The 141,992-nt window shown below is 41.6% G+C and overlaps 4 protein-coding genes across 7 annotated transcripts in view; 3 read left to right on the forward strand and 1 right to left on the reverse strand.

Annotated features, from left to right (window-relative positions):
* The first annotated feature begins 14,923 nt into the window (after positions 1-14,923).
* On the forward strand, positions 14,924-33,476 carry zdhhc15 (zinc finger DHHC-type palmitoyltransferase 15). 2 transcript variants are annotated; one of them, XM_003229153.4, is made up of 12 exons: positions 14,924-15,065; positions 17,612-17,638; positions 17,879-17,973; positions 19,172-19,292; positions 19,578-19,647; positions 19,886-19,918; positions 20,920-21,040; positions 21,956-22,088; positions 22,433-22,559; positions 23,836-23,948; positions 24,561-24,649; positions 26,564-33,476. In XM_003229153.4, the coding sequence occupies exons 1-11, from the start codon at positions 14,957-14,959 to the stop codon at positions 24,602-24,604; spliced, it is 993 nt and encodes a 330-aa protein (XP_003229201.2). In that variant the 5' UTR covers positions 14,924-14,956; the 3' UTR covers positions 24,605-24,649; positions 26,564-33,476. The 2 variants fall into 2 exon arrangements, with proteins under 2 accessions (XP_003229201.2, XP_008121318.1); XM_008123111.3 differs by lacking the exon at positions 17,612-17,638 and having other exon boundaries at positions 14,928-15,065.
* Positions 33,477-35,246: 1,770 nt separating this feature from the next.
* On the reverse strand, positions 35,247-51,490 carry uprt (uracil phosphoribosyltransferase homolog). The gene is made up of 7 exons (XM_062964024.1): positions 51,183-51,490; positions 45,143-45,185; positions 44,526-44,595; positions 43,169-43,231; positions 41,420-41,581; positions 39,779-39,877; positions 35,247-35,713 (listed from the first exon to the last, which is right to left on the reverse strand). Exons 1-7 carry the CDS (start codon positions 51,473-51,475, stop codon positions 35,607-35,609), a joined length of 837 nt encoding a protein of 278 aa, XP_062820094.1. The 5' UTR covers positions 51,476-51,490; the 3' UTR covers positions 35,247-35,606.
* An 838-nt stretch (positions 51,491-52,328) lies between these two features.
* abcb7 (ATP binding cassette subfamily B member 7) lies at positions 52,329-115,364 on the forward strand. Its single transcript, XM_008123109.3, has 16 exons — positions 52,329-52,502; positions 62,609-62,686; positions 67,990-68,076; positions 74,075-74,194; positions 84,077-84,209; positions 85,345-85,613; positions 87,389-87,477; positions 87,559-87,646; positions 89,411-89,585; positions 90,338-90,495; positions 92,321-92,484; positions 94,037-94,166; positions 95,356-95,527; positions 100,683-100,786; positions 102,773-102,880; positions 111,562-115,364. The coding sequence occupies exons 1-16, from the start codon at positions 52,410-52,412 to the stop codon at positions 111,778-111,780; spliced, it is 2,187 nt and encodes a 728-aa protein (XP_008121316.2). The 5' UTR covers positions 52,329-52,409; the 3' UTR covers positions 111,781-115,364.
* A 10,836-nt stretch (positions 115,365-126,200) lies between these two features.
* nexmif (neurite extension and migration factor) overlaps positions 126,201-141,992 on the forward strand; it is a 183,680-nt gene continuing 167,888 nt past the window's right edge. Inside the window, exon 1 of one of the 3 annotated variants that reach the window (XM_062964068.1) lies at positions 126,201-126,306. The gene's annotated coding sequence lies outside the window, so the exon portion shown is untranslated. Of the gene's footprint in view, positions 126,391-137,539; positions 137,802-141,992 lie in introns of those variants that run through there. The other 2 variants (XM_062964069.1, XM_062964067.1) reach the window with 2 other exon arrangements.

Below are 141,992 nucleotides of genomic sequence, written 5' to 3' on the forward strand. Positions count from 1 at the left end.
ACTTATCTTTTTTATTTATTATATTTTATTATTTTGTTGTATTATTTTTAGTTATTTTGTTAAAGTATTTTATTGTATTAATTTTTTAGTGTTTTTAATTATTTTAGTGTTTTTATTATTTTTATTGTATTATTGGTATTTATTTTTTATTCTTTTATTAACACTGGGCTGAGTGGGTTGCTAGGAGACCAAGTGGGCGGAGCTTAGCCTTCTAAACTGGCAGCAATTGGATAAAAACAATTATTGCTCTCCCTCTAAGTAGGACTTTATTTTTCTTTTCTTTTTGTTGTATCAACCTAGAGGCGTGGATGATGGGTTGTGTTGTCAAATTTCGAGGTTGGGGGGCCTGTAGTTTTGTTGTTTTGTCCACTGCCCTGATGCCACCACTCTTTTATATATATATATATTATATTATATTATATTATATTATATTATATTATATTATATTATATATTTATTGGCGAAGGCTTACATCAGGAGTCCCCAAACTTTTTAAACAGGGGCCAGTTCACAGTCTCTCACACTGTTGGGGCCAGACTATAGGTTTTTTTTAAACAATTATGAACAAATTCCTATGCACACTGGGCATATCTTATTTTGAAGTAAAAAAAAAACAAAACAAAATGGGAACAAATATAGCCTCAATGTTAATAATCATAATAATAAAAATAATCATAACCATAATAAAAATAATAAAGAGGGTTGGAAGAGACCCCTTGGGCCATTTAGCCCAACCCTCTTCTTTCTTTTTGCACCAAAAGCACAAGCAAAGCACCCCTGACAGATGCCTCAATGTTAATAATAATAATAATAATAACAACAACAACAATAACTGCCAAAAGATCTCAGCCGGCATTTGGAAACAATAGACATTGACAAAATCACGATCTGCCAACTGCAAAAGGCCACCCTGCTGGGATCTGTGCGCATCATCCGAAAATACATCACACAGTCCTAGACACTTGGGAAGTGTCCATAGACATCTCCAGGTCATGTGACTATAGGCATGACTGCATGGCGCTCCGTTACCTTCCCGCTGGAGCGGTACCTATTCATCTACTCACATTGGCATGTTTTCGAACTGCTAAGTTGGCAGGAGCTGGGGCTAACAGCGGGTGCTCATTCCGCTCCCGGGATTTGAAGCTGGGACCTTTTGATCTGCGAGTTCAGCAGCTCAGTGCTTTAACACACTGCACCACCAGGGGCCCCAGACTAGACTGTATGTCTAGCATAGACTCACATGATGCAGACTAATAATAATAATAATAATAATAATAATAATAATAATGATGATGATGATGATGATGATGACAACAACAGAATTAATGTAGATGCATGGAACTGGATAATTATATGAGACTATATAACCATAAAAGGAGCCCCCAGATGACGCAGCAGGTTAAACCGCTGAGGTGCTGAACTTGCGGACCAAAAGGTAGGCGGTTTGAATCCGGGGAGCAGGGTGAGCTCCTGTTGATAGCCCCAGCTTCTGCCAACCTCGCAGTTCGAAAACATGCAAATGTGAGTAGATGAATAGGTACTGCTCCGGCGGGAAGGTAACAGTGCTCCGTGCAGTCATGATCTTGGAGGTGTCTACGGACAACGCCGGCTCTTCGGCTTAGAAATTGAGATGAGCACCAACTCCCAGATTCGGAAAAAACTAGAATTCATGTCAGGGGGAAATCTTTAACTTTACCTATACAACCATATAAACTAGATCCATGCAGTTAACCTGCATACTGAAAGTGCATCATACGCCAGTGTAGACGGGGCTTGTTTTGATGGCTGCAAACCTTAAGGTGCAAAAGCAGTGGAGAGCGAGGAGAGGGAAGAATAGTGTCCTTTTCCGTACATTTCCAGCTTCCACTTCCCCCTCCGGACTCAACGCCGATGCTTTTCCCTTTCAGGAGAATTTCCCACCGATTCCCCCCACTTTCCCGTCTGCCTGAAACCCAAAGCATGTCCGTACATCATGTGTTTGTCCCTCGATGCCTCAAGTATTTTCCACAAGTACGGCGAGTTTTCCAGCCGACGGGCCAACATTGTGAGAGAGGGAGCGAGGATCAGGCCTTTGTTTTTCCATTTAAAAATAAAATACAGCAAAAACTTTGGCGCTTGGATCGGAGGGATTCTTCCATCCAAAGATGTATCGCTGCCGCTTAAACTGTCTGGGTTTGTCGGGTTGCAAGAGGTCATGGCGCAGTTTGCTTTCTGGATGGGATCTGTGGAAAGGTATATGGGTTTCCCATAGATATTTGCTGCCCGAGGCTCTTGTGCATTGAATGGCTGATATTTATGACAACGAGTTATTGTGTAACATTCTCCATGGCCCCATCCACACTGTTATACATCACAGTTTGAAACTGCATTATATGCTCAGTGCGTTATATGAGTCCAAAGTCAAGATTTTCCCTTAACATTAAGTCCAGTCGTGTCCAACTCTAGGCGTTGGTGCTCATCTCCATTTCTAAGCCAAAGAGCCAGCGTTGTCCGTAGACACCTCCAAGGTCATGTGGCTGACATGATTGCATGGAGCACCGTTACCTTTCCGTTGGAGCGGTACCTATTGATCTACTCACATTGGCATGTTTTAAAACTGCTAGGTTGGCAGAAGCTGGGGCTAACAGCGGGAGCTCACCCCATTCTCCGCATTTGAACCGCCGACCTTTCAGTCTATGAAACCACATTCATTCTTGTAAAGATCTTCAAGAAGGGAAAAAAGAACGACCCAAACAATTACCGTCCGGTTAGCCTCACGTCGATACCAGGCAAGATTCTGGAAAATATCATTAAGGAAAGTGGTCTGCAAACACTTAGAAACAGATGCAGTCATTGCTAATAGTCAACACGGATTTACCAAGAACAAGTCATGCCAGACTAATCTGATCCCTTTTTTCGATAGAGTTACGAGTTGGGTCGATACAGGGAATGCTGTGGATGTAGCGTACCTGGATTTCAGTAAGGCCTTCGACAAAGTCCCCCACGACCTTCTGGCAAACAAACCAGTAAAATGTGGGCTAGACAAAACTACGGTTAGGTGGATCTATAATTGGCTAAGCGAATGAACCCAAAGGGTGATTCTCACCAATGTGTCGTCTTCATCTTGGAAAGAAGTCACGAGTGGAGTGCCGCAGGGTTCTGTCCTGGGCCCGGTTCTGTTCAACATCTTTATTAACGACTTAGACGAAGGGTTAGAAGGCACGATCATCAAGTTTGCAGACGACACCAAACTGGGAGGGATAGCTAACACTCCAGAAGACAGGAGCAGAATTCAAAACGATCTTGACAGACTAGAGAGATGGGCCGAAACTCACAAAATGAAGTTCAACAGGGACAAATGCAAGATACTTCACTTCGGCAGAAAAAATGGAAATCAAAGAGACAGAATGGGGGACGATGCCTGGCTTGACAGCAGTGTGTGCGAAAAAGACCTTGGAGTCCTCGTGGGGAGGAAGATGAACATGAGCCAGGAATGTGATGCGGCTGCTAAGAAAGCCAACGGGATTCTGTCCTGCATCAATAGGGGAATAGCGTCTAGATCCAGGGAAGTCCTGCTCCCCCTTATTCTATTCTGCCTTGGTCAGACCACTTTACCTGGAATCACACTGTGTCCAATTTTGGGCACCACAGTTGAAGGGAGATGTTGACAAGCTGGAAAGCGTCCAGAGGAGGGAAACTAAAATGATTAAGGGTCTGGAGAACAAGCCCTATGAGGAGCGGCTTAAAGAGCTGGGCATGTTTAGCCTGCAGAAGAGAAGGCTGAGAGGAGACATGATAGCCATGTACAAATATGTGAGGGGAAGTCATAGGGAGGAGGGAGCAAGATTGTTTTCTGCTGCCCTGCAGACTAGGACGCAAGGGAACAATGGCTTCAAACTACAGGAAACGAGATTCCACCTGAACATCAGGAAGAACTTCCTCACTGTGAGAAGGGCTGTTCAGCAGTGGAACTCTCTGCCTCAGAGTATGTTGGAGGCTCCTTCTTTGGAGGCTTTTAAGCAGAGGCTGGATGGCCATCTGTCGGGGTGCTATGAATGCAATTTCCTGCTTCTTAGCAGGGGGTTGGACTGGATGGCCCATGAGGTCTCTTCCAACTCTACTATTCTATGATTCTATGATTCTATGATTCTTTGATTCTAAGATCCATTAATAACTTCTAAGGTTCTTTCAGGCAGGGGGGAATATTTTGATCCCACCTTTGCCACCAAATTGTAAAGATGCTAATCAATAACTACTGCCACCAATTTGTAAAGATGCAGCCACCAAAGACTCAGAGAGGAGACCTTTTACTTTTTTTTCTTTCTTCTCTTCACTTAAGATGGTAGTGTATCTTAGTTTATAATATATGCGATAGAGTCTTAGATGTTGGAGGAACAATAACAAGTTTATTCAGGCACAGAGCTTAGTGGTAACAATTCTCACTTAGAGGCACTTTCATTAACAGTTACAATATTAGAATAAGATGAGTCAAACTCCCTAAAGTGTCTTTCTTTAACTTAAAGTAGTCAGAACTTCACCTTCTGCCACTTTTAAACCGTAGTCACCCCTGTGATACACAATCACAGATTCTCTGTTATTTGCTAGGACACCGAAAACTAAAAATAAGTCACCAAACTTATTTTAATCCGACTCAAAATGAACAATTGAGTCTCCCTTGATCCCCTCAACTTAAGATCAATCTTCCCTGTGCCTCATCAGAGCACAGACTGAAACCCTTTTTTTAAAACTCTGTACTTCTTCAACAGAACAGCAGTTGGCTCCGCCCACTTCTCCATGGCAACCAGCCTCTGAGTGCAGAGAAGCAATAACTGCAATACTTACCATTTTAAAACACAAACACACAATTTAACATAACATCTGTAAATCAAAAATTCATACTTTGTTACAATTCTACAGTGTAGATGCACCCTAGTCTTAGTGAATCTGTCCTTATTTTTGGGTTGTTGTGCATTTTCCGGGCTGTCTGGCCATGTTCCAGAAGCATTCTCTCTTGACGTTTCTCCCACATCTATGGCTGGCATCCTCTGAGGTTGTGAGGCCACGAAAGCCTTTGACAACACATTTTGCTTGAAAGGGCTTGAATTGATCAGAATTAAACCAAAGTGGCCTCGGATGGAGACTATGGGGATTCAAAAAGGAGCAATTCGGGCAAGCCATTTCGCTTCTGTTGAATTTAATGCCAGTTTATGCTTGGCCAAAGCGTTGTGAGCCGAGGATGAAGTCATGCCGTTACCTGTCTGCCGATTGCTTTACAGTATTTGGAATGGGGCCTGGATTCGGTATAATTCCTGGTGACGTTGTTTAGACAGAGGCCATTTGCACATGTCAGAAATGCAATGCAAATCGGGGCCCGCTCCCCCAATCCGAGTAGGTGTGATGGTTTGATTGATATCTTGCAGGGCAGAAGTGTTATGACCACAGCTGTTTGGCTTCTGCATGGAAAATATAGCTGGAGCAATTACGCCTCAGCTCTCTTGTTTAGTGGTTTGCATTTGGGAAAGAAATGCAGTGCTCACTGTCATTGAGAGGACTGAGCAAACGCCATTCAGCTGCAGTGAAAGGTTCATTCTCTTTGGAGACATCCATACTGTGGGCTGAATGCAGTTTGACACCACTTTGACTGGGAGCTGTAGTTTGGGGAAGCACCGGCACGATTTGGCAAAGAAGGATGAAAACCTTGGAGAATTGCAATGCCCAGGATTCCATAGCATTGAGCCATTGCGCCAAACCTCTTTACAGTAGAGTCTCACTTATCCAAGCTAAACGGGCTGGCAGAAGCTTGGATAAGCCAATATCTTGGATAATAAGGAGGGATTAAGGAAAAGCCTATTAAACATTAAATTAGGTTATGATTTTACAAATTAAGCACCAAAACATCATGTTATACAATACATTTGACAGAAAAAGTAGTTCAATGTGCAGTAATGTTATGTTGTAATTACTGTATAGCACCCAAATATCACGATATATTGAAAACATTGACTACAAAAATGGCTTGGATTATCCAGAAGCTTGGATAAGCGAGTGTTGGATAAGTGAGACTCTACTGTACTTCCAACAGTGTAGATCCTTCCTTCCTTCCTTCCTTCTTTGCTTGCAACTGCCCAGACTATGGCCCCATCTACACGCCCATATAACCCAGTTTCTGAATCCAGATTATGTATTTTGAACTGGATTAGAATGGCAATGTAGGCTCATATAACCCAGGGATTTGTAGTTTGGGGAAATCCTGAGATTTCTAGTTTGGGGAAACCCTGGGATTTGTAGTTTGGGGGAAATCTCAAAGTTTCTAGTTTGGTGAAACCTTGGGAATTTTAGTTTGGGGAAATCCTGGGATTTCTTGTTTTTGGAAGTCCTGAAATTTGTTGTTTGGGGAAAACCTGGGCTTTGTACTTTGGGGAAACCCTGGGATTTGTAGTTTAGGGAATTTCTGGGATTTGTAGTTTGGGAAAAATCCTGGGATGTGTAGCTTTGGGATTTGTAGTTTGGGTTAGTACCAGCCCTCTCTAGCAGTGAACACTGAAAACCTTGGAACGCCACAGCTCCCAGGATTCCACAGCATTGAGTCACGGCAGCTGACGTGGTGTCAAACTGCATTAATTCTGCAATGTAGATGCATTCATAGAGAGACACAAAGTTGCAAAACTAATAAGAGAACAAGCTCTGGAATACGAGAAGCTGTGAAGTAAGAGACTCTCAGCCTTCCTCGCAATGGTGTGTAACAGACACCATTATTTATTATTTACGGCTCTTTCAAGTTTAGCATTCTGCACTTTGTCTTGTTTTTAACATAGGGACATACTTGCCACTTCACATTTTCTTCGATTTTTCCGGCTACCATTTTTTCTCTCCCCAAACGCTGGGATTTTTGGTTCTGCATTAAGGCTTTGCCACACTTTGCCTTGATTCAAGGCAAAGTGATTTTGGATCATCAAACCACCAAGGACGAATACACATTACCAAATGCATGAATTTTATGCAGCCTGGAAGGAAAATGTTGCAACGGAGAAGCATAAACTTCAGGAACAGATGCTGGCTTTGTATCACTCGGGTGAGTATGCCTTTACTTTTTATAAATTTGGTTTGGAAGGAGGTGACAAGGCGGATTTATGGGAACTAATGCAGTTTGGCACCCCTTGAATTGCCCTGGCTCAATGCTATGGGATCCTGGGAGTTGTAGTTTCACAAGGCCTTTTGCATTTTCTGTTGTTGGGACCACAGAGGATTCACTGGGACTTTTCCTGCCGGAGGAGAGTTGGAGGCTATAGTATCTGTTCCATCTCCCAGGAGTTTGATTTGCATTTTTTTATAGTTGTAGGAAATAGCACCTGTTTGCGTTTCTTCCAGGGCCGTTACAGATTCTGCAGCACCCTGATAGTTAACCATTAGCAGAGTTTGTAGCCAGCTCAGCAAAATCTTTGCTGCTGAAAGCTTGCAAAGTATCTTTTTGTTTTGGAGACTGCCCCTTTTCCTGGGGATGAAATCTCCATTTTGAGAAGCTTTTGCCTTCTAGACAAAAGAGAAAAGAACTCAGATGTGCTTGTGTGGTCAAGCCAGGCCAGCTCAGACAAGCCATCATAAGTACTGACCTCTTGCCTATAAAACTGGTGCTGAGCTCAGATAGGGGAAGACCTGCTCTTTCCAAGGTAGCAACTCAGCACTGGGTCAAAGAATATCCCAGGATTTCTTTGCCATTGGGAAAAGCTCTAATTACTTCGTCTCCAAGTTAGCTTTGAGCTTAGATAGTGATAGACCTGCTCTTTTTGATATAGTAGCTCAGGGCTAGGGTAGAGAGGATCTCAGGATCTCTTCACCTTTGGAAGAAGTTAACCCAGCAACTAAGGGGAAAAGCAAGTTCAGCAGCTCAGCGCTTTAACACACTAAGCCACTGGAGGCTCCGGCAACTCGGTGACCTAATACAAAAAGACACACAGCTGAGCCAGAACTCTTCTCCTGGGTTTCCAAAATGAAAGAGGACCCGGCTTGGCTCTGCCGTTCTCCTCTGGGCAGGTTGTGTCCTTTGGGGAGCAACAGCTGGGAGCAATTTCCATGCCTTCTGCACTCCGGCCGGGGAAGTATGTGCCGTTGTCCGTTTGATCCGGAGCCCGGAGTGCGGAGCGGCCTGTTCCTCCCAGCAGATGCTCTCAGGGCCCAGGAATGAGCAGCGCCAGGCATTCCTGCCCTGGTTCCAGCTGCAGGTGCAGCAAGGCCAACCTGGCAGCCCCCACCGTCCTACTTTCCTCCATTGGGAGCCATATAGGACACTGGTCTAGAGGCAAGCAAAGAACAAATGCAATTTGACCTCATGGTCTGATGCTACAGAGTCCCAGGAGCCATTGTTTTATATGGCTCTTAGACTCCTCTGCCACCAAACTACGACTCTCGGGATGCCATAGCTCAAATTACAAAGAACATGTCTGAAAGCACTACACTAACCACCTTAATATGTGGAGAAAATTTGCAGTCGTAGGAGCCTCCGGTGGCTCAGTGTGTTTAAGCGCTGAGCTGCTGAACTTGCAGACCGAAAGGTCCCAGGTTCAAATCCGGGGAGTGGAGTGAGTGCCCACTGTTAGCTCCAGTGCCTGCCAACCTAGCAGTTCGAAAACATGCAAATGTGAGCAGATTAATAGGTACCGCTCCGGCAGGAAGGTAATGGTGTTACGCTATGGTAAAATTAGGTGCCTCGGCTTATATTCGGGTTGGCTTATACACGAATATATACGGAATATAAGGACCAGATAAAGAACTGACCCGCTATGGTAAAATTAGGTGCCTCGGCTTATATTCGGATCGGCTTATACTTGAGTATATACGGTATATAAGGACCAGATAAAGAACTGACCTGCTATGGTAAAATTAGGTGTCTTGGCTTATATTCGGGTCATCTTATACTTAAGCATGTACGGTATATAAGGACCAGATAAAGAACTGACACACTAAGAATTAGAAGGAAGTCTTTTTGTTATATATATATATATATATATATATATATATACACAGTAGAGTCTCACTTATCCAACTCTTGCTTATCCAACATTCTGGATTATCCAACGCATTTTTGGAGTCAATGTTTTCCATATATTGTGATATTTTGGTGCTAAATTCATAAATACAGTAATTACCACATAGCATTACTGCGTATAGAACTACTTTTTTGCCAAATTTGTTGTCTAACATGATGTTTTGGTGCTTAATTTGTAAAATCATAACCTAATTTGATGTTTAATAGGCTTTTCCTTAATGTCTCCTTATTATCCAACATATTCGCTTATCCAACATTCTGCCAGCCCGTTTATGTTGGATAAGTGAGACTCTACTGTAAAAATGATTTTACAAATGAAGCACCAAAACATCATGTTAGACAACAAATTTGGCAAAAAAAGTAGTTCTATACGCAGTAATGCTATGTGGTAATTACTGTATTTATGAATTTAGCACCAAAATATCACAATATATGGAAAACATTGACTCCAAAAATGCGTTGGATAATCCAGAATGTTGAATAAGCAAGAGTTGGATAAGTGAGACTCTAATATAACAAAAAGACTTCCTTCTAATTCTTAGCGTGTCAGTTCTTTATCTGGTCCTTATATACCGTACATGCTTAAGTATAAGACGACCCGAATATAAGCCAAGACACATAATTTTACCATAGCAGGTCAGTTCTTTATCTGGTCCTTATATACCGTATATACTCGAGTATAAGCTGATCCGAATATATATATATATATATATATATATATATATATATATATATATATATAAATTATATATAATTTTATTTTTTCTCTCTCTTTTTCACCCACCTTTCCTATCAACACATTGTTCCCACACTTTCTATATAAATCTGAAACTTTAATAAAAAAAAACCTTTCACTTAAAAAAGAGTATATATGTCTAAGGATCAGGTTTAAAAATCCCATATCCCAAACTCTGAAAATGTTCCGAAATCTCTTTGCAATGTAGCTGCAATGAATGTCCCATTTTCCCTATGGGAAGCCCTTGCCCTTCTTGCTCTGGCAGCACAGAGGATGGTATTTAGGACCACCACCCTCCCTTTTTGTTTTCTTTCTTTCTTTCTTTCTTTCTTTCTTTCTTTCTTTCTTTCTTTCTTTCTTTCTTTCTTCCACCTGCAAGGTCTTTCCTAATCCCTCAGGCCTGAGATGCCAGCCAGGTGCTTTGCAGAATGTTAATAACGGCACATCCATGCACAGATCTATAAAAAGGGAGCGCGGTCCTGACGCAGAACAAATAAGACAAATAAGCCCAAGAGTGAGGAATGCTGCCACCAGGAAATTAAAAAAGGGGGAGCGAAGAAAGCCCTGCAAATGGCAAAAGGGCACCCGCTTGTGCCCACGAAGAGAAGAAGCGCCCGCCCGTCATCCCTGAAATAACACTCAGCAAAGCCAGAGGAATGCACGGCAGGTGTGGTGAGCCTCACCAAAAGGGAGGAAGGAAGAAAAGAAAGAAAGAAAGAAAGAAAGAAAAGAGGAAGGAAAGAGAGAAGGAAAGGAAGGAAGGAAGGAAGGAAGGAAGGAAGGAAGGAAGGAAGGAAGGAAGGAAGGAAGGGAGGAAGGAAGGGAGGGAGAAAGAGAGAAAGAAAGAGTGAGAGAGGAAGAGAGGAAAGAAAGAAAGGAGGAAGAAAGGAGGAAGGAAAGAGAGAAAGACCGAGAGAGGAAGAGAGGAAAGAAGGAAAAGAGGAAGAAAGGAAAGAAAGGAAGGAAGGAAAGAAGGGAGAAAGAGAGAAAGAAGAAGAGAGGAAAGAAGGAAAGGAGGAAGAAAGGAAATAGAAAGAAAGAAAAAGAAAAAAAGAAAGAAAGAGCAAGAGAGAAAAGGAGGGAAAGAGAGATGAAGGAAGGAAGAAAAGAAAGAAAGGAGAGAGAAAGGAAGAAAAGAAAAATGAAAAAGAAGAGGGAAGGAGGGAAAGAAAGGAAGAAGGAAGAAAAGAAAGAAAAGAAACAGAGAGAGAAAGAGGGAAGGAAAGAAAGAAAGAAAGAAAGAGAGAAGGGGGAAAGATGGAAGAAGAACAGGAAAGAGACAAATTAAGGAAGGAAAGCAAGAAAGAGAGAGTGAAAGAGAAGGAAGGAAGGAAGGAAGAAAGAAAAAAAATAAAGGAAGAAAAAAACAGGAAAGATAGAGCAAGAGAGGAAAGGAAGGGAAGATGGAGAGAGGAAAGAAGAAAAGAAAGAGAAGAAAGAGAGGGGAAGGAAGGAAGGAAGAATGGAAAAGAGGTGGGAAGGAGGAAAGAAAAGAATAAAAAGGAAGAAAAAAGGAAGAAAAAAGAGGAAGAGAGAGATGGGAAAAGGTGAAAGAAGAAAAAACAAGGAAATCAAGCCAGCAAGCCAGTGATTCCAGCCATGAAAGCCTTCAGAAACACAACTTTCCCAGGCTTTGCTATAAACATATAAAATGAATGCAACAGTGGGACATAAATAAATGCGATCAAATAAGCAATGAAAGCTCTGCCATGACAGAAAGACATAAGTTGCTGAATTGTTTTACCAACAGCCTTCTTTACAAGACATGTAACACTGAGTGTCTTTGGCCCCACATCATGTAGTTTGAAACTGCATCAAATGGTCAGTGTAGACCCATATAAGGCAGTTTCAAATGGCAATATAGATGCTGTAAATAATAATAATAATAATAATAATAATAATAATAATAATAATAATAATAATAATAATAATAGCAAAAGGCCACCCTACTGGGATCTGCATGCATCATCCGAAAATACATCACACAGTCCTAAACACTTGGGAAGTGTTCGGCTTGTGATTTTGTGATACAAAATCCAGCATATAGATCTCGTTTGCTGTGTCATACAATGTCGTTGTGTCAATAATAATCATAATACAGTAATAATAATAATAATAATAATAATAATAATAATAATAATAATAATAATGGGAAATGAAGGATTTACCCATACATACGTTGCCTCTGTAAAGAGAGAATGAGAGCTACCTCTCTTTTTATTTGCAGGAAAGGAAGATTCGGTGGATTTCCAGTACCATCTAGTGGCCTCCTGTTCAATATGTTTTATTTTAGGAGCTGAAATCTGAAACCTGAAATATTTATAATCAAATCACAGAATAGTAGAGTTGGAACAGACCATATGGGCTATGTAGTCCAGCCCCATTCTGCCATGCAGCAAAAGCACAATCAAAGCAGTCCTGACAGATGGCCATCAAGCCTCAATAATAGTAATAATAATAACCATAGGTAAAGGTAACATTATCTGAGTGTGAACTCAGATAACCAAGTTTAAAGCAGATGTGGTGGGCTTTTCTGCCTTGATGTTCTGGGATATAGGGCTGTGTGGAAGGGCGTCCAGCCTGTGTTTAAAAGCCTCCAAGGAAAGAGCTTCCACCGGACTCCGAGGCAGAGAGTTCCACTGCTGAACAGCTCTTCTTACAGTCAGGAAGTTCTTCATGTTCAGGTGAAATCTCTTTCCCTGCCATTTAAACCTATGATTCCATTGAGTCCAAGGGCCCATCCATGCAGCCATATAACCCAGAATATCAAGGCAGAAAATCCCACAATATCTGCTTTGAAGTGGGTTTATTATACAGTAGAGTCTCACTTATCCAACGTAAACGGGCCGGCATAATGTTGGATAAGCGAAAATGTTTGATAATAAGGAGGGATTAAGGAAAAGCCTATTAAATGTCAAATTACATTATGATTTTACAAATTAAGCACCAAAACATCATGTTTTACAACAAATCGACAGAAAAAGCAGTTCAATACACAGTAACATTATGTAGCAATTACTGTATTTACGAATTTAGCAACAAAACATCGCAATGTATTGAACACATTGACTACAAAAATACTGGCTACTAACAAACTGACTACAAATAAAGAAAGAATTGCGTAAAATGAACTCACAGAAACAACACTGTCAAAAATTAAATTCATTAAAAGTTCAGTTCTTGCTGCCCAGAGAAATAGCTGTGGATCAGGGCGGGAGGCAGTCTGCGTTGGATAATCCAGAACATTGGATAAGCGAATGTTGGATAAGTGAAAGTTATAAAGAAAGTTAAGTTTTAGAAAGAAAGTGAAGACCTGGCTATGCGAGCAAGCATTCAAAGAATGAGTTTTGTTGTCTTCGACTCGGTCTGGATTAAGGTTTATGTACAAGGTTTTGTGGATGAATGGCTCAAGTATTTTGTATTGTTTTAAATCTGCATTTAACTGCTTATGTTTATTCTTTTGCATTATTGTGTACTGGCATCGAATTCTGCCAGTTTTGTAAGCCGCCCTGAGTCCCTTCGGGTGAGAAGGGCGGGATAGATAGAAATGATGGAAATAAATAAATAAATGAGACTCTACTGTATTTATATTTATTTATTACAGCATTTCTATCTCGCCCTTCTCACCCCGGAAGGGGGATTCAGGGCGGCTTACAACCAATTATAAGACACCAATATAAAACAGTTACAATATAACAATAATACATTAAATTAATTAGATTAAAACAGCCATTAAAACATTTAAAGGTGCATTCCGAGTCTCCAGCCAAGCCTGTCAGTTCTTTGTTGTAAATTTATAATTATTAGTGCCGCATCTACAGTAGAGTCTCACTTATTCAACATAAATGGGCCGGCAGAATAATGGATAAGCAAAAATGTTGGATAATAAGGAAGGATTAAGGAAAAGCCTATTACACATCAAATTAGGTTATGGTTTTACAAATTAAGCACCAAAACATCATGTTATACAACAAAGTTGACAGAAAAAGTAGTTCAATACGCAGTAATGCTATGTAGTACAGTAGAGTCTCACTTATCCAACATAAATGGGCCAGCAGAACGTTGGTTAAGCGAATATGTTGGATAATAAGGAGAGATTAAGGAGAAGCCTATTAAACACCAAATTAGGTTATGATTTTACAAATTAAACACCAAAACATCATGTTATACAACAAACCTGACAGAAAAAGTAGTTCAATGTGCAGTAATGTTATGTAGTAATTACTGTATTTACGAATTTAGCACCAAAATATCACGATGTATTGAAAACATTGACTACAAAAATGCGTTGGATAATCCAGAACGTTGGATAAGCGAATGTTGGATAAGTGAGACTCTACTGTAATTACTGTATTTACGAATTTAGCACCAAAATATCACGATGTATTGAAAACATTGACTACAAAAATGCGTTGGATAATCCAGAACGTTGGATAAGCGAATGTTGGATAAGTGAAACTCTACTGTAATTACTGTATTTACGAATTTAGCACCAAAATATCACGATGTATTGAAAACATTGACTACAAAAATGCGTTGGATAATCCAGAACGTTGGATAAGCGAATGTTGGATAAGTGAGACTCTACTGTAATTACTGTATTTACGAATTTAGCACCAAAATATCACGATGTATTGAAAACATTGACTACAAAAATGCGTTGGATAATCCAGAAAGTTGGAGAAGTGAGACTCCATTGTACTTGTAAACTGCCCTGAGTCCCCTTCGGGGTGAGAAGGGCGGGATATAAATGTTGCTAATAAATAAATAATAAATATGGTAATATGTACCCTCCTGGGCTATACATTTCCAGCATTTATTGCTAGAATAAGCCTGCTCTGTCTTCCTGGATGGGAGCCTTTCCCATATTTAAACATGGCTCCTCTCCACCTTCTCTTCTGCAGCTCTTTAAGCCGCTCCTCATAGGGATTATTCAGTCTCCAGGCCTTGGATCCTTTGAGTCTCCACTCTTCCTCAGGACTCCTTCCAGCTCAGAGTCAAGCTCTCTTTTGAGCTGTGAGGCCCAGAATTGAACACAGTGTCTGATTCCAGGTGAAGAGGAATAAAAACCTTCTTTCAGGCAAGGAAGCAGGCGTCGAAGGGGGATCGGAAGTGTGGGGCGGGAGGGGAGGAGCCCTTTGGCGTGCGTTCCTTGTGCGTGGCCCCGCCCCCTGGTCCGGAGCCACACTTCCGGGAAGATGTCGCTGGCCGGGCTGTGCCGGCGCGGCTGGGCCTGGGCGCCCGCCCTGCTGCTCGCCCTCCTCGCCCTCTGGTCCTACTACGCCTACGTCGTCGAGCTCTGCCTCGGTGAGCGTCCGGCCAGGGGGGCAGGAAAGCACGGGGCCTGGGCCTCCACTCTCCACACACACATACACGCCTTCTCCCTCAAGGCGACACCAAGGCCTAGGCCAGGCCTGGACCAGCTTGGGCCTTCCCTCAGGTAGGCTGTGAGGAATTGTGGGAGTTGAAGTCCAAAGCACCTGGAGGGAAGGCCCAAGTTGGCCCAGGCCTGGCCTAGACTGCATAAGGAGCATCATTGAATGTATAATCCATAATACTATACTAATAATATAATATATTGTATAGGCATATAATATTAATATCTTATATGCTTATAATAAATATTAATATTAAATATTAATATATTTTAATAATTGTAATATTTATATTAATATTATAATAATTAAAATATTAATGAGGCCCGGTAGTGAAGTGCGTTAAAGCGCTGAGCTGCTGAACTTGCAGACCGAAAGGTCCCAGGTTCAAATCCCGGGAGCGGCTTGAGCGCCCGCTGTTAGCTCCAGCTCCTGCCAACCTAGCAGTTCGAAAACATGCTAATGTGAGTAGATCAATAGGTACTGCTCCGGCGGGAACTTAACGTCAAGGGAAACCTTTACCTTTACTTTATATAATAACTAGCTGTGCCCGGCCACGCGTTGCTGTGGCAAAGTGGTGGTGTTATTGGTTAAAAATTGTTGTGTAATTTTTATTTGACATTTGTATTTTTTTATTAATTTTATTGTAAGTTATCTATTATATTTTATTATTTTCTTGTATTATTTTTAGTTATTTTCTGTTATTATAGTATTTTATTGTATTAATTTTTTAGTGTTTTTTATTATTTTTTATTGGGTTGCTAGGAGACCAAGTGGGCGGAGCTTAGCCTTCTAACTGGCAGCAATTGGATAAAAGCAATTATTCCTCTCCCTCTAATTAGGACTTTATTTTTCTTTTCTTTTTGTTGTATCAACCTAGAGGCGTGGATGAGGGGTTGTGTTGTCAAATTTTGAGGTTGGGGGGCCTGTACTTTTGTTGTTTTGTGAATTGCCGTGATGCCATCACTCTTTTATATATATAGATAATAATTTTATTTGTACCCTAGCCTGCATAAGGAGCATCATTGAATGCCCAATCATAGTGTATATGCCATAATACTATACTAATAATATAATATCTTGTATAGGCATATAATATTAATGCCGGCCACATGACCTTGGAGATGTCTATGGACAATGCCAGCTCTTCGGCTTAGAAATGGAGATGAGCACCAACCCTCAGAGTTGGTCACGACTGGACTTAACGTCAGGGGAAAACCTTTACCTTTACCTAATAATAATAATTATCAAAAATTATTATTAATAATAATAATTAATAATAATAATAATAATACACTATTCTTCTATTTTAATGGTATATTTTTATTACATGTAATATTACTAATAATATTACAATATAATGTTGTAATACAATATAGCAATATATAATGATTATATTGTGCTATACACACAGTGTGTAAAAGCGCTGAGCTGCTGAACTTGCAGACCAAAAGGTCCCAGGTTCAAATCCTGGGAGCAGAATGAGCGCCCGCTGTTAGCCTCAGCTTCTGCCAAACTAGCAGTTCAAAAACATGCACATGTGAATAGATCAATAGGTACCACTCTGGTGGGAAGGTAACAGTGCTCCATGCAGTCATGCCTATGGCCACATGACCTTGGAGGTGTCTATGGACAATGCCGGCTCTTCGGCTTAGAAATGGAGATGAGCACCAACCCTCAGAGTCGAACACGACTGGACTTGACGACAGGGGAAACCTTTACCTTACCTATAATATTAATAATATTATAATGTAATACAATATACTAATAATAGTACACTATTATAATGGTATATTTTATTACATGTAATATTACTAATAATATTACAATATAGTGTTATAGTACTATATAGTAATATATAATGCTTATATTGTGCTATACGAATAATATAATATATTTTATATACATATGACTTGTAATGGAGCCCCTGCTGGCACAGTGTGTTAAAGCGCTGAGCTGCTGAACTTGCTGACCGAAAGGCCGCAGGTTTGAATCCGGGGAGTTGAATGAGCGCCCACTGTTAGCCTCAGCTTATGCCAACCTAGCAGTTCAAAAACATGCAAATGTGAGTAGATCAATAGGTACCGCTCTGGCGGGAAGGTAACGGCGCTCCATGCAGTCATGCCTATGGCCACATGACCTTGGAGGTGTCTACGGACAATGCCGGCTCTTTGGCTTAGAAATGGAGATGAGCACCAACCCCCAGTCGGACACGACTGGACTTAACGCCAGGGGAAACCTTTACCTTTTACCATTTAATAATCTCCCGAAAAATTCCAAAATCGATTTGAGAATATCGTATATATTTACAGATCATGTAACTCCAGGTTGAGCATTCTTTAATTTGAAATGCAAAATTGTATGGCTGAAATAAAGCCTCATTTAAGAGAAGAAAGCTGACAGCAACAACATAGAGGAAGCAACCCTCTCTTGCCTTGGCTTGCCTTGCTAAAATGGGTGTTTTATTTTCTCTTGCAGTGACTTTGACTAACTCCTTGGAAAAAGGTGCGTTTGTGGCCTTGGGTTGTAAACTTTAAAAAATGGCTTAATGCATGCAATGTTAAATAGCGTGTTCAAAAGCCTTGTGCGTCCAGTGCATGGGCTAAACAGGTTGATTGAGGAGCAGCGTTTCCCTTTCTGTTGTATAAGCCTCCCTCCAAATCTTCCTTCAAAGATTAAGGAAGGGCGTGGGAAGGAGCAGGGCTATTGCCTAACTCACAAGAACCCTCTTTTCCCCTCCTGCAGTGGCCTACCTTACTGTGTTCCACGTCATCTTTGTGCTCTTCGTTTGGGCCTATTGGAAGTCTACCTTTACTCCTCCGCAGCAGCCAGACAAAAAGGTAACTGCCAGCAGACCTCCGGATTTAGGGTCCCTGAACATGGGTTTAGGGTGATGCTCCCGTTTTAGTCCCTTCCAGAAGCAGCAGGGTCACAGAGGTGGAAGGGACCCCCAAGGCCACCCAGTCCAACCCTATAGTAAAGGTAAAGATTTTCCCTGGACATTAAGACTAGTGGTTTCTGACCAAGATATATTGCACAAGATTTCCCTAGCCTAAAATGATACATTTTAATATATTGGTTTTATGGTTCCCGTCCCCTTGATCTGGTCATGTAAGTGTGATTTACTGTTATAATTGTATTGTTTTACTTGGTTTAATAATGTGTATTATGTTATGTAATGTTTGTGTTTGCTTTTATGACTGTAAACCGCCCTGAGTCCCATTCGGCAGATAGGGCGGTATATAAATAAAGTTTATTATTATTATTATTATTATTATTATTATTACTACTACTACTGGGGGTTAGTGCTCATCTCCATTTCTAAACCGAAGAGCCGGCATTGTCCGTAGACACCTCCAAGGTGATGTGGCCACTGGCATGACTGCATGGAGCACTGTCACCTTCCTGCTGGAATGGTGCCTATTAATCTACTCACATTTGCATGTTTTCAAACTGCTAGGTTGGCAGAAACTGGGGCTAACAGCGGGAGCTCACCCCACTCCCCAAATTCGAACTGCCAACCTTTTGGTCAGCAAGTTCAGCAGCTCAGCGGTTTAATCCGCTGCGCTACCATGGCTCCTTCCCTATAGGAACACTAAATCTAAGCCCTCCTGACAGATGACCATCCAGCCTCTGGTTAAAAACCTCAAGAGAAGGAAGGAGACTCCACTGGATTCTGAAGCAGCAGTATACCGTCTTCTTTCTAAGCTATTTTCCCAATTGAGGGGTTATCATTGTGACTGTCATTTCCACAGGGGCTTTGTTTTGGGCCTTCTCAAGTCTCATGTTGGCAGCACGCATGTCTTCGTTGGTGGTGTCCATCCATCTTTCCTTTGGCCTTTGTCCACGTGGTCACTGTCCTGCAAATGCAGTGCTATTTGTGCTCCTGATGTTGGTTCTCCTCTCATGACGTGGCCGTACCACTGTAGTCTTGCTTCCTGCATTTTCTTGCTGATCACTTTTATTCCTAGTCTTTGATGGATATCATCATTTGTCCTTCTCACGCTCACCGTCCCTCCGCTTCTCTTCCGCTCCCAGTTCCACATGTCTTACGCCGACAAGGAGCGTTACGAGAATGAAGAGAGGCCCGAGGGGCAGAGGCAGATCCTGGCCGAAATGGCGCGGAAATTGCCGGTGTCCACACGCACCGGGAGCGGAGGTCAGTCCCGCCGGTGGCTTTGAAACTGAACCTATAATTGAAACTGAACCACAGTTAGCATTTAGCTGTAGTTAATAGCTCGGGGAGGGCGGGTTCTATAGCATTTCAGATGTGCAGAGTGCTCTTTGTAGTGCCTCCCAGTAATCCTTGCAACAATCTCATATGGTGGCAATTCTTGGAAGGGCAATGCTGGCAAACTAGGGACTTCTGCCTGTTTAGAGAGCCCAGTTTTATTCCTTGTGCAGCGGGCATCACTCACAAAGGCCGTCGTCTGTTTCTTTCCAGCCATCCGCTTCTGCGACAGATGCCAGCTTATCAAACCAGACCGATGCCACCACTGTTCCATTTGTGCCATGTAAGTTTATGAGAATGATGGGCACTTGTGATCCTCCCAGACCCATTTTGTCCCCCTTGTATATATACGCGCCAGGGTCCCCTCACTCTAAGACAACCCAAAGGCACTCAATACTGTCCTGTCTTGTTACACACAGGATGGTTGTGTGACCAAGAAAGGTTGTGGGCATTTGTTTTGTTATTTATTTTATTTACTGTTTGGGTGGCATCCTTTTTAAAACCACTTTTCCTTCTTACAGGTGTGTATTAAAAATGGACCACCACTGTCCTTGGTGAGTTTGGGTCTCCCTCTTGACTGTGATGATGGCTTGTTGTTGTTGTTCAGCTAAAAAGATCCACACTTGGCAACATTTCTTTCCTAGTGGAATTATTCCAGTCACCATTTACCGTTTTTGAGCAATTCTGCCATTTGTCCGTTGGAAACTAGGCACGTGCGGTTTATGTATATGTAGAATAATGTCCATGGTAGGAGAAAGAACTCTTCTCTGTTTGAGGCAAGTGTGAATGTTGCCATTGGCCAGCTTGATTAGCATTTAATAGCCTTGCAGCTTCAAAGCCCAGCTTCTTCCTGCCTTTGTTGAGAGGTGTTAACTGGCCCTGATTGTTTCATGTCTGGAATTCCTCTGTTGTCTGACAACCACCATGTCAGACTACACAGAGAAGCCATTGAAATCCACAAGAAGCATGTGGACAATTTCAGCAGAAAGGAAACCATGAAAATAAACAAAATCTGGCTCCCAGTATTTAAAAAATGCTGAAATCAGGACAGTAAATAAAAAAGCAACATAAGGAAACGGGAATTCCAGACAGGAAATAATCAGGGCCAACTAACACTTCCAAACAAAGGATCCCCCCAGGCAGGGAAGCAGCCAGGCTTTGAAGCTGCAAGGCCACCCAATGCTAATCAAGGTAGCTAGTTGCAACATTCACATTTGCCTCAGGCAGACACGAGTACTTTCTCCCACCCTGGACTTTCCACAGATATCTTAAACCCCACTTGCCTAGTTTCCAACAGACCTCACAACCTCTGATGATGCCTGCCATAGACGTGGACGGAACATCAGGAGAGAATGCTTCTGGATCATGTCCATACAGCCCAGAAAACACAGCAACCCACTGTTGGATGTGTGTCTTGCATGTGTTAATACATCCACTGGAGGCTATTTTTGAGTTGCTTTAATGGGGGAGATTGCAATGCTTTTCAGTTGCTTCTAGCTCTTTTGGGGGCATTGTTGTACTGAACCCACTTTTTCTTCTATCCTTTGCTCTTCAGGGTGAACAACTGCATTGGATTTTCTAACTACAAATTCTTCCTGCTGTTTCTAGCTTATACGCTGTTGTACTGCATGTTCATTGCCGCCACGGTCTTCAAGTATTTCCTCAAATACTGGACAGTAAGTTCGGGGAGAGTGAGATATCGAAAATGGTGCATATCCAGCATCCTTCCACTTGCTGCATTGGGCTTCGCTTTGCATGTTTGAGCTCTCTTTCTGTATGCTGAACTGGTATTTTGCATTACTACACAGCTGGACATTTGGGAGTGGAAGGAAAATGAGGCTTCTTTAAGGCTCCTTGTTGAGAGAAAAAGTGGGATATAAATAATAATAACGTCAACGATCATAACACTATTAAATTGTCCAGAGGGCAGGACTTTGGTTTGGGGGAGGCAGTTTTGCCCCTTGGAGCTACACTTCTCCTTGCACCTCTTGAGAAAGTGTTTTGCTTACTTAAGATCAACACAAACCCTTATAAATAGGACAGTATGCCAGTTTTGTAGCAGCATATCATTGTGCACTGTGGTAGTAGTAGTAGTAGTAGTAGTAGTAGTAGTTTATTTAATGCTTAGACCGTAGGTCTTTCACATACAGGACAAATATTTATTTATTTATTTACTACATTTATATCCCCAAGGGGACTCAGAGCGGCTTACAAATCAAATGAACATACAATATATTATTAGCATAGCACAATATAAGCATTAAATTACTATATTGTACTATATCATTATATGGTAATATTATTAGTAATATTACATTTAATATATAATATATAATTAATATTATTGTATTGTATTATTAGCAGTATAATATTGCATTCCATTAATTAATAAATACACAAATACATACAAACCAAATACCATATATACTCGAGTATAAGCCAATCTGAATATAAGCTGAGACACCTAATTTTACCACAAAAACTGGGAAAACCTATCGACTCAATATAAGCCAAGGCTGGGAAATGCAGTAGCTACTAGTAAATTTCAAAATAAAAATAGAGAGCAATAAAATTCTGCCCTTTCCTTTCAGGGGGAACTGAGTGGGGGCCGCTCCAAGTTCCACGTCCTTTTCCTTCTCATCGTATCGGTCATGTTCTTCGTCACCCTCACCTTCCTCTTCGGCTACCATTGCTGGCTCGTCAGTCAAAACCGGTCCACGTTGGGTAAGAGCCTTCAGCAAAGGGTTTCCCTCAAGGGAATTAATTCACAGTTCTGATTAATTCACACCCAGCACGCATTATGGGGTTGGCAAGCAGATCATAGAATCCTAGCATAGGAAGGGAGCCCCAAGGGCCATCCAGTCCAACCCTCAGACTCTCCTCTACAGTTATATTTGGCGGGAAGCCTTAGCATTGAACGGTTGTGTTGTTAGAGTGTGAAGTATGGAAGCCTGCAATGTGCAGTCATAGTTTGAAGGCATTCCTTTTTGCTCCATGTAGGCAAGCTCTTATTTTCAATAGTCTGAATGCTGCATCCGCTATCCCCCTCTCCTTGTCTTTGCTTGCAGAGGCTTTCTCGGCACCAGTGTTTCCCAATGGCCCCGATAAGAATGGATTCAACCTCGGCGTGGGGAAAAACATCAGGCAGGTGTTTGGGGAGAAGAAGAGACTCTGGTTCTTCCCCGTCGTGTCCAGGTCAGTTGCGGTGGATGAGAAGAAAGGGGCCTGGATTGAGGAAGCGGCCTTGTAGGAAGGCAAGGAGATGCCATAGCTGCCATTGAGGCAGCACCAGGATAGGTCCAGTGGCTACTGGGGGTGGGGGGGGGGGACCCACTCTGGTGCCTTGGTCCAGAATTAGTATTTATAGGTATGCATATTTTATGTGTACATGTTAATGTAGATATGCATTTGGTTAGTGCCTTTGCTTTTGGTTTAGTTCTGTAGCGTGTTGCACTGGCTAGCTTAATAGCATAGTTTTATGTAGATAGATAGATAGATAGATATAGATATAGATATAGATGTAATGTGCGTTTTTCCCATGAAGTAAACAACAAAACCACTGAACCAAATCACACCAAATTTGGCCACAAAAGACATAGTCATCCAATCTATGTCTTTCAATAAAAAAACCTAGAAAAATAGTCAAAATTACAGAGGATGAGGAAGAGCCTTTCTTCCCCTGGCTGCCAGTCAGAAAGATAGGCCCTGCTGCCTTTAGGCCCCGCCCCCTTCGTGTCCTAGAAACACCCTCAGCCAAAATGGTGCCCAGGGCAGAGGCAGAATGCACTTGGGCCTCTTCCACACTGCCTATAAAGTACAGATTATCGGATTTGAACTAGAGTATCTGGCAGTGTAGACTCAAGGCCCTTCCACACAGCTATATAACCCAGAATGCAAAGGCACATAATCCACAGTATCTGCTTTGAACTGGATTATCTTGAGCCCACGCTGCCATATAATCCAGTTCAGTGTGGATTTTATACAGCTGTGTAGAAGGGGCCTCATATAATCCACTTCTAAGCAGATAATATAAGATTATAAATATATATAATAATTACTGTGGTATAATAATACAGATCAATATAATATCTAAAACCAGGACAGTAAATAAAGGGCAACATTCTGAAAGCAAGGAAATTGGAAATTCCAGAAAGGAAACAATCAGGGCCAGCTAACACCTCCCAACAAAGGATTCCCCCAGGCAGGAAGCAGCCAGGCTTTGAAGCTGCAAGGCCATAAAATGCTAATCAGGGTGCCGAATTGCAGCATTCATACTTGCTATTCAAACTGGCCAACCAAGGATTCCATAAGGTAGAAAGCAGCCAGGCTTGCAAGTAACAAGGCTATTCAGTGCTATTCAACCTGACCACTAACTGATTAAAAAAATACTAAACCAAGGGAGTGGGGGAAAGGGTTAATTGATCCAAGTCACATTTGAAGCCTCTCCTGTCTTTCGCATCTGTCTCTGCAGTCAAGGCGACGGGCACTTCTTCCCGATGCGAACCTTGAGCGAAGCGAGGAACCCACTACTAGCAAACGAAGAACAGTGGGAGGAAGATGACGGAGTGGATGACAACCATCACGGTAGCGCCCTTTAATTTGATTTTCATAGACTGATAGAATAATAAAGTTGAAGGAAACCACATGGACCATCTAGTCCAAACCCCTTCTGCCATGCAGGGAAAGGACAATCAAAGCATCCCTGACAGATAGCCATCCGGCCTCTGTTTAAAAGCTTCCAGGAAAGGAGCCTCCACTGGATGCCGAGGCGGAGAGTTCCACTGTTAAACAGCTCTCTTTACAATCAGGAAGTTTTTCCTAATGTTCCATGGAATCTCCTTCCTTGCCATTTGAACCCATGGCTCCATTGAGTCCTAGTCTCCAGGGCATAGAAAACAAGCCCTGCTCTCTTCCTTCTGACATCTTTCCACATATTTATACATTACTCTCATGTCTCCTCTCAAGCTTCTCTTCTGAGGCTAAACAGATCCAGTTTTTTGAGACGCTCCTCATAGGGATTCATTGTCTCCAGACCTTCCATCCTTTGAGTCTCCCTCTTCCTCTGGACTCCTTCCAGCTTAGACTCAATCTCTCTCTTGAACTGTTTTGTACCAAAACGCTAAGCATGCTTTGGGTAGCTCATAATTTGGCGCAAACTGTCTTAATTCTGTATCTTTGCTTTGCTTAATGATGTAGATTATCACCACAGTCCCTCCCTTTCTGTGGAAATTGATACGTAGCAGCCCTGCAAGGCCCAAGGCAAGGCGCTCAATCTGCTTTCTCAGGTGAGTATTTTATCCTGACATTTGGAAAAGAAAAGGTGTAGTGTTGGTTGCTTTATTTATTATTTCCCAAACTTAATTGGAAAGAAGCGCTGCATAGATAAAGAGGGCATGCAGTTATTATTATTATTATTATTATTATTATTATTATTATTATTATTGTTATTTACATGTACCTAACTACACAGCACACATGCACATTAGGCCCAAGTGGTGGTGGTGGTGTTAAACTAGGCACTGTGGAATGCAAACTTCAAATACTTGGATAAAACAACCCATGAGGAAGAGATTTAAGGAGTTGGTGGATTTATTTATTTATTTACATATTTATATTTCGCCTTTCTCACCCCGAAGGGGATTTGGTGCAGAATCACAGAACATACATATGCGGCAAACATTCAATGCCGTTTATACACTGACAAGACAGGCAATTGTACATAAAAAGAGGTATATATAGGCTTTTTCCACCTTCGGCATCTTGGAGGCTTGTGCTCGGTTCCGGCCCTGGTGGGATGCTGTCACTCCAGCTCCCTGCTGAAGAGCTTTGTAAATGTCCTCCCTGATCGAATTGCCGGCATTTTTTGGCATTTCCTTATGGATGCCTAAAATACCTCCCCGCTTTTAAGCGGTACCTATTTATTTACTCACATTTTGCTTTTGAACTGCTAGGTAGGCAGAAGCTGGTCTAAAGGCCAGGAGCCTCACTCTGACTCAGGCTTCGAACTGTCAACCTTTCAATTGATAAGATTTATTGCAGCTGGTGGTTTAACCTGCTGTGCTAGAGCCTGGTCCTTTGTTGCTTCTACCAGCATTTGTTTTGTACCTATCAGATTAATAATAATGGGAAAAAAACCAAGAAAGCCGTTAGGAGCATTAAGCATTTTATTTGTGGATTGGCATCTTATATGTCTCATAGTAACTTTCTTCCCAGTGCAGAGAGGCTTTCCATCTTTGGGGAAAGGGGAAAAACGATAGAAAAAAGTCCCATTTTGCGGCAGTCGTTTTGCTGCCATCCTGATAATTGCCGTTACCACCTTCAGCTTCTATTTGCACTTGGATCATTCCATGCCAAGTGGTCTAAACTTCCCATCGTCATGTCTTCATTTTGTTCAAATTCTAGCTGTAGCGCCAGTCAGGTGTTAAACTAAGTTTTCCAAAATTTGAGGTTAGAGAACTGCAATAGTTGCTGAATAATGGTCAAAATTTGTCGCAACACATTTGGATGCACACTTTAAGTCAATTTGTTGGACTGGATTTTGCATCTATAATGTTAGAATTAATTTCAGCAGAATCAGCAGAAAAAAATTGTACAGGATTTCAATTTACTCGCCATTCTTATACATTATTTTTAATTTCATTAGACTCCAAAATGGCATTTTGTTAAATGGCATCCACACACTGACTGACAACCTTTCAGATAAGGGGGTTTATTTGCATTCAGCAAATTTTGGGAAACTTAATTTCACACCAGACTGGTGCTACAGCTAAAACTTGAATCAAATTGTGGAGGCATGATGGTAGGAACTTTAAACATTTTTAGACCACTTGGCATGGAATGACCCACTTTTAAAAAATGCCCCCATTAAATGCAAAGATGGATATTTATTTGTTTATTTATTACAATATTAATATCCCGCCCTTCTCACCCAACAGGGGACTCAGGGCTTACAATAAAACGCATACATAAAAATTATACAGTGCAATATAAATCAGTTAAAATTATTATTAACTTACATCAGTATTCATAAAACACGTTATAAAATACAGGTAGGCGTGTTCAGTTCAAAAAACTGGGTCTGTCGATTGAGTTCAGCGTACATGATAATAATTAACGCTGCCAATTTGATAGCACCAAGTCTAACTTGATCTGAAGAGTTTGCTTCTGACCAGACTTATCCCTTTTGCCTTGAATTTCAGCTTCCTTCTCTCATCCGCTTCCTCCATCGATGGACACTTTGAAAGAAAGGAAGCACATGGATTTTCAAGGAGAGGAAGGAAGCCTTCTCCACTCTCTGAAATGGTTCTTCTGGATACTTGCGTCGATCATTCCAAGGATCCTTCTAAGATTTTTAACTTTGACGTGGCAAATGAGGTCCTTTGTGGGCTTTTCTCTTTTCCACATTGTGCCCCGAAGGAGCGAAAACTGCCGGCGCAAACCGTTCCCAAATAAATGCCTTAAGGGCGGTTGCCTTGAACGGCCTGGTTCCTCAATAAGGCTCTCCTCCTTGAAGAGGATTCGCAGCTGGCAAAGTCCATCTTCGCTGGGAGACTTGGGCGGTGAGTGTGCGCAAGCAAGACGTAACTCCTCCGTCCATCGGCGCTCGCTTTCGTAATGATTAACTCAGACCCTGCAAAGAGCGCACCCTCTTTGGCACAAAGTTGAGGATTTTATGAGCCTTGAAGCACATTCTTTGTGGCAGGTGCCTTCGTTTTAAAGAAACAGCCACCGCCTACCATTCCTACCATTTCCAGCACAGTTTGGACACAAGGGACACAGCTGCTATCTATAGTGAAGTTTCCCTCCGCATCAAAAGGAGAAGGCCACCTTCCCTGGCATGTATGAATAAACATTTGCGGTACGGTTCTGATACAGTCCAGACTTTTTAAAGGTTCTGTAGAAAGAAAACTGGATGCTGCTATAAATAATGGTTCTGGGGATTGGCAAGCCATGGCTGCCCTGAACTAGATCCTCAAGTGTGTTGTAGAAGGCTTTCATGGCTGGAATCACTGGGTTGCAGTGAGTTTTCTGGGCTGTCTGGTCGTGTTCCAGAAGCATTCTCTCCTGACGTTTCACCCACCTCTGTGGCAAGCATCCTCAGAGATTGCGAGGTCTGTTGGAAACTAGGCAAGTGGGGTTTATATAGCTGTGGGATAATGTCCAGGGTGGGAGAAAGAACTCTTGCCTGTTGGAGACAAGTGTGAATGTTGCAGTTGGATACTTTGATTAGCATTGAATGGTTTTGCAGCTTCAAAGCCTGGCTTCTTCCTGCCTGGGATAATCCTTTCTTGAGAGGTATTAGCTAGCCCTGATTGTTCCCTGTCTGGAATTCTCGTCTTCTGAATGTTGTTCTTTATTTACTGTCCTGATTTTTTAGTTTTTTAATATGGATGGCCAGATTTTCTTTATTTTTATGGTTTGCTCCTTCCAGTTGAAATTGTCCACACGCTTGTGGATTTCCATGGCTCCTCTGTGTTGTCTGACATGGTGATGTTCGAGTGGTCCATTATCTCTGTGTTCTTGAATAATATGCTGTGGCCAGGTTGATATTCAAAAACTCTAAAATCAGGACAGTAAATAAAGAGCAGCACTCAGAAGACAGGGGAATTCCAGACAGGAAAGAATCAGGGCCAGCTAACATTTCCCAACAAAGGATTCCTCGAGGCAGGGAGCAGGGAGGCAGGGAGCTTGCTAATCAAGCTGGCGAATGGCAACATTCACATTTGCCTGGTGCATGTTATTTATTTATGGGGCTGGTGCATGTTATTTATTTTTTCCTGGCGTGGAAGCTGCTCTTCTTGTTGATCTCTGCCTTTTCAAACAGCAGGAAAACCCAGACCAGTTGGTTTTTCTCCCACCCTGGACATTATTCCACAGATATATAAACTCCACTTGCCTAGTTTCCAACAGACTTTACAACCTCTGCGAATTCCTGCTATAAATGTGGGCGAAACTTCAAGAGAGAATGCTTCTAGAACATGGCTAGACAGCCCGGAAAACTTACAGCAACCCAAATCATTGAATGTCTTTGAACATTTAATACGCCTTCTGTTGCATCACACTGGGACCCCCTTTCCCCTTTTGCAAGAAACTCTTTCGTCGACCCCAGACTCTGGTCTAGTGAGAATTTCCTTTCAGAGATTTCCTTCTTGCTTTTGATCAGTCGCAACGCACAAGTTGGGAAGGAAGAGACTCGTTTCTGGAATTAGATTAAAACTTAAGAGACATTTAACTCTATAGACTGTTTTCAAACCTTTGATGGACAAGGTTTCTTTCTTCGCCTCCTTTTGCAGAGCCATCTTGAAAACTTGAGAGAGGTGTCGTTTTCAAAGTTCGGGCTAGATTCCTCTTGTTATTTCTTCCACGGTTCCCGTTATTGAACTTGAAACCTACTGGGTTTAAACTCCATGCAGATTTTACCCGAAGTGGGGAAAGCTCAAACCAGAGTGGATGAAGCAAGATTAAATCTCATTGAGTGCATTTAAACGCACGGCAGCGTGACTTTTAAGCCTTAGCGATTTCAGTGGGAATTCTTGATGCTTCACTTCGGATGAAATGCTGTGTTGTTGCAAGCCGGACTGTGCATTGTTGCTGCTGCAATGTATCTTGATGCAGGACAGGCGCCGGCATCGCTTTCCCACTTACTTACGTGTCTTGTTTTTTTCCTCCAAACATTGGGACAAATTGCAGCATCGAAAGTTACTCTTGATCCTAAATGGAATTTCTTTACTTTTCTGCTCTCCGCTCCCTTCGCTGGGGCTGGTGCATGTTATTTATTTTTTTCCTGGCGTGGAAGCTACTCTTCTTGTTGATCTCAGCCTTGTCAAACAGCAGGAAAACCCAGACCAGTTGGTTTTCTGCCTCTAAACCATCCAAATAGTGCGTGTTTTCTTCCTCTGAATCCCAAACATATCAGAAAATTGCTTTTCTGGGCAACCAATGTCCAGTGTGGTAACCAATGCATCCTTCATTCCTTGAAAGAGAGATTTAGCATGAAGGAGGGACAGAAACAGCCCTGCGACTCTGGCATCAAACCGGGAAGGCAGAGCCAGTTTCAGCCCCATTAATGTCCCATGAAACGGGATATTTCTGATAGTCGCGAAGCACATTTATCGTAGCCTTGCGGTACTTGACAGTTGTTGCTACAACAGGCGGATTGATTGTAAATTAGCTACAAAAGGAATATAGAATAATTGTCGGGTTGTGTTGAAGGTTTTCATGGCCGGAATCACTGGGTTGTTGTTGTTTTTGGGCTGTTTGGCCACGTTCCAGAAGCATTCTCTTCTGACGATTCGCCTGCATCTAGGCAGGCATCCTCAGAGGTTGTGAGGTCTGTTGGAAACTAGGCAAGTAGGGTTTATATATCTGTGGAATAATGTCCAGGGTGTTTGAGGCAAGTGTTAATGTTCCAACTGGCCACCTTGATTAGCATTGAATGTCCTTTCAGCTTCAAAGCATGGCTGCTTCCTGCCTGGTTTTGTTGGGAGGTGTTAGCTGGCCCTGATTATTTCCTGTCTGGAATTCCTCTGTTTTTCTGAGTGTTGCTCTTTATTTACTGTCCTGATTCTATTAAAAAAAACTAATGTGATCTGCCCTGAGTCCCCTTCGGGGTGAGAAGGGCGGAATATAAATGCTGTAAATAAATAAATAAATATATTAAATATTATAGAATCATTTATTTATTTATTTATTTGCAGCATTTATATTCCGCCCTTCTCACCCCGAAGGGGACTCAAGGCGGATCACATTACACATATAGGCAAACATTCAATGCCTTTTAACATAGAACAAAGAGAAACAGGCTCCGAGCGGGGCTCGAACTCATGACCTCCTGGTCAGAGTGATTCATTGCAGTTAATTGCAGCTGGCTTGCTCTCCCGCCTGCGCCACAGCCCAGGCTTGTGGCGGCATGACAGCAAATAAAAGAGCAACACTCTGAAAACAGGAATTCCAGATATGAAACAATCAGGGATAGCTAACACCTCCCAACAAAGGATTCCCCCAGGCAGGAAGCAGCCAGGCTTTGAAGCTGCAAGGCCAAGTGACCAATGGCAACATTCAAACTTGCCTCAAGCGGACAAGAGTTCTTTCTTTTTCCCACCCTGGACATCATTCCATAGGGATATATATATATAAACCCCACTTGCGTAGTTTCCAACAGACCTCACAACCTCTGAGGATGCCTGCCGTAGTTGTGGGTGAATCTTCAGGAGAGAATGCTTCTGGAACATGGCCAGAAAGCCTGGAAAACTCACAGCAACCAAGATTGTAGGGTTGCCTGTTCAGTGCTGGCTGTGTACTGCAAGATTCAATGAGCATCGAGATGTCATAAATGCCTGTGATCTATGAAGTAGATAATAGGTACAGACTGAAGAGCACAATTTAGTCCTTGGTTTGCAGACACAGAGCATCTGAAATCCAGCCTTAAATATCTCATCCAGAGATGTTCAAAGGAAGAGGCATTGCTGGAAATAAGTCACTTACCCAGTCTTTTTTACCAAACTTCTTGAGGGCCTTGCAAGCAGATCTTGCAATCTATTTTCCCAATAATAACAGCTGGGAAGGACTGGGGATATCAGGATAACAAGCACTGCAATTTCGGCAATCCCTGAAACCAACCAAATTTGGGGGTTGGATTTTTTTTTTTGGCAATGTGCATCCTCTCCCTTTGCTCTGCGCCAATTTACTTCCTTATCTAGGGAACAGACTACTGAAACCAATCTACTTGAAAACTGTTGATTTTATGAAGGTGTTTGGACATATTGACGGGGAGGGAGGGAGAGTTTTGTAATGATGGGGAAATGCTACATTTCTTTGGGGTGGGCTTCGCAGTGGGTTCATGCTTGTTATTAATATCTGTGTTTTGTTGAAGGGTTTCATGGCCAGAATCACTGAGTTGCTGTGAGTTTTCCAGGCTGTCAAGCCATGTTCCAGAAGCATTTTTTCCTGACGTTTCACCCACATCTATGCCAGCATGCTCAAAGGTTGTGAGGTCTGTTGGAAACTAGGTAAGTGGGGTTTATATACAGTAGAGTCTCACTTATCCAAGCCTCGCTTATCCAAGCTTCTGGATTATCCAAGCCATTTTTGTAGTCAATGTTTTCAATATATCGTGATATTTTGGTGCTAAATTCGTAAATACCGTAATTACAACATAACATTACTGTTTATTGAACTACTTTTTCTATCCAATTTGTTGTATAACATGATGTTTTGGTGCTTAATTTGTAAAATCATAACCTAATTTGATGTTTAATAGGCTTTTCCATAATCCCTCCTAATTATCCAAGATATTCGCTTATCCAAGCTTTTGCCGGCCCGTTTAGCTTGGATAAGTGAGACTCTACTGTATCTGGAATTATGTCCAGGGTGAGAAAAAGAACTCTTTGTTTGTTTGAAGCAAGTGTGAATGTTCCAGCTGGCCACCTTGATTAGCATTGAATGGCCTTTCAGCTTCAAAGCCTGGCTGCTTCATAGAATCGTAGAGTTGGAAGAGACCTCGCGGGCCATCCAGTCCAACCTCCTGCAAGAAGCAGGAAAATCTTCGTACCTGCGGGGATCCTTTTTTGGGTTAACTGGCCCCGATTGTTTCCTGTCTGGAATTCCCGTTTTCTGAGTATTGCTCTTTATTTACTGTCCCAATTCTAGATTTTTTTTAAAAAAAAATAATAAGCCAGATGCTTTTTTATGATTTCCTTCTTTTGTGGACAATTTCAACAGAAAGGAAGAAACCATGAAAACGAACAAAATCTGGCTACCAGTGTTTAAAAAACCCTCTAAAATCAGGATAGTAAATAAAGAACAACACTCATGAAACACAGGAATCCAAAGAGGAAACAATCAGGGTCAGCTAACACCTCCCAACAAAGGATTCCCCCAGGCTTTGAAGCTGCAAGGCTATTCAGTGCTAATCAAGCTGGCCAATTGCAACATTCACACTTGCCTTAAACAGTCGAGAGTTCTTTCTCCCACCCTGGCCACTCAACAGATATATAACCCCCACTTGCGTAGTTTCCAACAGACCTCACCACCTCTGAGGATGCCTGCCATAGACGTGGGCGAAACGTCAGGAGAGAATGCTTCTGGAACATGGCCAGACAGCTTGGAAAACTCACAGCGACCCAATATAAAAAAAAAACACAGTGGCTCCCTTTCCCTCAAGTCTCTTTGTAATTAAGAGATTGTGATGGATGGCTAAATGCAACATAGAGCTTAAAATATTATAGACTTGAAAAAAAATAGATTTCAATTTAAGTCGGTTAATTTAAGGTTTATATTTTCCTTTACTGTTAAGAGCCAAGCGTTCTACTTTTGCCTTTTTAAATAAAGGTAAAGGTAATGCTTCAAATGGGTCCTAACACATTCAAAAGCATTTCCTGAGAAGTTTATACGTACTGTTGAATTGTGTAAGGCCATGGTTGATTTTAAAAAAATATTTTCTTGAATCAGCTTTATGAGACATGGTTGAAAGTGGTTGTTTACTGCGTGGTCCTTTCTCTGTTTTGAACTGGTGCAAAGTTGGGTCCATGGACGTTGTATTTCTAAAGCTTCCATGCTCTTGAGTTTGTGTTTCTTTTTATCCGATCATTGCCTAATTATTTAACTGATGGTATGTATCTGAAATGTTAAGTTTAGATGACGGAACACTTAACATTCCTCATGATCCTTCCTTTGGCCTGTTAATAACATTTTAATCAATGTAGAACGTTTCTATTAGACCAGGCATGGGCCAACTTGGGCCTTCCGGGTGTTTTGGACTGCAACTCCCATCATTCCTAACAGCCTCAGGCCCCTTCCTTTTCCCCCTCAGCCGCTTAAGTCTATTCTTCACTCCCTCTGTTCTCAAACCTAATCTGGCTTCTCAGGAAAACTCCCGTTTTCACAAGGGAACTGAGAAGGCTGAGGGGGAAAAGGAAAGGGCCTGAGGCTGTTAGGAATGATGGGAGTTGCAGTCCAAAACACCCAGAAGGCCCAAATTGGCCCATGCTTGCATTAGACCCTCTTGAATGTCAGAACCATGTCATCCTCAGGTTTCTCACTTCAAAATGTTCCTGCTTTTGTAACATGGAAAACGCATGGGATGTTTTTGCAATAAAATGTTTTATAACATCAGACGTTAAATATGTCTTGATATATATATGACTTGGAACACTCGCTTTTTGCCAAGATAGAAATAATGTTCAGAGGTCTACAAAAGGCAGCTGGATGAATAATAATAATCGCAATGTCCCTGGTGCTTTTTCTTAAGATTTCAGCCTCGAGTATCCAGATTATTTCAGGTTTTTGCTCAAGAGCAATTACCTTTCTGACTTTTTGACAACTTTACGTGAACGGCCGGATAGTTTGCCTTCAATCTGCTGAAGCGAGAAATGCTTCTTAGCTTGTTCAAGGCAAATTTATTTATTTATTTATTTACAGCATTTATATTCCACCCTTCTTACCCGAAGGGGACTCAGGGCGGATCACATTACACATATAGGCAAACATTCAATGCCTTTTTAACATAGAACAAAGACAAACAAACATAGGCTCCGAGCGGCCTCGAACTCATGACCTCCTGGTCAGAGTGATTCATTGCAGTTAATTGCAGCTGGCTTGCTCTCCTGCCTGCGCCACAGCCCGGGCCCTGGAATTTCCCCAAAGCAATGCGGGCGAAGAAGCCCAACAAGGCCTTCAATGAATGGAGTGTCCAGCCTGTTGTCAAAGGCTTTTGCGGCCAGAATCACGGGGTTTTTCCTCCACCACAGACATCCCAGTGTTTCTTACTCTCTCCATTGGTGTGAAATTTGCATGACCTCGTCCACTGCCTCTCCCATAACCCTTTCCTTTTCTCTGGCAGACAGCAAACAGAGGAATTGATCAGCAACTGAACATACTAGAGAAGTTTGGGGAGAATTCACCATGATTTATAGGCGTTGTAGGGACTGGGATGTATAGTTCACCTGCAATCTTAAGAGCACTCTGAACTCCACAAGTGATTGACCTGGAACTAACCTGGCACACAGAACCCCCATGGCCAAGAAAAAATACTGGAAGACTTTGGGTAGATTTATAGGAGTTGTAGTTCACCTACATCCAGAGCGCACTATGAACCCAAACAATCATGGATCTGGACCAAACTTGGCATTCAAACCCGATAAGCCCAGATATTTTGGAGTTGTAGGCACTGGGATTTATAGTTCACCTGCAATCAGTGAGTACTCCGAACTCCACAAAGATGGAATCGGACCACATTTGGCACACACAGCCCCCATGACCAGCAAAAATATATTGGAGTTTTTTGGAGCAAATTCACCTTGATTTGGGGGAGTTGTAGTTCACCTACATCCAGAGAGCACTGTGAACCCAAACACTGATAGATCTGGACCAAATTTGGCACACAGACCTGATATACCGAAATCTGATTACTGGAGGGGTCTGGGGGGAACTGACCTTCCTTTCTGGGAGTTGTAGTTCACCCACAACCAGGGAAACTGTGACCTCCACCAGTGATGGACCTGGACCAAACTTGGCACACAGAACCTCCATGACTAACTCAACCTCCTGGCAGGGTTTGAGGGGCCTGACTCACCTGAGTGGGATTTGTAGTTCACCCTACAGTCAGCGAGCACACTGAACCCCACCGAGGATGCATCCAGAGCAAACTTGCCCGACACGATAAACTTTAAGTACTGATGAAGTTTCTTGGGGTTAACCTGGCTTGATGTGAGTTGTAGTTCACCCACAATTTTATGCATTTTGTACAACTTAAACAACTTTTTTCAAATAACCCGGGCAACACTGGGTACCCAAGCTAGTATGTGTATATGTGTGTGTGTGTGTGTGTGTGTGTATATATATATCTGAGATAGTCCAGCTTTTGCAAAAAGGGAGCAGAGAATGTACCGTCACAGTTGCTTTATTTTACAGTTGCAAGCAGCCGCTCAAGCAGGCTACTAAGGAATAAATAAAAGGGACTGAATGCAGCAATTTTGATTTTACATCATTAGGAGTCTGTCGTCGCCGGTGTGCTTCACTGCCCTCCATTCATCTTTAAAATAAAAACCAGACATGAGACCAAATATCCCATCTTTTAAATAAAAAAAAAAACCATTGGCCTAGGTCAACTATTTTCACCTTTGGCAAGGAGAGGGAACAAAAAGTTAAATACACCCATTGATGCCTCCACTTCAAATTATAAAACGTAGAAAAAGGGGTATAGTCATATCGTACAGTAACAAAACACAAACTGGGCTGCGTACTTCAGTCTGTCCCAAAATACTTCTGTCCAAAATGTGTGGGGGCGACAGGATGGACCTCTGTGGTGAGAATCGTGATGTCGGGGAATTCCTCGATGATTGATTTGGCACCTTGAAAAAGAAAGGAGGGGGAAAGTCCAGGTAAGCTTCATGGGGGACCAAAGCCATCCTCTCCCTTAATTCATTCAACACCAACTTAACTTTCACAGAGGCCCTTTTGTTTAATGACATGCCCTGAGTAGCGATTCCTGCAAATACAAACTCTTTTCAAAGAATCTTCTTCCTCCGTTATACTCTCTACGATCGCACGATCACGGAGCCCAAGAAGCCCTATTTATTATCAATGGCTAATGAAGTCTATTTGCCTTTGGACCAGGCATGGGCAAACTTCGGCCCTCCAGGTGTTTTGGACATTTATTTATTTATTTGCAACATTTCTACCCCGCCCTTCTCACCCGAGGGGACTCACGGCGGCTTACAACAACCGGCAAAATTCAATGCCAAACAGATCAATCAAACAGCAACACATTTAAAACCATTAACAACTATTCATAAAATACAACACATAAAATACATTAATCAGCTAAAACATATACAGTAGAGTCTCACTTATCCAACACTCGCTTATCCAACGTTCTGGATTATCCAAGCCATTTTTGTAGTCAATGTTTTCAATACATCGTGATATTTTGGTGCTAAATTCGTAAATACAGTAATTACTACATAGCATTACTGCGTATTGAACTACTTTTTCTGTCAAATTTGTTGTATAACATGATGTTTTGGTGCTTCATTTGTAAAATCATAACCTAATTTGATATTTAATAGGCTTTTCCTTAATCCCTCCTTTTTATCCAAGATATTCGCTTATCCAAGGTTCTGCCGGACCATTTAGCTTGGATAAGTGAGACTCTACTGTACCTGTATTAGATGTATTTGTCTCTTAATAGATGTTTTTCCTTTTAATATTTTGTATCCCATTAACTTCATAGAATCATAGAATAGTAGAGTTGGAAGAGACCTCATGGGCCATCCAGTCCAACCCCCTCACAAGAAGCAGGAAATCGCATTCAACCAATAAATTTATTTTTAAAAGTCAGGAAAAAAGACACCATCCAAGTACTCACGACAGATGGCCATCCAGCCGGCCCATTTACGTTGGATAAGCGAGACCCTACTGTAGTTACTTAAAACCACTTTTCCACGGAACCATTGCACATAAACCTAAGTTCAGACCATGTCAATATATTGCTTATTCATTAAATGCTTGCGCACAAAGCCATGTTTTAACCCCATAGAGATGTTCAATGTGTTGTCGAAGGCTTTCATGGCCGGGATCACAGGGTTGTATGTCTTTCGGGCTGTGTGGCCATGTTCCAGAAGTATTCTCTCCTGACGTTTCGCCCACATCTATGGCAGGCATCCTCAGAGGTTGTGAGGTATGGAATATACCTCACAACCTCTGAGGATGCCTGCCATAGATGTGGGCGAAACGTCAGGAGAGAATACTTCTGGAACATGGCCACACAGCCCGAAAGACATACAACAACCCCATGTTCTTCCTGAAGCCCAGGAGAGTTGGGGCCTGCCGGATGTTACTGGGGAGGGAGTTCCACAGCCGGGGAGCCATCAACTCTGACAATTCCTAACAGAATAGAATAGCTTTATTGTCATTGTGCGATTGCACAACGAAATTAAATGCCTTCCCCAACACACATTGCAAAGACAACACCCCCATCCCCTCACACTAGCTCCAACACCGCACAGCTCCTAATGTCACATCAATGTGAAAACAATGATTTCAACATAGCCACAGCATATACATTGCCATGTATATGTGCATTGTAATCCGCCCTGAGTCCCCCTCGGAGTGAGAAAGGCGGATTATAAATACTGTAAATAAAAAAAGAAAAAAAGGCCTTCCTACAAAGGGAGTGAAAGATAGATTAATTAGGCCTTCAAAAATCCTTGAGATCCAGGTGTCAAAGGCATGACCTCATGTCTTCTTGGTCGGGCCTGAGCTAAAATTAAGTGATGTTTACTTGAGGTCTCCCAAGCAGACAAATTTGACATAGAATCAAGTTGTCGTTTGAGTGCAACAGTGCAACAGATGGGGGTGCGATCGTATATATACGAAGTGAAAAGCAGAGGACTCAATTGTGGAAGTTGAAGTCCAAAACACCTGGAGGGTCAAAGATTTCCCTTGGCTGATTTGGACAGTCAAACCATCCTCCTGCAACAGTAAAATGGGCACTTTCTGGGACCACCAGCATCACTAGCAATAATGTATTCCGGATTAATTTGCACCTCCAAAAAGGATGCTCATTAGAGGAAGCAACACTGGAAAGGTTCAGTCTGGATTCCTTTGAAAACGTTCCAGAATTTCACCACCAAGGACAGTTATTTTTCTCCTCCATTTTAGTCATTCTTATAAACTCCCAGGGAAATCAGTGCAGAAAATGAGACAGCCCAATTAAATCTCCTTGACTTTTAAGGCATGGTGAGATCTGGACCCATCCATGCTGTGCTTTGTACAAATCCACTGCGACCCTAAATGACTTTTCAAGTGACAAACCCATTCATTCTACTGACTCATGGTTCTCAACGCGTGTATAATTATAACGCTTGTCTACTCCTAACAGAGGATCCATCCAGCCGTCAAGGCAAAACATCCCTGGGTTGCATCCAGGCTTAGTCATGCACCGGCTGCACCCACACAGAGACGCACTCACACAATGCGCACATCCAGATATGACTAAGACATGAACGTATGACATTCTCTACAGTACAAAGTTCATGAAAAATTCCAAAGCCAGTAAAGCAGCCTTTTCCAGACGTATGAACAGAAAGCAACAACTCTGTTCCTTCACTTTCCTCCCAAAATGAGTAAGTTGTCCATTTAACTAACTGACAGAATTCAAGCCAGCCACAGAATTAGGAGAACACATTGCAAGACTATTTACTTCCTGTGACAGCAAAATGACAGTCAACATCATGCCAAGCCAACAACCACCTAAAACCATCATGGCATATTATTATTAGTACAGTAGAATCTCACTTACCCAACATTCACTTATCCAACATTCTGGATTATCCAACGCAGTTTGCCTCCTGCCTGGATCCACAGCTGCCCAGATCCAGGCAGCAAGGATTGAATTTTTTATGGATTTAATTTCCGACAATATTGTTACTGTAAGTTCATTTGATGCAATTCTATCTTTATTTGTAGTCAATTTGTTAGTAGCCATTTTTTAGTCAATGTTTTCAATATATTGCGATGTTTTGGTGCTAAATTTGTAAATACAGTCATTGCTACATAATGTTGCCGTGTATTGAACGGCTTTTTCTGTTGATTTGTTGTAAAACATGATGTTTTGGTGCTTAATTTGTAAAATCATAACGTAATTTGACGTTTAATAGGGATATCCTTAATCCCTCCTTATTATCCAACATTTTCGCTTATTTATTTATTTATTTACAGCATTTATATTCCACCCTTCTCACCCCGAAGGGGACTCAGGGCGGATCACATTACACATATAGGCAAACATTCAATGCCTTTTAACATAGAACAAAGACAAGACAAACATAGGCTCCGAGCGGGCCTCGAACTCATGACCTCCTGGTCAGAGTGATTCATTGCAGCTGGCTTGCTCTCCAGCCTGCGCCACAGCCCGGGCCCACCATTCTGCCGGCTTGTTTGTGTTGGATAAGCGAGACTCTACTGTAATAATAATAATAATAATAATACTTTATTCTTCTATCCCGCCATCATCTCCCCGAAGGGACTCGGGGCGGCTAACATGGGGCGATGCCCAAAACAAAACAGAATAAAGCAATTACAATGAATATCAAAACAAAACAGTAATAACATAAATAAAATAAAATAATTTAAATGTTATAAAAATACAATAAAACACATACAATCAGAACAAATGAGTAATAATACAGCATCAACCACTGGAGATAAAAGGGGTCGGGCATATAAAACACAATATTTATTTATATCCCACTGTATATTTATTTATATCCCACTTTACTTCTCCTGAAGGAGACTCAAAACAGATACCTTCCTCTATTCCACATTAAAGTAACCAGCAGTCAGATGGGCTCCACACAACCTGCTACTTCAATGCTTCTCCTCTGGGTCTTAGTGCATCGTGTTGTTTAACTCACCGTGGGGTGTAGAGAACAGGCTCAGCAGGATTATGACATTTGGCTGGACTCCGTGTTCTAGAAGAACTTTTACAGCCTCAATCACAGTGTTGCCAGTACCTGGAAGGGCCCCAAGGCAGCAAGGAGAGAAAAGAGAATTATATATATATATATCTACACACATAATAAAAGTGAAAATATATATATGGATGTGTGTGGCTGGGGTGTCTATGTCCACAGACAGGCTCCCACTTCCACAAATAACCTCCAATGTCCTTCCAGTGTCCTCCACAAACACCATTCCACCCAACACCCAAGTGAAGGCTCTCAAACGAGCACAATTTCATCCTAGATTTTCTATTTTTCCTCTACCACAGGCATCCCAGTGCTCCTTACTCTTTCCATTGGTGTGGAATTTGCATGATCCCACCCACTGCCTCTCCCAAAACCCTTTCCTATTATATGGTAGACAACAAACAGAGCAGAACTGATCAACACCTGAATATACTGGAAGGGTTTGGGGGACTGACTCGACATGATGGACGTTGTAGTTACTCTGCAGAGAACTGTGACCCCCACCAGCAATGGACCTGGACCACATTTGGCATACAGAACCCCCACGAACAATGAAAAATACTCAGAGGTTTGGGGGCAATTGGCCTTGATTAATAGGAGTTTTAGCTCATATCCAGAGAGCACTGTGAACCCAAAGAGCAATGAGTTTGGATCAAACTTGACACATATACCCAATATGCCCAAATGTGAATACTGAGGGAAGCTTATGTGGGGAGCTTAATTTAACTTAATTTACGATATCATAAAATGTGCCAGCAGCGTGCAGAAAGGAATCCCTCCTTATTATCCAAGATATTCGCTTACCCAAGGTTCTGCCGGCCTGTTTAGCTTGGGTAAGTGAGACTTTACTGTAATAATATTACAATATAGTGTTATAGTACAATATAGTAATATATAATGCTTATATTGTGCTATATGAATCTATATATATAAAAGAGTGATGGCATCACGGCGACCCACAAAACAACAAAACTACAGGCCCCCCAACCTTGAAATTTGACAACACAACCCATCATCCACGCCTCTAGGTTGATACAACAAAAAGAAAAGAAAAATAAAGTCCTAATTAGAGTGAGAGGAATAATTGCTTTTATCCAATTGCTGCCAGTTAGAAGGCTAAGCTCCTCCAACTTGGTCTCCTAGCTACCCAATAAAAAGTAATAAAAAACACTAAAAATTAATACAATAAAATACTATAATAACAGAAAATAACTAAAAAAATACAAGAAAATAATAAAATATAATACATAACTTACAACAAAATAAAAAATTGCAAATAACGTCAAATAAAAATTACACAACAATTTTTAACCAATACCACCACCACTTTGCCACAGCAACGCATGGCTGGGCACAGCTAGTATAATATATTGTATGAACATATAACCTGTAAGCCGCCCTGAGTCCCCTTTGGGGTGAGAAGAGCGGGATATAAATGTCGCGAATAAATAAATAACTAAATTTATTTTACACTAGGCATATCTCCCCCACCCCGCACCTGAAATATGCAATGCCCAGCCTCAATGCTTTGCCAGCAAATGCACATAAAACCCTTGCAGGTAAGAAAGAAGTCCTCTGGGCACTCACTTAGTATTGGGTACATGAGAAGAACTTTCCTCCTGTAGATGTCTGGTGGAAACTTTGCATAGTACACTTTGGCTCTCTGAGTCTCTTCATCGCTCTGAATGAGGATTTTCCCTATTCGGATGGATCTACAGCAGTCTCGCAAGCCTTGTTCCATTGCCTCGCCTTTATTTCAGGTGGGGCATTCGGGGGAAGGGAGGAGAAAAGTTACACATCAAAGAATGGCACGTTTTCAAAGACTTCCAAATCAAAAGGTTCTGACCTTCATGGACAAACCCTTCATGCTTCAAAATGAGAGAACCAAGAACAGTGATGGCAAATATAAAGGCAGCATCCCCATACTGTTAGTTCCCCCTTAATAGATTTTCCAAAATACAATTACTGTATATACTCGAGTATAAGCCAAGTTTTTCAGCCCTTTTTTAGTACAATAGAGTCTCACTTATCCAACATAAATGGGCCAGCAGAATGTTGGATAAGCAAATATGTTGGATAATAAGGAAAGATTAAGGAGAAGCCTATTAAACATCAAATTAGGTTATGATTTTACAAAATAAGCACCAAAACATCATGTTTAACAACAAATTTAACAGAAAAAGTAGTTCAGTATGCAGTAATGCTACGTAGTAATTACTGTATTTATGAATTTAGCACCAAAATATCATGATGTATTGAAAACATTGACTACAAAAATGCGTTGGATAATCCAGAACGTTGGATAAGTGAATGTTGGATAAGTGAGACTCTACTGTATTGAAAAAGCCCCCCCTCGGTTTATACTCGGGTGAGGGTCCTGGTTGGCTTATATTCGGGTCAGCTAATACTCAAGTATCTATGGTACATTTATTATTTTTCTCTATTATTATTGGCATTATTACATTTATCATTTTACTCTATTATAATTGTTACTATTCAATTTATTTTACTCTACTTTTATTATTAATAATACATTTATTATTTCACTGATATTATTATTGTTATTACATCTATTATTTTACTCAACAACAATTTATTGATTAGCCAGTTGGCCTTATCAAGAACAGACAGGACAAACACAACATACAACATACATCTAGTTCACTTAAAATAAAATACAGATATACAGGTCTTTACCATATACAGCTTGGTGCCAATGTAGCTTAGCCATAGATCTATGCATCAACTATCCTTGTCTCCCATACACTGCACCCCAATCTGATCTATGTACTCCGATCTCCTTTTAGCAGCTATAAACAAATACAGGGTACATTTATTATTTTTCTCTATTATTATTGGTATTATTACATTTATCATTTTACTCTATTATCATTGTTACTATTCAATTTATTGATACATTTATTATTTCACTGATATTATTATTGTCATTACATTTATTATTTTACTCTATTTTTACATTTATTATTTTACTCCATTATTATTAAAAGGATACATAATCACATTTACATTGAAGAAGATGAGAATAATGATTTAATCAGACTTAGACAGTCTTATCTTAAATTAAAGTTTTATGTAAATATTCAAAAACATTTAACCTACTGATGCCTCAATTAATGTAATTTTATTGGTATCTATTTTTATTTTTGAAACTTACCGCTCCCGGCTTATACTTGAGTCAATGTTTTCCCAGTTTTTTTGTGATAAAATTAGGTGCATCGGCTTATATTTGAGTATATACGGTAAGCTATTCAACAGTGAGCATATGAACATATTCTGATTCTACCTGACGGGGAAAAATAATTTTAAGCCACCTACCACTTCTCATGATGCTGACGCCACAGTTTCCCTTTTCAAATTTCACCCCTTCATACTTGTACCCTGTCGGTAGACAACACAGAAACATGTTTCTGTTTCCTTGCATTAATATAATACTCACATTATGATATACTAATAATATAATATATTGTATATACATATAATATTGATAATAATATAATGTAATACAATATAATAATAATACACTAGTATAATTGTATATTTATATTACATGTAATATTACTAATAGTATTATAATATAGTGTTATAGTACAATAAAGTAATTTATAATGCTTATATTGTGCTACTAGCTGTGCCCAGCCACGCGTTGCTGTGGCGAAGTATGGTGGTATGGGAAATAAAGTATTGAGGAATTTGTGGTGTTGGATAAGTGAGACTCTACTGTATATAGATAATCTTATATTATCTGCTTAGAACTGGATTATATGAGGCCCCTTCTACACAGGTGTATAAAATGCACACTGAAGTGGATTATATGGCAGTGTGGACTCAAGATAATCCAGTGCAAAGCAGATAATATAAGATTATAAATGGGTTGAATAGCTGTGTGGAAGGGCTTTGAGTCTACACTGCCATATGATCCAGTGCAAATTAGATAATCTGTGAAAGAAGCCTGAGGCCTAAATCTGCCTGTCCCCTGTGCTGAGTTGGTTGCTAGGAGACCAAGTGGGCAGAGATTAGCCCTCTAAACTGGCAGCAATTGGATAAAAAATTTATTCCTTTCCCTCTAATTAGGACTTTATTTTTCTTTTCTTTTTGTTGTATCAACCTAGAGGCGTGGATGATGGGTTGTGTTGTCAAATTTCGAGGTTGGGGGGCTTGTAGTTTTGTTGTTTTGTTGGTCGCCGTGATGCCATCACTCATTTATATATATAGATGCTAATAATAATAACTCCTCATTCTCTGACCCACCCGTCAGAAAAATCCTCTGGCACTTGCTGAACTACAACACCAAGACCAACTTAAACAAAAATGAAAGAAGGGGGAAAGAGTTAAAAATCAAGGCAGTGAGTGACTCCTGGGCCAAATGATTCACCCCTAACTCATACTATCTCTAGGAAGTAGTTTGTTCTGACAAAACAATACATATATGCTTCTAGTAACAGAATGTATTTATTTATTTATTATTTAATACATTTATATCCCGCCCTTCTCACCCCGAAGGGGACTCAGAGCAGCTTACAAATTAAATTTACGCACAATAATATATTATTAGCATAGCACAATACTGGCAATAAATTACCGTATTGTACTATATCTATATATTGTAATATTATTAATAATATTACATGTAATATATAATATATAATTTACAGTGTTTACTGCTTTCTATTACCTGTTGGAGTGGTTACTGTGCATTCTGTATATGGCAGCTGATTTAATCCCTCTTCGACTACAAGTCTGATCTGTAAGGAAGTAGAAATCCAGATCAGGGCAGGAGAAAGAGCAGAAAAGCCGAAAAGTCAATAAATAAATCTGCAGTTCTAAAAAAACACAGAAATGTACCACTGAGATTTCTCTTCAGACCTTCAGTATAAACACAACTTGGCTGTTCCTTCCATCCAATGTAAGATTATATAAAATAAGCCCAGTGGGTTTGGGTCTACCATCTGAAATACTTACAGATCATTCAATATGAGATTAAAATTATACAAGGGAAAGAACAGGTCACTCCAAATAGATAATCTGTACAGCACACTGTTTCTGGAAGTTGGCCAGACAGCCTGGAAAACTCACAGCAACCCTCCGCTATAATTGTAAAACAAAATTGGGCTTTTCTCAAAAACTTTACGTGGTGTGGCAATGTTGAAGTTATTTATGTGATCAGCATCAAAAATTCTATTTGGTACACCAAAAATTGTAAAGGAAACAAAATATCAGTTTTCAGTGTAATCTGCGAATATGATTTTCAGCTTTTTCACTGATGGGATAAATACGAAAATATTCACTTACCAAGCGATCAGCAGAAAACACAAAGTCGCCTCTACTGGCTGTTCTGGAGAAAAAGAGCAGAAGACATTTACTAATGTGTTCCAACCTGAGGTTAAATAAATGCATGCCTTTTATCGCTTCCTGGGGATAGTGAAATCTACTTCCATAGATTTGCTGTTTTTAATCTTAGAAACCATGGTCTTTGATCATTATTATTATTTTGACCAGGAATCAGTATATTTCCTGTAAAAAGCTGCATCAGCAGGAACATATGCAGTGACAATACTGCCAAGTATTTAATTGCTGAGATTTGTATCTTTCCATGACACATTTTTTTATTTTCCCATTATATCTAGGTAAGACACTTTAAAATGTTCCAAATTGCAATTTCAGCAATTTCATGCACTAAACAAAGAGATCCGTTTTTGGATTGCAGTGAGTTTTCCGGGCTGTATGGCCATGTTCCAGTAGCATTCTCGCCTGAAGTTTCACCCACATCTATGGCAGGCCAGCCATAGATATGGGTTAAACATCAGGAGAGCATGCTTCTGAAACATGGCCATGCAGCCCGGAAAACTCACAGCAACCCAGTCATCCTGGCCATGAAAGCCTTTAATAACACAGATCCATTTTTGCCACAATGTATATGTCAAAGACGGAATTGCATTCGATCCAATTGCACCAGGTCTCTAGTAAGGATGTGTTTTTAAACTGTTACATTCATTTCAAGAAGTTCAAAAGGCGTGTTTCTAAAATAGTGTTTCAAAGGCTAGTTTCCAAGCTAATTTGTTACAATATGACTTTGATATTTAAACTTTGTTGAACATTCTTTTTAAGTTCCAAGTTCCAGAGGAGTAACTTTGTTAGTTGAATTCAGCAAACAGCAATTATTAGAACCTTATTGTTTCCTGTCTGGAAGTCCTTTTTTCCTGAATGTTATTCTTTATTTACCATCCTGATTTTACAGTTTTTTAAATACTGGTAGCCAGATTTTGTCCATTCTCATTTTGTTCAATTCCAGACAGGAAACAATCCGGGCCAGCTAACACCTCCCAACAAAGGATTCCTCCAGGCAGGAAGCAGCTAGGTTTTGAAGCTGCAAGGCCATTCAATGCTAATCATGCTGGCCAATTACAACATTCCCACTTGCCTCCAACAAACAAGAGTTCTTTCTTTCTCCCACCCTGGACATTATTCCACAGTTATATAAACCCCACATGCCTAGTTTTCAACAGCTCTCACAACCTCTGAGGATGCCTGCGATAGATGTGGGTGAAACATCAGGAGAAACAGAGCCTTACAGCCCAGAAAACCCACAGCAACCCAGTGATTCCGGCCATGAAAGCCTTTGACAACACAACTTTTGTTTTCTTTTTCTGTTGAAGAATCTGCACAAGCGTTTTGATTAAGATTCAGTGGTATTATATGTCTACACACAGATAACTAGTTGGCCACGGTTTTAAAAAAACTACTCTACTAGCAGACTGCTAATGCAGAGATGTTATGCCTCTATTTCAGAAATGAGTCACCGTGGTAAGTCTTTACAGTCAAGGTATACGTATTTAAACCCCATCTGCAGCTACAGACAAGACACCACCAGCTAAATCTTTCTTCTATTAACTGTGGATTCTCTTGTAATAGAGACACGCTGCTCCGAGATGCTTCTATGGAAACCAGTTCTCAGTGCCAACTGCCTTGTAAACCTCTGTTATTGTACACAGCAAAACTGGGGGTATTAAGTCGCGGAATCAGACAATATAAAACCTCCTTGCTGGGAATGGATGCTTCATGCGGTGACTGTCAATTCAACTCCAAAAATCACAGAACGCAGTAGTAAACAAGGCATACTTCCAAACATCTGCTAGCTAGATGGCCTCTGAATTATCATTATTTGATTGCTACTGAGGGTAAACATTTCACCAGGAGGGGAAAGTGCCAGTTGTGCAACGTAACACCAATAATCATGCTTTTTTCTTGTGTGCTGAACTCAAAGGGAATTCAATCAATGACTACAAACTATCTACAGACCCACAAAGAAAATCCAACAAATGCTACGGTCAGCGAAGGACAAGAGGGATCTTCTCTCTTCTGCAGGAGTCTACCGGATACCATGCAGCTGTGGACAAGTTTACATAGGGACCACCAAACACAGCATTGCCCAAACAAGAGTCAAAGAACATGAAAGGCACTGCAGATTAATTCAACCAGAGAAATCAGCCATAGCAGAGCATTTGATGAACCAGCCTGGACACAGGATATTATTTGAGAACACAAAAATGCTGGACCATTCCAACAACTATCATGTCACACTACACAGAGAAGCCATTGAAATCCACAAGCATGTGGACAACTTCAACAGAAAGGAAGAAACCATGAAAATGAACAAAATCTGGCTACCAGTATTACAAAACTCCAAAATCAAAACAGTAGATGGGAACCAACTCTTTGAGCGCTTGACTGAACAAAGGATGCCCCCAGGCAAGAGACAAAAACCTTTCCAATGCTAATTAGGGTGATTAACTGAAACATTAATGCTGGCTCCCAGTGACAAAGGACTCTTGCCACACCCTGGACTCTACAAAGATATATATTCTTTCCTTTCCTTACTTAGTTTATCCATACCTCACAACCTCTGAGGATGCCTGCCATAGATGTGGGCGAAACATCAGGAGAGAATACTTCTGGAACATGGCCACACAGCCCGAAAGACATACAACAACCCTGTGATCCCGGCCATGAAAGCCTTCGACAACACAATCAATGACTGCTTGGGTTTGCATTAATGGATTTGTAGAACCAATCATCACATTTTGAATAAGCAGATCATTAAGTTCCAGATGACATATTGTGCACATCTCCCCGTTTTTATTTAACTTTTTAAAACCAGCACTCACACTATATTTTCTTCATTGACACTGTACAGGTCTAACAGCGGTTTCAGAGAAGGGACTTATACTGGAAAGCATGGAAACAATTTATTATTTATTTACAGCATTTATATTCCGCCCTTCTCACCCCGAAGGGGACTCCGGGCGGATCACATTGCACACATAAAGGCAAACATTCAATGCCATGACATAGAATAGAGACAGAGACAAGACGCAGGCTGGCCTCGAACTCATGACCTCTTGGTCAGAGTGATTTGTTGATTTGTTGCAGCTGGCTTGCTTTCCAGCCTGCGCCACAGCCCGGTCCCAATATGAGCTATCCATTCTTGGCAGGGAGGGTGATCTTACTCCACTGTTTGATTTGCCTTTGGCAGCTACAAGGAATGGAGTTGGCTTCATGTTGTCCATCTCTGACTAAATGACAAGACTGCATCAAAGCTAATGTTAGTCAGACCTCTGAGGAATACACTTCATTCCAAGAACAGGTTTCCATATCAAGTACTTCATGTTTCCAGCATCCATTTAATATTTTTCATCGCATATTCCTTTGACAATGATCTGGTCATTAAATTGAATTTCACTCCATGCATATCCAAAAGTATGAGTGTTTCAGTATGAAGGGAATTTGATCAAGACCAAGAGAGCGGGATTTTGTAATGGAAATGCCAAGACTGCCAAAGACATGGCGGCAACTCGACTGGGTGTGATCATAAATATATGATGCCAGAAGTAGCAAGCAGCCATGTGTCTTGCCCTGGAGCATACAACTCATCACATTGCTGTCTATAGCTAGCTGCATGCAAATGCAGCTTTTTATCCAGCCCTGTGTGTTTCACAGCAGAAAGCTAAACTATTGCAGTACAGTTACAACTCAGTAAGCCTCTATTTCGGTTTGGCTCGAGCTGTGGCGTAGGCTGGAGAGCAGCTGCAATTAATCACTGCAATGAATCACTCTGACCGGGAGGTCATGAGTTCGAGGCCCGCTTGGAGCCATGTTTGTCTTGTCTTTGTCCTGTGTTAAAAGGAATTGAATGTTTGCCTATATGTGTAATGTGATCCACCCTGAGTCCCCTTCGGGGTGAGAAGGGCGGAATATAAATGCTGTAAATAAATAAATAAATAAATAGTAGTACAGTAAAGTCTCACTTATCTAAGACTGACTTATCCAAGATTCTGGATTATCCAATGCATTTTTGTAGTCAATATTTTCAATGTATCGTGATATTTTGGTGCTAAATTCATAAATACAGTAATTACAACATAATATTACTGCGTACTGAACTACATTTTCTGTCAAATTTGTTGTATAACATGATGTTTTGGTGCATAAATTGTAAAATCATAATGTAATTTGATGTTTAATAGGCTTTTCCTTAATCCTTCTTTATAATCCAAGATATTCGCTTATCCAAGGTTCTGCTGGCCCGTTTAGCTTGGATAAGCGAGACTCTACTGTATTTGTAGGTTGAAACATTTTTTTAGTTTCAAAGCAATCTCCCTTGCAGACATGACTAATAATAGTACAGTAGAGTCTCACTTATCCAACATAAACAGGCCGACAGAATGTTGGATAAGTGAATATGTTGGATAATAAGGAGAGATTAAGAAAAAGCCTATTAAACATCAAATTGGGTTATGATTTTACAAATTAAGCCCCAAAACATCATGTTATACAACAAATTTGACAGAAAAAGTAGTTCAATATACAATAATGCTATGTAGTAATTATTATATTTACAAATTTAGCACCAAAGTATCACGATGTACTGAAAACATTGACTACAAAAATGCGTTGGATAATCCAGAACGTTGGATAACCGAGTGTTGGATAAGTGAGACTCTACTGTACTACGTTTTACTGATTAGTCTCTTGGCTATATCAAAGCACTCGACAAACACATTTAACACATACACACATAGCACACAATCCACAGTACAACAAAAGTTAACTTAAACACGCTGTTAACAAGAGATCAAGATCCCAATGGAGATCAAATCCTCCCTTGCAGACAAACGCCACACTTTCCCATTCTCACCCACACACAACTGCTCCTTGATTTAAGTGGCAACATATAAGCTGAAGCTAAAGAAAGAAGTTGTGATGGAGGGTGGAGGAGCAGGGAAGCGGAAAAGCAAGACAAGCCTTCAGGTAAGTTCACTGAGTACACCTATAATAAGAGGTTGAAGAGTAAGGAGAGGCAAACAACAGTTGTATTCCATTCACTCTTCAGAGATATTGTTTTTGGTGCCCCTTCAGTTGTTCCTTTGTGGAAAGCAAGCTCTTTAAACAGAGGCTGGATGTCCATCTGTTGGGAGGGCTTGGAGCATATTATTGGCAAACACAGAAATGCTGGACCACTCTCACAACCACCATGTGAGACAACACAGAGAAGCCATTGAAACCCACAGGAAGCACGTGGACAATGTCAACAGAAAGGAGGAAACCATGAAAATGAACACAATCTGGCTACCAGTATTTAAAAAAACTCTAAAATCAGGACAGTAAACAAAGAAAATAGGGGGATTCCAGGCATGAAACTATCAGGGCCAGCTAACACCTCCCAACAAAGGATTCCCCCAGGCAGGAAGCAGCCAGGCTTTGAAACTACAAGCCTGTTCAATGCTAATCATGCTGGCAAATGGCAATATTCACACTGGACTCCAACTGACAATAGAGTCTCACTTATCGATGCTAAATGGACCGGCAGAAGCTTGGATAAGCGAATATCTTGGATAATAAGGAGGAGATAAGGAAAAGCCTATTAAACATCAAATTAGGTAATGATTTTACAAATTAAGCACCAAAACATCATGTTTTACAACAAACTTGACAGAAAAAGCAGTTCAATATGCAGTAATGGTATGTTGTAATTACTGTATTTAAGAATTTAGCACCAAAATATCACGATATATTGAGAACACTGACTACAAAAATGGCTTGGATAATCCAGAAACCTGGATAAGTGAGACTCTACTGTATTACAAAACTCTAAAATCAGGACAGTAAATAAGGAAGAACACTCATAAAACAGGGGAATTCCAGACAAGAATCAATCAGGGCCAGCTAACACCCCAACAAAGGATTCCTCCTGGCAGGAAGCAGCCAGGCATTGAAGCTGCAAGGATATTCAATGCTAATGAAGCAGAAGGGGGTTAAATTGGCGCATGCTCACTTGTCCCGGATGATGGTCTGCAGCTCCCGGATCTGGTCGTTCATGGGCAGGAGCTTGAGCTGCGCGGGGCCGGGCCGGGCCTGAGGCGGCGCCGCTCCGTTGCTGAGGCTGCTGCTGCTGCTACTGGTGCTGCCCGGACTGCTGCTGCTCCCGGCGTCGGCGAAGCGGATCTGTCGTGAGGCGCTGCCGCCCGAGGCCGGCGGGTCGTGGCAGGGCATGGCCTCCATGCGCCGGCGCCGGCCACGCGCCCCTCGCCTCAGCCTCGCCTCAGCCCCGCCGCCGCCCGCCCCCATTGGTTGACACGCCCCGCCACTCATCAACTGGCCAATCGCGGATCCGCAAACACCCGCCAGGGCCCGCCCTCTTACTCTGACACATACACTGCCCGGCGCCTCCTCTCTGCGCCTGCGCGGCCGCCGGCGAAAAAGGCGCCGCTTTTAAACCTCGCTTTCCTTTCGCACTCACCGCAGCGCCTCCCATTGGTTCGCCGAGCCTGACAATCATAAAGCGACCAATCACACTCCTTAATAGACACCGTCGGCCCGCCCCTTTATTCTCTATAGCCGCAGCTCCGCCTCAGATTGTTATTGACGGGCCGACCCCCTTTTTTTTTCCACAGCCGCAGCGCCTCCAATTGGTTTCCCGAGCCTGTCAATCTCAGAGGAACCAATCAAACAATTTAAGAGCGGCCTGTTTTTTTCTTTTTTGCACAGCCGCTGCGCTTCCATTGGTTCGCCAGAGTAGCCAGTGAAAGTTCTTAGGGGGCACTGTCTGCCGTCTCTTTTATCTCCACAGCCTCAGTGCTTTCCATTGGAGGAAGGCGCCTGCCAATCTCGGAACGACCAATCAAAGTCCTCAAGAGGTATAGTCGATCCGCCCCTTTTTCCCTTAGATCCGCAACGCTGGGGCTGCCAATCTCAAAGCGGCCAATCAAACGCCTCAAGAGGCACCGTCGGCCCGCCCCCCCCTTTTTTTTGCATTGCTTTGCAAGAGTGAAAGTCCTCAGGAGTTATTGTCGGCCCGCCCCTTTTTTTCCCCTCCATCCCATTGGATGGCCGAGACTGCCGATCTAAAATCAACCAATCACTTTCCTTGAGAGTTGCCCTGTGTACCGATGACGTCACGCTTGCGTTCATTCCCCTCTCTGACGTCTCTTTCGTCCGTCCCTAGTCAGTCCTCCGTGCGCCCACAATCCTTTGCGTTTCCCGTTCCGCCTCGCCGGCCAAGATGGCGCCGGTGTTGCTGCTGAGGGCGACTTCTGTCCCGCCCGGGAGAAGCCCGCTGCTCCTGCTCCTCCTCCGCGCGCGGCCCAGGACGCAGGTAAGGACCCGCCTCAATTTGGGCTGAGTCTCACATTGCTGCATTTAACCCCAGTAACCTAAACCCAGGTCAACCCGGAGGTGAGTGTTTTATCCTGCAAGAGGAACCTTAGGCATGGGCCTGGGCCTTTGAGTCCCCTGTTGACTTATGGGGACCCTATGAATTGCATAGGGTTTCCTTAGGCCCTCTTTTGCCAGGCCCTTCCTCTGTAATAGTGCTCATGGCTCTTGGAATTCATTGGCAGGCTCCATCCAAGGACAAACCAAGGCTGGCCCTGCTCAAGTTGAATTTCAAGCCTTCAGAGTATTTTTTTCCAGCTTTTAAAAATTTAAATTATTGAGAAATTGTGAATTTTACATATTCGGTACTTAAAACTTCTTATACATTCTTTAACAAATTTGCAGTACAGAGTTATGTATGCCCAGGTGAGTAGATCAATAGGTACTGCTCCAGCAGGAAGGTAACGGCGCTCCATGCAGTCATGCCAGTGGCCACATGACCTTGGAGGTGTCTACGGACAACGCCGGCTCTTTGGGTTAGAAATGGAGATGAGCACCAACCCCCAGAATCAGACATGACTGGACTTAACATCAGGGGAAACCTTTACCTTTTTTTTTTTAACTTTAGTATTTTCACTCTCTAACTATATTACATACTCATATTATTTACCTTTTGTTACCCTTCACCTAGTGCTATCCCTTCACCCCAGACCCGCCAATTACAATATTTATTTCCAAAATTCCATTGTTTCTTTTACAGGTTTGTTCCCTTTACCTTCTACATATACAAACTATAAGCCTTCAGGGTATTTTGGTAGGCAAGTACAGTAGAGTCTCACTTATCCAACACTTGCTTATCCAACGTTCTGGATGATCCAACACATTTTTGTAGTCAATGTTTTCAATACATCGTGATATTTTGGTGCTAAATTCGTAAATACAGTAATTACTACATAGCACTACTGCATATTGAACTACTTTTTCTGTCAAATTTGTTGTATAACATGATATTTGGTTGCTTAATTTGTAAAATCATAACCTATTTTGATGTTTAAAAGGCTTTTTCTTAATCTCTTCTTATTATCCAACATATTCGCTTATCCAACATTCTGCCGGCCCATTTGCATTGGATAAGTGAGACTCTACTGTATATTACATACTCATATTATTTACCTTTTGTTACTCTTCACCTAGTGCTATCCCTTCACCCCAGGCCAGCCAATTACAATATTTATTTCCAAAATTCCATTGTTTCTTTTACAGTTTTGTTCCCCTTACCTTCTACATATACAAACTCTATAAGCCTTCAGGGTATGTAGGTAGGCAAGTATTGCCAAAAAAAAATGTCTCTGGTTTTTTTCCATGTCAGGAGCGACTTAAAAAACTACAATTCACTTCTGAAGTGAGAAAATTAGCAAGGATGTTGCCTAAGGGACGCCCGTATGCTTTACCATCCTGTGGGAGGCTTATAGAATCATAGGACCTTAGACTTGGAAGAAACCTCATGGGCCATCAAAGCAGCCCAGACAGATGGCCATCAAGACTTGATTATGTTTGTATTCTTTTGTATTGTTGTGTATTGGCATCGAATTCTGCCAGTTTTGTAAGCCGCCCTGAGTCCCTTCACGTGAGAAGGGTGGGATAGAAATGATGGAAATAAATAAATAAATAAATAAGACTCAATAATAGTAAATCTGTAATGGTGCATTCAAACAGCCAATGACATGATAGACCCCTCTCATTGACATACTGCTTCCTCACATCTTATTCTCCTTCCTGCCCATCCTACCCCAAACTATTTCAGGCAATGCTTTGACACTTGTCCATGCACTTTATTAATGGTCTTGAAACTATGGAGTTTCCTGACTTGACCGCCCCATTTTATCCATTGATGGTGATGTCCGTTTTTATTACCTTATTTTTATCTGGACATTATGGTCTGTACTGTATTTTTGTGTCTTAAATTTGTTTATTTTATTGTTATGTTGATATTGTTTTTAGTTTTTAATATTGTTTTTAATTTCTTACATTTTGTTCTGTTCTGGGCTTGGCCCCATGTTAGCCATCCTGAGTCTCTTTGGGGAGATGGAGGCGGGATAGAAAAATAAAGTATTATTATTAAAGTATTATTATAGTAATAATAATAATCATAGAATCAGAATCCTAGAGCTGGAAGAGACCTTGTGGGCCATCCAGTCCACCTTCTTTCTACCAAGAAGCAGGAAAATTCCATCCAAAGCACCCCTGACAGATGGCTATTCAGCCTCTGCTTAAAAGCCTCTAAAGAAGATGCCTCCACCACACTCCATAGCAGGAATTTCACTGCTGAACAGCTCTCTCTCTCAGTGAAATCCTTCCTCATGTTCAGGTGCAATTTCCTTTCTTTCCTTTAGTTTGAAGCCATTGTTTCACGTCCTAGTCTCCAGTGCAGCAGAAAATAAGCCTTTCCTTCTCCTCCCTATGACTTCCCTTCACATCTTGATCCATGCCTTCATCATGTCTCCTCTTGGCCTTCTTTTCTGCAGCCTAAACATGCCCAACTCTTTCAGCCACTCTTCATAGGGCTTGGCCACATCTCCCTTCGATTGCGGTGCCCAGAATTGGACACAGTGTGATTCCAGGTGTGGTCTGACCAAGGCAGAATAGAGACGTAGCATGACTTCCCTGGTCCTAGACACTAAACTCCTATTTATGCAGGCCAAAATTCCATTGGGTTTTTATTAGCCGCCACATGACATTGTTGGCTCACATTTATCTTGTTCCCCATGAGGACTCCAAAATCTTTTTCACACATACTGCTAGGTGTCCCCCATTCTGCATCTGTGCATTTCTGCCTAAGTGGAGTGTCTTGCATTTGTCCATGTTGAACTTCATTTTGTTAGTTTTGGCCAATCATCTCTCTAGTCTGCGAAGAGCTAATGGTGGCAACATGTTACATCTTGCAGTCACCAAAGCTCTCCTCTGGGTGGGATTGATCCAAATGCGAAGGTATGCTCCCATAATAACTCCATGCTTACATGGAATCAATGATGTGGTAGGGGACCAAGCTGTCTTTGCTGCAAAGTCAGATTATGGAAGTCAAGATTCCAAAGTCTGCGCTTGACTGACTTGCAGGCCTTCACATCTGTGAGCATTGGAAGCAAGAGTGCTTTTAAAGGCAGGCCATTGGCATCAATCTTTCTGTGAATTAAAAAATATCATTCGGAAATAAAGTGATAACAGTTAACAGGGAGGGAATATAGCTATCGGGGTCTGCTTGAAAATGTTTACGCAGCCAGAATTGTATAGCTGTCATCCATGCCAAGGTTTCAACAGTGGTTTCACCCATCTCAATGTACACCTTTAGGGAGCCACATTAGTTTCTGGAGAAACTTGGGATGTGTTGTATGAAATTATTTTTGATTGCAGAAATCCAAATGGGGAAGCACCATACAGTAACAGAGAACCAATCCTAACCTCGGAAACCTTGAGGGCAGCAGGGAGATATTGTTTACTATAAGACAGAGACTCTTAAACAAACAAATCTTTAGTGATAGGAATGAAAGAGGGCCTTCCTTCTCAATGGAATGTGTCCAGGATTACATGGACCGGGTTCCATGTGGAATGTTTGCATTTGTGATACTCTGCTTATATAACTAGGAATTGAATACTGCTGTTGCACAGTTGAAGTGATGCCTGAAAAGATAGCTAAATGCAAACCATGAAATGGAACACTGTTGAGCATGGCACAGCTGGAACTTATAACAGGAGCTGCTTAAGATTCATTGTTTGATTGTTCATTTCTAGCATTGTATGTAAAGTTCTTTGAGTCACCCTTCTTTTCAGCGTACAAAAAGCTAACCATAGAGGCTCAGCAGAAGGAAATTTCCAGTTGAGCGTGGTTTCAGGTTCACTGAGTTAAGACATTAACTGCAGCTCTAGCGAGCTACTTTGCATGTTTTTGCCTTCTTGCGCATGAGATATTGCAACTTGTGCTGATTAGGTTTCAGGCCTTATTTTGTCCTGTTCTTACTCTGCTTGGATTTCAATGACAAATAGTCCTGCGGGACTCCATTATTTGAGAAAGGAAATCTTGGAAAACTCAAGTGGTGCCAAGAGTGACTTCATTCTGGCGCCAAGTTAAATCTTGGCTTTGTATTAAATCCTTTGGGGCCTAATTGATTTATTTCAAATCACACATGTAAGGCTTTAACTATGTAAATTGTTTCAGCTTGTTAAAATTCTTCTTATTCCTTGATAGGTTAAATTGTGTTGAATGTCTTAATTTGATTTGACTTGTCTGCCACCCTGAGGTCCCATGTTATAGGTTGGGATATAAATTGTTTAATAAATATAAATAAATAAATCTTTGCATAGCATTTTCCTCTAACACCACAGTTCAACAACATCTCTCTTCCTTTGCTCAGCCTTCCATATGGTCCAGCTCTCTTATCCATAGGTTACTACAGGGAATACCTGGTAGATGATGTGTGGTAGAACTGTGATGGAACATTGTGGTGTGAAAGAATTGGCCGTCTGCAAGGACGTTGGCCAGGGGACGGCCAGATGTTTTACCTGTTGAAGTCTTCTTTCATGTCCCCGCATGGGAAACTTAGCTGACAGACTCCCCACTCCCCGATTCGAACTGCCGAACTTTTGGTCAGCAGTCCTGTTGGCACAAGAGTTTAACCCATTTTGCCACCGAGGGCTCTGGTAGAACTGATGGTTGCCTAGGAATTTAAAGCTGGACATTCTCGCCAGAAGGAGCACTGGAGGCCTCATGTGGTTTGCTTATTCTAGTGATAGGGGTGTATAGTGGTAGCTGGAAGCTTAACAAAATGCTAACAATGAAAATTGTGTCATTGTTATTGTTGCTATTATTGTTTGAACAACCCCCAGCATCATGTCTGGAGTTTATCCAAACAACAACAACACAATTACTTTGACTGACTGTGAATGTGAAGGTGTGCACCTTCCTTCTTTCCCTGGTTTTATAAACCAGTTTCCTGTGATGCTTGTACGAAACAACTGTCATTAAAAGTACTGCTTACCAATACATTTTATAAACCAAGGATTGCCTCTTGTTAAAGAGATTCAAAACTGTTATGAATTCCACTGGGGACATTCTTTGTAGCCTAGGTAATGCCCCAAACCAGATATAAAACCTGCTAAGGTGTGTGTGTAACAGTGCCCTTCTTGTGAAACATGCATTGCTCAAGCATCTCTGGTTTCTAAATGCTCTCCATGCTATTCTGGCCTTGCTTACCTTGAAGGTGACATTACATTTTCCCTCTCATAATTCTAAAGATAATAAGCTTGGGTGTTTATCTTTTTACTTTTGAAAAAGACCTTGGGAATGTAGTCATTACCAGACTCAGTTGTTAAAGGTGGTTGCTTGAACCGTGATCTCCAGAATAGACTGCAAAGTGGCTTAGACACTCCAGCACTGCCAGCTTCCTCTCTTGACTACAACACACAGTAGAATATATTGGTGTTTTTAAACTAGGAAAGTTCTTTCTGAAGTCTGTTGCGGGTTCTGTTAAAACCAGAACTAGATAGCAAAGCTCTATATATCATTTTGGTAACAGGGCTTTGCTGTGTAGGTGAAATCCAGAAAAAAAGTGGACCCTTCCCCAGTGGCAGTTATTGTTTGATCTATGCCAGTGGCCCAATAAGCTTGCAAAAATGGCCAACTTGCAAGTATTTTCCTTTGCCAGCATCTCACCGATGCCAGCACTGAGAAAAAAACTTTCCTTTTCCCAAAGCTCCCCTGCTTGGCTTCTGAAAAGAGCCCTTCCTTATCCTAGGTTGCTGCCAAATTGCAAATCTGGAACGTCAAATTGCACTTCTAAGAAATGTGCTCTTGTATGAATATGCTTCCTAGAAATCAGTACCGTTTCACTGGGTGATTACAGTCTGGTCAGCTTGCAGCATTCTGTTTGTTTTTTCTAGTGCTGGTTGATCTTTCCCCCCCTCATCTGTCTGTTCTTTCCATTTGTTCAATCCTTCTGTCTCTCTCTACCCTCCGCCCACCCTAGCAGTCATTTATTGAGAATTAGATAGATATAGAAAGAGTACAATTTATGTCAACATTCACAGTTGTGGCTGAGACAGTGTCTTGCCTCCTCCTAGGAATATGTTTGACATCTAATTATATTTAAGTTTAATTATATGAATGACATTTAATGCATGCCTTTCATTTTAAAAGGAAAGGTTAATCATTTATATTTATAGCAGGATATGAGGGACTAGTAATAGCACACAATAGACACCCCCTCTGTGTGTGCGTGTTTTGAGAATACATCTCATTTGTATTGCTGCCATAAGTTGAAACTGATTTGATGCATTAACAACCAACCAAGAAGTAATTATTACTCATTGTTAGCTGTCAGTGTGTATGCCATCTGTGTTAGAATTTCTTTTGGTTTTGGTACATGTCCTAGGCCTTTTGCTTTGGGAATAGAAGCCCAGTCTGTGCACAGAACAGAACATAGTGTAAGGGTTTTTTATCAAGTCAGAAGTAAATTGAGAATCTACGCAATCTGCTTCTGGTGTGAAATAATCAGCTGTCTATAGGGATGTTGCCCAGGGGATGTTCAGATGTGTTACCATCCTGTGGGAGGCTTCTTTTGTATCCCCACGTGGAAGCTGGGGCTGACAGATGGGAGCTCACCTTGTCTCGCTGACCTTCAGGTCAACAGTTCACCTTGCTCAAGGGGTTAACCCATTGTGCACCACGGTGAGATGACAGTTTTTCTCCCATAAAAAACAACAAAAAGCACCATGTCTCTTTTCAAAGAGACAGCCAGAAAGAAAGATGCTAAGTTGTACCTGCTCCCTCCATTTCCAGCCTTCCTACCTTCATCCTGCCAAATTGTGTTTGGATAGGTCAAAAGAAATGTATATCGCTCACAGCAAGATCATGGGGATTTTAAAGTTACTTCCTGTAATGTCCATTTTTCCATGCCTAAAATCAGATTTGGGCAAGCTCCCCGCATTAAGTATGCAGTAGCAAGTGAGTAAATAAGCTGAATAAAAACCAACCCAGGCCTTGAAAGGGGACAGTGATCTAGGGAGATGAATAAACACATGAAATGTTATAATTGTACGTGTGTTTATGAACAGATTATACATAGATTCCAGGCATAAAACCAAGCTCCCCCTCCCAATTACTCATATTATGAATAGTGCCAAAGACTCAGTGTTTCATACTGGGAACCCACAAATGGGTACAGCTTGCTGGACATTGAATCTTAAGAGAAGAAGGGGACCTTAACATCATCTAATCCAACCCCTTTACCCTGTGGAAATACACAGCTAAAGCACTCCAAAGAGGTGTTTATCTAACGTCGGCTTAAAGATTTCTAAATGTGGAGAGTCCACCATCCTTTGGAGCAATTGGTTTCACCGTCAAACAGCTCTTACAGTAAAGAGGTTCTTCCTAATGTTCAGATAGAATCTCTTGTCTTGTAATATGTAATTACTTTTAATTTTACTGTCATTTGAAGCATTATGACTGTTGCCTATGATCAGTAAGATGGTTTCTGGGTAAATTATTAGACATAATGCACAACTACATTCTTATTATTTATTTTTAGGTTTAGTGGAAGTTGCTGCAAAGCCCCTCTTCCATTACAGGTTAAAAGAGTTGGAGTTGCATAGCTTCTCAAGACAATGAATATTTTCAAAGTCGAATGGGGAGAGGCTCAAAGGAGCTGGGCTGCATTCAGCTGATAACACCAAGTGCAAAGCAATTGCAAATCCATGAGCGTCAACATTGCTCAAGCCTTGCATCAAGCGTTTGGTGTTTTTCCAGTTCTGATCAGGAGGGGAATCTTTTATTATTAATTTAACTCATATCATGGCTTTATCATATCCATTAAAACGTACAGTACAACTAAACAACTATGGAAACAAAAGCTGAACACAATTAAAATCAGGTATAAACAAGTTAGAAGTCATCTTTAAAACATATAAAACAGATGTACAATTCTTCTCTGTAGCTACCCCAACCAGCCACACGTCTTTACTTAGGCTCTGAGCTTTCTAAAGTTGGGAACTTTGTACCTTTTGACCTGTTTGACCTTCTCCATGACTTGATTTGCCCTTCTGATTCAAAAGCCCAAGCAGAAAGTCTATAAAGACTATAGTCAGTACATGTGTGCAACAGGAAAAAAGGAGATTTACCTGAGATGAATATGCATGTCAAGTGAGAAGAAAACAGTAGGTTGGGATCAGACTCAGGCTTTTAGAAACAGGTCTTCTTCCTTGACACATTTCAAGCTGGCTTCAGAGCAGGATATGGAGTTAAGACTATTATGGTCATCTTTGTGGATGATCTCCATCTCAGCACTGACAGGGAAGTGTGTCCTTGTTTATACTTCTAGATCTCTCAGTGGCTTTCGATATCGACCATCGTATCCTTCTGAAAGCCCAAAGGAGCTGGGAATCAGAGACACTGTGTTGCAATGTTTCCAGTCATATCTCTCAGGCAGGTTCCAGGTGGTGGTGCTTGGGATACCTACGTCTCCAAAATGTAGCATCCTACAAGGAGCCAATCTATCTCCAGTGCTTTTTAACATGTACAGTAGAGTCTCACTTATCCAACACTTGCTTATCCAATGTTCTGGATTATCCAACACATTTTTGTAGTCAATGTTTTCAATACATCGTGATATTTTGGTGCTAAATTTGTAAATACAGTAATTACTACATAGCATTACTGCATATTGAACTACTTTTTCTGTCAAATTTGTTGTATAACATGATGTTTTGGTGCTTAATTTGTAAAATCATAACCTAATTTGATGTTTAATAGGCTTTTCCTTAATGCCTCCTTATTATCCAACATATACGCTTATCCAACATTCTGTCGGCCCGTTTATGTTGGATAAGTGAGACTCTACTGTATATGAAACCACTGGGAGAACTCACCCATAGGCATGGGGCAGGGTGTTATCACTACGCTGATGATACACAAAATTATTTCTTCGTGTTTTCAAAAACAGCCTCAGCTAAGGATAGTGTGTCTCCTCAGAATGAATTCCTTGAAGAGGCAATGGGCTGGATGAGGAAAAACAAATTGAAACTGAGTCCAGACAAGTCAGAAGGGTCTTAATCTGGGGATGGAGGTGTGTCAACCAGTTCTGGGTAGGGTCACACTCCTCTTGAAAGACTGTGTCCGCAGTTTGGGAGTGCTCTTGGTTCTGTCTCCGAATGTCATCCCAGGTGGATGTGACGGTCAGGAGTGCTTGCTACCAGCTTTGGCTGATACGTCATCCTCAGCCTTTCCTAGATTTGGAGCACCTAAAGATAGTAACATCATGGTAGAACTTCTGCAATGCACTGTACATTGGGTTACCTCTGTACCAAGTTTGGAAACTCCAACTAATTCAAAAGATGGCAGCCAGATTGGAGATCTACCCTGTTTCCCCAAAAATTAGACATCCCTGAAAAATAAGACCTAGTAGAAGTTTTGCTGAATTGCTAAATATAAGGCCTCCCCCGAAAGTAAGACCTAGCAAAGTTTTTGTTTGGAAGCAAACAGAACACCAGAGCATGCAGGATTGGTAAATGTACATACCAGTTGTACATGGAATTAATGGTAGTAACAAGAAATTCTTGATAGGATTCACAGTTTGTCTGGTTATGCTGGTTTGTGATGACAACTACTTTACAGTATATAATAAATGTTCATTTTTTTGTTCAACAATAAATGTGAATTCTTCTTCATGGAAAAATAAGACATCCCCTGAAAATAAGACCTAGCACATCTTTGGGAGCAAAAATTAATATAAGACACTGTCTTATTTTCGGGGAAACACGGTAGGCGTAAGCATATGACACCCATATTAAAATCACCTGTATTAAAGTCACTGGCACCTTTTGCGCATGCGTACCTCTCAGAAAAAAACCGTGAGGGAGCGAAAAGTGAACCGCGAAGTAGCAAGGGAACATTGTAGTCAGATGTGTTTATTTATACCCCTTTCCCCACTGGTCTTCATCTCTCTCTTTTGTTCCTTTCCTGAAGCCAATGTGTATGCCAGGTATGTAGATGTGAAGTAGTTGAAATGTTCTTGTTTGCTGACTTTGTGCCCTGAATTACTGCCGCTTCCCTGTTCTTTTCAGGTGCCACCAGCATTAAGCCGACTTCTGTGGCAGAGTTCAGGGAGATGCTATTCAAGGCCGCTCTTGGATGCTGCAAAGGTAGGGCTGAAGAATCTTCTCTTCCTCTTTGTCTTTCTGCCTGGAAATAAAAACACCAGCTCCTTCCTGCCCCAACCACCTTTTAAGTGAATGCCATATGTTTTGCTTAAACACTAATTTTCTAGCCAGTACGCAAAACTGCATGTGACAGAAAGGGTCTCTAAGGAAGAACCTATGCTTTATTTGACATGCAAATTGAGTACTATGTGTTGTCGGAAGGCTTTCATGGCCAGAATCACTGGGTTGCTGTGAGTTTTCCCGGCGGTATGGCCATGTTTCGCCCACATCTGTGGCAGGCGTCCTCAGTGGTAGTGAGGTTGTTGGAAACTAGGCAAGTGGGGTTTATATATCTCTGGAGTGCCCAGGGTGGGAGAAAGAACTCCTGTCTGTTTGAGGAAAGTGTTAATATTGCAATTGACCACTTGATTAGCATTGAATGGCCTTTCAGCTTTAAGGCCTGGCCGCTTCCTGCCTGGAGGAATCTTTTGTTGGGAGGTGTTAGCTGGCTTTGATTGCTTCCTGTCTTAAATTCCCATGTTGTTGAGTGTTGATTTTTATATACTGTTCTGATTTTAGAGTTTTTTCTACTTGTCTAGTTTCCAACAACCTCTGAGGATGCTTGCCATAGATGTGGGCAAAACGTCAGGAGAGAATGCTTCTGGAACACGGCCATACAGCCCGGAAAACTCACAGCAACCCAATAATAGTACTATGTTTAAAATATGTGGTTCTACTTCTGACATGAGGCTATAAAGCTAATCCTGTATCGTGCTGCTTTAGAGGAATTGATTCTGTTTTCTAAAATGTTTCTTTTCAAATGTAATGTAGCTTTAGCAGTTGATGTTGTGACTCAGTTTGGCTACAATGTACTGCAAACAGGAAATGTATGCTCTAGATCAGTGTTTCTCAAGCTGTGCTCCTCCAGGTGTTTTGGACTTCAGCTCCCAGAAATCCCAGCCAGCTTGCCAGCACTATTTCAACAAGACAATTTCAACAGAAAGGAGGAAACCATGAAAATGAACAAAATCTGGCTACCAGTATTTAAAAACCTCTAAAGTCAGGACAGTAAATAAAGAACAACACTCAGAAAACAGAGGATTTCCAGACAGGAAACTATCAGAACCAGCTAATCACCTCCCAACAAAGAATTCCCCAGGCAGGAATCAGCCATGCTTTGAAGCTGCAAGGCTATTCAGTGCTAATCAAGGTGGCCAATTGCAACATTCACACTTGCCACCAACAGACAAGTGATCTTTCTTCCACCATGGACATTATTCCACAGAGATATAAACCCCACTTGCCTAGTTTCCAGCAGACCTCACAAACTCTGAGGGTGCCTGGCAAAGATGTGGGCGAAACATCAGGAGAGAATGCTTCTGGAACATGGCCATACAGCCCGGAAAACTCAGCAACTCAGCTTACCAGCTGTTAGGAATTGTGGGGACTGAAGTCTAAAGCATCTGGCGGAGCACAGTTTGGGAAACTCTGGTCTAGATCATTACAAAGGAGCACATGAGTGTTTCTCCATGCTTAAGTGAAGTTCTCATATCATGCTGCATATTACCTCCTTAGGAAGTGTTCCATATATCCAGGGCAGAGCAACCTTGGGTCAATATGATTAACTTGGTTGGTCCATCTTGTTCCAGACAAGAAGAACCTAAGAGTGGAAATAAAATCCTCAGTATTCTGAAAACAGGCAATAAAAGGGATAATAGGATCTTTTATAAAATAAGTTAATGGCATGCTTGAACCTCACCCTATCCAAAAAGATAGACAAGATGGCACAGGAAGGAAGATGTGACAACAGTATATAAAGTTGTAGCAACTTTATTCATCTGTACTAAGAGTGAACCATCTGAAGGGTTGCCCCCCCCCCCCCCGGACACCCCATTGAACTCTCCTTGAGTTACAGCCAAGACTTAGCAGCTCAGAAGGAAAGCAATGCGGAGAAGACAAAATGTGTGGACAAGTCTACATAGGGACCCCTAAATGCAGCAGCAATGGCCAAACATAAATCAAGGAATATGAAAGGCACTGCAGACTTACTCAACCAGAGAAGTCAGCCATAGCAGAGCACCTGATGAACCAACCTGGACACAGCATATTATTTGAGGGCCGGGCTGTGGCGCAGGCTGTTGAGCAACCAGCTGCAACAAATCACTCTGACCAAGAGGTCATGAGTTCGAGGCCAGCTCGGAGCCCCGTGTTTGTCTTGTCTTTGTTCTATGTTAAGGCATTGAATATTTGCGTTATATGTGTAATGTGATCCACCCTGAGTCCCTTTCAGGGTGAGAAGGGCGGAATATAAATACTGTAAATAAATAAATAAATAAATAAATAAACACAGAAATGCTGGACCACTCTCACAACCACCATGTCAGACTACACAGAGAAGCCATTGAAATCCACAAGAAGCATGTGGACAATGTCAACAGAAAGGAGGAAACCATGAAAATGAACAAAATCTGGCTACCAGTATTAAAAAAAACTCTAAAATCAGGACAGTAAATAAAGAAAACAGGGGAATTCCAGACAGGAAACAATCAGGGCCAGCTAACTTCTCCCAACAAAGAATTCCCCCCAGGCAAGAAACAGCCAGGTTTTTAAACTACAAGGCTTTTCAGTGCTAATCAAGGTGATTAATTGCAACATTCACACTTGCCTCCAACAGACAAGAGATCCCTCTCATACCCTAGACCTTCCACAGATAAATAAACCTCCCTTCGGTAGTTTCCAACAGACCTCAGCAGGGTGAAATGTCAGGAGAGAATGCTTCTGGAATATGGCCATACAGCTTGGAAAACTCACAGCAACCCAAGGCAAAAACCTCTTCTCCTCCAAGCCAATTGGGTTCAGTAGGGGGAAATGCCTTCTCATCTCCAGAACTGGGGTAGGGTGGGGTGGGATTGTGGATTGTTCAAGACAAAAGCCACAAACAATGCCAAATCTACACTGTCTTTGTATGACCTGCAAACATGGCTATTATGTGGTTTGTGATCTCTGATTGAATATTCTCGGCGTTTTTTATTATTTTCCTTTGTAAGTGCTTTTTGTGCTACAACCTCCTAGCTCCCATTCTTCAAAGCAGAAGCAATGATGTTTTCTGCAAAGAATTGCTTGTGAATTAATGTTCTCCCAGGTACTTGTAAGCATTTCTTCGGGTCTGTGTAAGTGCTTTTACATTGTTGTTATGATGCTTGCCAAATTGCTCTCGGTGTTCTGGCATAATAGGGATATTAAGCATTTTGTTTAGAGTCTAGCTGAAAAGTGACATTCTAAATGCAAGCCCTCCCTTCTGATGTGGAAGCAGAAGACCTTGGGGTTGGAAAAGAAAGAAAGTGATGTGATTATCAGTTCATCAGGCTGCATGTCGGGTTGGGGTGCCGTTTTCACAACCCGCTTGGGTTATCAACCTATTCAAATGGCTGGCACCTACTTTGGGGAGAGCCTATCGTTCCAGGGATGCTCTTCACCACATATGAATCCTGTCATTTTGCAGTCTGTGAATTGAACTCTGTGCTTCTTTGCCTGTGAGGCAAGGAAACCTGCAAGGAGAAGTAAGACATCTGTATCAGTTGTCCCCAGGCTTTGAGACAGCATTCCTTATGTAAAGTTGAGATTTTCTTCCTATTTATTTATTACCTTTCACTCTGCAGTGAGTCTTAAGGTGACTTGAAATATATTTATGAATGAGCACTATTTATTTATTTATTTATTTATTATTTAAACTTATATGCCGCCACTCCCCTAGGGCTCGGGGCGGCTTACAAGAAAGGCTAAAATCTAACAATTTAAAAACATCTTTAAAATATCTTTAAAAAAAATCTCAAAAACACTCCCCCAGGGCTTGGAGTGACTTACAAAAACAGCTAAAATCTAAGCAATTTAAAAACAGCAATAGCGGAGATCAAAAGCCTGCCGAAACAGGTGTGTCTTACATGCCCTGCGGAAGACTGATAAGTCCCGCAGGGCACGAACTTCAGGCGGCAGAGTGGAAAACTTTTCAAAAACTTCAATAAAAGGATGGCTATAAAAGTTACTTAAAAGACAAGTTAAGATGCAAAAAACGTTAGTACCAAAAGTGTTACGAATCTGTTTTTGGTCAACTTTAGATTCGGTTTGGTTATTTGTGGTGCTGATTCAGAAAATTGCATTGGGTAGACAGCATCAGCACTAGTTTCTGATGCAGAACATATACCACACAGTAGTCGGTATCTGCTCGCCCACAGAAAACCATGTTTAATAATCTAGAGCTGATGTGATCTATCCAATGCAATTTTCTGAATCAGCCCCCCAATAACCCCAAGAATTGGCCTAAAAATGAAGACACCAAGGTGCCCCTGCTTCCATGCACCACATGGAACGGTTCCGCTCGGGGCAGGGGGGAGGGAGGAGGAGAAGCAGCAGTCAGGAGTCTTGATGTTGCACCTTTCGTGGGTAGTCAGCCTCTCCCTTCCCGCCATCCCTGTCTCTTCGGCACTATAAGAGGATATCTCTTGCCTTCTGGCCTTTGAAAGGAAAGCAGGTTTGTCTCTTAGTGGACACGTGTTCTTCAACTGATGAGAAAAACGTGTTTGCATTGTAAATCTTTTCTTTTTAAGTGTTTTCAATCCCTTGCTTTTAATTGTGCTGCTTTGATTTTGTTGTACTCAGACTTGGTGCTTGCTTATAGTTCTCATGGGTGCTTCAAACAAAGCACACTTAACAGGTGTGTGATTATCACCTGCGGGTGACTCCACAGATTTCCTCCTAAAAGGAAGCGTTTTGTATGTGGGAAATACTATTTAATGGGCACATTCAGGTGGAACAATTAGCAGGAGAGTTCTTGAGACTCCTGACTTAAGGGAAACAAGAGGCAAGCCTGCCAAGCCCCACATTGTCTGATCGCTCTCCTGCCAGAAGAAAAGCTAAGTAATATTCAAACCACCTTTGGTGTTTCAGGTGTCACAACAAACAAAGCCACACATTTGTGGTTTGTTCAATCACTCCCATCTGCTGCAGTAGTGACACTGGGCCTCATCCCGTTAAGCTGCTGCGTTGAAGAAGTCTGCCTGGACTGCATTGTCCAAACATGGTTTACAGCTGCTTAAACCACTTCTTTGTTCTCTTGAGGTTCTCTATAGGACTGAAACTCATTTTCAAACCTATAGAGAACTGTTTTGTACTTCCTCAACCCAGGCCTCTTCTTTGAGAGTAGCATTAAACAAAGCTAAATGGAGTCCTTGTAGGACTCACCGAAGAATGGTAATCTGTTTCCTTATAACACTCAAAAGTCATGGCTTGCTGTGTTCTTCCCTGTGCAGAACCTCCAAGGATGGTCTCAGATAGACAAAAGGACGTGTTGGCATGGACATGCTGGTGGAGGACTCCATTCGGATCCAAAGCAAGGGGTAAGCACTCTTGGCATTCCTTTACATTTTTGCAAGAGAAGCTAGAGAGGAATATGGAAGCATTTAGGCTTGCTGTGTTGGAATCTGGAAGGAGGAATTGCCCCTTAGCCCCTACAAGTTTGCCACTCCTGGTCCTACCCAGTTGTGTCCACTCTGATTGACAGTACCTGTCCAGGGTTTCACTTTAGCCACTTATTCATTGCCTCCCATCCAATCCTCTTTGCCTGTCGAAATCATAGAAGATTAGATGTATTTGGGATGCGATGGTGGTTATGGTGAATGTTTGGATAGGGACAGGTTGCTCTTCTCTTGCCAGTGGAATTGCTTTGGTGTACTGATCCAACAAGCAGGAAGTCCACATTGCTCTTAACTGCTTAGTCTGTTGGCTAGGATCTGGTTATCCTCCTCTTTGACATATTTTTACTCTTCTAGGGGAAAGAGTGTCACTCTTTCTGTACCCCTTAGTTTTCTGTCTGGTGGCCGATCGTTACACATTGGCAAAATAATCATCCATACTCCATGATCCACCATAAGTATCTCAGTCTTGTTTATCTGGAGGCATAAAGTGTAGCTTGTCAGAAATATTAAAACATTAACGAGGTGTTTTTAATTACAAAAATGTGAGTTAAGCACTAAAAGGGTTAAATAGATGCAATGACTCCAGGAAAAGCTGCAGTTCTATATAAGCAAGTGTGCCTGTAACTTGGCAGGCTTCAGTGTGAGGTAGGCCTCATGAGAGAAGGCCTCAGTGTGAGGTATGCCTCAGTGGTAGCCTCAGTGAGAGAAGGCTTCTGAGGGAGAAAGGCCTCAGTGGATGAGTAGCCCTCAGTATGAGAGAAGGCCCAGTGTGAGAAGCCTCAGTGTTAGTAAGCCCCAGTGTGAGAAAGCCTGGTGTGAGAAGCCCAGGTTGAAGGCCTCGTGTGTGAAGGCTGCTGTGTGTAAAGCTACTGTGTGAAGCTCCTGTGTAAGTTGGTTGTGTGAGGAGGCTCTGTGAGAGCAAAGCTGTTTATCTGCATGAGAAAGAAGCCCAGCATAGAAGCAAAGAAGGAAGTATAAATAACTTTATTTGTGTTATGGAAACTTTGTTTTTGTAAATAGTACAACCATATTATTTTGCTATAAAGAAAAGCCTCCAAAGGAAGAAATAATATTGGTCTGTGTGTTTTTATTCTTTTAATCATTTTTGGCTACTGTTGCTGGGTCACGCTGCTGCTAATAAGTTACTCTGCTATACATTTATGGGGAGGGTCTTTTGTTAATTAAGCTCACTCGTGCAACATAGATTTAGGCCAACGAAATGCAAAACCTGCCTTCAGCTCTCTTGTATTCAGTCTTGTCCACAAACTCCACCTGCTTCTGGTTTATTCCTTTCTAGAAAGCTTTCTTAGTATATTTTGTTAAAAATACTCCTGGTTTGCTAGAATACCAAGGGATCGCCACCGGTCCAAATCTGATTTTTCTGGTCACAGAACAGCTGCTAAGCAGCACTGAATATTTCCTTTAATTTCATTCCTGTCTTTAATTTCATTGCATCTCATTTCATTAATGTCTTCCTGTGTCTATTAGATTAGTTACAGTATATTGTTACTCTAGTTGTCCCTTAGAAATAGCTGAGAAGACATAGCTTGCTGTTGGAAAGAAGACTGTTACTGTTTATTTTTGTATGGAACAGGCTTTGTGTAATGTTTTTCCATCTGCTTCCATGCAATTGTCTTCTGACTTCATGTCTATTTTTGTATCTGCATGTGGACCTTTGCTCCGATCCATATTTTCGCCAATTCTTTACATCAATCTTCTCCTTGCCCCTTTTCATCGTCCGTACTGCCACTGCTTTGTTGCTTGTTTTTCTGCGTGATCTGTGGGCTCCATTGCAATCAGAGTCAGATCCAATTCCTTCTTGGTTGTTGGTGTCTCTTCCTTGCCTATTTCCCAAGCAGCTTTTTGGAAAATGGAAATCTCCATAACCTTTTGGGGATTTTATGGAAAGGCATGACCTTGTTAGAAGTCATACACTTTTTGAAAAATGATGTCATAACCTCTGGATAAAAAGCATGAACTGTTAAGGGTCATAACCTTTTGGGAAAACGCAATTCATGCAAGGCAATTACATTTCTCAGCTGTTAATCTGATGTACCTAGGTATGTCTTTGAACTGTTAGGGACAAAGTTATGCCAATGCACAAAAACACATATATATGGCAGAGTTTCAGAAGTGTGCTTTTAGTTGCCCAAAACATCTACTCTCCCTTAAAATATATTTGCCTTTAAACAGTTCTCTCAAGAGACAAAAATAAGGAGACTACTTTAAGAGTAACATAGTTGGTTTACTCATAAACTTCATGTATTGAGCATACAGGTACTTGGCATATCAATCCAGTTTCAAATAGGATTTGAAGTAGTTTCTCTGTGTAGGTAACACAGAGCATCTTTCTTAGAATCAACAGTCCATTTAGTCTAAAGCATCTCTCTGTTCTAAGAGTCTAATAAAGTCTCTGTCTAGTCTGAAAGTCCAGTGGAGTCTCTAAGCCAGGTATGGGCAAACATTTTTCCCCTGGACCACATGCTGGGCCCAGCCAGGAGGGCCGAGCTGGGATGGAGGCTTGGGCTAGGAGGGAGGACTGAGCGGGCCTGGGAGGAGACGGTGTTGGGGTTGGGGTGGTCTAGGAGGAGGCAAGTTTGGAGAGGCTGGGATAGGGCGAGCCCAGGAGGGGGTGGGGCAGGGGGCTGGAGGGGCAAGGGACAGGAAGGGTGGTCTCAGCCCTGCCTCGGAGCTCATAATTCCTCCCATCCCAGTCCTGGCCACCCATTTGTGGCCCCGCTACCTCCCTTCCCAGCCCTGTATCTTGGACCAGGGGAGAGGCTCAGCCCCGCCCTCTTGAGCAGGAGCCACACCCACCCCTCTAAGCCACGTCCCCCTTTCCAGGGGCCCTGAGTCCTATCAGGATTTCAATGGAAAGTGTGGGCCTGCTACTGGCCAATGAAATAGTCAAGTTAATTATGACTGTTGTTGTGTGCCTTCAAGTCATTTCAGACTTTGGCTGAGCCTAAGTCCAAAATTATTTATTTATTTATTTACTATCTTTATTTACTACATTTATATCCCACTCTTCTCACCCCGAAGGGGACTCAGAGCAGCTGTGTGTACATACAATATATTATATTATTAGCATAGCACAATATTAGCATTATATATTATTATATTGAACTATACCACTATACTGTAATATTATTAATATTATATGGTATTATTATTATTATTATTATTATTATTATATTGTATAACATAATATTTTTATCAATATTATATGTATATACAATATATTATATTATTAAAACTGATATAAAAATATTATATTATAAAACTGAGGGCAGGGGCCAGGTAAATGACTTAGGAGGGCCGCATCCAGCCCCCGGGCCTTAGTTTGGGGACCCCTGGTCTAAAGCATACACATTGTATAATGGAGTCTGAGCCCTGAACAAGCCCAGTTCTGATCACATGGTCTGCAGCCCCTCCCACAACAAAGAGTTAAGGAAAACTGCAAACCAATACACACATATACAATACAGTAAGCAATTATATACATAACAAATAACTAGTGGAGGCTTGAAGAAGATTTCTATTTCCAACACAGCTTTCCTCAACAAATTGCAGTGAGCCAATAGCAGTGTGCAATTTGAGCAGTGCCGCATCACTTTCATGTTAAACTGGGCACCATTCTGATGATTAAAGCTCACACCTCTGTTCGAAATGTGATGCTGCCCAGAGAGAAGGGGAAGATATCTTTGTGCGCACGGTACCTCTCCTCTAGTACTTCAAAGTGAGGGATAAGAAGAACATTTATTCTGTACCCACTTGAGACTTGTAAGTTGTCAGCAGAGAATACGCGCCCGCCCAAGGATATATAAATGGTACTTATAATGGGTACTGCTCTCAAATCCTTTAGATTGTCAAGAATCTTAAGTGTATCTTAACACTTTGGTTGGATAAAGTGTGGGGGAGAGTGTCGTCACACAAATGGGATCCAGATTTATCTGCCTTCCCCCTTCTTCCTCTGTAATTTGTTGTTCTGCTTCATTTGAATGTAATCGCACCCATGATTATGTCAAAACAATATTTTTCCCCTCTTCAAATTGAGGAAGAAAAGAAATCAATGCAAAAGGATATATACATTTTTTGTGCTCACAAAGCACCGTACAGATGTTGAGCATTATTTTTAAACGCCTTACTTTGAAACTATTTGCATCATTAAGCCCTACCTGATCCCTCCTCTGCAATCTGCCAAAAAACACAAGTGTAGCATATCAAATTGCACAAAATCTGCTCTGAAATAAAGATATTTGGGTGCAAGACAGGTATTTTTAATAGCCTTGGGCTCCCCACCTTTTCAACATATGTATTATTGTCTTTTCAAGCGCATTCCACTTAGTTGTTGTGAGTTTTCTGGGCTGTTTGGCCATGTTCCAGAAGCATTCTCTCCTGACATTTCACCTACATCTATGACAGGCATCCTCAGGTTGTGAGGTCTGTTGGAAACTAGGCAAGTGAGGTTTATATACCTGTGGAATGTCCAGGGTGGGAGAAAGAACTCTCGTCTGTTTGAGGCTAGTGTGAATGTTGCAATAGGCTACCTTGATTAGCATTGAATGGCCTTGCACATTCAAAGCCTGGCTACTTCCTGCCTGAGGGAATCCTTTGTTGGGAGGTGTTAGCTGGCCCTGATTGTTTCATGTCTGGAATTCTCCTGTTTTCAGAGTGTTGCTCTTTATTTAGTGTCCTGATTTTAGAGTTTTTTTAATACTGCAAAGTCAAACAGTGTTGTTGCCTGGAGGCACCCTCTGTTTGGGGGGGAGGTGTTCACAAGCACTTGATTGTTTGTTGTCTGGAGTTTCCCTGTTTCTGAATGGTGTTCTTTATTTACTATCTTGATTCTGGGGTTTTTTTTCCAGATTTTGCTCATTTTCATGGTTTCCTCCTTTCTTTTGAAATTGTGTACATGCTTGTGGATTTCATTGGCTTGTCTGTGTAGTCTGACATGGTGGTTGTTAAGAGTGTTCCAGCAAAACATCAGGAGAGAATGCGTCTGGAACATGACCAAACAGCCCAGAAAACTCACAGCAACCCATATAAGCCTTCAACAACGCATTCCACTTTCTTCCTCGTGTTTCTTCTTCCACATTTCCAGAAATCCTTTTTATTGCGGGGATACCTCTGGGCAGGGCTGTATCTCCACTTACTTTGCTGGTTAATGCATCGTCTGTTAGCTGACTACTAATGCATTCTTCCCACATTCCAGTTCACAAACTCCCCTTTTCTCTCTTTATTTTAATTTAATATTTAATGGTGGCTTTAACCCTGGATTATACAAACCTGCCATCTTCCAGAACTACCTTTCAGAATCCACTGACTGTTCCAGATTTTGAAAAATTTGCTTTGAATAATAATAATAATTATTATTATTATTATTATTATTATTATTTAAAACTCAGTACTGTATAGACGCATCAGGAGCAGTTTGAAAGCACACACTCATCATTATGATGTGTGGCAGTAACTTTGGCAGCATGGAGCTGTTTCTGGTTTTTATGCCTGAATATAAAATTCCTGGCTATTTTTTAAATTTACCTGACTGTAGAGAAAAGCTCATAAAATGAGAGAAAAGGATGTTGCTTCTTTGATTAGCTGGATCTTTAATGTGAGGAATTAATAACACAGGACAGGACAGTCTTTCCGTTTATGGGAGAAGTCAAAGCTGTACGCATGGCTGCTAAACAGCCTCATAATGCATGATTAGCCAGCGTCAGGGCTGTTCTGTTAAAAAGAAGTGGTGACATTTTACACACAATTAAACCACCCAGAACAATTTTCTTGGTCTGAAGCATGACATTACTAAATCCCGATCTGTGTGGAAGACTTTTCTGAAGAAGGGACCTTTCATAACCCATAATTCTGGCCGTGCGCTTTGTGTTATCTTCTGTAACACTATGTTTACTCTTCGCAGTTGAAAGAAATAGATGCCCGGAAGATCCTCAAAGCAATGCTCTCGTACGTGTGGCCCAAGGATAGGCCTGACCTACGTGCCCGCGTTGCCATTTCCCTGGGATTTTTAGCGGGAGCAAAGGTAAGAGTAAAAACATGGGGAAAAGCTTTTATTGTAAGTGCCAGAAATGGCCAACCAAAGAGGCTGGATTAAGATACTTCAGTTGGATTTTGTGCGGCTGAAACCCACTTTATAATCCATTAAATGCCACTTTCTTTGGATCCTGAAAGATGGCATTTTTTAATATTCCATCTTGCGTTTTTGTGATTGAGGATGAGTAAGACATTTCCTCTGAGGAAAAAGTCTTATTCCTGCAAAATCCCTAATGGATGTCAACATGAACCTAGACATACATAGTAAAATCCCATCACGTTAAGTCTAGTTGTGTCGGACTCTGTGGGTTGCGCTCATCTCCATTTCTACGAAGAGCCGGCGTTGTCCATAGACACCTCCAAGGTCATGTGGCCGGCATGACTGCATCACCATTGATGCCTCCCCTCCAGAGCAGTACCTATTGATCAACTCACATTTGCATGTTTTCGAATTGCTAGGTTGGCAGAAGCTGGGGCTAACAGCGGCAGCTCACACCGCTCCCCAGATTTGAACTGCTGACGATGTTCCAAGGAATATTTAGCACCTTCTCCTGCAATTATTTGCAAAATTAAGGGAGCAAACATCATGGGTTTGTAGCTACAACCATTTCCTCATCTATTGCACTTTATTACGCCCTATCTATTTATTGTAGTCACACGGTCCACCCCATCCCAAGTTGCTCCTCTATTGATGGTAGCATTTATTCAACTACCTTGTTTACAATATTCACTCGTTGCACTTCACCCAATCCATTTTATCCTCTCTACTTGGGCACCAAATCCATGTTTTTATGATGTTTATCACTTTATATTTTATAATGTTTAGAGTGTTATTTTAATTTTTATGTCTGTATTTTCTGATGTTATTTTATCTTGGTCTATTTGTTTTAATCCGGGCTTGGCCCCATGTAAGCCGCCCCGAGTCCCTTCGGGGAGATGGAGGTGGGATATAAAAATAAAGTGTTGTTGTTGTTGTTGTTGTTATGGATTTGTCTGCTTTCGGATATTTGGAAAGAGCTTACTCTTAAAACAGTGATTCCCAACCTGTGGTCTGTGGACCTCCAGTGGTCCCCAAGAACTAAAATATGGTCAGTGGCCTCACCATTACTACACCATTGCAACAAAAGTGACTGGTCTCGGAAAACCCTCTTCTAGTGTAGAAGCAACAGGAATGTCAGGAGGGAAGAGACTGGCTACCCACAAAAAGCAGGTGTGACAACAAGCCTCCTGACTGCTGCTTCTCCTCCTTCCTCCTTCCCTCTGAGATGAGGGGTTTTTGAGGTGCTGATTCAGAAAATTGCATTGGATACACCACATCAGCTCTATGGTTTTTTGTGGGTGAGCAGATGGCGACTACTGGATGGCATATGTTCTGTATCAGAAACTAGAGCTGATGTGGTCAATCCAGTGCAGTTTTCTGAATCAGGGCCCCAAATAACCAAACCAAATCAAAAGTTGACTAAAAACTGATTTGTAACCCTTTTGGTACTAATGTTGGAGAGTGGTCCCTGGTCAAAGTGGTCCCTGGTAAAAAAAAAAAAAAGCTTGGGAACCACTGTCTTAACACATCATTATATTATTTTCATTAATTGTCCTGAAGGACTTTCACAAAGATCAAGGCTAATAAGGGAAGAGCAAACATCTTTCTATTGTATCTTCAGACTCGGGCATCTTTGTTGGCTTGTTTGATGTTTTATTTCTCATCTAACATGTATGGCCAATGAAGTTTCTCAGCTTCCGTGGGGCCGAGTGCTGGAACGGCCCTTGAAGCTGTGTTAAATTCCGCCCCAAAGAGACAATTTCCCTGGAAGGAGAGACTGCCTGGGAGAGAAATAACCTTCGGCACTAAGCCAGGTTGAACCGAGCCTTTCTCGAGCATTCTCTTATCTGCATTCAACAGATTTGCCTCTTTACAAAAGGAGGGAGGAGGCTGCTGAGAGAAGGAGGCGCAGAGATGATAGCAACGGTTCACTTGTAAGAGACAACTTTTCCAATTTCATCTCAACTGAAGAGGAGTGTGGTGGGCAGCAGGGAATAGGCAGCATTTTCATTCTCAATGTTCCTCTTAGGCCAGGGATTTTTTTAAAAAAACACACACAATCATGATAATGATTTTTTTTTCTTATATGTCACCTCTCCATTTTTGAAAAACAACTTCAATCAGTTCATTAACAAAATAACATAGCAAAAAACAAAGAAAATGTCAAGCTGAGATGAGTGCAGCAGATTAATAGAAAGTAAACAGAATTCATTCTCCCATCAGATTAGTGGAATGGTTTCAATTCAGCAAGCACAACCGACTGCCTTCCTGGATAGTACTGGCCTCTGCGAAGGGGCCAAGCTCTGTTAACAAGAAAAAAGATCCCAATGAGGAGGAGGTTCATCGGCCAGCAAGCGGACTCTTTCCTAAGCTGTGCTCCTGTCCTGTCCGGTTCTGTTCAACATCTTTATTAATGACTTAGATGAAGGGCTAGAAGGCATAATCATTAAGTTTGCAGATGACACCAAACTGGGAGGGTTAGCCAATACTCCAGAAGAAAGGAGCAGAATTCAAAACGATCCTAACAGATTAGAGAGATGATTGGTCAAAACTAACAAAATGAAGTTCAACAGGGACAAATGCAAGAGACTCCACTTAGGCAGAAAAAATAAAATGCAAAGATACAGAATGGGGATTTTTTTTTTCGTGTCAGGAGCAACTTGAGTCGCTTCTGGAGTGAGAGAATTGGCCGTCTGCAAGGACGTTGCCCAGGGGACGCCTGGATGTTTTTGATGTTTTTACCATCCTTGTGGGAGGCTTCTCTCATGTCCCCGTAAGGAGCTGGAGCTGATAGAGGGAGCTCATCCGCACTCTCCCCGGGTGGGATTCAAACCTGGCAGCTTTCAGGTCAGCAACCCAACCTTCAAGTCACTTAGTCCACTACGCCATCTGGGGGCGCCAGAATGGGGAATGATGCCCCTTCCTCTCCACGAGGACCCCAAGATCTTTTTCAGAAGTAATACTGTTTAGCCAGGCATCAAATGGGGAATGATGCCTGGCTAAACAGTATTACTTTTGAAAAAGATCTTGGGGTCCTCGTGGAGAGGAAGGTGAACATGAGCCAGCAATGTCATGCAGCAGCTAAAAAAGCCAATGGGATTTTGGCCTGCATCAAGAGGAGTCCAGTGCCTAGATCCAGAGAAGTCATGCTCCCCCTCTATTCTATTCTACCTTGGTCAGACTACCTTACCTGGAACCCCACTGTGTCTCTGGGCACCGCAATTGAAGGGAGATGTTGACTCTAAGCTGTGTCCAGAGAAAGGAGACTCAAAAGATCAAGGGTCTGGAGAACAAGCCCTATGAGGAGTGGCTGAAAGAGCTGGGCTTGTTTAGTCTGCAGAAGAGTAGGCTGAGAGGAGACAAGAAGAGAGCCATGGATCAAGATGCGAGGGGAAGTCATAGGGAGGAGGGAGGGAGCTTGTTTTCTGCTGCCTTGGAGACTAGGACGCAATGGAACAATGGCTTCAATCTACAGCAAAGGAGATTCAACCTGAACATTAGGAAGAACTTCCTGACTGAGAGAGAGAGCTGTTAGGCAGTGGAACTCTCTGCCCCGGAGTGTGGTGGAGGCTCCTCCTTTGGAGGCTTTGAAGCAGAGGCTGGGTGGCCATCTGTCGGGGGTGCTTTGAATGCGATTTTCTTGCTGCTTGGCAGGGGGTTGGACTGGATGACCCACAAGGTGTCTTCCAACTCTAGGATTCTGTGATTTTATTATTCTAGATTCATTGGCAAGCAAGCAGATTCCTTCCTAAGCCATCAGGAGCTTTAAATAATAATAATAATAATAATAATAATAACTTTATTTTTATACCCTGCCTCTATCTCCCCAAAGGGGACTCAGGGCGGCTTACATGGGACCAAGCCCGAATAAAAACAGTAGCAGTATAAAACACAGCAATACACAAAAACATGCACAATTAAAAAAATTTAAACATTAGCCAATAAAAACAAGAACTAATAAAAACATGGATTAAAACGGAGAGATTGTAAAAGTAGACTGGGTAAGGTGCACCATATAAATATTGTAAACACGAGGTGACTGATAAAGTGCTGCAAATTCTTGGAAGGGGATAACTACCATTTTGAATTGTGTCTGGAGACAACAGGCCAAGGAATTGCACATTCCTCAATTAAGAAAGCAGGATTGAAGAGAATGAACTCATTTGAAATGTAGAAGCATTGGAAAGAGTGCGAGCTGTACTTCTCTCAGATTTGAAGAGCACCAGAGGAAGGACATACCCAAACCTCATCTGAGATTTGATCTTGGTCCTTTTTCTCCAAATGTGGCACGGGGAAAGTTGCCTTTTGGGGGGGATTATGAGAGTGGCAACCCAGAAAGAAGAGCCTTCCCCAATCCTGGAAGGACTGCCAAAGGACAACAGTGTGGTGTAGGCTCTGTTCCAAAGGAAGGAATAGGCAAAGCCCTGCCAAAGGCAACTCTTTGGCATTCTTGGGGACTCCATAAGTTGACTAGCGACTTAAAGACGCACACACATGCGCACATGCAAGTTCGGAAGACTGATCTACGAACCACCATGTCCTCAAAATCATTTTCTCGTCCCTTACAACACTGACAGCCAAGACCATCACAGACCTAATTCCCAAAGCCCTTGGAATTAAGCAGGGATGACTCTGGTGGTCTAAATTGGCTTAAGCCCTCTGTGAGCCGGTTGTGAATCCAGCCGCACTGATCTGTAGTAGCAGGATTACATTTGCAGGGTTGATCAGAGCGGTTGTCATCTCCTGTCATGTTTGCCGTCTCTTTTGGCCTTTTGCTCGTGGGCCGGGCATCCATTATTTATGAGTTGGGTGCATCTTTCACAGTGTCTGTGCGGTTCCTGGTTGTTAATTTTCTACACTTGGGAAGGGAGCTGTCTGGAAATGCAAAGCGCGGACGTCGAGTGCCAGGGGAACTTTGAAACGGATGATATGCTTTGCCTCCAGAGAACTCCGTATCTGCCTAATCAACAAAGGATATGTCAGCGCAATATCTAAGCTCATTTTGCCCGAGTCAGCCTTGCGGACCCAGAAGGGAGGCTCCCGTAATGAAAAAGCAGGGCTGGCTTTCCTTTCCTGTAAACTATTACTGAGGTCAGATCCCAGGAAACCTGCACAACTGCCTCCAGTGTCTGGAGTCACACCAATCCAACATCGTTTTGTATTATAGCTGCTGAATATTTCTGCTGATATTGATCCCTGTGCCGCTCTTAGGGGCCCAGCTTGCCCCTCATTCTGGAAGCTCTGAAGTCAGTTGTCCTCCCAGTTGTTTTCAGGTGGATATTTTTTAGGGGGGGGGGGATCCATTATGGGTATTCCTTATTTGGATTTCTGAAGTGTTTCAAAATCCCAGATTCATATATAGTTTACTATAGTCGGTAGAATCATAAAATAATTGAATTGGAAGAGACTACATGGGTCATCTAGTCCAAATGCAAGGCTTATGTTGATTTCTTTCTTAACAGAAGGAATCTTGTAAACATTTCCTTAACTTAAAAGAGCCATTGTCTTTGACTAATTTAAATTTTTTTCCCAAAGGTTCATTAAGTCAGCAAATGTTGACAGATGTAAACAGATGTAAACATTTCACTTATCACTGTCAACAGTTCTTATCATAGTTTGACAACTTTTAATTACAATCCAAAAAGTCACAGATATCTATACAGTATAAAGGAGGTAAACAAAGGTTGTGTCTGTTAAGTCACTTTTAATTACAGTTCAGCAAGCAGGCAGTTAGTCATTGCAGACCTTAATATTTTTGATTGGTGTCTCCAAAATTATTAGGTTTCATTCATTCATTCAATCCTTTCATACAATTCATTCAAACCATATATCATATTTCTGTGACATATAGTCATCCAGCTTCTGCTTAAAAGCCTCCAAAGAAGGAGCCTCCACCAGACTTGGAGGCAGAGAGTTCCACTGTTGAACAGCTCTCCTTACAGTCAGGAGGTTCTTCCTAATGTTCAAGTGGAATCTCCTCTGCAATTTCAACCCATGGCTCCATTGAATCCTAGTTTCCAGGGCAGCGGAAAACAATCCTCCTCCCTCTTCCTTATGACATCTTTTCCAACATTTATACATGGTGATTGAGTCTTTTCCCAACCTTCTCTTCTGCAAGTAGGATTAGTTGAGTCTAGCTATCTATATCTGTAGATATATCTATACCTATTAGTAGTACTGGGTTCAAGTCCCAGTTGGACCTCATTCCTCAATCCAAGTTGTGGAGATCCCTGGCCCTCCGAGGCCTGCTGAGTTTGCTTTTAACTGGAGAAATATGGGCCTTTCCCCTCCTTGCTTCCCAGCTGCTCTTGCGAAAACACTATCACTTTCTCTGCCTGTCATTGTAGTTATTACTGCAGAGGAGCTATAATTGCAATTGCTTTCGAATGTAAACTGTTTGCAAACTCATAGGGAATGTTAAAACACTAAGCTTTCAAAACCTTAGTGAAGATCTGTAGCCAGTCATTCTAATTAATCTACTTTAAAAAAAAACCTTTTATCTATTCTGTTGAAATCGTCATTGGAGGAAGCCATGGACTTTTATCCAGGAAGACCTTGTGTACAATTCTTACGTATTTTCACTTTCGGCTTGTCCCATCTGAATGGATGTCAGTAAACATATATGCACAAAAGGAGGCAGAAATGTTTTCTCCCAAGATGCCTCTGAGTATTCATACCCTGTTTCCCCGAAAATAAGACATCCCCGAAAAATAAGACCTAGTAGAAGTTTTGCTGAATTGCTAAATATAAGGCCTCCCCCGAAAGTAAGACCTAGCAAAGTTTTTGTTTGGAAGCATGCCCGCCAAACAGAACAACAGAGCATGCAGGATTGGTAAATGTACATACCAGTTGTACATGGAAATAATGGTAGTAACAAGAAATTCTTGATAGGATTCATAGTTTGTCTGATTATGCTGGTTTGTGATGACAACTACTGTACAGTATATAATAAATGTTCATTTTTTTTGTTCAGCAATAAATGTGAATTCTTCTTCATGGAAAAATAAGACATCCCCTGAAAATAAGACCTAGCACATCTTTGGGAGCAAAAATTAATATAAGACACTGTCTTATTTTCGGGGAAACACGGTAGAAGAACGCAGAGTTGATATGAATCCAGGTAGGATTCAAGGCTCTGACTTTGAGCTCTAAAGTCCTATATGGCTCAAGTCTAGAATGTATGAAAGTGTGTGCCTATTTATTGTACATTGTGAGTCACATTTGGATCCCTTACTGGGACAAAGTTGGGCCATTTTTGAAATAAATTTATCTAAAATTTACAAAAGTTTTCCCCTTCTACCCTTGCCGTCTCCCATTTCCAAGCAATGTGTTTTGAGAATTGGGATCCAGAAAGGTCTTTAAAAGCTTCCACACATTTTCTAGGGACTCGCTTTATTGAGAAAAGCACGTGTCTCCCTGCTATGGAGCCTGAGAGGCTGCTGTGGAAAGAACGTGATGCGTGTGTTTAAGGACACATGTTCTGTTGAAATAATCAGAAAGTGAAAAATCCCCAAACTTTGAGAGTAATGCACAAAGGATTTCTGAAGTATATCTCCTAGAGGAGCACTCCGCTTTTTCTGGTTAATGCTGCTTCCAGGAAAACCTCAGCGGAATACGTGCGTTACTTTTCTCTTCAGAGTATGCACTGTTCTTAAAGCAATGCTGGAGAAATAATATTTAACACTTTGTCGTTCTCAGTGCAGAATCGCAACACCAGTCGCTCTACTTCTGCTTGTTCTGAAATGAAAGGAAAGAGTTTTATCCTAACATCTCACCCGGGGTTGACCCTCTGGGAGTGATCATTTCTGTTGTACTCCAGGGCAGAATGCACCTCTGTACTTAATCACCACACTCCACTCCAAAATAAATTGGCAAAGTATATATAAAAAGCAATTCAGCAAAAATGGGAAAAAAGTCAAAGTCTAAATGTATGAAATACTCCAAAAGATTCAAGGTACAAGAGTAGATCCAAAAGCACAGGGATACAAAAGAACCAGGATACACAAGGCAGGAACAATCCTTCAAACTTGGAAGCATGAAACATGAACAAACGAAGACATGGAACTAGAATTCCCCCAAAGACTTGGCAAGAGATGTAACCTCAATAATCAACGTTGACCAGACTGCTGGAATATTCCTCTGGCCTCACTAATACAGACATGAAATCATGGAGTTTTCCCTGACTACCTGATAACGGCTTTTTTTCTAACAAGTGCTTTGGCCTTTCAAGATTCTGTTGTGCAGCCTAGAGTTTACAAAAACTAAGTCTCCTAGCTATCAGCTCATTATGCTCCCCACCTGGGATTTCATCCTCTGAACTCATTTCGGCCTCTGACCTTGCTTCCTTAGCGAAAGATTTATCAGAAGCATCTGGGCCTCTCTCTGGAATGTGGCCTTTGGTAACTGGAGACACAGACTGCTCAGTTCCAGAACTTAACATCTCATGCTGGCTCGCTGGCCCAGAAAACCCATGATCCACTTTGTCACAAAGCAGGCACCATCATGGGCTGAACTACAATAATGTTAACCCTTCACTCATATTTTTGAAAAATACTTGTTTTATTGCTTATTTCACATAGACTCAAGAGTTTCTCATTACATTCACACAACACACCTACGCACTGCAGGCGACACATAAACCCATTGTGGTGGTGCAATGACATAAAACCTGATGCTGCTGAACTGCCGACCTGAAGGTTGGCAGTTCGAATCTGCTAGACAGGGTGAGCTACCACTGTTAGCTCTAGATCCTGCCAACCTAGCAGTTCGAAAACATGCAAATGTGAGTAGATAAATAGGTACTGCTTTGGCGGGAAAAGGCAAAGAGATGCTCCAAGCAATCTCGCCAGCCACACGACCGGGAGGTGTCGACGACAATGCAGGTTCCTTGATTTGAAAATGGAAAAGAACATCTCCCGCAGAGCTAGAGATTAGCACTGTCTCCAGAATCAGAAATGAAAGAAGCCTTTGCCTTTGTCTGTGTATTTGTTTTTCACAGTATTTACATCTGTAGCAAGGCAGTGAATTTTTGCCTGTGTTTGTTTATATGTTGTAATCCACTCTGAGTCACCTAGGGGAGAAGGGCGGAACATAAATAAAGTATTATTATTATTTTATTATGACACAACAAACAAGATAGATAGTTGGATTTCGTATCACAAAATCACAAGTCGAACACTTCCCAAGTGTGGTTTTTTGTATTATTATTATTACTATTATTATTATGTCTTGACATACAGTTTGCAAATGGGATGTTTTGTAGAATAAATATCTTACAGCTTTAAGCACAGGAGGAGGATCCCTCTATCCTTTTCATCCTTCTTGTGTCCCATTTTCTGCACAAGTTTGTACCCAAATGGGATATTTGGCTCTGTTCTTCTTGCTGTATTTTGGGGATCCCTACTGTCAAAAAAGGGGGGATTCTGCCTTCAGTTCTACAAATAATGCTTCTAGAGTCCGTGCTCTGAAGGCTCTCTAATGATCGTTTGTAACTTAACGGCACTATAAATACATGCTGCGTTGAGCCTCTCTACTTTGTGCCTCCCAGCCTTGTCATCACTTTAATGAGCCTCCAGAATGAACTGAAGCACATTCTTAATGCGCTGTTTGGTTGCGGCACAAACAGGTTTTTATGAAGAAGCAGCTGGAAGCGGGGGCTTCGGTTCGGGAAGGGAAGGCCCTCTTTCCGCAGTCTGTAGCCTCATCCTGCTAAGCAACTAATAGCAGAATTATCATCATTGCCGCTGATTCAGGGGAAATATTTACCCGTTACAAATAAGCGTTTTAGCACGTCTTGTGTAATCACCACGTTTTGTGCTTCTTTTTTTGAAGGCCATGAATATAGTAGTACCCTTCATGTTTAAATACGCCGTTGACAACCTCAACCAGATGTCTGGAAATGTGCTGAACCTGAGCGATGCACCAAATACCGTCACAACTATGGCAACAGCGGTTCTGATTGGATGTAAGTGCGATTCCTTCATCTCTTGACCGGTGCGGACTTCCTTCCATAAGATTTTGGAGCGTGAACATCCCTGACCTTTTACCGTTTATGTTTCTCAGCATCTGGGGTGCATGAAATCCCGTGCCAACACTTCTGGTCAGAGATAATTACTATTATAACCAGCTGGGCTGTGGCGCAGGCTGGTTAGCAGCCAGCTGCAACAAATCACTCTGACCAAGAGGTCATGAGTTCGAGGCCAGCCCATGCCTGTGTCTGTCTCTGTTCTATGTTATGGCATTGAATGTTTGCCTTATATGTGTGCAATGTGATCCGCCCTGAGTCCCCTTCGGGGTGAGAAGGGCGGAATATAAATACAGTAGAGTCTCACTTATCCAAGCTAAACAGGCCGGCAGAAGCTTGGATAAGCGAATATCTTGGATAATAAGGAGGGATTAAGGAAAAGCCTATTAAACATCAGATTAGGTTGTGATTTTACAAATTAAGCACCAAAACATCATGTTATACAACAAATTTGACAGAAAAAGTAGTTCAATACGCAGTAATGTTATGTTGTAATTACTGTATTTACGAATTTAGCACCAAAATATCACGATATATTGAAAACATTGACTACAAAAATGGCTTGGATTATCCAGAGGCTTGGATAAGCGAGGCTTGGATAAGTGAGACTCTACTGTATTGTAAAGAAATACATATATTAGAGTAATCATCTATTGTACTCATAGTTATCCTTAGGGATTTTTTTAGGTCTCCAAATGAAGTCCGACTTTTATATGTATGTGTGTGTGTATATATATATATATGTGTATATACACACTAGCTTGGGTACCCGGCATTGCTTGGGTTATTTGAAAAAATAGGAGCCCCCAGTGACGCAATGATTTAAACTCTTGTGCCGGCACGACTGCTGACCTGAAGGTTGGGTTGCTGACCTGAAGGTTGCCGGTTTGAATCCAGGAAGAGCACAGATGAGCTCCCCCTGTCAGTTGTGTCATCGGTGAAGGTCACAGTTTTTCTGGTTGTGGGTGAACTGCAACTCCCAGAAAGGAAGGTTAGTTCTACACAAAGCCCTCCAGTAATCAAATTTCGGCATATCTGGTCTGTGTGCCAAGTTTGTCCTTTCTCTTTTCACCAGACGGCATCTCGCGGGCCGGCTCTGCCTTGTTTAATGAAGCCAGGAATGCTGTTTTTGGGAAGGTTGCCCAAAACTCTATCCGAAGGATAGCCCGGAATGTCTTTCTCCACCTGCACAACCTGGACCTGAGTTTCCACCTGAACCGGCAGACGGGCGCCTTGTCCAAAGCCATTGACCGGGGGACCAGGGGCATCAGCTTCATCCTCAGTGCCTTGGTCTTCAACCTGGGGCCCACCTTGTTCGAAGTGGGCCTCGTCAGCGGGATTTTAGTAAGTGGAAACGGCCTCGGCTATACTTGCAGGAAGAGGGCACATGGTTCTGAAAATAAAGGCAGTAATGTGATTAGCCATTTGAACATGATATTTAGACAGAGGGGTACACTGGAAACAAAGTCGCCAATGGACTCTAGGTAGCTCACATTGGGTTGGATTACTGGTTTCAGTGCCACTCCTGATCTATTTTGGAAAATGGAAATCTCCATAACTTTTTGGAGATTTTATGATCTTTGGAAAAGCATGACCTTTTTAGAAGACACAACCTTTTGAAAAATGATGCCAAAACCTCTTGGTAAAAAACATGACATGTTAGAGTCATAACCCTTTTGGGAAAACGGCATTCATGCAAGGCAATCAGGTTTCTCAGCTGTTAGACTGATAAACTTAGATATCTCTTTGTTCTGTTAGGGACTAAGATATGCCAATGCACAAAAATACACACACACACACACACACACACACACACACACACACACATATATATATACACATATGCACATACACACAGCAGAGTTCCAGAAGTGTTCTTTTATTTGCCAAAAACATCTTCTATCCCTTGAGATATATTTGCCTTTAAATCATGCTCTCAAGAGACAAAAATAAGGAGACTTCTTTAAAAGTAACATAGTTGGTTTACTCACAAACTTCATGTATTCAGCATAAGTGCTGGCCAAGGTCTTTAGGCACTGCACCCAGTGTGCCGATCACCACCGGGACCACCTTGACTGGCTTGTGCCAGAGTCGCTGCAGTTCAGTCTTTAAGTCCTCATATTGCGTAAGCTTTTCCAGTTGCTTCTCGTATTATTATTATTATTATTATTATTATTATTATTATTATTATTATTATTATTATTTGAAACACAACAAGATGAGTCCACCGCAGACACTCTGCTGGCTGTTGTATTGGATCACACGTCGGACACTTCCCAAGTGTCTAGGACTATTATTATTATTATTATTATTATTATTATTATTATTATTATTATTATTATTATTATTATTATTAGAAACACAACAAGATGAGTCCACAGCACACTCTGCTTGCTGTTGTATTGGATCACACAAGTGTCTAGGACTGTTATTATTATTATTATTATTATTATTATTATTAGAAACACAACAAGATGAGTTCACAGCAGACACTCTGCCAGCTGTTGTATTGGATCACACGTCGTACACTTCCCAAGTGTCTAGGATTATTATTATTATTATTATTATTATTATTATTATTATTATTATTATTATTATTATTAGAAACACAACAAGATGAGTCCACAGCAGACACTCTGCTGGCTGTTGTATTGGATCACACGTCAGACACTTCCCAAGTGTCTAGGACTATCATTATTATTATTATTATTATTATTATTATTACTATTATTATTAGAAACACAACAAGATGAGTCCACAGCAGACATTTTGCTGGCTATTGTATTGGATCACACGTCGGACACTTCCCAAGTGTCTATCATTATTATTATTATTATTATTATTATTATTATTATTATTATTATTATTATTATTATTATTATTATTATTATTAGAAACACAACAAGATGAGTCCACAGCAGACATTTTGCTGGCTATTGTATTGGATCACACGTCGCACACTTCCCAAGTGTCTAGGACTGTGTGATGTATCGGCGAGTAATGCGCGCAGATCCCAGTAAGGTGGCCTTCTGCAGCTGGCAGGTGGTAATTAATACTGTTATTATTATTATTATTATGCTTGAATTGCTTCATTGTCCCTCTCTCTCTGTCTTCTCCAGTATTACAAGTGTGGGGGCCCCTTTGCAGCAATAACCCTGGGGACACTAGGGACGTACATAGCGTTCACGATAGGCGTCACGCAATGGAGGTAAGGCTCACCGATCTGAATGCACTGATTTCTGCGGCAGCAGTGAACAGGGCTCTCTATGCAAATCTCTTTGTCTTCCAGGACTAAATTTAGGATAGAAATGAACAAAGCCGATAACGATGCGGGTAATGCTGCCATCGACTCGCTGCTGAATTATGAAACTGTGAAGGTGAGCCATTAACCATTTTAACTTCCCATATTGCCATTAACTCGGGGCCCGATTATCCATTAATGCCTGCCTTCTTTCTCTTGACTCAAATGGAAACTTGCATTTGCTCCATTCTTTAGATAATAATGAGCTTTGGAATTAGCCCTTGCTAAAGAAACCCTTTAGAATTGAGATGCTCACTCCGGCTCCAAATTTTTTCCCCTCCACCCATTTACGTCTTCAAGTAAAACGGTATCTTGTAAGGAAAGTCAGGTCAAGGAACCAACATTGATTCTTTCTCTATATAAATTTGATGTTTTGCACCTGTATAAAAGAGATGTTGATGTGGAGAAGAACATGTCTCGGGCTGTGGCGCAGGCTGGAGAGCAGCTGCAATGAATCACTGCAATGAATCGCTCTGACCAGGAGGTCATGAGTTCGAGGCCCGCTCGGAGCCTATGTTTGTCTGTCTTTGTTCTATGTTAAAAGGCATTGAATGTTTGCCTATATGTGTAATGTGATCCGCCCTGAGTCCCCTTTGGGGTGAGAAGGGCGGAATATAAATTCTGTAAATAAATAAATAAATAAATAAATGTCTGGGAAAACATGGCAACTCTGACAAATCGGCCGTTGGCCACCAAAAACAAGGAGAAGGCACATCATAGATGTAGCAGGTCTGATATGAGGTGTCAGCCCATTGAAATGCTAGATAGAAAGTGTTGTTGAAGGCTTTCATGGCCGAAATCACTGGGCTGTATGGCTATGTTCCAGAAGCATTCTCTCCTGACGTTTGCCCCACATGTATGACGGGCATCTTCAAAGGTTTTGAGGTCTGTTAGAAACTAGGCAAGTGGGGTTTATATATCTGTAGGATATCCAGGGTGTGGGAAAGAACTCTTGTTTGTTGGAGGCAAATGGGAATGTTGCAATTAATCTACTCGATTAGCATTGAAAGGCCTTGCAGCTTCAAGGCCTGGGTGATTCCTGTCTGGGAGGATCCTTTGTTGGTAAAGGACAAGATGGATCCTCTCACCTCTGCAAGAGGCTACTGTATACTGTGCAGCTGTGGACAAGTCTACACAGGGACCACCAAACACAGCAGCATTGCCCAGACACGAATCGAGGAACATGAAGGGCATTACAGACTTACTCAAGCAGAGAAGTCAACCATAGCAGAGCCCTTGGACACAGCATATTATTTGAGAGCACAGAAATGCTGGACCACTCTCACAACCACCGTGTCAGACTACACAGAGAAGCCATTGAAATCTACAAGAATGTGGACAATCTTTAACAGAAAGGGGGAAACCATGAAAATGAACAAAATCTGGCTACCAGTATTAAAAAAAATCTAGAATCAGGACAGTAAATAAAGAACACCACTCAGAAAAAAGGGGAATTCCAGACAGGAAACAATAAGGACCAGCTAACACCTCCCAGCAAAGGTTTCCCTCGAGCAGGAAGCAGCCAAGCCTTGAACCTGCAACGCCATTCAATGCTAATCAAGATGGCCAATTGCAACCTTCACACTTGCATCAAACAGACAAGAGTTCTTTCTCTCACCCTGGACATTCCACAGATATATAAACCTCCTTCTCTTGTTTCCAACAGAAGTCACAATCTCTGAGGATGCCTGCCATAGGTGTGGGCGAAACGTCAGGAGAGAATGCTTCTGGAACATGGCCATACAGCCCGGAAAACTCACAGCAATCCTGTGGCTTCCTAGTTCACCCAGTGCTCTTGGAAGGATGCAACTCTTCAGTCTTCTTCTTTTTCTCCCGCTAGTATTTCAATAATGAAAAATACGAAGCCCAAAGGTATGACGGGTATTTGAAGACCTACGAAAACGCCTCCCTGAAGACTACCTCGACCTTAGCTCTGCTTAACTTTGGACAGAACACCATCTTCAGCATTGGCTTAACGGCCGCCATGGTCTTGGCCAGCCAGGGGATTATTGCAGGTAACACATACCTATTTATTTATTTATTTATTTACAGTATTTGTATTCCGCCCTTCTCACCCCGAAGGGGACTCAGGGCGGATTACAATGAACACATATATGGCAAACATTCAGTGCCAACAGACAAACAACATTCAGTTTTAGACAGACACAGAGGCATTTTTACATCTTTCCAGTTTCATGATTCCGGCCACAGGGGGAGCTGTTGCTTCACCATCCACTGGTGGCTGTTCTTCCTCATTCTTTTCCTCGTGTTTTGCTGGCAGTTTTATGGTGTTGTAGATTAGTTAAATTAGCCTCCCGTATAAAGCGTACCTAAATTTTCCCTACTTGACAGATGCAACTTTCTTTCGGGGCTGCATAGGTCAACAGCAAGCCGGGGCTATTTTTTTTAATGGTCGGAGGCTTAACCCAACCCGGGCTTCGAACTCATGACCTCTCGGTCAGTAGTGATTTATAGCAGCTGGTTACTAGCCAACTGCGCCACAGCCCAGCCCCTATCCTGACCTGGGTAGAAATCAGGACTAAATGGAGCCTTAACAAGCAATCTGACTGAACATTATGAGTCATTTGGGATAACTGAAAAACATGTTTACCAACTAGATTTATTTTTAAGGTGCACGTATTTGTTGAGTGTGGAATTGAGCTGGGATAATCGCAGATTATTTTTGAATTTGCTGCAGTTTATGCCAACAAGCAGAGATGAATTGCTGGCTCCTAACTCTTTCCCCAACCTTCTTTTTATCATGGAGGCAACCTCACCGTTGGGGACCTGGTGATGGTGAATGGGCTGCTGTTCCAGCTGTCGTTGCCCCTGAACTTCCTGGGGACGGTGTACAGGGAGACGAGGCAGGCCCTCATCGACATGAACACCTTGTTCACGCTGCTGAGCGTCGACACCAAAATTAAAGTGAGTATAGGCCATTCGGTGCTTTGAAAACGCTTACTAAATGGATGAATGAGGTCGTCTTCTTGTCATATTATTGCTTCATTTGAGAACTAATTCCCACTCTCCACAAAAAGGAAAGTTGGCCACAAAGAGTTGGCGTCCCACTTTAAATCTCCCACAGTGTCCTGGGATTTGTAGTTCATTGACGACCAGGATCTCTCTGGCTGACATTTTTAAAATTGCAGATCCCAGGATTCAACAGGAGGCAACCATAGGATTTAAAGTGAGACATTCCTAGACATTCTTTAGGAATCTCTAGATTCTCTGTTGGAGACCGCAACCTTCTCATGCCTCCTCTATTTAGTGTTTTTTTCTGTTTTGTGATGTGTCGATTTATTTCCTGAAGTGTATGTCTTATTTTGCACTGTTTTAATTTTGTTTATTGTATATTATGATACTATTTAAATGCTTTAACTGTTTTAATGTTATTTTATTGTATATTGGTGTATTGGCATTAATTGCCATTTTTGTAAGCCGCCCTGAGTCCCCTCGGGTGAGAAGGGCGGGGTAGAAATGATAGAAATAATTAAATAAATAAATTATTTGGTTTGCGGTTTCCTTAGCTCTATGTACTTAAAGCTATGGAAGGAGCTAAAGACCATGTGACTGGTTCAGTGACTGTTTTGAATGCTCTGTTTTTAAAAGGATGACAGTTGAGGCTTGAGTCTGTTAGAGTGCAGAAGCCAGTGTTAGGAGTTAGAAGACAGTTGAGACTTGAGTCTGTTAGAGTGCAGAAGCCAGTGTTAGGAGTTAGAAGACAGTTGAGGCTTGAGTCTTATTAGAGTGCAGAAGCCAGTGTTAGGAGTTAGAAGACAGTTGAGGCTTGAGTCTGTTAGAGTGCAGAAGCCAGTGTTAGGAGTTAGAAGACAGTTGAGGCTTGAGTCTGTTAGAGTGCAGAAGCCAGTGTTAGGAGTTAGAAGACAGTTGAGGCTTGAGTCTGTTAGAGTGCAGAAGCCAGTGTTAGGAGTTAGAAGACAGTTGAGGCTTGAGTCTTATTAGAGTGCAGAAGCCAGTGTTAGGAGTTAGAAGACGGTTGAGGCTTGAGTCTGTTAGAGTGCAGAAGCCAGTGTTAGGAGTTAGAAGACAGTTGAGGCTTGAGTCTGTTAGAGTGCAGAAGCCAGAGTTAGGAGAAGACAGTTGAGGCTTGAGTCTATTGAATTTTGGTGCTTAATTTGTAAAATCATAACGTAATTTGATGTTTAATAGGCTTTTCCTTAATCCCTGCTTATTGTCCAACATTTTCGCTTATCCAAAATTCTGCTGGCCCATTTATGTTGGATAAGCGAGACTCTACTGTATACGTAAGCAAATTTACACTGAAGAAGATTAAAATAATAATTTAATCAGAGTTGGACAGTCTTATCTTAAATTACAGTTTTATGTAAATATTCAAAAACATTTAACCTATTGATGCCTCAATTAATACAATTTTGTTGGTATCTGTTTTAATTTTGAAATTTACCAGTAGCTGCTGCATTTCCCACCCTCGGCTTATACTCGAGTCAATGAGTTGTCCCAGGTTTTTTTTGGTAAAATTAGGTGCCTCGGCTTATATTCGGGTCGGCTTATACTTGAGTATAGGCGGTATTTCTGTGGGTCTGAAAGGACTGGTTCCCAACTCCTTCCTTCCTTCCTTCCTTCCTTCCTTCCTTCCTTCCTTCCTTCCTTCCTTCCTTCTGCCTGCTTCTCCTTTTGAGACCAGACCGTCTGTGTAGCTTAAGTGCTTTAAAATAAAATTGCTTTTTCCCCTGGATTTTGTGTGTAAAGCAGTGCTCTCTCTCGATAGGATAAAGAGTTGGCTCCAGCCCTGCAGACCACGCCGCAGACGGCCACCGTCGCCTTTGATAATGTGCATTTTGAGTACCTTGAGGGGCAGAGGGTCCTCAATGGCGTCTCTTTTGAAGTCCCCGCCGGAAAGAAAGTAGCCATTGTAGGAGGCAGTGGCTCTGGGTGGGTAAAACGGAGGCACAGAATTCTGTATCATTGATTCCTTTTCCTTGCCTTTTAATGGCAGTCGTTCTGCTTTTGATGGCAAGCAAGTACGGTATATACTCGAGTATAAGCCTAGTTTTTCAGCCCTTTTTTTAAGACTGAAAAAAGCCCCCCTCGGCTTATACTCAGGTGAGGGTCCCGGTTGGCTTATATTTGGGTCAGCTTATACTTGAGAATATATGGTACATTTATTATTTTTCTCTATTGTTATTGGTATTATTACATTTATTATTTTTCTCTATTATTGTTGCTACTATTACATTTATTTTACTCTCTTTTATTATTATTATTATTATTAATAATAATACATTTATTATTTTACTCTATTTATTATTACTTGTATTATTTTCCTGTATTATGTATTATTATTATTATTTTATTATGACACAGCAAACAAGATAGATATGCTGGATTTCATATCACAAAATCACAAGTCGAACACGACGCTTCAGATTAAAATTATTATTATTATTATTATTATTATTATTATTATTATTATTATGACACAGCAAACAAGATAGATATGCTGGATTTCGTATCACAAAATCACAAGTCGAACACGACGCTTCAGATTAAAATTATTATTATTATTATTATTATTATTATTATTATTATTATGACACAGCAAACAAGATAGATATGCTGGATTTCGTATCACAAAATCACAAGTCGAACACTTCCCAAGTGTCTAGGACTGTGTGATGTATTTTCGGATGATGCTGCAGATCCCAGTAGGGTGGCCTTTTGCAGTAGGCAGATCATGATTTTGTCAATGTCTATTGTTTCCAAATGCCGGCTGAGATCTTTTGGCACGGCACCCAATGTGCCGATCACCACCGGGACCACCTGCACTGGTTTCTGCCAGAGTCTTTGAAGTTCAATCTTGAGGTCCTGATAGCGGCTGAGTTTTTCCTGTTGTTTTTCGTCAATGCAGCTGTCACCTGGGATGGCGACATCAATGATCCAAACCAAATTATTATTATTAATAATAATCCAAATTATTATTATTATTATTATTATTATTATTATTATTATTTTATGACACAGCAAACAAGATAGATATGCTGGATTTCATATCATAAAATCACAAGTCGAACACTTCCCAAGTGTCTAGGACTGTGTGTGTGTTATTATTATTATTATATGTATTATTTTACTCTATTATTATTAAAAGGATACATAAGCACATTTACATTGAAGAAGATGAGAATCATGATTTGATCAGAGTTGGACAGTCTTATCTTAAATTTGAGCTTGATGTAAATATTCAAAAACATTTCACCTACTGATGCCTCAATTCATGAAATTTTATTGGTATCTATTTTTATTTCTGAGAATTTACCACCCTTGGCTTATACTGGAGTCAATGTTTCCCCAGGGGTTTTTGTGGTAAAATTATGTGCCTCGGCTTATATTCGGGTCAGCTTATACTCGAGTATATATGGTAATTCAGATTCTAATCCTCTGCACCCTTTTTCCCGCCCTTCTTTCGTTCTCTCTCTTTCTCAAGGAAAAGCACAATAGTAAGATTGCTATTCCGTTTCTATGAACCTCAGAAAGGCGGGATTTATGTCTCTGGCCAGAACATACAAAGCGTCAGCTTGGAAAGCCTCCGGAAAGCCATCGGAGTTGTACCTCAGGTAGGGTGCCTCTCCTATTATTATTTATGCCACCTTTTGAGGCCTTTTCCTTTTATGCAGATCTTTTCCTGATTTTTAAAAAAGGCCTCTCCCGTGGCTAAACTGACCCAAAGGGACTTGGAATTATGCTGAAAATGTTGTGTGTGTCCCCAGAACCCACTAAAGAACATTTAAAACTAGCTCTGGGTTTCTGAGAATGGCTGAAAGGTTTTGAGTGTTTCTTTTTAATACATTCAATATGTCATTCTATTTTAATGTTTGTGTATTTTTAATGTTTTGAACTGTAATACATTGGTTTTCCCGTGAGCTGCTATGAGCCTCTTTTTAGAGAAAAGAAACATGGTAGAAATAATAACCCATGGTGGCACAGTGTGTTAAAGTGCTGAGCTGCTGAACTTGCGGACCGAAAGGTGCCAGGTTCAAATCCCGGGAGCGGAATGAGCACCCGCTGTTAGCCCCAGCTCCTGCCAACCTAGCAGTTCGAAAACATGAAAATGTGAGTAGATCAATAGGTACCGCTCCGGCGGGAAGGTAACAGCGCTCCATACAGTCATGCCGACCACATGACCTGGAGATGTCTATGGACAACACTGGCTCTTCGGCTTAGAAATGGAGATGAGCACCAACTCCTAGAGTCGGACACAACTGGACTTAACGTCAGGGGAAACCTTTACCTTTTGCCTACAAATAATAAAAATTAATTAAATATTAATCAAATATTAAAGCAAGGGAGAGAATTGCTTGCTTCAGATGAGAATCATAGATCCATATTGTTTCTATTTATTCTTCAATTGTCACAATGTGAAAACGGTCACAAGAGTGCAGAGTTTTTCGATATTGGCCATTCAGTCATTTCAGATTGTAAACGAGGCTGTCCTGGGTTTTCAGCGCTGCAAATTAAGTTACGTAATCCTTTTTATTTATACTAAAAATAACAGAATCTGTTTCGTCTCCCTCTTTGCGCGCACCCTTAACTCTTCTGCTTACATGGAGGAGAATTACTCTGGCAGCAACCATATCCTCCTCATTAAAATGTCCTTAGAGCGCTGTTGCCTGGAGGGACTTAGTGGAGGCTTCTTCACGATTTGTTACAGCCTTTCCGTTTTGATAACATTCACGTAGCCTTCTCACCTGCCAGTCAGCATTTCCCCTGTTTCAGAGGCCTTGTCCCGCTTTGCCTGTGTCCTAGGACCCCGTCCTCTTCCACAACACCATTTTCTACAACCTCTCCTATGGCAACATCAGCGCCTCGGCCGAGGAGGTCCATGCAGTGGCAAAGCTGGCCGGCATCCATGATGCCATTCTCAGGATGCCCCGTGGCTACGACACGCAGGTGGGCGAGCGCGGCCTGAAGCTGTCAGGTAAGGGAACCGGTGTGCCGCTTCTCTCCGTGCTCCCACTCTTCCTGTCTGCCTCAGGCCCCTGTGCAGTCGCCATCTCACTCCCAAACTGCTGATGACAATTCACTAGTTTAGCAGCATAAGGCAGCGGCTGGTTTAGGATTAAGTGGGCACCCAGCAGCCTTTGTAATTCTGGAGTGTGAGACCTGTGTGCCAAGTTTGGTCAAAATCCATCGGTGTTTGGGTTCACAGTGCTCTCGGAATGTACGTAAACGGCAACACCTATACATTTATTTATTTATTTACTTACTTACTTACTTACTGCATTTATATACAGCTTTTCTCACGCCTGGCGGGACTCGAAGCAGTTTACAACATAATAATATTTTACGTAATCTTATTGCTCTCAGATACCATCTCAGCTGTGACATATAATGTCGCCAAGTTCTGCACAGCTGCAATTAAAATCCGGCAGATGATGATTGAGAGCCAAAAGAACTAAGTATCTTCTATAGAATAGAGTTGGGAAAGCAGATATAGACCACTATTTATAGTTATAGGTTGTTATTTACAGTTAGGGGTATTCCCCCCCCCCCCCCATGCCATCCCCACTCCTTTCCTTTAGACTCCCCCCGGATGATCCTGTGAGTTGAGTTGGGTCTTAATGGTACTGGTATATGATCTTCAGCCTAGATTTTAAATTTTGTCAAGGATTCAATTTTATAATGGTTTTTATTAATATTGAAGTTTTTAGCCTAGATTTTAAATTTTGTCAATGATTTAGTTTTATAGGAGTTTTATTAATTGTGAAGTATATAACCTCTCGGATTTCATATGGATGTACGGGACTGGGTGCCCTTGATATGAGCTGGTCATTGACCGTAATAAAAGTTTACATTACATTACATTACATAATAATAGCAAAATTCAATGCCAACCACACATGTGAAAACATAACAGATCAAATCATAAACAATATAATGAACAACATCAGGTGTACTTATCAAACAACTCAAAATTCATGAAAATAGAAATTTAAATTCATTCATTTATTACAACATTTATATCCCGCTCTTCTCACCGGAGAGGGGACTCAGGGCGGCTTACAATAAACACACATATAAAAATTATACAATACACTATAAATCAGATTAAAATTATTAACTTACATCAACATTCATCAAAACATTCTAAAATACAAATGGGTGTGTTCAAGTTCAAAAGACTGGGTCTGTCAATTGAGTTCTGGCGTACATAATAATAATTAACGCTGCTAATTCTTATTCGAAAGCCTAAATATATAAATCAAACATTTAGGACATGTTTACGAATAGATCGAATATTAGTAAGCAGTTAAAACATTAAAGATAAAAAGGCAGTTTGCGACAAGCCAACAGGGCAGATGTAGTGTTAAGAGTTTTTAAAGTGCTGGCTGAATTAGAATTATTATATTGCACAATTCCACAAGTTAAAAGGACCAAGTTAAAAAGGTTTGGTTACCATTCCCTCCAATGTATTTATTTATTTATTTGTTTATTTGCAACATTTATATCCCGCCCTTCTGACCCTGATGGGGACTCAGGGTGGCTTACAAGTTATATGTACATACAATATAATTATTATTAGCATAGCACAATATAAGCATTATATATTACTATATTGTACTATACCACTATATTGCAATATTATTAGTAATATTACATGTAATATATAATATACAATTATAATAATGCATTGTTATATTGTATTACATTATAATGTTATCAAAAAAAGGTTGGGAACCACTGGTTTATGGAGTATAATATCAACATGTTACGTAGGATTTTGCAAAGATATTAACATCTTTCATGATGCATCTATTATACTATATAACATGATTTTTGTTCCTGTGCTATATATGTCATTTTCTAATTGGTTCTGTCATAAAAAGCATGGGAGAAAGTTCATTAAACAGCAAAAACTTTGTTGCAGTCTGCACATTGAAAGGTTTAAAACTGCATATTTTCATTAAGGAAAATTACAAAGTGTCTAGACTGAAGGAAATAATAGTAGACCCTCAGCCACTATTTCAAAGTAAGTACTGCACATTTAGACAGGAAATAACACTTTCAAACTATTTTTTTTCAAATGTTGTTGCATAGTGTCATAAATGGATAGCTGGACGTGGGCAACTTTTCTATAATAAACACAAGTGTACTCCCCCCCCCCCCCCCAAAAAAAATGCTGGCAGTGGCAAATGCACTTCAGACTTGGCTGTTTATAAAGGGAGAGAGGAAGCAGGAATCACATATTGGGTGAAGAGTTCAGTTTCTGTTTATTGCTCCGCTTCAGCCCAGCCACTTAAGGCTCAGAGCGAAATGAGATTATGATCCTCCTAAAGTGGTTTGCGAAAGCAAGGCGCCGTAAGTTACAGGGGGCACGCCGCCAGGAATATGAAGGCATTAACTAGGAGCCCGGTCAGATCTTTGGGATGCGGTGCCAAAGGCAGGTGCATATATAACCGTTAATTACCAGCATTACCTCCCAAATCTGGAATGGATTTTAAATTTCCAACAGCAAGCCGGTGTGTATATTGGTGGCAATTCTGTCTGAAGGGGGAAAAGAAGAACGGGCCTTGTACTAACCTTAATAAAATGGGAAGGAAGCCATGTTCCTTCAGGGGAGATGGGATGCTCTCGGGTTGAAATGGTATTCCTGGACTCTGCTGTCCATGCTGCTGCTCGAGATCAACCGGTTCTATGTGCAGAACAGCTCCCATTGGACTCCCAAGACAATGTTAGCTAATGCTCAGAAAATGCAATGCCACCCCTTGCCTGTAGTAGCTTTCCAATTTATACAATTTTACAGAAGCATGCGCAGAAAGCTAACTGACAATGGAATTTACTGACTATTACCCTGTTTCCCCAAAAATAAGACATCCTCAGAAAATAAGACCCAGCAGAGGTTTTGCTGAATTGCTAAATAAAAGGCCTCCCTCAAAAGTAAGACCTAGAAAAGTTTGTGTTTGGAAACGTGCCTGCCAAACAGAACACCAGAGAATGTAGGATCGGTAAATGTAACTACCATAGATTGTTGTACATAGAAATAATGGTAGTAACAAGAAATTCTTGATAGGATTCACAGTTTTTCTGGTTATGCTGGTTTGTGATGACAGCTACTGTACAGTACAAAATAAATGTTCTTTTTTTTTTGTTCAACAATAAATGTGTATTCTTCTTCATGGAAAATAAGACATCCCCTGAAAATAAGACCTAGCACATCTTCAGGAGCAAAAATTAATATAAGACACTGTCTTATTTTCGGGGAAACACGGTATAATCCTTTTGGACATGCGTAGTTGCCTTGTAACTTCTATAACTCATTATTCCTCACATCAGGTGAAGTGTCCATAGTTTGCTCCACGTATGCACTATCCTCAGGTGACATGTTCATAGTTCATCCCACGTATGCATCACCCAGCAAGCCAAATCATTACTGCAGTTTGCATGACCTTATATTGTGAGCAAGGAGCAAATGTCAGGCAGAACATGTCCTGTCAACACTTTCATGGAAAAACAAGATTTTTGAGTAAGGGTAATCTAGGTAAGGGATTTTTAGGGTTTTTAAATAAAATATTCAAGAGTTGCTGCATTAGTTCCAAAACTGGCATCATTTCTCCCAGAGTTCTGTTGGTGCCGAACACTTTGTTGCTGCTGCTGCATCATAAGCCTTATTGAGCGCAAATAAGGCAAAAAGATGGTCTACAGCCGAAATGCAGCCTGGCCCTTTCGCAGTTGGAGTCCGGCATCCCCTCACAGCCAGTATTAGATGTGGGTCCCCACACTAACTTTACCCAGATTTATCCGCTTGACTGGCAAATGGACCAGATCCCTTTCACTGGGCATAGAAAGCCCTTGAGTCGGTGTGCATGCGTTCCCTCCCAGGCCAAAGAAGACGGACTCTCAAGTAGACAAAGTAAATCAGTATGCATAAATGATGCCCGCATGTAGAGACTATGCAAGCAGTGAGAAACTGGGAAACAGTTCACTTCCCAGATGTTTTCTCTCTTCCCTGCCTCAAAGGGTCGCAAAAAAGATATCCCTCAAGGCCATAGATAGGGGTTAATGTCTCCACTGAACAGTTCTTAGCATTTGGACATAATAATAATAATAATAATAATAATAATAATAATAATAATACAGTAGAGTCTCACTTATCCAACACTCACTTATCCAACGTTCTGGATTATCCAACGCATTTTTGTAGTCAATGTTTCCAATATATCATGATATTTTGGTGCTAAATTCGTAAATACAGTAATTACTACATAGCATTAATGTGTAATGAACTACTCTTTCTTTCAAATTTGTTGTATAACATGTTTTGGTGCTTAATTTGTAAAATCATAACCTATTTTGATGTTTAATAGGCTTTTTCTTAATCTCTCCTTATTATCCAACATATTCGCTTATCCAACATTCTGCCGGCCCGTTTATGTTGGATAAGTGAGACTCTACTGTAATAATTTTATTCTTGTACCCCGCCTCTATCTCCCCACACTGGAGCCTCCGGTGGCCAAGGGGATAAAAGCCTCGTGACTTGAAGGTTGGGTTGCTGACCTGAAAGCTGCCAGGTTCGAATCCCACCCGTGGATAGTGCGGATGAGCTCCCTCTATCAGCTCCAGCTCCATGCGGGGACATGAGAGAAGCCTCCCACAAGGATGGTAAAACATCCGGGCGTCCCCTGGGCAACGTCCTTGCAGACGGCCAATTCTCTCACTCCAGAAGCAACTCCGGTTGCTCCTGACACGAAAAAAAAAAAATCTCCCCGCACTGACTCAGGGCGACTTACAAATGCAAAACAAGTATACATACATAAAACATCAAATACCGAAAACACACGAATGAAAATTAAAACATACGATTAAAATCAAACCATTAGTAACACAAAATTTAAACGCAGCAATAAAACATAAGGATGGGCTGACCAAAGTGCACTAAGTGAGACTTGTAAACATGGAGGAAGTTAAAAGTGCTATAAGAACATAGGGGAGATGATGCTACCATCTGCTTGGTGGCATTGCAAGGGAGCAAATATGGTTTCACTTGGTGGGAGAAGAAAATGACCGAATCGTGAATGTGTAGGATTTGAGGCAAAAATAACGGCACTGCATTTGCTTCACCTTTTGTTGTATAGGAGGAGAAAAACAGAGAATTGCTATCGCCCGAGCCATGCTGAAGAATCCTGCCATTATTCTCTATGACGAAGCAACGTCGTCTTTAGATTCAATTACAGAAGAGGTAAACAAAGCCTACCGTGTACTTTATTTTGACGTAGTTCTCTCTGTGAGAAACCTGGTCTTCCTAGAATCAGAGGGAGGTATAACGGAGTGTCTGTTTGGGTGCGTTTGGCTACAGCATCCAGTCTCCTATAGCGCTGCTTCCTCACTTAGCAAAGGAAGCAATTGGTCACCACTTAGCATTCATAAAAATGAACTCTTGGGCAAGTGGGCTCATTAACAAAAGACCCTCCCCATAAATGCACAGCGGATTAACTTATTAGCAGCAGCGTGACCCAGCATCAGTAGCCAAAAACGATAAAAAGAACAAAAACAGAGACCAATGTTATCTTTTCCTTTGGAAGCTTTTCTTTATAGCAAAATAATATGGTTGCAGTGTTTACAGAAACAAGGTTTCCATAATACAAATAAAGATCTTTATACTTCTTTACTTTCACACTGGGCTTCTTTCTCATGCAGATAAACAGCTTTGCTCTCACAGAGCCTCCTCTCACACCAAACTTACACAGGAGCTTTACACACAGCAGCCTTCAACCTAGGACTTCTCTCACTGAAGCTTCTCACACCTGCCTTCTCACACTGATGCTTTCTCATACTGAGGCCTCTCTCACACATTGAGGCCTCTCTCACACTGAGGCCTACTCACACTGAGGCCCACTTAGGTACAGACTGCTTATATTGAACTACAGCTTTGTCTGAGTCATTGCATCCATTTAACCCTTTCATTGCTTGACTCACCTTTTTGTAATTTTTATATTATATTATATATATTTTTATATTAATTTTTAATATTTCTGACAAACGACTTTTGCATACATGCGAGCCGCGGAACCATCTTGCTCCTTGTGAGTCGCCTTTGCAGTGATGCGAGTCAGGTGTGTGCCTTGCCCTCTGGCCTAGCGTCGATTTAGATTCACAGGTCGGGCTCTGAATTGTCAGGAGGTTTTGACACAGATGTCATGACATTGCCATAGCAACTGCGTCGGGCTTCATAGTGGTTAATATGGAAATGTCAGTGTCAAAATAATATCCTAAGCCCATCCTCTTGTCTATTGCAAAAGACTATTGCATACCTGTTAACCTTCATTTGTGAGATTGTGTAGTCATTGATGGTTGACTGAGGCACATGGTCCCATCTGGGAATACAAAGGTGTTCCTGTTGAGAATAGACTTCTTGGAATCTACTCACAATCTGCATGAACACTTTGCTTTCTCCTTGCCTTTCTTTTTGCTGTATTTATTACAAGGCTGTCAAACAAAGCCGAACGTTTATCCAACAGAGCTTCGCCAAGCCATCAAAGGGGTGGGTTGTATTTAAATTGCATTTGTAGAGGAAGCAAAAGGCAAACTGGGTTGCTGTGAGTTTTCTGGGCCGTCAGGCCATATTCCAGAAGCATTCTCTCCTGATGTTTCGCCCACATCTATGGCAGGCATCCACAGAGGTTGCGAGGTCTGATGGAAACGAGGCAAGTGGAGTTTATATATCTGTCGAATAATGTCTGTTGGAGGCAAGTGTGAATGTTGTAATTGATCACCTTGATTAGCATTCAAAAGCCTTGCAGCTTCAAAACCTGGCTGTTTCCTCCCTGGGAAATCCTTGTTTGGGAGGTTAGCTGGCCCTGATTGCTTCCTGTTTGGAATTCCCCTGTCTTCTGAGTGGTGTTCTTTATTTGCTGTCCTGATTTTAGAGTTTTTTTTTAATGCTGGGAGCCAGATTTGGTTCATTTCCATGGCTTACTCCTTTCTGTTGAAATTGTCCACATGGTTGTGGGTTTCAACGGCTTCGATGTGTAATCTGACGTGGTGCTTGTTGGGTGAAATGTCAGGAGAGAATGCCTCTGGAACAGAGCCATACAGCCTGGGAAACTCACAGCAACCCAGTTAACAACCTTCTTACTAAGTGATACAGTTATTTTTATTTGCCATCTCTCCCTTTCACCTGGAAGTCATAGAACATACTCTATAACACTTTTCTCTAATTTGGCAGAACATTTTGAACGCCATGAAAGATATGGTCCAAAACAGAACCTCCATCTTCATTGCACACAGACTGTCGACGGTGGTTGATGCGGATGAGATCATTGTCCTGGACCAGGTGAGATCTGCTTTTTTGTTGGGAAGTTCCCTTCCACACTCAGCCTGCTTTTTCTTAAAAGGGCCGTTGCTCTTTTAAGGCACACTTCCATTGCCAGCATCTGATGCTGTCTGTGTTTTGTTTGCATGGTGGGAGGGGAGAGTCTGAACTTGACATTTTGGCCTTTTGAGTGGATTATTGCCAATTAATTTCACTGGGGGGTGGGCTCACTAATTGATTTGCGCTCTGCATTTCTTAAGCCCAAATGTATTTGTGTTCCTGCATTAATGGATTCCTGATGTGTTTCCAGCGCATGGATTTTATCACACCAGGAGCGCCAACGTATTTATATTATTTTGCCTTTCCACTAAAAATAAGATGGGACAATAAGATCATGTCTTGGCGGACAATGCTTTGGGTGGCTAGATGGTTCTAACCAAACGGGAAACTCTCAACACCAACTGCATAAATACCATTTATATTTCATTCATGTTGGCAAGAAGGTATGGAGAGTCACAGAGGCCCCCATTGGCGCAGCAGGTTAAACCGCAGAGCTGCTGAACTTGGTGACTGAAAGATTGCAGGTTCAAATCCAGGGAGCGGAATGAGCACCCGCTGTTAGCCTCAGCTTCTGCCAACCTAGCAGTTCGAAAACATGCCAATGTGAGTAGATCAATAGGTACCGCTCCGGCGGGAAGGTAACGGCGCTCCATGCAGTCATGCCTATGGCCACATGACCTTGGAAGTATCTATGGACAACGCCGGCTCTTTGGCTTAGAAATGGAGATGAGCACCAACCCCCAGAGTTGGACACGACTGGACTTAACATCAGAGGAAACCTTTACCTTTACCTAACCTTTTACATTGGACTAGTTTGTTTGCCACTTTAACTGTCACGGCAACATCCTATGGAACCCTGGAGTTGGTACATTTATTTATTTATTTATTTATTTCCAACATTTATATCCCGCCCTTCTCACCCGAAGGAACTCAGGGCAGTGTACAAAATTGGCAACAATTCGATGCCTACACATAATTAAAACAGCAATGAAAATCCAATTAAAACAATTAAAACAATATAAAAATATAAAACACTAGCTGTGCCCAGCCTCATGTTGCTGTGGCGAAGTATGGTGGTATGGGAAATAAAGTCTTGAGGAATTGGTGGTAGTTAAGGTAAAGGGTAAAGGTTTTCCCCTGACATTAAGTCCATTATACATGGGTTATATACCTGTATGGAAGGGCCTTGAGTCTACACTGCCATATAATCCAGTTCAAATCTGATAATCTGTATTTTATAGGCAGTGTGAAAGAGGCTTAAGTGAGGCCTAACTCTGCCTGTCCCCTGGGCTGAGTGGGTTGCAAGGAGACCAAGTGGGCAGAGCTTAGCCTTTTAACTGGCAGCAATTGGATAAAAACAATTACTCCGTCTCTCTCTAATTAGGATTTTATTTTTATTTTATTTTTGTTGTATGAATGTAGAGGCATGGATGAGGGGTTGTGCTGCCAAGTTTAGTGTTTCTGGAATGTGTAGTTTTGTTGTTTTGTCCTAGGCCGAAATTTCATTACCCTTTTCTATATATAGATATGATTAAAATCCATTCATCTAAAATCCTCGTGCTGTAGCCGTAAATCAGTCCGAGTCGTCTTTATCATTTAATCTTTGAAAGCCTGGGCACATAGCCATGTTTTCAGGGCTTTTCTAAAACTCAAGATGGTTGGGGCTTGCCGTATTTGCGATACCCTAGAGCTCTCTGGCTGCGGATCCTATAAACACCCTTATCTCCTCTAGGATCTTGCCATGACAGTTAAAATGGAACCATAATACGCTCTGAAAGGACCCCAGTAAAAGAGGGAGTTTTTTTGCCGTATCCGGGAGCCAATTTGCGCCACTACAATGGGTGCTCCTTCACTATTGAGCCTGTGCCATAAATAAAAGAGCACAGAATCCCCCAAGGAGGGGCCAAAGGAGAAGCATAGAGAGCAGGGATGGGGTTGTTCCTACATGCCTCGGCGTCCATCATTATCGCTGTTGTGTGCCATAAAGCTTTGTGCCCCAGTGTGTCCTTTCTGCAGTGAAATTCAAAGGTGTTGCTGGCATCGGCTGTGTGCAGCACAGCCAAACTGATAAGATAGTTGGTTGCATTGTGATGGAAATAATTTGAGACAAGATGAAAACAAAGGGCTGGGACTGAAATCACTTCCTGTGTGGCTGTTTACTCCCGGAGTTCAAACAGGGAACCCGAAAGTGGTGGCAACCGGCCGTCGTTGTCGGGCTTTTATACAATGGGGTGGATTCCACCACCTGCTGCCATCTCTTTCCTGCAAAGCAAAGCAAAGCAAATGTAACACTGCGGCGTATTGGCATAAATGATAATTACTGGATTTTTTAAAAAAGCCCTATTAAACCGGCTCATTAGTGGTAATGGAACAGCTGGGATGGCTCAGCCACAAAGTGAGAGACTTCTGCAGCACCGAAGAAGGGCCGACGTCAGCAGCTCTGCCCCATGGCGCTCAAAGCGCTACAGGCCAGCCAGCCAAACAAAAAAGAAGAAGGCAAAGAGAGGAGAGGAAGATGATGAAACCAGATTACAGGAGAGAACTAGCACTGAGACATCATGGAGTGATTTCTGGGCAATGGGAATATTTACGGTTAAGTGTGGTCTATCCCAAAATGGTTGACTAAATCAGCAATTGATCTTAAATGCAGACATGTGCATTTCATCTTAAGAATGGACAAGCATCTCGAGCTCTAGGGATGACCTGGGAAGGAATCCCACTGGAGTGTTGCAGCACACCAAAACACCTGGGAGTCATTCTGCACTGTGCTCTGACTTATAAGAAGCACTGCTTGACTATCAAGCAAAAAAAGTGGGTGCTAGAAATAATATATGAAAGCTGACTGGCACATCCTGAGCATCACAACCAGACACAGTGAAGACATCTGCCTTTGCATTTTGCTACTCTGCTGCTGAGTATGCATGCCCAGTGTGGAATACATCTCACCACGTTAAAACAGTGGATGTGGCTCTTAATGAGACATGCCGCATTGTCACAGGTTGTCCACGCCCTACAGCACTGGAGAAATTATACTGTTTGGCCAGTATTGCACCACTTGACATCCGTTGGGAAGTAGCAATCAGCAATGAAAGGACCAAGGCATTGACATCTCCGATCCATCATCACTTTGGATATCAGCCAGCAAGCTAACGCCTTAAATCAAGAAACAGCTTCCTAAGATCCACAGAGATACTCACAGGAACACCTCAGCAAGCAAGAGTCCAAAAGTGGCAGGCGAAAACCCAAAACCTCAATCAGTGGCTGAAACTGGATGAGAGACTCCCTCCTGGGCACACAGAAGACTGGACGACTTGGAAGTCAGAAGTTAAATCCATAAAAAGTTCAGCCCTTGCTGCCAGAGAAGCAGTTGTGGATCCGCATGGGAGGCAGACTTCATTGGATAATCCAGAACATTGGATAAGCGAAGATTGGATAAGCGAGACTCTACTGTAGTAAAGGCACAACTACAGAAACAATTCAACCAACCTGTTGATTTTTACTCTTTATTTTACTACTCCCTGCAGATAGTACTATAGAGCCCCACTTCTGCTATAATAACATTCCTCCAACAAACCGTTCCAAGATGAATTATAAATCAGACTGGCCTATTGTGGGCTTGATTTTCTTAAGAAAAGCAGGAAAAAAATGCACGTAATGTGCATAAAGAGTCCTGTTGATTTGCCCCACTGTGTTAATGCAGCAGCTGTTGTCAGGCTGGGAGGCTCCATTATAAACCATTTGGAATCAGAACGGTGCTTCGGATGTCACTGTAACCTCCGCGAGTTGGAACAGCAGAAGATAATAACAACAACCCTTTAATTCATATAATGCTTGGTTTTAAAAAAGCTTTTGGAGCACCCCACCCCCTTTTTTGTTTATTAATGAAAACCGATTCCCTTCAATTCGCCACTTGCTGGCTATATGGGAAAAATTCTTTCTACCTCTTCACCCACCGCTTAGGCAAGGCTTTTGGAGCCTCTTTCTTACTCAGAATTGTTTTTGGTTTGGCTCTTCCAGGAACCTGCCAGTGCTGTTTGCCTGAGCAAAGAGGCCAGATTGCCTTTGTTGCCTTGGCTTTTGGCTTCTCCAGTAAAGCTTGCTGGAAGCAGGAATGCTTTTGGGTATCTCTCTACCTGCTGCATATGAAATTGGACCACATTTTGTGTTTCGGATATGCAGATCTAACTTATAGTTTCAAACCACGGGAAGAAGGTGTTGACCCTTTCCCATATGAGAAAACCCAGGCAGCCAAATTTTTTTACATTTTTTATTTGAATCGTCATGCATTTATAAGTGTTTGTTTGTTATTATTATTATTATTATTATTATTATTATTATATTAATAATAGACACTTGGGAAGTGTCCGACGTGTCAAGGTCAGACGCAAGCCAATTGATGATCCAATACAACAGCTAGCAGAGTGTCTGCTGTGGACTCATCTTGTTGTGTTTCAAATAATAATAATAGTAATAATAATAATAATTGTGTCCGACGTGACAGCCAACAGAGTGTCTGCTGTGGACTCATCTTGTTGTATTAATAATAATAATAATAATAATAATAATAATAATAATAATAATTGTGTCCGACGTGTGATCCAATACAACAGCCAGCAGAGTGTCTGCTGTGGACTCATCTTGTTGTGTTTCAAATAATAATAATAATAATAATAATAATAATAATAATAATAATAATTGTGTCCGACGTGACAGCCAACAGAGTGTCTGCTGTGGACTCATCTTGTTGTATTTCTAATAATAATAATAATAATAATAATAATAATAATAATAATTGTGTCCGATGTGTAATCCAATACAACAGCCAGCAGAGTGTCTGCTGTGAACTCATCTTGTTGTGTTTCAAATAATAATAATAATAATAATAAGGTAAAAGGGTAAAGGTTTCCCCTGACGTTAAGTCCAGTCATGTCTGACTCTGGGGGTTGGTGCTCATTTTCATTTCTAAGCCAAAGAGCCGGCATTGTCCGTAGACACCTCCAAGGTCATGTGGCCATTGGCATGACTGCATGGAGTGCCGTTACCTTCCTGCCGGAGCGGTACCTATTGATCTACTCACACTTGCATGTTTTCGAACTGCTATGTTGGCAGAAGCTGGAGTCAACAGCAGGTGCTCACTCTGCTCCCCGGATTCGAACCTGCGACCTTTTGTTCTGCAAGTTCATCAGCTCAGTGCTTTAACACGCTGCGCCTCCGGGGGCTCCATATAATAATAATAATAATAACAACAACTAACAACTAACACGAAAAAAATAGAATCCTAGAATTGGAAGAGACCCCAAGAGCCATTCAGTCCAACCTCCTTCTGCCATAGAGGAAAACACCATCCAAGCCCTCCCAACAGATGGCCATCTAGCCTCTGCTTCAAGGAGACTGCTGGATAGCCAACCGTTGATTATCTCTAACTGTCAGGAAAGTCCTGCCATTTGAATCCATTGCTCCGTTGCCTCCCTGTCTCTTCCTGGGTCCACTTTGAGTATGATCTGCACTCTGATCAAGTGCTGGATTCATCCAGCTTAGATCCACCAACTCTCCTGAAAACAAAGGGTTATTCTGCACAGCATTGCTGTTATTTTAACTCATTTGCCACGATTTTGTGCTGCTGCGCTGTTCGACCTCTGGGGAATCTTGGTTTTTCATGAGGAGCCTTGAAATGACATGGATATTCCTCGCATTTATATCTGGAAAGCCTCCAAAGCTGGTAATATTTCCAGCAGCCAAAGGTGCAGGTTGAGGGGCCTGACCCTTCCTGACTGCAAGCGGAAAGGAGAATACATTATTCAGAACGAGAGGGAACGTCAGAAATAAATGTGCGCATTTGCATAATTTATACAGGTGGTAGAACTTGGATTTGGAGTTGCCTTTTCCTTCATTCTCATTGTATTCTTTTGTTCCACTGTTCTGATTTAATCGTCAGGGTGTATATATGGCCCTGTCTTTATTTAAATCATTGCTTCTTTTAGAATGAACACAGAGCCCCCAAACTGCAGGGATTAAGGCCCTGAATATCTGCAATGTTTACATTCCCTTTGTGAACTTTACCTTATCTCTTTCCTTTCTAGCCTTCATTTCTAAATACAGTACAGTCTCACTGAATACGCTGGATAATAAGGAGGAATTAAGGAAAAGCCTATTAAACATCAAATTAGGTTATGATTTTACAAATTAAGCACCAAAACATCATGTTAGACAACAAATTTGACAGAAAAAGTAGTTCAATACACAGTAATGTTATGTTTTAATTACTGTATTTATTAATTTAGCACCAAAATATCATGATGTTTTGAAAACATTGACTACAAAAATGCGTTGAATAATCCAGAATGTTGGATAAGTGAGACTCTACTGTATTCAGTTGACACTTTCTGTGACTGTACATTATTGCTAGTTATTGCTTCCGTATGATAAATTAATTTCTGTGTCGAGAGTTGATACAGTTTTAAGTGAGTGCAGTGCTAGAAATTTGGGGGATTGAGGGAAATGAAAGGCTCATAGAGTTGGAAGAAACTCCCAAAGGCCATCCAGTCACAACCTCCTTCTGCCTTAAAGGAGGATGCAATCCAAGCCCTCCCGACAGACAACCATCCAGCCTCTGCTTGAAAACCTTCACAGAAGGAGGCACCACTGTATTCCCACGCATAGAATATTCCACTATCAAACAGCTCTTACTATTAGGAAGTTCTTTCTAATGTTTCGGTGGAATCTCTTTTCCAAAGAGTAGGACACAATAGACCAGGCATGGACAAACTTCGGCCTTCTCTGTGTTTTGGACTTTAATACTCTCAATTCCTAACATACCTGCAGTAGACCATTGCTGTATTGTGTCCTAGTTTCTGGAGCGGCAGAAAACAAGCTTTCTATCTGCCCTTCCTGTCATAGGTATTTAAGCTATTTCTACTCTAGAAGAGAGGCGCTCAGCTGCAGGCAGGCATGTGCTTTAAGGAGACATGCTTTAAGGAGGGTGCTTACATTTTTCTCTACTCTAGAGGAGAGGTGCTTGTCTGCTGGCAGGCATGCGCGCTCTCTGGGCCTGCACGCCACACGCACACTCTTCAAGGCAAGGAGGCAAGGTCTGTTTCTTATTCTAGAGAAGGCGCTCGGCTGCAGGCAGGCACGTACTTTAAGGAGGGTGCTTACATTTTTCTCTACTCTAGAGGAGAGGTGTTCAACTGCCAGCAGGCATGCACGCTTTCTGGGCCTGCACGCCACACGCACACTCTCCAAGGCAAGGAGGCAAGGTCTGTTTCTTACTGTAGAGGAGGTGCTTGGCTCCAGGCAGGCACAGGCTTTAAGGAGGCTTCTTAACCATTTCTCTACTCTAGAGGAGAGGTGTTTGGCTTCAGGCAGATGTAGGCTTTAAGGAGGCTTCCCTGTTTCTCTAGAGGAGCGGTGCATGGCTACAGGCAGGCAGGCAGGCACATTTTCTGGGCCTGCTTTAAACATGCTTTAAGGAGGCTTCTTACCTTTTTCTCTATTCTAGAGGAGAGGCACTTGACTTCAGGCATGCACACTTTCTGGGCCTGGACGCCACACACACACTCTCCAAGGCAAGGAGGCAAGTTCTGTTTCTTACTCTAGAGAAAGCACTTGTCTCCAGGCAGGCACGGGCTTTAAGGAGGCTTCTTACCCATTTCTCCACTCTAGAGGAGAGGCGTTCAGCTGCAGACAGATGCAGGCTTTAAGGAGACTTCTACCTGTTTCTCTAAAGGAGAGGTGCTTGGCTGCAGGCAGGTAGGCATGCTTTCTGAACCTGCATGCCACATGCACACTCTCCAAGGCAAGGAGGCAAGTTCCGTTTCTTACTCTAGAGGAGGTGCCTTGGCTCCAGGCAGGCACAGGCTTTAAGGAGGCTTTTTAACCATTTCTATACTCTAGAGGAGTGACGTTCGGCTGCAGGCAGATGCAGGCTTTAAGGAGGCTTCTTACCCATTTTTTCTACTCTAGAGGAGAGACGTTCGGCTGCAGGCAGACACAGGCTTTAAGGAGGCTTCTTACCTGTCTCTCTAGAGGAGAGGTGCTTGACTGCAGGCAGGCAGGCACGCTTTCTGGGCCTGCACGCCACACACACACTCTCCAAGGCAAGGAGGCAAGTTGTGTTTCTTACTCTAGAGGGAGCGCTCGGCTGCAGGCAGGCATTAGCTTTAAGGAGTCTTCTTACCTGTTTCTCTACTCTAGAGGAGAGGCGCTTGGCTTCAAGCAGGCATGCATATTTTCTGGGCCTGCATGCCACACACACACACTATTTCCAAGACAAGGAGGCTGCTCACAAAAAGCAGATGAGGAGCCAGGATCGGCTCCTGCTTGCTTTCATGTCGAGCTGATTTTGGTACTTCCCATTACATGCTCCAAAAGGTAACGGTAGTAATGAAAGAACTGATGTAACGAAGGAAAACGGATTTGCGCATAACTCTAATATATATGTGTGTGTGTGTATATGTGTGTGTACTGAATCCCTCCTGCCGGCAACCTGTGACCGTTTTCCGCACGCAGCTCTGTGCCCCTTTTCACTCTTCTTGTTTTTGGTCTTAAAAGAGCGGAGCACGTGCCACACTTCCCCTCTGGGTCTTGGGTGGGAAGCGTCCTTGCTCCCGTTTGCTCACCGGCTTCGTGTCTTTCTCAATCAGGGCCAGGTGGCGGAGCGTGGCAAGCACATGGACCTGCTGCTGCGCCCCGGCAGCCTCTACTACGAGATGTGGCACACGCAGAGCAGCCGGATGCTGAGCCGGGACCCCCAGGAGCGGTGGGAGGAGCGGGGCGGCCTCACCTCCAAGGAGGAGGACCGCCGGAAGCTGCAGGAGGAGATCATCAACAGCGTCAAGGGCTGCGGCAACTGCTCCTGTTGAGACGGGAGATGCTCATCGCGGCACACGTTTGCACTGGAACCCCTTTTCTACATCCTACGGAATTGAACGATGCAGTATTTTAAAAGCCTTGTTTAAAGGCGGCTTCTCCAAGGAGCGCGATTTCTCGAACCAAAGGATTTTGCAAGTACCTCTCAGCTGCTCGACTGGAAGTATCTCAGAATAACCCAATTAACCAATGGACACTTTTTCCTCCCAGAAATGAGTTTGTGACATGACATACACAAACACATCTCTCTCCCCGCCATTTGACCAAAATGGCATGATCCGAGGGATGCTGTTGAGGGGTTTATCCTGGTGGGTTTTACAGAGGTGTTTTTCTACATATCCCTTTAACCAGAGCTGGTTAATTCACACGTGTGGGTGTCCTAATGGGAGAAACAAAACAGTTGCCCTTCTTAAATAACTTGTGTTTGATAGATTTTATATCTCCTTTTATAAAGGACAAGCAGCGAAGGGATTTTGGCTCAGGTGCTCAAGGCAGCTCCTCGTTTGACCCATAAAGTCATTCACTTTCTGAGAACTGAAATTAACAGGAGTGTGTACTTGATGGGAACACCTCCGGAGGGCAAATAAGTAAAGATTAGTGTGCTTTCTGGCATCCATAGAAATAGGTAAGGGAAATGTTCTGCCAAATTTGAAAGAGAATCCAGGATGTGTTGTTGAAGGCTTTCATGGCCAGAATCACTGCGTTGCTGTGAGTTTTCCAGGCTGTGTGGCCATGTTCCAGAAGCATTCTTTCCTGACGTTTCGCCCACTTCTGTGGCAGGCACCCTCAGAGACGCTGAAGTCTGTTGGAAACTTGGCAAGTGCAGTTTCTATATCTGTGGAACGATGTCCAGGGTGGGAGAAATAATTCTAGTCTGCGTGAGGCAAGTGTGAATGTTTCAATTGGCCACCTTGTTTAGCATTGAATGGCTTTTTCAGCTTCAAAGCCTGGCTGTTTCCTGCCTGGGGAATCCTTTGTTGGGAGGTGTTAACTGGCCCTGGTTGTTTCATGTCTGGAATTCCTCTGTTTTTTGAAATCTGGTTCCCAGTATAAATAATAATAATAACAACAACAACTTTATTCTTATACCCTGCCCCATCTCTCCGAAGGGACTTGGGGCGGCTTACATGGGGCCAAGCCCGGAACAACAATATAAAAACAAAAGCAAACAGTAAAAACAAATCAATCAAAAATAAAAAAATCTAAAATCAGGACAGTAAAAAAAAAGAAAACAGGAGGATTGCAGACAGGAAATAATCTGGACCAGCAAACACCTCCCAACAAAGGATTCCCCATGCAGCACATGCCAGGCTTTGAAGCTGCAAGGCCATTCAGTGCTAATCAAGCTGGCCAATGGCAACATTCCCACTTGCCTCAAGCAGACAAGGAGTCCCCCAGGCAGGAAACAGCCAGGCTTTGAAATTGCAAGACTATTCATTGCTAATCAAGGTGGCCAAATGAAAGATTCACACTCACCACAGGCAGACAAGAGTTCTTTCTTTCTCCAACCCTGGACATCATTCTACATGTATGTATGTATATATATGTATATGTGTGTGTGTATATGCCACTTGCCTAGTTTCCAACAGACCTCACAACTTCTCCAGATGCCTGCCATAGATGTGGGCGAAACGTCAGGAAAGAATGCTTCCAGAACATGGCCGTACAGCTCTGAAAACATTCAGCAACCCAGAATCCAGGATAATGTTCTGAGAATGACAACTTTCACAGAATCCAGATTTCTGGGTTGGAAAAAGTCAAGCAAAATTTGGGATTCCTGTCGATTGGACCCTGATTCTGTTGAATGAGTTGGTGAAGGAAATGTTACTCGTTTGAAAATGGAAAACACTGGTTTCATAAAATGGCCTTGATTAAAAATCACCAGTTCAAGGATAAGTGTCCTCCCGGCTGTGTGCACAAAGCGGAGTCTTGCGAGTCTATGGCGACAGTTCCAAATGGCTTTTCATTTCAGGCCCGATTTTCTCATACTCCCTTAACCGGGTGGTTCGGTGTCACCCCCTCGAGATTCGCACAAGTTGCCAAAAGGAAAGAAAGACAAAGCTCTCTCTTTCTTCCTTTGACAGGAGCAGCTGATGCAGAGTTTTCTGTCATTCCTCCCTCTGTTCTTTGTGGGAGTTTGAGAGAACATCGCATCAGCCTCTCCTCCTGCGTATAGAGAAATTGTGTACATATCTTCCATTTTGCCATATTTGTGTCACTTCTTTCTACGGTTTTTGGACCTCCGAAAAACCCTAAAATTACAGCTGATTTCAGTTGCCATAAAAGCAAATTAGTTTCAGATTTATTTTCTGAAACGCAGAAACTGTGTTATTTCACCCTTTATTTTACTGTCCAGAATGGCCATCCCAAGCCTCAAGGATATATGTTATCCAAGGCTTTCATGGCCAAAATCACTGGGTTGCTGCGAGTTTTCCGGGCTGTATGGCTATGTTCCAGAAGCATTCTCTTCTGACGTTTTGCAAGTGGGGTTTATATATGTGTGGAATGTCCAGGGTGGGAGAAAAAACTTTTGTCTACTTGAGGCAAGTGTGAATGTTGCAATTGGTCACCTTGGCCTTTCATCTTCAAAGCCTGGCTGCTTCCTGCCTGGGGAACCCTTTGTTAGGAGGTGTTAGCTGGCCCTGATTGTTTCATGTCTGGAATTCCTCTGTTTTCTGAAATTTAACTCCAGTATTAAAAAAAATTCTAAAATCAGGACTGTAAAAAAAAAAAAAGAACAACACTCAGAAAACAAGGGAATTGCAGACAGGAAATAATCTGGACCAGTAAACACCTCCCAACAAAGGATTCCCCCATGCAGCAACAGCCAGGCTTTGAAGCTGCAAGGCCATTCTATTCTAATCAAGCTGGCCAATGGCAACATTCACACTTGCCTCCAGCAGAGAAGAATTTTTTCTCCCACCCTGGACATCATTCCACAGATATATAAACCCTACTTGCCTCATTTCCAACAGACCTCACAACCTCTGGGGATGCCTGCCACAGATGTGGGCAAAATGTCAGGAGAGAATGCTTCTGGAACATGGCCATACAGCCCGGAAAATTCACAGCACAACTTAAGGATATATTTTGCCCCAGCACACATCAGTTCCAACTATCAGTGGCCCTGCTGGCTGGGGATGATGAGAATTACAGCCAGACGCATCTCAATTCAAGTGTTTGGCTGTGTTTTGCAGCACCAAATTGGCACATTTCCTTTTTATTTGGTTCCGATGCACAGTGAATTCTTTTCTATTCATTAGCCTTATTCCCTGATGTGAAGAAACTTTTCTCATCATTTCACATTACACTGGCCATCATGTTTATTTCAAACATACTTAACACCTTCCATTGGGTGGAGAAGGTTATTTGCACATTCAATTTGATTTGGACTTTGGGGAATAACTAGAAAGCGAGGGAACTATCCCAATCCATCAACCTTGACTCTGAAAATCTCAATTTCTTAACGTCTTTGGAGGGGGGGGGGAGTTGTTTAACTTAAATGTTCTTGTCCCTTGTATAATGTTATTGTATAGAAAATCGTTCTGAAATCAGTAAAGTTTATTTTCATTGAAAATTCAAAGAGAAGGAGGTGTCTCTTGGAAAACTAAAAAGCAATATATTGCAGTTTGAATTTTTGGGGTGGTCTTGGGTTTGCTCGGCTCCAATGCAAATTTGGCCTGCTCTCTCTGAGTTATCGGCACCAATTTGGCATTTGGTGAACAACCGTCTCCATAAAGCAACCAAATACTGTAAGCTGGTTTTGTTGGAATATAATAATAATAATAACAACAACAATACTTTATTTATATTCTGTCCTATCTCCCCAAGGGGACTCGGCGCGGATCACAGTACACATACACGGCCAACCTTCAATGCCGTTTTTGGACAGACAGAACAGAACAGAAGAGCATTCAATACCATTATCAGACATATCACATATCACTTAGACAGACAGTAGAGGCTATTAACGTTCTCCAGCTTCTGACTTCATGAGGCTATGCTTGATTCCGGCCACACTGTGATGCCGAGTCCTTTTTATGGTAGTACTTCCTCATGTGCTGGCAGTTTTATGGTGTCATAAATTAAGTAAAATTAGCCTCCCCACATTAAGCGGTACCTAGAATTCTCTAATCACAGACACAGCTGTTTTCGAGCTGCTTAGGTGGACAGCGAGCTAGAGTTATTAATGTTTGGGAGCTCATCCCGACCTGAGCTTCGAACCACCAACCTCTCGGTCAGTGGTGATTTATTGCTGCTGGTTACTAACCAGCTGCACCACAGCCCACTAATATGATTCCAATGCAGTCAGTGGTTCCCTTGATGTCTGGTATGAATAAAGAACAACACTCAGAAAACAGGGAAGTTACAAACAGAAAACAATCAGGGCCAGCTAATAATAATAATAATAATAAACTTTATTTTTATATCCCGCCCCATCTCCCCGAAGGGACTCGGGGCGGCTCACAACCGGGACAAGCCCGAGACAACAACACAACATATTTGACAAACACTTCCCAACAAAGGATTCCCCCAGGCAGGAGGCAGGCAGGCTTTGAAGCTGCAAGGCTTTTCAGTGCTAATCAAGTTGGCCAGTGGCAACATTCACACTTGCCTCCAACAGAGAAGACTTCTTTCTCTCACCTTGGACATTATTCCACAGATATATAAACCTTGCTTGCTTAGTTTCCAACAGACCTCACAACCTCTGAGTGTGACTGTCATAGATATGGGCAAAACATCAGGAGAGAATGCTTCTGGAACATGGCCATACAGCTCGGAAAACTCACAGCAACCCAATTTCTTAAAAGCCTGCCTGAGGCCAGATGTAAAGCTGAATCTCCGGGGTTTGAAAAGACAAATGTCATCCCAGTTTCCTCTCCGAAACGTTTCCCTGCTATTCTTCTGCACTTTGCAGCCATCAATAACATTGTCAAGGAAAAGCACTCACGTCTCCTTGGCTTTACGAACCGGCCGCTTTCAGCCTTGGCTCTTTTACAAGACACACGTCTTTAGTGCCTGGCAGTAAAAACGCGTGATATGGACTCCTGTCGCTGTGTCCTTTTTTTGAAGTGATCTGCAAAAGAACAACATGCTCTGGCCATAGATTTTGGAAAGCGCAATCAATTCCCGAAGAATAGGACAAAGACAGAGAGCGACGCAGAGGCCTTTGGAAAGGAAATTAGGTCAGCTGATACTGGCACCATCTGAAAACAAATAAGGAAAATGTGCCGCTTTCAAGATGTTGGGATAGAAAAGGAAGCCAATGGAAGGAATATGGGATCGAAACGCGGCAGAGTTTAATGCGGGAAATCTAAGTAAAATTCAAAATACATTGGAAGAGGAATGAAGAAGGAGAGAACAGTGGAGAAACCGAGGCAGGCGTTTCTCTAAAAGTGGGGAGAAGGGAACTGTTTTGATCAGGAAGAAACTGATCCCGAAAAAGAGACAAGCGCAGGATGGAAACATGAAGGGATCCCTGTTTTCTTCTGTGCATAGGATGCATATCTCAACGTTATTCGTTGTGAGACGAGCTTTGGAACCAATCAGGTCTCGTCCATATTATTAATACTGTTAATGTTAGGGTTAGACAACATTCTGCCTCAACTACTTTGTATTGTAAATGAAATACTTTCCTTTTCTTAAATAAAAACAAGGAAGCAGCTGCCTTCCCTTTTGGCTCATTGATGTGAAAGGCCTCTTCTTGACCGAATTCACATCTTCCCTTTCTGGCTCTCCATTTCGCTGCCGAAATTGCCGAGTCACTGGATCCCAAAATATTGTGACATTGATTTAAAATGTGAAAGCGGTTTCTTCATAGACTTATTAGCAGCATACGATACTGTAAATCATTGCCTCCTCCTGTGAAAAATGTATAATATCACAAAGGACTACCACCTCACCCATTTCATAGGAAATCTACTACAAAACTGGAGCTTTTTTGTTGAGTTCCAGGGCCAGAGAAACAGATGGCGGAAACAGAAAAACTGCCTACCTCAGTGAAGCGTGCTTGCTTCATCAATGTTTTAACTTTTACACAAATGATCAGCCACTGCCAGAAGGAAAAGAGAGTTTTATCTATGTTGACGATCGTGCCATCACCGCCCAAGCAGGGAACTTTGAAATGGTTGAACAGAGGCTCTCCGAAGCTTTAAGTTCTCTTGTTACAAGGAAAGGCAGCTGATTTCTAATGTATCTAAAATGCAAATGTGTGCTTTTCATCTTGAGAACAGATAATAATAATAATAATAATAATAATAATAATAATAATAATAATAATAATAACAACAACTTTATTCTTATACCCCGCCCCATCTCCCCGGAGGGATTCGGGGCGGCTCACATGGGGCCATGCCCAATGCAACAATCAAAAAACCAATCGCAAAGCCCGATAAAAACATCAACATCAATAAAAACAAACATTAAAAAGCAATATTAAAATCAGGGGACTAAATTCATAGATCCCGAACAAAGTGCAGAGAATACTAAATGGAAGCATATCCCAAGCTCTGAGGATGACCTGGGAAGGAATCCACTGGAGCATTACAGCACAACAACATACCTGGGAGTTACCGTGGACTTCCAAGGATATCAAGCAAAAAGTGGGTGCTAGAAATAATATCATGCGAAAGCTCACCGGCACAATCTGGGGTTAACAACCAGACACAGTGAAGATGTCTGCCCTTGCGCTTGGCTACTCTGCTGCTGAACACGCACACCCAGTGTGGAATACATTTCACCACGTTAAAACAGTGAATGTGGCTCTCAATGAGACATGCTGTTTTAGCACAGGATATCTGTCGTAGGGGCGATGGGTGAGACTCTGTTTGCCATGCAGAGTGGGTTCCAAAATCATCATCCTGGTCTCACCAATCCCTCCTTCTCCAGGCTGCCTTCTCATGCGGAGAATCAGCACTGGTCAACAAAACGCTAGCAGTCAAATATTCAGTTGAATCCAACAGTACTTAATCTTTATTTACATTGCTATATACAGTAGCACTCATTAGCAATAAGTCCTAGACACATGGCAGTGTCTCCTTCTGGGAACGCTCACGCCGAACACACGAAAACTCCCCTGCATTCCACAGATCATGAAGGAAGTCCCGGTCAATCAGGCTTGACCCCATTGGCCCATTGGTCCTGTGTTACATCAATCAAAGCAGGCTCTTTTTAACTCCTCCGCTGCTGAAATGCCTTGCTGAAACTCATACAGAAAACATTCCTAACAGCCTAGATTGATTTTAACATTTCACAAAATTCACAATACCCTGACGATATCCGCCGGGAAGTAGCAGCCAGTAATGAAAGAACCAAGGCAGTGACATCTCCAGCCCATCCTCTGTCCGGATATCAGCCACCATGTCGACACCTTAAATCAAGAAATAGCTTCCTAAGATCCACAGAGATACTTGCAGATACTTGCAGATCCACAGAGATACTTGCAGGAACAAAAGTGGCAGGCTAGAACTCGGAACCTCAATCAGTGGCGGAGACCGGATGAGAAACTCCCTCCTGGACACACACAAGACGGGGCGACTTAGAAGGCACCCCGAGATGCCGAGCCAATCTTCAGAAATGGAGCCACAAAGTAGAGTCCACAACCCGCGAGTGTGGAGAAGAGCAAACCACAGACTACCTGAGCCCTGCAACATGCACAAAGGAGGACCTTCTTACAGCAACACCAGGGGCACTCCAAGTGGCCAGCTTCTGGTCAAAGGTATCTGGTCTGATTCTTTGATTTTTCTCTCCTGCTGGGATTGAAACTGGGCTGGGCTGTGGTGCAACTGGTTAGTAACCAGCTGCAATAAATCACTACTGACCGAGAGGTCATGAATTCAAAGCCCGGGTCGGGTTAAGCCCCCGACCATTAAATAGCCCCGGCTTGCTGTTAACCTATGCAGCCCCGAAAGACAGTTGCATCTGTCAAGTAGGGAAATTTAGGTACGCTTTTAACTAATTTACAACACCATAAAACTGCCAGCAAAACACGAGGAAAGGAATGAGGAAGTACAGCCCCTAGTGGACGGTGAAGCAACAGCTCCCCCTGTCGCCGGAATCGTAAAGCTGGAAAAATGTTAAATGCCTCTGTGTCTGTCTATATTGTATGTTGTTTGTCTGTTGGCATTGAATGTTTGCCATATATGTGTTTATTGTAATCCGCCCTGAGTCCCCTTCGGGGTGAGAAAGAAGGGCGGAATATAAATACTGTAAATAAATAAAAGACATTTAATATCATGCCAAGTTTTTAACTTTATGTTCTTTTATACATTATAACTGTGTTCTCAATTTGCTTCTGACAAAATAATAAATACGTAGCAGCTTCCTTCTTCCTAAAATGATTCTGTAGGGTTTCTTCTCCTTTTCTGACATGCTTTGAGAGGCTGAAAGCGTTCGCTAAACGGCTGCGTGAAGCATGCAATGGATACACTCTCATCAAGAGTCTTTGCAGGAGGCATCTACGCTGCAGCAGAATGAAGGCAGTTTGACACCCCTGTGACAGACCATACAAAGCTTCCAGACCCATAGCATTGAGCCATGGCGGTCAATGGGATGCCAAGCTGCCTTCCTTCTCCATTAGACATGAGCCAAGTCCAGTCTGCTGGTGTATCCGTCTCCCTTTGCAAGAGCTCCCTCCCTCTCTCTGAAATGCGTATTGTGCTGAATGCTTCAGACAGCGAACACTTTCTTCCTTCCCAAAGATGCCACCAATTTATTTGTACATTGAAAGCTTTCCTCCTACTCAATGTTCCAAGTAAACGGGGAATTGGCCATTAGAAAGCCCTCGGAGGAAGGCAACCAAGGCAGCCTGCAATGGACTACACAACCAGGATCCCATTGCCTTTTCCTGTTTATACTCCCAATGTCGTTGTGTTGCTTTAATTTGTATTGTCTTGTATACTATTTGCAGCCTTGGGTCCCTGCCTTGATGTGAGTTGTAGTTCACCCAACATTTCGTACAATTAAATAATAGACTTTTTCAAATAACCTGGGCCATGCCAGGTACCCAAGCTAATATATATATATACAGTAGAGTCTCACTTATCCAACATAAATGGGCCAGCAGAATTGTTGTGTGTCTTTCGGGCTGTGTGGCCATGTTCCAGAAGCATTCTCTCCTGACGTTTCGCCCACATCTATGGCAGGCATCCTCAGAGGTTGCCTGCCATAGATGTGGGTGAAACGTCAGGAGAGAATGCTTCTGGAACATGGCCACACAGCCCGAAAGACACACAACAACCCTGTGATCCTGGCCATGAAAGCCTTCGACAACACATTGAACATCTCTACGGCCAGCAGAATGTTGGATAAGCGAATATGTTGGATAATAAGGAGGCATTAAGGAAAAGCCTATTAAACATCAAATTATGTTATAATTTTACAAATTAAGCACCAAAACATCATGTTAGACAACAAATTTGGCAGAAAAAGTAGTTCAATACGCAGTAATGCTATGTAGTAATCACTGTATTTACGAATTTAGCACCAAAATATCACGATGTATTGAAAACATTGACTACAAAAATGCGTTGGATAATCCAGAACGTTGGATAAGCGAGTGTTGGATAAGTGAGACTCTACTGTATATATATATATATATATATATATATATATATATATATATATACACACACACACACACACACACACATATATACAGTAGAGTCTCACTTATCCAAGCCTCGCTTATCCAAGCTTCTGGATAATCCAAGCAATTTTTGTAGTCAATGTTTTCTATATATCATGATATTTTGGTGCTACATTTGTAAATACAGTCATTACAACATAACATTACTGTGTATTGAACTACTTTTTCTGTCAAATTTGTTGTATAACATGGTGCTTAATTTGTAAAATGATAACCTAATTTGATGTTTAATAGGCTTTTCCTTAATCCCTCCTTATTATCCAAGATATTCGCTTATCCAAGCTTCTGCCGGCCCGTTTAGCTTGGATAAGTGAGACTCTACTGTAATAGATCTTTTTCAAATAACCTGGGCCATGCCAGGTACCCAAGCTAGTATATATATATATATATATATATTCTTCATGCACTTAAAGATGCAGTAGAATCTCACTTATCCAACATAAACGGGCCAGCAGAATGTTGGATAAGCGAATATGTTGGATAATAAGGAGGCATTAAGGAAAAGCCTATTAAACATCAAATTAGTTTATGATTTTACAAATTAAGCACCAAAACATCATGTTATACAACAAATTTGACAGAAAAAGTAGTTCAATACGCAGTCATGTTATGTTGTAATTACTGTATTTACAAAATTAGCACCAAAATATCATGATGTATTGAAAACATTGACTACAAAATGCGTTGGATAATCCAGAATGTTGGATAAGCGAGACTCCACTGTACAACTGTTTCTCTCCATGTTATGTACAGTATAGTCTCAATTATCCAACATCGCTTATCCAGCATTCTGGATTATCCAATGCATTTTTGTAGTCACATCGTGATATTTTGGTGCTAAATTCGTAAATACAGTAATTACTACATAGCATTACTGCATATTGAACTACCTTTTCTGTCAAATTTGTTGTATAACATGAAGTTTTGGTGCTTCATTTGTAAAATCATAACCTAATTTGATGTTTAATAGGCTTCTCCTTAATCTCTCCTTATTATCCAACATATTTGCTCATCCAACGTTCTGCCGGCCCATTTTTGTTGGATAAGTGAGACTCTACTGTATATATATCTCAGACACTTCCGTTTGTTTATCTGGTTGTTTCCTATTTTGTTTCTGCCCCGTCTTTCTTCCTAAATGGGACCCAATTGAATCAACACCAAAAAAAAAGCAACACAAAAATAAATTAATGAAAACATCCAACCCATGTTACCACTCTGCCAGATTTACCTGTTTGTTTGGGATTTCCTTGGTGCTGACGATAACCTTGGATAGACAGACTTAATTTGGTTTTATTAGTCAATGATGAGACATCATTGCATCCTAATTGAAACTAATATTCTGCCAGGCTCCAGAGACGTTTCCTGAGAATAGAAATGGGCCTAGTTTTTCCTTGTGGCTCAGAAATTTTAAAAAATCATAATCAAAATTTACCTTTTCGTCTAGAACATAGATGTTGCCATGGGCTTTTTATTAGTGTATTAATAATAATAATAATAATAATAATAATAATAATAATAATAATAATAATAATAATAATAAGTGATCAATACAACATCCAGCAGAGTGTCTGCTGTGGACTCATCTTGTTGTGTTTCTAATAATAATAATAATAATAATAATAATAATAATAATAATAATAATAATAATAATGCCACAACAATGATGAAATGATGATGTATACTTACACTTCCATATGTGTGTGTGTATAAATGTGTGTGTGTGTGTGTGTGTGTGTGTGTGTGTGTGTGTGTGTGTGTATATATATATATATATATATATATATATAAGAGTGATGGCATCACGGCGACCCACAAAACAACAAAACTACAGGCCCCCCAACCTCGAAATTTGACGACACAACCCATCATCCACGCCTCAAGGTTGATACAACGAAAAGAAAAGAAAAATAAAGTCCTAATTAGAGAGAGAGGAATAATTGCTTTTATCCAATTGCTGCCAGTTAGAAGGCTAAGCTCCTCCAACTTGGTCTCCTAGCAACCCAATGAAAAATAATAAAAAACACTAAAAAAAATTAAAAACACTAAAAAAATTAATACAATAAAATACCATCCATAATAACAAAAATAACTAAAAATTATACAAGAAAATAATAAAATATAATAAATAAAAATATAACTTACAATAAAATTAATTAAAAAATGCAAATAACGTCAAATACAAATTACACAACAATTTTTAACCAATACCACCACCACTTTGCCACAGCAACGCGTGGCCGGGCACAGCTAGTATATATATATATATATATATATATATATATATATATATATGTGTGTGTGTGTGTGTGTGTGTGTGTGTGTTTATATATACATGCACATACATATATATACATATACACACATAGGTATGCACACACCCATGTATATATACACATATGTATACATTCATACATATACGTTTCTATACCTCTTGCATTAGCTGCCTAATTATTCCTGACTAAGGAATTCTACAGGATTCCTTAGCATTGAGCCACGGCACGTAAAGTGGTATTAAACTGCATTAATTCTACAGTGCAGATGCATCCTAAGTCATCTCTCCTGGCCTTAACCCTCCTAAACCTAAATGAAATGCTCCAATCACCAGCAAAATGGACTCGGTTAGCTCAACGGGCTAAACTGCTAGTTGCAGGAAAGCTGCTGACCAGAGGGTTGGCAGTTTGAAGCTGTGAGTCAGGGTGAGCTCCTGCTGTTAGCCCTAGCATCTGCCAACCTTGCAGTTCGAAAGCATGCGATGCAAGTAGGTCTATAGAACCACTGATCTATCATCTCTATCTATCTATTGGCTCTATCTAGCTATCTATCTGCTCTATTTATTGGCTCTATCTATCTATCTGTCCGTCCATCCATCCCTCTATATCTATCTGTCTATCTATCTATCTATCTATCTATCTATCTATCTATCTATCTATCTATCTCTATCTATATCTGTCTATCATCTATCGCATATATCTACCATCTCTATCTACCATCTCTATCTACCGTATCTATTGGCTCTATCTATCTATCTATCTATCTATCTATCTATCTATCTATCTATCTATCATCTATCTATCTATATCTGCTCTATTTATCGGTTCTGTCTATCTATCAGCTCTATCTGTCTGTCTGTCAGCTCTAGCTTGTGGGGACATGAGTGAAGCCCCCCAGCAAGATGTTAACACATCAGGGCATCCTCTGGGTAACGTCTTTGTAGACAGCCAATTCTCTCACACCAGAAGTGACTTGCAGTATGTTCTCAAGTCACTTCTGATAATAATAATAATAATAATAATAATAATAATAATAATAATAATAATAATAACTTTATTTTTATACCCCGCCCCATCTCCCCGAAGGGACTCGGGGCGGCTTACATGGGGCCTAGCCCGATAAAACAATCAAATATCAATGATACAACAATAAAACAATTATACCAATAAAACCTCAATTATCAGTAAAACAATCGATAAAATCAACATGAAGCATACAATATTAAAAACAGGAGACTAATTCATAAAACCCAGTGCACGTTAAAAAAAAAAACCCCTATCTATCTCTGTATCTAGGTCACTACAGGTTAGCGGTTCAAATCTGGGAAGAGAAGGTGAGCTCCCTCTGTCAGCTCTAGCTCCCCATACAGGGACATGAGAGAAGCCTCCCACAAGGATGGTAAAACATCAAAACATCCGAGCAATGTCTCCTGGGCAATGTCCTTGCAGACAACCATTTCTCTCACACCAGAAGCAACTTGCAGTTCCTGACACAAAAAGTTGGCTCTATCTATCAACCTAACAACCTAAAAGACGGCTTTATACATGGACTTCACCAGATCGTCAACAACGAAATCAGATTGACTACATCCTTTGCTGCCAAAGGTGACGGAGATCCATCCAGTCAGTGAAAACAAGACCTGGAGCTGACTGTAGTTCAGATCTATCTATCTAGCCACCTATCTAACTATTCATTTATTTAATTTATTTACAGTATTTATATTCCGCCCTTCTCACCCCGAAGGGGACTCACATATATGAACACATATATGGCAAACTTTCAATGCCAACAGACAAACAACATATATATATATATATATATAGACAGACACAGAGGCATTTAACATTTTTTCCCAGCTTCACGATTCCGGCCACAGGGGGAGCTGTTGCTTCACCGTCCAGACGTGGCTGTACTTCCTCATTCCTTTCCTCGTGTTTTCTGGCAGTTTTATGATGTTGTAAATTAGTTAAATTAGCCTAAATTTCCCTAATTGACAGATGCAATTGTCTTTCGGGGCTGCATAGGTCAACAGCAAGCCGGGCTATTTAATGGTCGGGGGCTTAACCCGATCCAGGCTTCGAACTCATGATTTCTCAGTCAGTAGTGATTTATTGCAGCTGGTTACTAGCCAGCTGCGCCACAGCCCGGCCCAGAACTAATGGTTTTTAGCCTGCCACTTTTGGACTCTCGCTTGCTGCGGTGTTCTTGCGAATATCTCTGTAGATCTTAGAAAACTATTTGTTGATCTGTTGGGTCTATCTATCATCTGCCCCATGTATCACCAGATCTAGGTATCTATCGGTTTTATCCATCTGTTGAATCAATCTATGTATCTGCCTTCTCTATCAGCCCTATCTATCAATTGGCTCTATCTTCCTCCATTCATCCAGACCATCAACTTCAGATCCAATAGTAACTTATATTAACTGTTTACCAATGTGCATATCAGGACCAAGCTTCAGGTGTGTGAAGTTGCCTCTCTTTGGCTGGATGCCTAATGGGCTGCAGCTGTTGGAGGATGTTCACAAATGGAAAAGCTGCAGAAAAGAGAAAAGCTGCTTAGGAGAGTTTGGGAACAATACAGCTATGTTCCTGTAACCAGGTAAGAATCTGCAACCATGCTCCCAGCTCATCTACAATCCATCCGTCGAAGCAAATATGGTTCCTGTCCACTTGATCAGGTTGTGTAAGTGTTATTTATTGCTATATAATTGTACTAGCTTTGCCCGGCCACGCGTTGCTGTGGCTCATGCTTTCAGAGTGTTGCTCTTTATTTACTGTCCTGATTTTAGAGATTATATTGTTCTGTATTATTATTAATCTCTTTGAATGCGATTTCCTGCTTCTTGGCAGAATGGGGTGGGACTGGATGGCCCATGAGGTCTCTTCCAACTCTACTATTCTATGATTCTATGATTCTATATCACAGTAATTATTACATATTATATTTATAATCTTATATTATCTGCTTAGAACTGGATTACATGAGGCCCCTTCTTCACAGCCTTATAAATGGGTTATATAGCTGTGTGGAAGGGCCTTGAGTCTACACTGCCATATAATCCAGTGCAAATTAGATAATCTGTGGAACAGGCCAAGGCCTAAGTCTGCCTGTCCCCTGGGCTGAGTAGGTTGCTAGGAGACCAAGTGGGCAGAGATTAGTCCTCTAACTGGCAACAATTGGATAAAAGCAATGATTCCTCTCTCTCTAATTAGGACTTTATTTTTCTTTTCTTTTTGTTGTATCAACCTAGAGCCGTGGATGATGGGTTGTGTTGTCAAATTTCGAGGTTGGGGGGCCTGTAGTTTTGTTGTTTTGTCCGCTTCCCTGATGCCATCACTCTTTTATATATATAGATTGTTTTGCCTTGTTTAATAATGTGTTATCATGCTGCTATGTAATGTATGTGTTGTTTTTATGATTGGAAACCACCCTGAGTCCCATTGGAGAGATAGGGCGGTATATAAATAAAGTTTTATTTTATTATTATTATAAATATGTAACAGTCGGAAGCCAAACTGTAGAGGTGAGCCACTCAGAAAGAAAGGCATGACTCTCATTCGTAATACTATAAAGTCTGTGTTTGCATTTGCATATGTATAAGTGTGTATATATACCCTGTTTCCCCGAAAATAAGACATCCCCGAAAAATAAGACCTAGTAGAAATTTTGCTGAATTGCTAAATATAAGGCCTCCCCCGAAAGTAAGACCTAGCAAAGTTTTTGTTTGGAAGCATGCCCAGCGCCTGCCAAACAGAACAACAGAGCATTCAAGATTGGTAAATGTACATACCAGTTGTACATGGAAATAATGGTAGTAACAAGAAATTCTTGATAGGATTCACAGTTTGTCTGGGTATGCTGGTTTGTGATGATAACTACTGTACAGTGTATAATAAATGTTCATTTTTTGTTCAACAATAAATGTGAATTCTTCTTCATGGAAAAATAAGACATCCCCTGAAAATAAGACCTAGCACATCTTTGGGAGCAAAAATTAATATAAGACACTGTCTTATTTTCGGGGAAACACGGTACAGTAGAGTCTCACTTATCCAAGACTCGCTTATCCAAGGCTCTGGATTATCCAAGTGTGCATATATGTATGCATGTATGCATATATATGCATATGTGTGTGTATATATGTATACAGATATGTGTGTACATACATATGTTGTGTATGTGCATATAAATTGGTACATATGTATATGTGTGTGTCTATATATACAGTAAAGTCTCACTTATCCAACACTCGCTTATCAAAGGTTCTGGATTATCCAACGCATTTTTGTAGTCAATGTTTTCAATATATCGTGATATTTTGGTGCTAAATTCATAAATACAGTAATTACTACATATTAAACTACTTTTTCTGTCAAATTTGTTGTATAACGTGATGTTTTGGTGCTTAATTTGTAAAATCATAAACAAATTTGATGTTTAATAGGCTTTTTCTTAATGCCTTATTATCCAACATATTCGCTTATCCAACGTTCTGCCGGCCCGTTTATGTTGGATAAGTGAGACTCTACTGTATATAGATATGTATATCTACACATGTACGCATACATGTGTATATATGTATATGCATTTGTATGCATATATGTGTGTGTCCATATAATCAAATGTATATATTTATGTCTATATATGTGTATCTATATATGTGTGTATATGCATATATATTTGTTTAAGTGTATATAAATGTGTGTTTATAAGCATTTGTGTGTGTATATATATGGATGTGTGTGTATGTATATATAGGTAAAGGTTTCCTTTGACATTAAGTGCAGTTGTGTCCGACTCTGGGGGTTGGTGCTCATCTCCATTTCTAAGCCGAAGAGCCCGCGTTGTCCGTAGACACCTCCAAGGTCATGTGGCCGGCATGATTGCATGGAGCGCCGTTTATATATATATATATATATATATATATATATATATATATATGTGTGTGTGTGTGTGTGTGTGTGTGTGTGTGTGTGTGTGTGTGTGTATATATATATATATATATATATATATATATATATATATATATATATAGAGCTGTGCCCAGCCACGTGGTGTTGTGGTCTTGGCAAGTACGAATGTTGTAACTGGTTACCTTAATTAGCATTGAATGGGCTTGCAGCTTCAAAGCATGGTTGTTTCCTCACTGGGGGAATCCTTTGTTGGGAGGTGTTAGCTGGCTCTAGTTGTTTCCTGTCTGGCATTCCCCTGTTTTCAGAGTGTTGTTCTTTATTTACTGTCCTGGTTGTAGAGTTTTGTAATGCTGGGGGCCTGGTTTTGCTCATTTTCATGGTTCACAGCAACCCAAGAATACTACTACTACTACTACTAGTAGTAGTAATAATAATAATAATAGCAGTAATAATAATGACTCTGAGGTGGGAAGTGTCCAGAGAAAGAGGGCAACTAAAAGGATGATGAAGTCGACACTCTGTTTCCACAACCGGCGTCTCACAGGACCCATCCATTGTGCAGAGATCTTCCGAAAGCCAAGCAAAGCAATAATGTGACCCACACGTTCTTGTGAAATCCCGATTCTGCTTTAAATTTCTCTCTGAGTGATATGACTATCGTCCTGAATCAATCTGTCAACCTTTTGCTTGTGAAACCTGGTGGTGGCTGTCATAGGACGTCCAACTCTTTGTTTGTCATGCAAGTCAGATGTTCCCACCTCAACATCTTTAAACTTACTCGCCCAACGACACACAGGACTCACATCAACACAATCACCACAAACAGCTTGCATTCTATAACGAATCTCCTTTGGGGTGACACCTTCCATGACTGCACATTGCTTAAGTCGCATTGACCGACCATCTGCACAGGGTTCCATACTTCACACTTTAACAACACAACCGTTCAATGCTAAGGCTTCCCACCAAATGGAACTAACTGTAGAGGAGAGTCTACTGAACAAGCCAGGACCTGTCACATATCAGGACTGCCATTTGTTGAGGAGTTACGAAGGTGGAGGCATTACTTTTCATTCAACTCTCGTATCTGTCTGTCTATCTACCTATGTATCTATCTATGTATCTGTATCTATTTATCTGTCTGTCTATGTATCTGTCTATGTAACTATGTATGTATCTATGAATTTATCTGTCTATCTATGTATGTATCTGTTTGTCTATATATCTGTCCATGTATCTATGTATCTATGTATGTATGAATCTGTCTATGTATGTATCTATCTGTCTATGCATCTGTCTGTATGTCTGTCTATATATCTGTCCATGTATCTATGTATCTATGTATGTATGAATCTGTCTATGTATGTATCTATCTGTCTATGCATCTGTCTATGTATCTGTCTGTGTGTCTGTCTATATATCTGTCCATGTATCTATGTATCTATGTGTCATGGAACCCAGTTACAGGGCTTTGGTAATTCAGCCCTGTAACTGGGAGTCATAACATAAACAATCCCAGGAGCACCTGGCAGAAGAAGATAGAATATGCCTGGGAACTTGGGGCCGAAAGTATAAACAATTATAATTGGTCTAGTGTGTGAAAATGGTAGTAATGTGATATTTGGGGGTGGGACTTGATGATGATATTTACGTGTGGTGTTACGTAGCATCAAAAGTTATAAAAATAGTTGTATGTAAACATTGGGTCATTCCTGACTTTTCCAAAGTCATGTGTTCTTCAATAAAGATTGGATTTGAGAGCAGCCATCTCTGATCTGCGTTCAGACTGATCCTTTGAAGTGAGCAGGACAATTAAGTCAGGAATACAGTTCTCACCCTCCTGCAAATTTGCAGTGAAGTGATAATGAGCAGGGAAGGAGATCAAAGCCATGACGGAGCAAAGGGGCCTCCGCTGGGAGCTCTGCCGTTGGCAGAAGAGACATTGCAAGCCATAGCTTCCTCTACGGGGTACCCCAAGCCGGACGGCGTGACCCAGAGGATTCCCAGAGGGGGAAGAGGCGTTCCGGCGGCGGCAGAAACCAGTTGGGGATCTGGAGGAAGCATGCCGGAGACCGTGGCCCTGCGGCTATCCATCCTGGAAACTCATTTATCCAGGCTGACGGATACCGTGGGGAGAATAGTGCCAATATTGGAAGAGAATCTCCAAAAAGAGCACATCCGATATGGCGCCGAGAGAGAGCCAAGCAAAGGAGATGATTGGAGTCAGAGGGGACAGCGAGCTTCAACGCAGAGTCCCGCGGTGGCAAGGGACGAGGGAGACGAGGAATATTGGCAAGAGCTTGAGTTCCGGGACAGAATGGCGCGCGAAGTGGAGCGCCAGCAAACTCTGGGAATTCTGAGGCCGCCAACCCCAACAGAGCTCCCAACCCCCCGAATGGGAGTCGGAGTAGAAAGACCACTAGGGCCAGGGATCGGGTCCAGTGGATTAGCAGACGAAGGCGGAGAGCAGCAGGAGACCCAGGAAGAGGAGGAGGATGTGCCGTACGACGGGGAAAGGCGAGATGAGGGGGCTACAGCGAGGCCAGTATGCAGATGGGCGGAAGGGCCGACAGCGGCGGCAGACTTTCAGGAGCCGCGCAGAATGACCACCGGAGTGGGGCGCGGCGTGTTCCAAGGAGCCGCCCGAGGAAACCTGATGCAACCCCTCCCCATGCCTCCCAGACAGCATCAACGGGCCGCAGAATGGATGCCAAGAAGAGAAGATCTCAAACTGGAATACGGAGGGGAATCAGATGAACTGAACTTTTTTCTAATTAGCATCAGAGGATACATGGAAGACAATGCACACACATTCCCCTCCGAAGCAAGCAGGGTTCGAGCCATCGGCAACACACTAAAGCGAGGAGCAGCAAGCTGGTACGTGCAACTCCACGCCAGACACGACCCATGCCTGAGGTCAGTACCCCGCTTCCTCGCCGCACTGGAAAACCGGTTCAGAGACCGGCTAGAGCAATTGAGGGCTCGAGACCAGCTGAAAGGAATAAAGCAGAGGGACAAAACAGTGCCCGAGTACGCTGAGGAATTCCTTCACCTCGCGGAAAGGGTACCAGAATGGTCTGAAGTGACCAAAGTGGAGTTATTTAAAGAGGGACTGCGCCCCGAGATTTTCAGCTGGGCAGCGCACAGAGACGACCCCGAAACGCTCCAGGGATGGATTCAACTAGCGGGGCGCGTCGAATCCACCCTGGCCCAAGTAAAGCGCTTCAGGAGCGGCAGCGGCCAGCAAAGACCGGTGGCGAGGGGTCGAGGAGAAACGAGGAAGCAGGAAAGACCCGGAGGGAGGCCGGGGATTCCCTCCAGAGGAGACGACAACAAACCTAAACCGGGATGCTTTGTATGTGGGAAGACGGGCCATCGAGCAGCAGAATGCTGGGCCCGGAAGGGGGAGCCGCCAAAAGCCCCAAAGCCCAAGCCAGCAACCGGGAGGCGCGCGGAAGAGGAGGTGCAGGCCCCAGAATCTTCAGAAAAACTGGTGAGTCGGGACAACCGCATGATAGTAGTGCCAATCTGCCTCTCAGGGCTAGAAAATCGGGCCACCTGCAAGGCATTTGTGGATTGTGGGTGTTCTAGAAATATTATAACCCCGGAGTTAGCAGGAGCGCTGAAATGCCAGCAGATGGCGCTTGACTCCCCAATTGCATTTTCGCAGCTAGATGGATCAGTCGCTGCTGGGGAAGTATCTACAAAGGAAATACGAGGAATCCCATGTAAAATAGGCAAATGGGAAGGAAGAATATCCTTTGTGATAGCCCCTATTGCCACATACCACGTAATATTAGGGATACCATGGCTCGAACAGGCAAATCCTGAAGTAGATTGGAGAGGAAAAAGCCTAGCATTCAAAGAACAGAAGATGCAATGGGAGATAAGCAAAATTGCAGAAGAGGAGGACGAGGGAGATGAAGAAGGTGAAATAGACCCACAGCTATTGCCACCTGAATACAGAGATTTTGTGGATGTGTTCAATCAGAAAGAGGCGAGTAAATTACCCCCCAAAAGGAATGTAGAAGTAGAAATTGAAATAACCCCAGGAGCAAACTTACCAAAACCAAAAGTGTATCCCATGTCTGTGCAGGAAAAGGAGGAATTGAGGAAATACATTGATAAAAACCTGGCGCGAGGCTTCATTAAGCCATCCAATTCTCCTCTCGGGGCCCCAGTGTTATTCAGGAGAAAGAAAGACAACTCCCTGAGATTGTGCATTGATTATCGAAATTTAAATGCAATTACTAAGGACAATAAATACCCTATGCCATTAGTAAAGGATTTAATTACCGTATTAAAGAAAGGGAGCATATTTACTAAACTTGATTTAATTGAAGCATATCATAAATTAAGGATCAAACCGGAGGATACTTGGAAAACTGCATTTTCCTGCGCATTCGGCCATTTTGAATATAAAATTTTGCCTTTCGGTTTAAAAAATGGAGGCAGCTGCTTTATGCAACTTATAAATGAAATACTGCACCCATTGTTGTACAGAGGGGTATTCATATTTCTTGATGATATCTTGATTGTGACTGAAGATAAGGAAAAGCACGTGAAATTGGTCCGGGAAGTTTTGCAGAGACTAAGAGAAGCAAAGCTGTACGCCAAACTGTCCAAATGTGAATTTAATAAAACTCAAATTGACTTTCTGGGGTATCGGATATCTCCAGAAGGGTTAGCTATGGATCCAGCTAAAGTATCAGATGTAAAAGAATGGGGAGTGCCTCAAACAAGGAGGCAATTGCAATCGTTTCTGGGGTTTGCAAATTTTTATAGATCCTTCATAAAAGGCTTCGCGCAAATAACCGCACCCCTTACTGAACTTTTAAAAACAAAAGGGAAAGGAGAGACAGCAAAAGTAAAAGCTCCTGGCGCCAAACTAAGTTGGACGCCAGAATGCCAAAAGGCATTTGAAACCCTAAAAGAATGCTTCACAGAAGGACCCATTCTAAAACACCCCGATATCAGGAGCCCTTTCATAATCCATTGCGATGCCTCAGACTGTGCGTATGGGGCAGTACTATTGCAAAAGGATCAAAATGGGAACTTAAAACCCTGTGGATATTTGTCCCGGAAGTTCAGCGAAACTGAAAAATGTTGGCCGATATGGGAAAAAGAGGCACTAGCCATATTAAAAGCCTTAGAATGCTGGCGACACTTTCTCGAAGGAAGCGGAATCCCATTTGAAATTTGGTCTGACCATAAGAACCTCCAGTATTTAAAGTCCCCTCGAAAATTGTCCCCCAAACAGATTAGATGGGCACAATACTTCAGCAGGTTCGATTTCCAATTAAAGTTTTTTCAGGGGAAGCAGAATGTCTTGGCAGATGCTCTTTCACGCATGCCTCAACACGAAGGAATACCCACAGCAAAAGAGGGAACAATATTCTCTGACAAACAATGGGGTTTAGCTGTCAGAACAAGAGCACAAACCCAAAAGGAGAACACTGCTATGGTTGAACTCGACGGAAAAGATAATTGGGGAAACGAGCTGAAACAGTCTTATGAAGGAGACCAGTGGATCGCATCCAATGCAGAACAGGGGGAGCAGAAGGGGGGATTTTGGTTTGTGAACAAGAAACTGTATATCCCAGCAACATTAAGGATCAAGATTTTGCATCGTTTTCACAACAACCAGAGCGCTGGTCATACAGGAATTACAAAAACAACAAAAGCAATAGCAAAACATTGCTGGTGGCCAGGGATGAGGAAGGACATAAAAAATTATGTTGTTCAATGTGATGATTGTGCCAGAAATAAATCGAGAGGAGGGAAGCCAATGGGATTATTACAAACAGTAGCAGAACCTACCAGACCTTGGGAATGTGTAGCTATGGACTTTGTGGGGGAACTACCGGTTAGCAAAGGACATCGTTATATTTGGACGGTATTGGACCTGTTTTCTAAACAGGCCCACTTTATAGCACTGACGAAACTACCATCAGCCGAGAAACTAGCTGAATTGTACATAAACCACATTTACAAACTGCATGGATGTCCCAGTAGAGTGGTCAGTGACAGAGGAGTACAATTCACAGCAAAATTTTGGGAAAAATTCCTAGAAATGCTAGGAGCAGAAAGGAGTTTAAGTTCTGCTTTTCACCCCATGACAAATGGGGCGGTAGAACGTACTCAGCAGACACTTGGGCAGTTCCTTCGAATGTACTCTAACATGAGACAAAATGACTGGTCTCGGTGGTTGGCTTTTGCAGAACTAGCTTTTAATTCGACTATACATTCAGCAACAAATAAAACCCCCTTTGAAGTAGTTTACGGGTATGAAATACAGCCTCTGCCCCAGCTGCCAAGATGGACAGAGAATGAGGGAACAGAGGCAGGGAAATGGAAAGCGCAAATGATGGAATGCTGGAGTCAAGTGACTGCATCCTTAAAGGAAGCACATAAAAAGTATAAAGTATTCGCAGACAGAAAGAGGGTGGAAGGTGATAAATTGGAGAAAGGAGATTTAGTGTGGCTAAGTACCCAAAACATCAAACTGGGGCTACCTTCGAAAAAATTGGGCCCTAAATATATTGGACCATTTAGAATACAGGGTGTTATCAACGAGGTGACTTTCCAGTTGGCATTGCCAAAAAGTTTAGGGAAAATACACCCTGTATTCCATCGTAGCTTACTGAAAAAATATATGGGTACTTTGGACAAAATGGACACATAGAATTATTGTTTTGTTTCAGACTTGTGATGAAAGAAGAACCGAAGAGGAGGACGAAGAAAAGGAGGGCACCATGTCATGGAACCCAGTTACAGGGCTTTGGTAATTCAGCCCTGTAACTGGGAGTCATAACATAAACAATCCCAGGAGCACCTGGCAGAAGAAGATAGAATATGCCTGGGAACTTGGGGCCGAAAGTATAAACAATTATAATTGGTCTAGTGTGTGAAAATGGTAGTAATGTGATATTTGGGGGTGGGACTTGATGATGATATTTACGTGTGGTGTTACGTAGCATCAAAAGTTATAAAAATAGTTGTATGTAAACATTGGGTCATTCCTGACTTTTCCAAAGTCATGTGTTCTTCAATAAAGATTGGATTTGAGAGCAGCCATCTCTGATCTGCGTTCAGACTGATCCTTTGAAGTGAGCAGGACATCTATGTATGTATGAATCTGTCTATGTATGTATCTATCTGTCTATGCATCTGTCTATATATCTGTCCATTTATCTATGTATGTATCTATGTATGCATCTATGTATCTATGTATCTGTCTATGTATCTATGTATGTATCTGTCTATGTATGTATCTAAGTATCTATGTATCTGTCTATGTATCTGTCTATGTATCTATTTGTCTATATATCTGTCCATGTATCTATGTATGTATGTATCTATGAATCTGTCTTTGTATCTATGTATGTATCTATGAATCTGTCTATGTATCTATGTATGTATCTTTGAATCTGTCTGTCTATATATCTGTCTATGTATCTATGTATGTATCTATGTATGTATGTATGTATCTATGTATATGTCTATGTATCTACGTATCTGTCTATGTATTTATGTATTTATGTATCTGTCTATGTATCTATGTATTATCTATGTATGTATTTATGAATCTGTCTATGTATCTATGTATGCATCTATCTATGTATCTGTCTATGTATGTATCTAAGTATCTGTCTATGTACATGTCTATGTATGTATCTATGTATGTATGTATCTGTCTATCTATTTGTCTATCTATATTTCTGTCCATGTATCTATGTATGTATCTATGTATCTGTCTATGTATCTGTATGTATCTATTTGTCCGTCTATATTTCTGTCCATGTATCTATGTATGTATCTGTCTATGTATCTGTCTATGTATCTGTATGTATCTATTTGTCTGTCTATATATCTGTCCATGTATCTATGTATGTATCTATGTATGTATCTGTCTATGTATCTATTTGTCTGTCTATATATCTGTCCATGTATCTATGTATGTATCTATGTATGTATCTGTCTATGTATCTATTTGTCTGTCTATATATCTGTCCATGTATCTATGTATGTATCTATGTATCTGTCTATGTATCTGTCTATGTATCTATTTGTCTGTCTATATATCTGTCCATGTATCTATGTATGTATCTATGTATCTGTCTATGTATCTGTCTATGTATCTATTTGTCTGTCTATATATCTGTCCATGTATCTATGTATGTATCTATGTATCTGTCTATGTATCTGTCTATGTATCTATTTGTCTGTCTATATATCTGTCCATGTATCTATGTATGTATCTATGTATCTGTCTATGTATCTGTCTATGTATCTATTTGTCTGTCTATATATCTGTCCATGTATCTATGTATGTATCTATGTATCTGTCTATGTATCTGTCTATGTATCTATTTGTCTGTCTATATATCTGTCCATGTATCTATGTATGTATCTATGTATCTGTCTATGTATCTGTCTATGTATCTATTTGTCTGTCTATATATCTGTCCATGTATCTTTCCATGTATCTATGTATGTATCTATGTATCTGTCTATGTATCTATCTGTGTCTATATATCTTTCCATGTATCTATGTATGTATCTATGTATCTGTCCATGTATCTTTCCATGTATCTATGTATCTGTCTATGTATCTATGTGTCTATTTGTCTGTCTATATATCTGTCCATGTATCTTTCCATGTATCTATGTATGTATCTATGTATCTGTCTATGTATCTATCTGTCTGTCTATATATCTGTCCATGTATCTATGTATGTATCTATGAATCCCTCCATCTCTATCTCTGGATGCCTCCTCCCCCCGCGGGCCCTTTCGGGAGAGCGAGGCAGGCACGGGCGCGCGCCCCAAAAGAGAGCGAGAGAGAGCGTGCGCGCCCCTTTTCCCCGCGCCTGCGCCTGGGCGGCGAGCGGGGGCGCGCCCGGAGAGGGAGGGGTCTCTCTCTCTCTCTCTCTCCTTGCTCCCTTCCCTCCCTCCCTCCCTTAGATTTCCCGACGCAGGTGGAGGAGTGAATGGCTGCGTAAATAAGAGGCAGGGATGCAGTGAGGGAGGAAGAAGAGGAGGAGGAGGAGGAGGAGGAGGAGGGGGCCAGCGGCGCATCCCCCTCCCCAATATCGCATGCCTTCCCGGCCTGTGGATGGAGCGGGAGAAGCACCTGCATCGCTTGCATCGCCCGCCTTTTGCAGCGCCCAGGCCTCGGTAAGGATGCTTTTGTGCCCAATGGAAGGCAAAGGCAAGAGCTCTCTCTCCATCTCCCTCTTTTCCTTTCCTGCAGCAGGATGAGTGTGTCTCTGTGTCTGTCTCTGTCTGTGTGTGTGTGTGTGAGTGTGTGTGTGTGCAATGGGCATGCCTATGCAATGCATTGGTGCCCACAGCACTGCAAAGCCCCCCTTGTTCCCAGCCTTGCTTATTCTGCAGGCAAGGCAGCCAGCCTGCCTCTGAGGATGGGGCTCTGGGAAGTGAAGGGAGCCAGGCTCTGGGTGGGATGGGAACCAGGGGATGGGAAGGAAGAGAAGGGGAATGAGGCAGGCTTGCCATGGGGAAGCCTCTCCCTCTTTGCCATTTTAATCCTTCTCTCCATTGCCAGCCTTTGTTGGGAGAAGGAGGAGGCTCGGGTTGGGGAGAGGCTGCCTTGGAAGGAAGGAAGGAAGGAAGGAAGGAAGGAAGGAAGGAAGGAAGGAGAGAAGGAAGGAGAGAAGGAAGGAAGGAAGGAAGGGAAGGAAGGAGAGAAGGAAGGAAGGAGAGAAGGAGAGAAGGAAGGAAGGAAGGAGGGAAGGAAGGAGGGAAGGAGAGAAGGAAGGAAGGAGGGAAGGAAGGAGGGAAGGAGGGAAGGAGAGAAGGAAGGAAGGAAGGAGGGAAGGAGAGAAGGAAGGAGAGAAGGAAGGAAGGAAGGAGGGAAGGAAGGAGGGAAGGAAGGAGGGAAGGAGAGAAGGAAGGAAGGAAGGAAGGAGGGAAGGAGAGAAGGAAGGAGAGAAGGAAGGAAGGAGAGAAGGAAGGAGAGAAGGAAGGAAGGAAGGAGGGAAGGAAGGAGGGAAGGAAGGAGAGAAGGAAGGAGAGAAGGAAGGAAGGAGAGAAGGAAGGAGAGAAGGAAGGAAGGAAGGAGGGAAGGAAGGAGGGAAGGAAGGAGGGAAGGAGAGAAGGAAGGAAGGAAGGAGGGAAGGAAGGAGGGAAGGAAGGAGAGAAGGAAGGAGAGAAGGAAGGAAGGAGAGAAGGAAGGAAGGAGAGAAGGAAGGAAGGAAAAAAGGAAGGAAGGAAAAAAGGAAGGAAGGAAAAAAGGAAGGAAGGAGAGAAGGAAGGAAGAAGCAAAGGAAGGAGGAAGGCAGGCAGGCAAATAAGGGGGCAAGGGAAGGGGATACAGCAAGGTATACATCAATATAATAATAATTATTTTATTATGACATAGAAAGCAAGATATATATGATATGAAATCCAGCATATCTATCTTGTTTGCTGTGTCATAATAATAATAATAATAATAATAATAATAATAATAATAATAATAATAATAATAATCGATACATAGCTGTTTAGAGGAAGAAAGTGGGGTATAAATCAATATTATAATATTATAATGATAGGTTTCTTCCTCTAAGACAACTCCAAGAAGCTGTGTATCTATTATTATTATTAATAGCCCCTGCCAGACCCCTTCAAAAGAGATACAGCGGTGTATACATCAATATAATAATAATAATAATAATAACAATAATAACAATAATCATAATAATGGATACATAGCTGCTTGGAGTCCTCTTTGAGGAAGAAAGTCGGGTATAAATCAATATAATAATAATAATAATAATAATAATAATAATAGATTTCTTCCTCAAAGAGGACTCCAAGCAGCTATGTATCTATTATTATTATTATTATTATTATTATTATTATTATTATTATATTGATGTATACTCCACGATATCTCTCCCGAAGGGTGCTGGAAGAGGCTTGCACCCAAGGAGGACTGTGACTCCTTCCCTTGCCCAATAATAATAATAATAATAATAATAATAATAATAATACATAGCTGCTTGGAGTCCTCTTTGGTTGATTTATACCCTGCTTTCTTCCTCAAAGAGCACTCCAAGCAGCTCTGTATCTATTATTATTATTATTATTATTATTATTATTATTATATTGATTTATACCCTGCTTTATCTCTCCCGAAGGAGGTTCGAGGCAGCTATGTGCCTATTATTATTATATTTATATCTTGTTTTGGGCTATGTATTTATTATTATGATATTATATTTCTTTATACTCTGCTTTATCTCCTCCCAAAAGATATTATTGTATTATATTGATTTATACAACACTTTCTTTCTCAAAGACAAGTCCAAGCAATATTATAATAATAATAATAATAATAATAATAATAATAATAATAATAATAATAATAATAATAATAGAGACATAGCTTCTTGGAGTCATCTTTGAGAAAGGAAGTGGGGTATAAATCAATATAATAATATAATAATATCTCTTTAGAGGAGATAAAGCAGGGCATACATCAATATAATAATAATAGATACATAGCTGCTTGGAGTCGTCTTTGAGAAAGAAAGTGGGGCATAAATCAATAATAATAATAATAATAATAATAATAATAATGGTGTATAGCTGCTTCGAGTCTCCTTTGGAAGAGATAAAGCAGGGTATAAAGAAATATAATATCATAATAATAGATACATAGCCCAAAGCAGGGTATAAATATAATAAAATAATTGATACATAGCCGCTTGGAGTTTCCTTCGGGAGAGATAAAGCGGGTTATACATCAATATAATATATAATACTATATAATAATAATAATAATAATAGATACATGGCTGCTTTGATTCTCCTTCAGGAATGGAGCACAAACCGAACCCTGTCTTCCCTGAAATGCATGCTTTTTCGGGGTATTTTGGGGCTATTTGAAGGGAGATGGGACCCATCTGAACCCATACTTTGTTATTAGAAATAATGATTGGTTTAAATGGGTTTTTGCCTTGGTTGGCCATTAAGACAGGGTGCAAAGTCCTCCCTGCTGCTGAAGCGAACCATTGCTGCTCATCTTCGCTTGGATTATTGCGTAAAATTGGCTGACGGTCTGAAATTCCAAAATATTGTGTGCCATCTGCCTTGCGTGCTGTATTTTTCATTCTGTTGTAACCCGCCTCGAGCTTTGACGAAAGGCAGAAAGGATGAAGATGGGGATACTATTAAAATAATCATCAACTTCTTTGGTTGATTAGCTGCCCCTGGGATTTCTGCAATTATTATTATTATTATTATTATTATTATTATTATTATTATTATTATCATCATCATCATCATCATACTATTATATTATTATAATAGTATAATATATTATTATTATACTACTACTATTATATTATTATTATTACTACTACTACTACTACTACTACTACTACTACTATTACTACTACAAAGGCTGGATGGCCATCTGTTGGGAGTGCTTTGATTGTGCATTTTCCTGTATGGCAGATGGGGGTTGGACTGGATGGCCCCTGGGGTTGCTCCTATTGTTATTATTATTGCTATTACTACTACTACTACTACTACTACTACTACAAAGGCTGGATGACAATCTGTTTGATTGTGCTTTTCCTGTATGGCAAACAGGGGTTGGACTGGATGGCCCCTGGGGTTGCTCCTACTGTTATTATTATTGCTATTATTATTACTACTACTACTACTACTACTACTACTACTACTATGAAGCCTGGATGGCCATCTGTTGGGAGTGCTTTGGTTGTGCTTTTCCTGTATGGCAGACGAGGGTTGGACTGGATGGCCCCTGGGGTTGCTCCTATTGTCATTATTATTGCTGTTATTATTACTACTACTACTACTACTACTACAAAGGCTGGATGACCATCTGTTGGGAGAGCTTTGATTGTGCTTTTTCTGTAAGGCAGATGGGGGTTGGACTGGATAGCCCCTGGGGTTGCTCCTATTGTCATTATTATTGCTGTTATTATTATTACTACTACTACTACTACTACTACTACTACAAAGGCTGGATGGCCATCTTTTCGGAGTGCTTTGATTGTGCTTTTCCTGTATGGCAAACGGGGGTTGGACTGGATGGCCCCTGGGGTTGCTCCTATTGTCATTATTATTGCTGTTATTACTACTACTACTACTACTACTACAAAGGCTGGATGGCCATCTGTTGGGGGTGCTTTGATTATGCCTTTCCTGGCTGGGTGATAGTACTTTGATTGTGTTTTTCCTGCATGGCAGAAGGGGGTTGGACTGGATGTGCCCTAGGATTGCTCCTATTATTATTATTGCTGCTATTATTATTACTGCTACTACTACTACTATTAGTATTGCTATCATTATTACAAAGACTGGTGGCCATCTGTTGGGGGTGCTTTGATT

This window comes from Anolis carolinensis, unplaced genomic scaffold, assembly GCF_035594765.1.
Source record: "Anolis carolinensis isolate JA03-04 unplaced genomic scaffold, rAnoCar3.1.pri scaffold_12, whole genome shotgun sequence".
NCBI lineage: Eukaryota > Metazoa > Chordata > Lepidosauria > Squamata > Dactyloidae > Anolis > Anolis carolinensis.

Excerpts from the sequence above, each read along its gene's own strand:
- zdhhc15 (XM_003229153.4), top strand. The coding sequence starts at position 14,957 with ATGTCGCTGGCCGGGCTGTGCCGGCGCGGCTGGGCCTGGGCGCCCGCC. Across the intron at positions 19,919-20,919 it reads ATGGACCACCACTGTCCTTG|GGTGAACAACTGCATTGGAT; the intron begins GTGAGTTTGGGT and ends TTTGCTCTTCAG. Across the intron at positions 22,089-22,432 it reads TCAAAACCGGTCCACGTTGG|AGGCTTTCTCGGCACCAGTG; the intron begins GTAAGAGCCTTC and ends CTTTGCTTGCAG.
- uprt (XM_062964024.1), bottom strand. The coding sequence starts at position 51,475 with ATGGGGGCGGGCGGCGGCGGGGCTGAGGCGAGGCTGAGGCGAGGGGCG. Across the intron at positions 45,186-51,182 it reads CAGACCATCATCCGGGACAA|AACAGCCAGTAGAGGCGACT; the intron begins GTGAGCATGCGC and ends CTTTTTCTCCAG. Across the intron at positions 43,232-44,525 it reads CACAGTAACCACTCCAACAG|GGTACAAGTATGAAGGGGTG; the intron begins GTAATAGAAAGC and ends GTCTACCGACAG.
- abcb7 (XM_008123109.3), top strand. The coding sequence starts at position 52,410 with ATGGCGCCGGTGTTGCTGCTGAGGGCGACTTCTGTCCCGCCCGGGAGA. Across the intron at positions 52,503-62,608 it reads GCGCGCGGCCCAGGACGCAG|GTGCCACCAGCATTAAGCCG; the intron begins GTAAGGACCCGC and ends TGTTCTTTTCAG. Across the intron at positions 62,687-67,989 it reads CGCTCTTGGATGCTGCAAAG|AACCTCCAAGGATGGTCTCA; the intron begins GTAGGGCTGAAG and ends TTCCCTGTGCAG.